The 109,863-nt window shown below is 40.9% G+C and overlaps 6 protein-coding genes across 6 annotated transcripts; 2 read left to right on the top strand and 4 right to left on the bottom strand.

Annotated features, from left to right (window-relative positions):
* Positions 1 to 3,873: 3,873 nt before the first annotated feature.
* LOC139221432 (uncharacterized) lies at positions 3,874 to 6,648 on the bottom strand. Its single transcript, XM_070853356.1, has 6 exons — positions 6,521 to 6,648; positions 5,369 to 5,831; positions 5,080 to 5,149; positions 4,669 to 4,834; positions 4,484 to 4,578; positions 3,874 to 3,881 (listed from the first exon to the last, which is right to left on the bottom strand). The coding sequence occupies exons 1-6, from the start codon at positions 6,646 to 6,648 to the stop codon at positions 3,874 to 3,876; spliced, it is 930 nt and encodes a 309-aa protein (XP_070709457.1).
* A 1,496-nt stretch (positions 6,649 to 8,144) lies between these two features.
* On the top strand, positions 8,145 to 13,324 carry LOC139220742 (toll-like receptor 13). Its single transcript, XM_070852572.1, has 3 exons — positions 8,145 to 10,662; positions 11,854 to 11,971; positions 12,972 to 13,324. The coding sequence occupies exons 1-3, from the start codon at positions 8,145 to 8,147 to the stop codon at positions 13,210 to 13,212; spliced, it is 2,877 nt and encodes a 958-aa protein (XP_070708673.1). The 3' UTR covers positions 13,213 to 13,324.
* Positions 13,325 to 14,296: 972 nt separating this feature from the next.
* ccl20b (chemokine (C-C motif) ligand 20b) lies at positions 14,297 to 16,268 on the bottom strand. Its single transcript, XM_070853163.1, has 4 exons — positions 16,095 to 16,268; positions 15,882 to 15,984; positions 14,854 to 14,928; positions 14,297 to 14,731 (listed from the first exon to the last, which is right to left on the bottom strand). Exons 1-4 carry the CDS (start codon positions 16,174 to 16,176, stop codon positions 14,665 to 14,667), a joined length of 327 nt encoding a protein of 108 aa, XP_070709264.1. The 5' UTR covers positions 16,177 to 16,268; the 3' UTR covers positions 14,297 to 14,664.
* Positions 16,269 to 29,033: 12,765 nt separating this feature from the next.
* map3k15 (mitogen-activated protein kinase kinase kinase 15) lies at positions 29,034 to 48,195 on the bottom strand. Its single transcript, XM_070852702.1, has 29 exons — positions 47,877 to 48,195; positions 45,764 to 45,903; positions 45,429 to 45,452; positions 43,851 to 44,044; positions 43,527 to 43,695; positions 43,338 to 43,444; positions 42,896 to 43,066; positions 42,635 to 42,747; positions 42,396 to 42,555; positions 41,652 to 41,802; positions 41,449 to 41,556; positions 40,875 to 40,924; positions 40,626 to 40,721; positions 40,362 to 40,449; positions 40,126 to 40,259; positions 39,715 to 39,842; positions 39,256 to 39,386; positions 38,557 to 38,662; positions 37,235 to 37,392; positions 36,955 to 37,138; positions 36,088 to 36,265; positions 35,164 to 35,338; positions 34,242 to 34,427; positions 33,442 to 33,547; positions 32,990 to 33,227; positions 30,976 to 31,088; positions 30,790 to 30,896; positions 30,596 to 30,672; positions 29,034 to 29,889 (listed from the first exon to the last, which is right to left on the bottom strand). Exons 1-29 carry the CDS (start codon positions 48,193 to 48,195, stop codon positions 29,796 to 29,798), a joined length of 4,005 nt encoding a protein of 1,334 aa, XP_070708803.1. The 3' UTR covers positions 29,034 to 29,795.
* A 2,582-nt stretch (positions 48,196 to 50,777) lies between these two features.
* Positions 50,778 to 83,676, bottom strand: sh3kbp1 (SH3-domain kinase binding protein 1). Its single transcript, XM_070853081.1, has 19 exons — positions 83,489 to 83,676; positions 78,044 to 78,201; positions 65,421 to 65,535; positions 64,201 to 64,307; positions 63,835 to 63,979; positions 63,556 to 63,635; positions 62,472 to 62,561; positions 58,849 to 58,918; positions 57,780 to 57,874; positions 57,519 to 57,614; positions 57,335 to 57,386; positions 57,170 to 57,241; positions 55,083 to 55,221; positions 54,907 to 54,977; positions 54,662 to 54,768; positions 53,889 to 54,014; positions 53,234 to 53,445; positions 53,078 to 53,141; positions 50,778 to 52,735 (listed from the first exon to the last, which is right to left on the bottom strand). The coding sequence occupies exons 1-19, from the start codon at positions 83,490 to 83,492 to the stop codon at positions 52,697 to 52,699; spliced, it is 1,842 nt and encodes a 613-aa protein (XP_070709182.1). The 5' UTR covers positions 83,493 to 83,676; the 3' UTR covers positions 50,778 to 52,696.
* Positions 83,677 to 92,675: 8,999 nt separating this feature from the next.
* Positions 92,676 to 103,721, top strand: tfr1b (transferrin receptor 1b). Its single transcript, XM_070853309.1, has 18 exons — positions 92,676 to 92,728; positions 92,910 to 93,111; positions 93,646 to 93,859; positions 94,968 to 95,105; positions 95,936 to 96,020; positions 96,165 to 96,287; positions 96,375 to 96,470; positions 96,559 to 96,698; positions 97,553 to 97,722; positions 97,849 to 97,968; positions 99,208 to 99,293; positions 99,384 to 99,447; positions 99,535 to 99,602; positions 99,688 to 99,749; positions 100,210 to 100,300; positions 100,670 to 100,897; positions 101,014 to 101,163; positions 101,731 to 103,721. Exons 1-18 carry the CDS (start codon positions 92,696 to 92,698, stop codon positions 101,941 to 101,943), a joined length of 2,283 nt encoding a protein of 760 aa, XP_070709410.1. The 5' UTR covers positions 92,676 to 92,695; the 3' UTR covers positions 101,944 to 103,721.
* The last annotated feature ends 6,142 nt before the right edge of the window (positions 103,722 to 109,863 follow it).

Raw genomic sequence — 109,863 nt, 5'->3', positions numbered from 1 at the left:
CTGTCCATTGGTGAAACTTTGTTGTTTTCCTTTTTTCATTTTGGTCTTTTGTCACGTACGGTTTAAGTCGGGGGAGCTGTTTGTTTCAGCAGTATTTTTCCTCCTTTCTATTTCACCGCTTCAAAGTTTTCTTCAGATGCTATCCTCAGTGTGGCTTATCATAGAACAACAGCCCTCTCCCAGATAATGACACAGTCGTGTGGGTTTATGTGTGGCCAGCAGCTTTAATTATTTCAACTCTGTCTCTGAGAAATCATGTTTTGTCCATCAGTAAACGGGGAGACTTTCACGCTCTTCCAAGTGCTCCAACTGTGAGTGAGTCACATTTCATTGTCTACGTGGAAAAATAACTCTTTCAGCTGTCTTGTGTCTCAAGACAAAGTTCAGAAAAATCTGACAGTGAAGAGCAACGTACAATCAAAGCAACAGGCCTTTTTGACAGCAGACATTTTGACTCGTCATAGCAAAAGTACAGGTGTTCCCATGACAGTGGGCCTGTATGCACAATAAGCATTTATCCATCTACACCTGTGGTTTTTCCTTCTGTAACATTTGTTCCACGAAAAACACCCTCTCCAAAAGCAGCGATTTCACCTGGAAGGTTTACCTGACAACAAAGTGCAGACTGATCCGATCTGAAAAGGAGTGGACAGGTGTGGGGGGAGCCTCCTGGTCTTTGGATCAAACCTTTGGATCAGGAAAATGGCTGTTTATAGGAGCATATAGTGTTAGTTCATCTAATTATTCTAAGCATTCTGAGTATTCAGATCCTTAACTTACATAAAAGTATAAACTACCACAGTGTGCAAGTAAAAGTCCTGCATTCAAAATGTTATTTCAGTAAAAGTATAATCAGGACAATGTATTTAAACTAGTTAAAGTAAAGTAAAAGTGCTCCCCTGTGACTGACTGCACTGTTACATATTCTATAACTAGATCATTCTTCCTTATGCATAAATGTAACGGCAGGATTTTACAGTTTGAGTTGGTTGAGATGGAGCTTATTCAACAGCCCAAAACATCAACGTTATTGAAAATAAACTGAATAACCAAATCAAAATAACCCTTTAATCGTTTTTGCATGACAAATGACCTTTTAACATGAGTACCTACAGCATCAGATAACTGGAGTGGAGTAATGAGTACAGTTCTACACAAAGTGGCATCAGAAGAAATGTCTCAAAAGTACTTGAGTAAATGTATTTTCCACCACTGCCTCTGCAGCACTACACTGTGATGTGATGCATTAGTGAGTAAAGCTCTTCCCGGTCATACTAATGAACTCTTATACATATTAATGTTTACCAGTGGGATGCTAAGCTAACACACTGAAGTAATTTGAGAGTGTGATCATGTAATTAAAGTATGATTGAACCATTATTCAGTTTAATCAAACCATTAAAGATTCATTGCCTGTGCTGCATTTACTGTACAATGTGTGTGTGTGTGTGTGTGTGTGTGTGTGTGTGTGTGTGTGTGTGTGTGTGTGTTTAAAGCATTGCACACATGCTCACACACACATATACTGGAGATACAGTAAATGCATGGATGCAGACACACGTTATTGACCAAGGAAGAGACTGAAGATAAAATCAGACCTGGTTTCTTCTGATTTGATTCACTGCTGCATCATCATCATCTCTTCTGTAGGAGGAAATGCTCACAAGGCATAGAGGCTCCGAGGCTGTGAACAGAGTGAGGATGGCAAATGTTTCCCAGCTGAGACCTCTGCTGGTGACAAATGTTGTAGACTGTGGTCGTATGATGAGAAGCAGCAGTAGTACTTTTAGTTCCACTCTACCACACAGTGGGAGCTGCTGCAGAGACCTGAGAGCTGGTTTGTTGTCGTTATTGGGGCTCTTTCCTGTACGATTCTTGCTTAGTCTTGCTCCCAAGAGCGAGTAAGTAAGTGGCATTAATTTAGTGTAGCACCTTTCATAGATCAGGGACACAAAGTGCTTCACAAAAGTAAAATTGCAACAACAAAAAAAAATAATAAAACTGTAAAACAGTAAAAGTAATAAAAACAATAAAACATACACAACATCAAATCCTTATAAATGCAAAAAATTACAAATACTTGACAGCACAAGGCGAGACAAAGGTGTTTTTTAGTGAAATGTCTCAGTAACTATGGAGGTGTGGCATTTGGTGCAGATATTCATGGTGATGGACATGGTGGGCGTACAAAGTGCAGCGCTGTCACTGCAGAGTTCACATCTGCGGTTAAGTTTAGGCAGCAACCAAAGATGATATCCTCACTGAACTATACTGGACTTAAAATAACTTTTAAATTACACTTGACAACAGGGTTTCATACACTCTATGTCCATCTCTGGGTGTTACATCTTTTCAAAATGTGTGTGTTTGGCTTTTTTTAGACTATTTAGCTAAACAGGTTAGATGACTTATGCACTTGATGTAGTTTGAGTGGCACTGACTTTAAGGTTTCTCATCTCAGTTTTAAAAAAGTGAAAGAATTTACTTGGTTGGACAGGAGTGCAAGTAAATTTCACCTTTCACTAGACTTTTACTCTCACTTCATATTTTCACTTTCTACTTCTACTCCACTACATTTCAGAAGGAAGTGTCACTATATATTATTTAACAGTTTTAGTTTCTTAACAAATCAAGATTTTTACATATAAAACATTAGAAGAAGTTTTAAGATGATCTTAACTGATGACGATCTCTTAACTCTCACTGATCTATTATTCAATTAGAACAATTAAACCTATTTTGATAATATTACAAATCATTTATTTATGCAAAAACTTTTCATGGTTCCATTTTTACACTATTTTCAATCATTTTGAGGTTCATACTGTTAGTTGGACTAAACAAGCATTGTGAAAGTGTCACTTTGGGCTCTGGGTCATTGAGACGGCACTTCTTACTATATAACTATAAATAATAATTTGTAGCAGTCCTCCACAAAATTGCTCAATAAGAACTCCATCTCAACCAACTCTAATAATAAAATCCTGTTTTTATATTCATTCATGAGGAATATTAATCTAATAATCAGTCATACGGGAGATTTTTCAACACTGAGTACTTTTACTTTTAACATTTAAAGTATTTTTTTTAATTATTATTCTTATATACTTTCATTAATAAAGTGTCATTTTTTACTTTTACTTACTTTTACTGACTGTAGGACTTTTACTGAAGTAAAGGACCTGATCATTTCCTCCAGCATGGCCTGACGCTTGTGTTTCAAGAGAACTAGTCCTTTCCTGCGGTGGGCTGGTTTTGTTTTGTTCCTGGGAACTGTTACATCTTTACCCTTCAACAGGAGCGTCCACTGCCGGACAACAATGGCGCCATGACACAAAGCAGCTAAATAATTGAAGGAACTAATTATTTAAAAAACCACAGACGAGGAAGTGAAAAAGGCAGTGACAGATATTGTGGTATTATGCCATATACTGTATGTACTAGACTCAATACGTCCTCTTCCACAACTGATATTTTACTTTAAACTGATATATTTCTTCACCTTGTAATCCTTATTTATGCCAAAGAATATAAATTGCCTATAAACATATTTTATGTCTGAAGCCAGTCAGCTTTGAACCCTCAATTATTTTTTGTATTACATTTGAATATGTAGATGAGTAATATGTGCATTGATTTCCAGAGGAGAAATCTGAACATTGGATAAAACCTTCTTTTCATTTTGTTGATGTATTAGAGCTGTAATATATACAGGAATAAAACTGGGAAGTTTGGGTTTGCCAGTGCAACTGAAGTGCTGTGACTCATTTTGAGAAAACAGCACTGGTAGATGTGAATTTCCAGAATTCTCCAGACGTAAATAGACAAAGGGTAGTAAAATACCTTAATGTGTATTTGTGGTTGTTGTCTTTTCTACAGGTCTGAAAGAAGACATAATCTCGAAGAAAAATAACCTACAATCTCAAAATTCACCAGTGCACAAAAGAGAAGCCATACACTGTAAAATTTTTCGTTGTAAATTTACAGTAAATTACTGGCTACTAATTGCATTACTTTCACAGTAATTTGCTGTAAATATTTTTACAGTAACTTACTGTAAATATTTTACAGTAACTTACTGTAAATATTTCACAACAAATTACAATAAAACTACAACTGTATACTGTAATTTCACAGTTGCTGTGACTTTGACTTTACTGTGATATAGCAGCATTTACCTGTATAATTACAGTAATTAGCTGTAGTTCATTTTACTGTAAAAGTACGGCAATTTGGTAGCCAGTAATTTACTGTGAAATTACAATTTAAATAATACTGTAACATATTGTAAATTTTACTTGTTAACTGTGATTTTACAGTTTTTTACTCTTACAAACATGCTTTGGATCTGCTCAGTAAAAATGAAATGAAATAAACAACAAAAACAATGGCCATTTTAAACTTTTAATACTTTCAAACATAAAAAAAACAATAAAAGCACTTGAAAGTGTACTTTTAAAAACATTTTTGAACATTACAGAACAATCAAATTTTTGCAAGAGAGTGCTCACACGTGGGTTGACGCCACTCCGCTTCTTGCCCTTTGAGCCGGTCTCAGGGTTGATTCCCAAGAAGCACCTGTAAACAATAGGCAAAGAAAACAACTTTAAGTTTTACACCAATTTATATATTGCATCAAAAGGAAAAAGTTGAAGAGCGTTACAATACCTTTGGATAAACTCCAGAGTGCATGAACCATCCTCAGGATACTGCAGATTGAAGCTGTAGTAGCTCGCAAAAAGTGCAGCTATACCATTGATGAATCTGGCATGTGGTCCCATCACCACTTGTCCTTCGATGCACAGCATCCAAGCCCTTGGCTTCATCATGTCACCTGAAATGAACAGCAAAGAAAATCTAAGTCAATGTACTCCCCTGGAATGATGGAAAAAAGCAATCTGAAATATCTGAAACCACTGACTGGACACCAGCTAATGGCACTACTTTTAAATATCAGTATCAGAAAGATGGAGACATGCTACAATATTAGAAAAAAACATGTCAAAACATTGATCAGCAAGTTATTTAAAAATACAGCTACAGCTACAAATGTCAATATAAAATCCAGATATACCGTACCTTGGACAATTAAGCAGGGGGTGCTCGGTAATGGCACTGTCCTCTGCACATCAGCAGCAGTGTCACACGGCTGTAAAATAAGACATAGCATACATTTATAGTAGCAAAGTTTCAACATGGTACATAAGAGATAGTCCACTGGTCTCACTGATTTAGAAGTTAATCATAGAAAACATTATGTGTCAACATGTGAATGAGTGTGATTAAATGTATGCAAGTGTCAAAGTATCATACAGTACTGTCTAATGCAATCACAACCTGCTTTTTTTAAATCTTTTAAACAACTTACATCAGTGTTAAGCATAATGGCGTTCTCTGGCTCTTTGAAATATGCCATCAGGAGCAGAAGGATACATGCAGCCTTGTCTGAAGCCTCTGGCTCGTAGTTTACCAGGATTTCCTCGATACCTGGCTGACGGTTGAGTTCCTGGCAGAACTGAATGACAGTACTGCCTTTGTTGTTCAGGGCCTCTTGCATCTTAATAAGGATGGAGACATCCGTCAGCAGACCAAAGTGGGAGTAAAGGCCTCTTTGGGAGAAGAGAAAAGGCCATTCCTCCTTAATCTCTGTGATGGCTGGTGCAGGCACACTGTTAAGGTATCGGCACTGGATTACGTATGTCTTCTCCATCAGAGGTTCAGCTCTTTCTGCCCCGCTCATCCCTTCCTCGGAGTAGATGTTACGCAGTTGCCTTTTGATTTCATCCAAGGTTGCCTCGGTTTCTCCAGCAGGAAGTTCTGCAGGACACCACCTGACACTGGTTCATGTTGTGCTTCAGAAATATCAGAGCTTGAGTCACTAGGCCCAGGCTGGCTCAAAGGCTCTGTGGGACCAGACGTATCTAGAACTGAATCTTCTAGATCTTCTACACGTCTATTTGCATGTTTCCTGGAAACATGTGAGGCAAAACTAGATGCAACTGTAAAGCTGCAGTCACAACCGCTGAATGGGCATTTGATTTTGAATCCTTCTTTTGAGTGTGACTTCAAATGATTTACAAAAGAGGTTACTGTAACACACTTGAATGCACAAGACTGAGCCACACACTTTAAGGATGTGTCAATTGGCTTGCGACTATAAGATCCTTTGTGGTCTCTATACATGTGGCTTTTCAGTACAGTGGCTTTGCGGTACATCTGAGTACAGTAAGGTACACCACATTGATAGTTGTAATGGGGAGTGTTACTGTGAAGCTTTGTGTGCTGAATAAACAGATTAACACTCTCAGACACATACTCACACATACCAAATTTACAGTGGAACATCATTCCTCAAGGTCGCAGTGAAGATTGCCTGGGTGAAAACAAAACAAAAAAATAGCTGTTAACTGATGCTGTAGATTACTTTATTTCACCTGAAATACAAATACGTTCACTAGTGCTGCACAACCCCCTAATGTTACTTGCTGCTTTACTTTGAATTTTCCACAACTGATGATACTGCAGGCTAAAATCAAAGTACACAAATATATCCATATAAAGGTGGTTCAGGTCCAGCTGCGTTTTGTAAAGCAGTATCTCAGCAACCGGCCTCCGGTACCACCGTCGGGACCGGCGGTGCACGCTCATGTTGTCACTGAAGTCCGTTACAGCGTGCACGCGCCCAGCTAACAGAGGGTCCTGGTGCAGCTAGCGCCCTGCCACTTCACTGACACATATCTCCGACACAACGACTCGAAAATTAAACTCGTTTATTTTTACCGACCAGCTGTTGCAGTTCTAGACTGCGGTCAACCCGTTTAGATCCCCTCCAAAGTTCACAGCAACCCGGAAAATGTAGTTAAACGAGGACGTTAGCATTAGCAAGCTACAAGCAACACGACAGTTGTAATAATCTACTAACTCGTTACTTACATCAAAAAGTAGGTAGCATGTGCAACAAAACCCTCGGATCAGAGAAATAAGACATTATCATATGACACACACATGCACACGTTTCAAATGTTACAAAAATATATCCTGGACAAATGTGTGTGTTGGTGCAACAGAGCGCACCGATTATTTTCAGACTGTCTGCAGTCACGTTTAACCGTGCTGGAGCAACACTGAATGAAAACAGACTAGCTATCACTAAAGAAAAGAAATAAATGGAGAGTAACTTACCTCATCAGGCTCTGGTGTGGTTCACCTTTCCCGCTTGGTTCCGGCTATAGTGAGGATGTGACCGCCAAAAGATTAGGCATCGAGCCAGCTCCCACAATGCAGTGTGGTTCATGTAATTTGTTGTGTTATCACAGTAAATGGACTGAATACAGTATTTTATTGTGAAATAATACAGTAAAATGTTGTAATGTCATGGTAATGCAAAGCTTACTGTGATTACCTGTTCCTACATTGATTTCACAGTAAAATTAAAAATTACAGTATTACATTGTGAACATTACAATTAAAGCCTGTAAAATGACAAAACAGTAACTTATTGTGAAATATTACAGTTAAATATTGTGAAACCCTGGTAATATTTTACAGTGTAGGCAATGTTTTTGCCTAATTACCGACCAAATCTACAAAGTCGATGATTCAGCACCCTGAAAAGACTTTTCTGGGTTTTCCTGAGATTCTTATTTTCACCAGCAGCTGAGAGTCTTGAATATACATTACATTTTAAAGTTAAGATGCCACTTGTGAAACGGCCTGTGAGCTTCACTCACTTCCTCACTCGATTCATGAAAAAGAGGATGCATAGTCTGTTTCTTTTTCACTCTTTAGAATGACAATGGTTTACACTGTGAGACATCGTGTGACACAGTAAGTATCAGAAAACATTATTCGTAATTTTTTCTTAATCAGTGGCATGTTTTTGTATTTATAATAAGGTTAAAGAAACTGAGCTCAGATGTTTTTTCTGTTTCCACATTTACATATGACACCAAGATACTGTGAAAATGTATGATAGTGCTTTCATTTAGAGTATTTGTTACTGTTATTGATGGTTATTTGTTTGTTTTATTGGATTTTTTAGGACTACCTTCTGCCGTTTTATTCACCAAGTGGAGTTTTCATTAAGAAATCGCAATTTCTAGTTGGTTGGACATCACTCGTTCTTTCCTAATTTGGAGTCAAAAATGCATCCTGGAATGAACAGGGACAAAACAATGCCCAAAGGAGGAACACAATGTGTCAAATTAAGTATTATTTTCCTCTTGCTGAATATCAGCAGCTTTGTTGCTCCAGTCTCAGGATTTGCACTTAGAGCGTGTCGAATCAGTTACAATGAAGCCATATGTCACAAGAGTCAGCTCAGTGCTGTTCCTCGATATATTCCCTCAACAGTGACAGGTTTTGACTTGTCTGTAAACTTCATTTCAAAAATACAAGCATCAGATTTCAAAAATCGAACAGCCTTGAAAGAGTTAGACCTAAAACGAAACAGAATTAAGCAGATCGAGACAGGTGCCTTTGCCGATCTGATTTCCCTCAAGTGGTTAAATCTGAATAGCAATAAACTTCGTAAGCTTCAAGGTAATCTTTTTGATGGTTTAAGCAACCTCGCAGAGCTAAGAATTACCAGTAATCACATCCAAGCAGTGGCCTCCACCTCCTTTAAGCCCTTGACAAACCTGACATTTTTGGACATCTCTAACAACAAACTACGGCAATTAACAAGTGTACATTCATTATTACGGCAGCTGCCAAATCTACGATATCTGACAATCACAAACATCGCTTTGACACAATTTCAGTCATGGGAACAGACTAACAGCTCACTAGGGCTTGCTGCCCTTGATTTGTCTCAGAATCCCATTGCAGTTTTTAGATTCACTGCAGATGTTTTCCCAAACTTAACCCAGTTAAAAATCGCCTGCTCTCAGCGAAAGATGAAATGGGAGGTGCGTGGTAAGAGTCGAGTGTCTACTCTTGATATTAGTGGGCTTCAACTGGCTTTTAGTGGCATGAAAACAATCATAGAGAGCTTCAACTCCTCTCTGACTATTCTGAGGATGAATGCAATGAATAATATTGATAGCCTTCCCGCGCTAATCAACACCTCTTGCGCCATCTCAACACTGACCACACTGGTGCTCCGATCGAACAAACTAAGTTCCATCAATCCAGATTTGTTTTCGTTGTGTAGCAACGTTACAGAGTTAGAGTTATCAAAGAATGAAATACAACATGTCCATGCTGAAGCCTTCAGATCTCTTCAAGGTTTAAGGATCTTGAGTCTGAGTGGCAACAAGCTTAACTGTGTTCCAGCCGCCACAAGGAATCTATCAACACTTGTAGAGCTAAATCTCAGCACAAATGACATCAAAACACTTGAATGTCAAGATTTTGCCAATCTGATGTATCTCAGAGAGCTCAGCCTTCATCAGAATTCAATCTCAGCTTTAGAAGAGTGTGTTTTCAAGGATTTAATACGATTGCAAGTTTTAAAGCTACAGACAAACCAGATCTCCAAATTAAGCAAAGCTTTTGTAAAACACTTGCCAAATCTTAGACAGCTGCATTTGAACGGAAATAAACTCACCGTCATTCAAAATGGGGAATTTAAGGGCTTAATGTCCCTCAAGAACTTGTCATTACATGAAAATAAAATAAAAACACTTCAAAAGGGGTCTTTCATCGGACTGAAGAACCTCACCGAACTTCAGCTGCTATCGAATGATATTGAAGTCAAGGGATTAAAGAATGGTTGTTTCAGTGGTCTCACAAATTTGAAAAGGTTGGATATGAGGCAGAATCATATTCGATATGATGATAGTTCAGCTTTGCTTTATCCACCATTTGCTGAGCTGTCCAGTCTGGAGACATTGGCTATTCCTGCACAGCACCGCAGAGGGAAGGCCCACCTGCCTAGCAACATCCTGCAAGGTCTGACAAATCTTTTGGATTTCAATACCAGGAACGCTCAGATTTTATCCTTGCACAAAGACATGTTTAATTACACGCCTCAACTGCAAACACTTGACATTAGTTCAAATGACCTTGTGAATCTTTCTCCGGATTTGTTTGCCCCAATTCAAAATCTTAAGGGCCTCTACATATCTAGAACAAGTCTTCAGTCTCTAGATTTCCTTATAGATGCCAACCTTACTAAGCTGGAGTTCCTGCAGGCAAGAAGGAATCAATATTCAGTTTTCAGTGAAGAGGTAATGAAGTCCCTACCAGCTCTCCTTTATGTGGATCTTCAAGGGAATAGCTTCACCTGTGACTGCAATAACGCCTGGTTCCTCCAGTGGGCAGAAAACAACAACCAAACGCAAGTTTTTGATGCCTACAATTTCAGATGCAACTATCCTCGGTTGCTTAAAGATATGAAGCTGTTGGACCTTGACATCCGGTCCTGCTCAGTAGACATTGACTTCATCTGCTTTATCTCCACCACATGTGTGATCCTCCTGTTTATGGTGGTGTCCTTCACCCACCATTTCCTAAGGTGGCAGCTGGCCTACGCCTACTACCTGTTCCTGGCCTTGCTCTATGACTCAAAGCATAAAAACAAGCAGGCTCCTGAACTGTATGACGCCTTTATCTCCTACAACACCCACGATGAGCCATGGGTCATCGAAGAGCTGTTGCCAAAACTGGAAGGAGATCAGGGCTGGAGGTTGTGTCTGCACCACCGAGACTTTGAGCCAGGTAAGACAAACAAATCATTTTCTTTGCGCCAGCTGAGCTTTAATGGACAAGCTGTACAGACATCCATTGACAGACTAATGACTTTGGTGATTTGATGAAATGTCTTGATAACCATTAGATTAAAGTGTCCACTTATCTTGTAAAATAGTTCATCATCTGCTTGATGAATGTGTATAAAGTGTCATACAAACTTCCAGATGATGTATCCTAGTGACTTAAGCGATCGCCTGACTTTTCCCTTGGTGTAATCTTAAGGCATTTGTGATTCTGAGTAAAATATCTCAACACCTATTTGCCTTCATGGTAATACATCCAATATGTTTTTTTCTTATTGACTGGACTTAACCTCCTGACTTTTCACCATTTGTAATCAGGCCACAGTTTTAATTTGTCCAATACTTTGTTTTTGTGTTGAGCTATCTGCCAGCCTACCATGACATTCCCATCAGCCTCAGCTGTCCCTTCTTGTGCTAATTAGCAAAATTCAGAGCAAACAGTGGCATACTAATACATTAAACTAATATGATGTCCATGGTAAGCATTATGCAATGCTTAGCATAGTACCAAAACAAATCACTTGCGCTCTTGGAAACACCTGCGTGACTTCCTGAATTATTTTCAGAAATTTACATTTAGAGTATTGTGCTGTACCTTTATACTTGTATCCTCTACACCTTAAAAATGTAGTTGTAAAGAGCTTTAATATAGAACTGTGTGTGCAGCATAAAGACAAACAAACAACAAATCAAAGACAAAGGAGATCTTCAAACAGATATTTTGATAAATAAAATGAATCTCTGATGCGTCATTTTAATGAATTTTGTTCACCCTCACTTTTCCAGTATTTTCCAATATAAAGATCCATACTTGTGTCTTATGGCTAATGCCTCTAACTTATATTTGCAGTGCATTATAGAGGTTCGGTTTCATGCACAAGTTTTCAGACAAAACAGCAAAAGCCATCTGATTTCACTATGTACACCTAGCATGCAAAACTGTGCCCTGGCAACCAATATACTGACGTCCACAATGCGTATAAACCATTGACACTTGTGTACTTTCATCTGCACTCCAGAAGATGTCACCATAGTATGGTTTGTACTGCACCACCAGAGGAACTGATGAAGAAAATACAAAGTATTTATTATGATTTCATAACTGTCCCTTTCATTTTCTTTTTCTCTTCTTCAGGTAAACCCATCATAGAGAACATCACAGATGCCATCTATGGAAGCCGGAAGACCATCTGTGTGATCAGTCACAGGTACCTTGAGAGTGAGTGGTGCTCCAGAGAGATCCAGATGGCCAGGTAAGTGTCATTAACACCTCACTGCGAGAAGGTGTATTAAAAGATCTCAAACAACGTGGAAATGTGTCATTTCAGTGTGTTTATATGCTTCATCTACATCAGGGGTGCCCACACTTTTTCGGCTTGTGAGCTACTTTTAAAATGACCAGGTCAAAATGATCTACCGCATGCCTGGGCCTGTGACCCGTAGTGGAGAAGAGATCTCAGACTGGCCGCCCTGTACTTCAATCAAGTACTGAACCAAAATTAAAGCAAGTGAAGTGTTTTCATGACAAAGGTGCACCTGTTACATTACACAGTCATGTTTCTGTAAACTTAAATCTTATATGAATTGATTTTACTATGCTGAACTGTTATCGCTGTACACGTCTGTGGAAAAGGAAAAAAAAAAAAAAAATGACTGGCTCAAAACAAAAGAATTTCAACACATTAGCCACAATGTCTGTAATTGAGCTGGTCTTTGTTGCTCAATTCAAAGCGTAATAATTTACTTAAATAGCAATAAGTGTAGGAATTAGTAAGCTGGCTAGCTAACAGCAGCGCTAATGAGTAAAGATGTCTATAATTGTATTGTTATTATAATCATAGTGTCAGATTTTTCATGTTGTTAGCGTGATTACACTAAGATGATCTGCCCCTGAGTAATGCTGTTGCTAGCTAGCATTAGCTTGCTAACAGCTGCACTGAATTTGGGGTAAATTATCACATGCAGACAGTGGTGCTAATATCATGAAATATTTTTGGAGTGAGCTCGCTAGTTAATGTTAGTTTTAATTTCTTTGCCTTTTCAGCAGAAATGGAAAATGATAACGTTACAGCACGTTAAAATCAGTTAATATAAGCGATGTGGGAACTGTTCAGCTGTAGTACAGTTGGCCAATGAAACCGACGCTGACAGTGCGTGAAAGCCTCAGCACATGATTATGACAGAGGTAGGTTGGAAAAAGTAAAGACACGACACTTCTATCTTCATTTTTTATCTACATTTTCCTCTGTCTAGTTTCCGTCTGTTCGATGAGATGAAGGACGTGCTGATCCTGGTGTTTCTGGACGAGATTCCTACCTATCTGCTGTCTCCTTACTACCGCATAAGGAAGCTGCTGAAGAAGCAGACCTACCTGGCCTGGCCACAAGATGGGGAGCACACCGAGCTGTTCTGGGAGAAACTCCGCCAAGCTCTGAAAACCAGAGAAGATTTTGGTGAGGACAGGTTTAACCTCATCATGGTAGACAGACCATGATTTAACAAGTATTATGATCCTCCCTGTATGAGCTTTACAGCCAGTGGAGTCTTTGGTGGAATGTGTTTTACCACAAAATTGCAGTAAATATATCTGAAGGAGGTCACTGCAATTATGTTTTAGTACCAGACTGACTGAGATTGGTCCCATCAAAAATATTTTAACTCACTCTGTTCAAGACAAATAAAACATCTCTGTCACGGTCGTTCCTGCCAGTTATGTTTTAAGTCAAAGATCACTTTCAGATTAATTGTTTTCTTTCTTATTTTTTTCATGATTGTTTTTTCTTCTCTTTATTAATGGTTGTCTATGGAGCATATGTTTTTTTGGAATACAGGGAATTTTTGTGTTTGTTGCAACACCACACTTGTGACCACTGGGACAAATTGGCAGCAAGGCTGAGTGGCAGCCAAGTATCCGGTTCTCTACATACATCCATGATCTGACGAGCTACATGGCTAATAATGCACTCTGAGATAAGAGTTAAGGCCAAAAAAACAATTCTCATGCAGAGCTCAGTCATTCTGATTTGTTCTCTTGACCCTAAGCGGAAGCTTGTCTACAGGCCTTTGTAATAACCTACAGTCTGAAATGCTTAACGATGATTATGGGAAGAATGGTAAATTGATTATACTTGTATCGCACCTTTCTCCTCTTTTCAAGCACTTAAATCACTGTAACATTACATTCACAGTAATCTGTAATCTGCCACTGTTCACCAGAATAACCATTCACACACATTCATACACCGAAGCATCAGGGTTCAGTATCTCGCCCAAGGATAACTCTAGTTGGAATCGAATCTTCCGATTAGTGCATGTTAATAGGCTTAAAATGTTACTGCTAATATACTGTTTCTACTGTATATGTGAAAGTGCTCATCTTGATTTCTTGCAGCCAAATTGTTGCCAGTTTTTGTTGTTCTTTTTATATTACTTGGCTAAAATCAAATGCTAAAATTTAAATTTCAAGTACTAGTTAGTAAACTAACTAAAAAGGTTGTATTAAAGGTATCAAATGACCCATGTGAACACGCTGAATGTACAGTTGGCAGTATTAATAATACAACATACATAGACACATATATTGTTAAATATCTCTGTTTTAATAAATTCTTTGTCAATATGAATTACAATTACAACTTCTTGAGAAAAGTTTGTCATATTGTTTGTCAAATAGTTTGAAAAACAATGTTTTCTTTTTAAAATTTATTGGTGCACTTGAGTTTCAGCTTACAGTTTACCGTGTATTACGAATACTACACTTCCCTGTTCATAAAACAGAACAAATATAAGAGAATATAACAAAAATCATATGATAGTCCCTGTTACAATAAATATTTCAGTGTCGCTATAACATCAATGCATTTTTCTCAGCAAAATAGTGTTCTGTGATGCAGAAATGCGCAAAAAGATGAGTTATATGCTGCAGAAATTAGCTGTTGTATAGAGTTTAGGCTGAAGTGGTGTTGCCAGGAGTTCCCTCTTTGAGCATCCGAGTGGTCTTCCTCCTCCTTTCACTACAAAGAAAAATGGAGACATGACACAAATTCAGTTCAATAATCCATTAGAGTACAATAATACTGCAAATGAGTGCAGAAAAACTACACCAAATACATTACAGAGACATGATAATACTCACTCCAGACACCTCATCCCTCTTTGAGTCCAGTTGACTGAAGGGTCGGCACACACAAACCTCCCAGGAACATGGAAGCTGTCGGAGAAATGGTGAAGAAATGATTACACACAAGACACGTGAATGCACTTCATTACACCCCAGAAACAGCTCCAGTGCGTCTCAAGTTCATATTTACAGCCTCACATATCGACTCGCAGCTCTCCATGATCGAGTCTGGGTCACATTTTAACAAAGAGTGAGGGAGTGTTCTGCTTCATATCTAGTACATGTTTTCTAATGTGGGGAATGAGGTTTTATTTGCTTTCACCTCAGTCAAAGCGCATTTTCGTCCAAATTCAAACACTGAATATCTTAAACATACATATCTTTGTTTGAGATACAGAGAATTGATCAAAAAAGCAGAATTGGCGATTAAGTAAACTGCAATTTGAACTATATTGTACATTGCTGATCTGTCACACCCAAGACTGTCATTCATTCATTCATTCAGTTATTTTTTTCATTTGAACAAAAACTGTTTTCCAATTACAGTTACTGAGCAATAAATCATTTCAGCCATGTGACCTACTGCTTTTTGCCCTGTACATAACTAATAACATCTATCACGTCTAAGTTTCAACAGTCCTGATCTAATAAACAGCCTGTTGTATATGGGTGTGTTCCCTTGAAAAAACCTTATCACTAATTCTTAGTGCAATTTGTAATGTAATCAATGGTTTTATGTTGCTCCCACACAGCAGCTAAAATATGTCAAAATAAGTGAACAGGACAGAATTACCATTGTGGTCTAACACATACACTACGTTGTTCATAACAGAAATATTCTTCTTCATTTCTACTTCAGGTATATTTAGTCAAATATGTGACTTATTTTAAACAATATCTATCAAGGAGTTCTAAAATGTTATCTATTTTAGACCTCTGCGATGCCTCACTGGTTTGATTCCTCATTTGATTTGTTTTAACCTGCTCACTATGCTGCTGTCACAACTGAATAAAAGTGTCCTAATTCTCTCCCTTATACTCACATAACGGCGGGGATGTCGCAGGAGGATTTGATGGTTTGGATGGTGTAGCCCAGCAGTCGTCTGCATGCAAAGTGGTGTTTGGTGTACCTCAGGCAGCAGCTCGCTGCAAACACAATACAAAAACCTTTTAAATTTGATGATGGAAACATAACATTTAGTAAAAATGTAATTAGTTAATGTAAATTCAAGCATTGGTAGCTGAAGCCGACTCACCTGACTGTGTGCCACCAATAAAGGTGTTGAGGATGAAGAGGCAGCACAGTGCTGAGATGAGACACACTTTTTGGCTTGCCATAGTTCCACAGGTGTTGCGCTTGTTCTGCCGGTCCGTGTCAGTGTGAGGTTGCAGTGCAGCTCAAGTGGTTTAAAGTGCCTGGAGGCGTTCAGTGAGAGTGTGACGGAGACTACACTGCTGTCACTCTTAAGTAGGCCACGCCGGGGTTTTCCGTTGGGCAGGATTGCGTAATACCATGTGTGACTGTGGAAATGAGCCAGGAATAGGAGCAAGGTACAACCTCCAGGTGATACTGGGAGGTGTGAACATAAATTTGTGTAAAACTACTTTTAGTGGGATTTAATCAGTATTTTTATAGTGTGATGTAACAGTGTGAAATATGTACTGCTGTTAAGCTACACTGTTGCCCATTAAGTTGGAATAATTGTTCAATACCCCCAATTTTTAAGTTTAAGTTTCACTGTGATATGTTTGGAAGAGTTTGATCAATAAAGTTGAGAAGATATACACTTTATTTATCAAGAATAAATCACATTGTCACAATCATTTCATGAGAAGAGGTAAAAAACATTTTATTCCAACGTTATGGGCAACAGTGTACATATACACTTAACACCACCAGGAGATTTTATCCACTCAGTTACATGACCAATGAAGGGGTCTCCACTCTCCTAATTACAAGTCAGTGTAATGTTCAATTTGGCTATCAGAAATAATTAATAATTATCAAAGATAATTAATAATTATTAAAATAAATGAACTTTGATTAAAGTACACCTCGATTGGGGCACCACCTCGAAAAACGAGGAAAAGACAGCCGTTTTAATTGATTTAGTCTCATAAAAATACTAAACTATCAATTTGGAAGTATGTTTTATAATTAATTTAATAATTTCTACCAAAATTACCACATTGATAGCTAGCTGAAGGATTTTGGAGTTCTTGACAGTGTAGGGGTTGGCAGTGTTCACCCTTGTACAACATTAAAGGAGACAGCAAGTATTAAAACATTTATTAAAACAGAGCAAAATTCAGGGACATCATTTGTTACTCATTAAGGTGAAGGAGTTGTACTTTGGTTGTAAGTACAGCTGAAGCAGAGTAGGTATTAAAGACATCTGCTGTTACAGAAACAAAATCAATCAAACAATCTAACTAAATCTCTATGACTAAACTAACAAATAACATGAAGAGTGTGTGTGTGTGTGTGTGTGTGTGTGTGTGATAAGGCTGAGGAATGTGTCCGTGTCCGTTGCTGTGTGGTTGCAGGCTGGAGGAATCCGGTCGCTCCTTTGTTCCTGTTAGTTAGCAGCTGTTAGTTAGCAGCTTAACTTGCTGGTGTGCTCTTGTTGTTGGTTATCAGCTGGCAGACTCTGGGTCGTGCCTGCTGGCTCTGATCTGTTTACTTCAGGCAGGACCTTGTGTCGCTACCATGAAGGAGGTGGCTGTTCTGGTACAGACCACACTGAGGCAGAGCTTAGCTGAGTTGAGCTTCTCTCCTCTGCAGGAGGAGAGGGAGCAGGAAAGAGCTGGTCTCTCCACTTCAGTAGAGACATCAGAAAGAGAGAGTTCAGTGGGGGTGAACTGGTTTTGTGGGCCTGCGGTTGTAAAATCATGTGTCCCCTCCGGCCAATGGCGACTGTGGAGCTGGGCGCGGGGGTGATTTCACACCTATCTGTGAAACTGGGCATTGGGGGAAGAAGTCCAATAGTTTTACACAGAAAAGAAACATGTGGTCTTCACCATGTGCTGTTCACCGTATAGTGAAGCCCAACACTTTCTATGTCACATTTTTTGTAAGGACTTGAATATGATGTATGTTTCCAAATATGAAAGCATGTTGCTAACTGAAGGACGTCAAAAGAGTGATTAAGCACAAGGATGTTACAATAGGAGTACGTCTCATCCTCCTCATTTTACCTCATAAGTTATTCAATAACTACCTCCCTTAGCACAAAAAGAATTTTATCATTGCCTGTGCTTGTGTGGGTGAGTTGCTGTGAGTATCTTCTTTCCAAGTAGTGTGTCACACAATAAACAGATAAAATGAGGGTCAGATAACATTGACGTGACTGTAGTGACGACTCTGCTGGAATGTGTGTGATAATACCAGCATTCAGAAAACTCAGTGTGGAGGGTTGCAAAAATGTGAAAGCCAGTACCCCACATGTGAACCGTATGAGAAGTGATGGAATTGTTTATACAGTGATAACGTTTATCGCAGGAGCACAAATCTCAGCCAGAGATTAATGAGTAGCAACCAGAAAGACAAATATAGTTATTTTGTTGAGGAGAAAGTCCCTCAGCCCACTCATTGGCTGTAGTCACTCCATTTTTGTTTGCTCTGTCTGAGGTGGCACTCCACTTTGACTTTCTAGAAATTCATCTGAAGTCAAGCATCATCAAATATGTGTGTGTGTGTGCCTGTGTGTGTTTTGGTGAAGAAATGCACAAGGTAATTTCCCTGGGTGTGCTCTCTGAAAACGTACGATTACTTAAGTGATCTGACGACGAGATTTTTAAAGTGAAATGAAACTAAACAAAAAACTAGGTTTGAAACATATTGTGTACTTGCGAACATTTATAAATCTAACAAGCAGATTCACTCTGGAAACTAACTGAAACCAAAATGAAAATGAAAAGTAATGAAAAATATAAAACCTTCGGAACGGCGCTCCAAGATCAAAAGTGGTGATTATTTGGGGTAATCCGCTTACACTGGTAGTGTCTGGCTACTGATGAGCCAGCATATGACACATGAAAACTTCCACTATCAGCTGATGATGGTCCTTACTGATATAAAAAAGATGTGACTATTTCAAGCCAAACTAAAATTACACAGCATTTTTTTTTCAAGTAATTCATAATGCCTGTATGTAAGCAGTAAGGCAAGGCAAATGTATTTGTATAACACCTTTCAGCAGTGCTTTACAGGGACATTAAAACACAATAAAGCAAGACACAGAAACATTAAATTGCATGTAAGAGACAATACAAGTACAAGAAAATAAATAGTTAAAGCTTAAGAGAAAATGCGTTAAAAGTCAATAAATGCACGTGTATAAATAGTTACAAATCAAAAGAAGTTATGTACAGTGGGGCAAAAAAGTATTTAGTCAGCCACCAATTGTGCAAGTTCTCCCACTTAAAAAGATGAGAGAGGCTTGTAATTTTCATCATAGGTACACTTCAACTATGAGTGGGGGGAAAGAATCCAGGAAATCACATTGTAGGATTTTTAATGAATTAATTAGTAAATTCCTTGGTAAAATAAGTATTTGGTCACCTACAAACAAGCAAGATTTCTGGCTCTCACAGATCTGTAACTTCTTCTTTAAGAGGCTCCTCTGTCCTCCACTCGTTACCTGTATTAATGGCACCTGTTTGAACTCGTTATCAGTATAAAAGACACCTGTCCACAACCTCAAACAGTCACACTCCAAACTCCACTATGGCCAAGACCAAAGAGCTGTCAAAGGACACCAGAAACAAAATTATAGACCTGCACCAGGCTGGGAAGACTGAATCTGCAACAGGTAAGCAGCTTGGTGTGAAGAAATCAACTGTGGGAGCAATTATTAGAAAATGGAAGACATACCAGACCACTGATAATCTCCCTCGATCTGGGGCTCCACGCAAGATCTCACCCCGTGGGGTCAAAATGATCACAAGAACGGTGAGCAAAAATCCCAGAACCACACGGGGGGACCTAGTGAATGACCTGCAGAGAGCTGGGAACAAAGTAACAAAGGCTACCATCAGTAACACACTACGCCGCCAGGGACTCAAATCCTGCAGTGCCAGACGTGTCCCCCTGCTTAAGCCAGTACATGTCCAGGCCCGTCTGAAGTTTGCTAGAGAGCATTTGGATGATCCAGAAGAGGATTGGGAGAATGTCATATGGTCAGATGAAACCAAAATAGAACTTTTTGGTAAAAACTCAACTTGTCGTGTTTGGAGGAGAAAGAATGCTGAGTTGCATCCAAAGAACACCATACCTACTGTGAAGCATGGGGGTGGAAACCTCATGCTTTGGGGCTGTTTTTCTGCAAAGGGACCAGGACGACTGATCCGTGTAAAGGAAAGAATGAATGGGGCCATGTATCGGGAGATTTTGAGTGAAAACCTCCTTCCATCAGCAAGGGCATTGAAGATGAAACGTGGCTGGGTCTTTCAGCATGACAATGATCCCAAACACACCGCCTGGGCAACGAAGGAGTGGCTTCGTAAGAAGCATTTCAAGGTCCTGGAGTGGCCTAGCCAGTCTCCAGATCTCAACCCCATAGAAAATCTTTGGAGGGAGTTGAAAGTCCGTGTTGCCCAGCAACAGCCCCAAAACATCACTGCTCTAGAGGAGATCTGCATGGAGGAATGGGCCAAAATACCAGGAACAGTGTGTGAAAACCTTGTGAAGACTTACAGAAAACGTTTGACCTCTGTCATTGCCAACAAAGGGTATATAACAAAGTACTGAGATGAACTTTTGTTATTGACCAAATACTTATTTTCCACTATAATTTGCAAATAAATTCTTTAAAAATCAGACAATGTGATTTTCTGGATTTTTTTTTTTTTTCTCATTTTGTCTCTCATAGTTGAGGTATACCTATGATGAAAATTACAGGCCTCTCATCTTTTTAAGTGGGAGAACTTGCACAATTGGTGGCTTTTTTGCCCCACTGTAGCTCTGTTATTAGAAAGCCACAGTAAACAGTAATGTCTTATGGCCTGATTTAGATGGATAACTGAAACCAAATGATGGAGCACTTGTATTAGTCCTGAGGCCTTTGTCCCACAGGTTTTACATAATTAAATTAAAAAGTTGCCAGGAATTAATTGCTAATCACTAACAAACACAAACCATGCACAGAGAAGGGTGGAACCTGTTTTAATCTGTTTTTCAAGACAATTAAAATACCTGCCGTAGAGTTAGATTGGCTGTAATAATGCCTCATCTTCATTGTTTGCTATCTCATTAAATAACATTGCCATAGCACCACTGACTGTGTAACACCTCTGCTGACGTAGATGAGCAGATGTGAACTGGAATGTGAAATTTAACAGCATTTAATGTTTTACTGCAGAAGGACATCCTTTGAATGAGATACAGTATCTTAGTTTGTATCATAAAACAATGGGCAAGGAGACTTTCGTCATCAGAGCGGAAGACATTACAGTCACATTCCCAAACATGCCTCTCCCTTTTATCTACAGCGTGTGTGCTCGTTTCGCTCATGACTTTTCTTTTTACAGTCTGTGCTTATAATGCAGTTTACAGCCCCCGTGTTTCGATACCAACTCCTAAAAAAATATTTTCCTGACACCTTACCTTGACAACAATAACAGTGTTTGTTTAAAAAAGCTGTAAAATTTTATTTAGCAAAGGCAAACCAAACCAACTTAAGTTGTCTAGACAACAGCAACTGTGTAATAAAACAGAAAAAAATGGGATTCAGGTGTGTTATCTAGGAGTGGCTTATGCTGAAATAAAGACATCAGGACTTTAATGTGTCCTGAAGAACACACACTCAGCATGAATATCACATAGTATTATCTCTCCTGACCTGAACTCTACTCTGCTGATGAAATATGTGAAGTATAAAGTAACACCTCAGAACAACACATCTTTTATGGGCCGGCTGCCATTATTCTGTGTGCTCTTGTACTCACATTGACCCAAATGTCACCACTCCCTCTCTGCTACTGTATCATTTCACCAAGCAGCTATGTTAACAGAATAAACAATATACTACCTGAATGTTAGCTTAATTAAGTATGAATACTGTATTTCACTGATTAATTTATTAAAACTTTCTAATAAGTTTATGGATTCCTTTATTGTGTGTTAAAAATAAGTAATATCCAGTGAGATCTACAGTATTCCTACTGTTTGCATTAGCCTAAATACAGCTTTGTGTGCACCAAACTATAATAACACATATCATTTCACGAATGTATCAAGGAAAATCCTCCAGTCAATTCTGAATTCACACCTCTGCTACAGACTCAATCAGAATGAATAAGGAATAAAATATGTGTGAACTCCAGAGAACACGCGGATGTGCTGGTCTGAACTCCTGTGGCATCACCCTGAGTTTGAAGGATATTCTTATACCACAGCTGTGAGGAGCTAAAAATAGAACAGGTGCTAAAAATAGTAACAGACTACCAATGTGGGACTGCCCAGGAATTTGGACTTGAATTTACAATGTCAAGGTACGAACCACCATTTCCTTGTTTCCATAACACTGAAAGATTAGACAGTTGTAATGATGCAGGCATAAAACATGCCCTCGGCTGACCTCATGGGTCCAAGCTTCTGATCAGTTCTTCATTTTGAACTTACCAGGCACTTCTTTGGGTTGAGGATATTAACAACTTTATTAAAATTCATTGCTATTAGTTTCTGAACGAGATCCCGCTTATCAGACTAAGAAGGTTTTCATTCTACAGGAGAAGTAACCTTATCTTTTGACAAACGTAATCAGATCAGTAGTAGGAGTTTGACATTGTGAACTGCTCCTGTGCAGCAGGTCACATTACACATTATGAACGTATCACACATCGTTTACTTTTTAAACAAAGTGGCCCAAGAAAGTCCAAAGTGAAAGAGGTCTTCTGTAATGAAAAAAAAGAGTTGGTGGAGGCCAAAAATGAGCCAAAAGGCGGCTAAATATTGGCCTTAGAATTCATCAGGTCACAAAAACACAACTGAAAATGTATGCTACTGGTGTTTTGTGTCTGCTTTAAGTGGAAATAAGCAATTCATGCTTATCCAATTTCAACAGTGGCGGACCGTGCATTTCACACCTAGGCCTTCAGTAGTGCTCCATCTGAATCAATCCACCCCTCAATAACTATTTTATGGTCATAAAAACCATTTTATTATGCAGATAGATAACTCCTGTAGCCACAATAAATGCCTTTATTGAATAAACAAACTATTATGCGCAGGGCTCAGAGGCAGGGTGGACCCAAATGCACGACGCAAGACACATTTAATCTGGTGACAAACTCTTTAATACAATACAATACTTACATGGACAAGATACTTACTAATTACATGGCATGACAATCTATGGCTTGGTTTGCAAAAACACAAGTGACCTATGATGCTCAGACAAGACAATCTGGCACAAGACAAAGGGAGACGCAGACTATATATATACACAAGGTGATGGGGAACAGGTGGAGACAATCAGGGCGGGGCAGACAAACACCAAGGCGGGAAAACACTCAAGGGCAGGAAGTCAATGGCCTGAAACGAGAGGAGAGTTTAGTTTTCAAAATAAAACAGGAAGTGAAAAAAACCAACTTAACACATACGACAAGACATGACACAAACCAGGGGTGAACAACATCGTACAGATTATCCGTGCGCTTCAGTTCCATCAAGAAGTCCTTTTCTATCCAATCAACGGGTCTGAATACGGTGACGTTGCCGTTCGCCTGCTAGAGGGCCCTGGTGCCACCGACTCAAAATCTGATTGGTTGAAGCAACAGTTTCATCGACATTTATTTTGTGTTAGAGGGTCTGCAGAAGGCCTTCAGGCAGACTTCTTTGACTTTGACCCTGCCTGGCAACAAATGATGGCTGAAATGTGATTGGTTAAATGCTTTAATATGAAAATACATGTGTGGAAGCAGCACAACCATCGGAAAAGCTATGAAAGGAAGCGGACAGACCATTTGGAATTATTTAATAAGTATTCATGGACAAAATGTAATTAACATCAGTTTGTGATTCAGATATTTCTTTTAGGCCAGCAGAGAAGGCCTTGCAGGCCTCATTGCATTTCAACATTTCAAACTCTTTTTGAATCCATACATTATTCAAACTTGTGGAGATCAAACATTTTCTAAAGATACCAAATATGTCAGGTTACATTTTAGGGAATAGTGTATAAAATAATGCTCATTTCTCAATTTAGCTTCAATTCAGTGGCAGGGTTAAAGACAGGAAGTGCTCATTAATGAGAACAAATCAAGACACAAGAGTAAGCACAGGATAAAAGAAACAGACGCTTATCTTGACTTACCTCTACAGTTTATCGCTGATAAAGAAAAGCTTTTACGTAGGAGCTTTAATCTAAGCACACATAGTTATTTAGCTGTAAATCACAGTGGATGCCAAAGCTGGAAAAATGAACTTTGATCCTAATCATATGTTTGTGTTTGTTTGGGTTGTACTTAGCAATACTTTACTTGACTGCATCAAAAAGAAACCTGATCGCTCTAAGAGATCTTGTGGTGGAAATTTGACCTGCTTAATCCACAATCAAACAAAGAAATCACCACTGCTCGAGGCTACTTTGGGACAAAGTACCCTCCTGCTGTGCACCTGTTGTGTAACAGCACACACACACATACACAAAAAAGTACCATTAAACTTGAGATTCCTCTTCCGGTCACCAAATCCCATGAGTACACAGGCCAAACAATAGTTGCAGCTTCATCTTTGCACACATACAGTACATATGTGACTTTAGTGAAATTAGGCCTCTTTCTATTCCTTCTATGCTTCTCAGCGTGTAAAAGCACAAGTGGATGTGATGTATCTACTGAGAGAAATAATGACACATTTCTGGAATAATAGTTCAGAAATATCAATGATAAGTAAACTGAAAGGACTACAGAATGCATTTATGAGCTACATCCACAATTTCATTTGTTAGAGTATTGTGTAACTTAGAATATAACATTCAACCACCTTTGTTTGCATATACAATACTCTCAAAAAGTTAGGGATATTCGGCTTTCAGGTGAAATTTCAGGATGAACCTAAAATGCATTCTAACCTTTCCAGGTGAACTTAATGTGACCTTCTCTAAACCTTTGAATGCACATGTCCAACTGTTCAGTGTCTCAGTACTTTCTGCACCAGCTGCTGTTCTCTAACAAGAAGCTTAACAGCAACATTCACAACAGGTTTGATCCCTGAATCCAACAATACATTTCCTGCTTCAGTTAGAATTGGTATTTAAACAGTCCTCCTCATCCTGCTGTTCACATTCTGACATCATGAGACCAAGACGACACCTAACAGTTGATCAGCAGCACCTCAACACTGGAGGCTTCAAACAGGAAGTCCTCAGACGGAGGTGTTCACTGAGCTTAGAGGGTCACAGAGTGTCATCAGGAGGTTGGAACAGTGATACAGAGACTGGAAGAGTCACAGAAAGGAGAGGAGTGGACGTCCTTTGGCCACATCCCAATTTATTGAGACACTGAAATGTTTTGTTGTGGTATACCTACCACTGTTGGTAGATTTTCTTCAAATAAATTGTTTAAGATGAATAAAATTACCATTGCATGCTTCTACTTAAATGCCCTACTTTCATGATATAATATCACTGTAGCATTCACTTTTTACATTTTCCATATATTTCACCTGAAAGTCGAATATCCCTAACTTTTTGTGAGTAGTGTAATAATAATGCTAATGTTAGCGAAGAATAATGTTACACATGCTAATGTTACTCACCGTCTGTTACTACTGTTAAAATCAGCTTTGGTATGATTTTAAAAATGTCCCATTCAGTCATAGAATCATGCTTTATTTTATTAACATGTATACTATGAATACTTATTCAAGGTTTTTTGACACTGGGCTTGCAAGATTATGTTTGACTTTATGGCTCTAATAAAGGTTGCCAGAGGTTTCATCATAACTCATTAGTATTTTTTCCAACCAAAACGCAGGTATTTCTGCACGTCATGCACCATAAATCACATTGGTGGGGAACTAATGAGCCAACAGCCTCAGGCTCAGTTTCGGTAGCTGCCTGTCAAAAAACCTGAACATCATATAACTGTTTAGTGTTTGTGCAGGGCATACTGGTAGCTGTTGGTTTTGTCTTAAATCTGTGCTGTAAAATCCTTGTAAGAAGAGGAAGGATGGTGTGATGCTGGTAGCAGGCCATCACTGAAGGGCGCTGTATTAATGCAGTCTAGGACTATTACATTTCCTGCTTTGTCCTGTCTTTGTTTCCCTGTGTGTGATATCCTGGAGAGCTTCATTGAACTTGGCTGTCCATTGCTGGTGTGTTGTTTCCATCTCATTATCTTTCTAGGTCCTTTGAGGATGCCCCACCTCTAAATTGCCAATCATATCCTCCCATTTTTACCAGACTCTCGCACTCTCTCTTCCTACTCAGTTTCCTATGCCGGGAACTGAGATTAACTCCACACACAAACATGCGCGCGCACACACACACACGCAAAACTGAGCTGGAGCTTGAAGCATCTCAGCTTTACATTTCAGATTTACCATGCCTAAAATGTTAACAGTCAATACATAATGCTACGAGGTGGTCGTCAGACTGACCCTACCTCAGACACTCAGACCTCATTGAATTAGGAGACATGAAGGAAGTGAAGTGCAAAACCTACACAAATCTGTCTTTAAATTTACTCTGATCAATGCTGCAATCTTTAGCATGCAAAATTGAGATTGTTGAGGTGTGGTTACCTGTGTAGGTGTATTACCAAATGGCAACAAACTTAGGAAAAATATTTTCATTGTCTATTGTGTCTGCCCTCAACCTGATACATGTCTTTCCCCCGTAATTATACAAAAATATGTATGCAATGATAAACTGCACAGTGCAGCACCAAAATGACGATCCTAACCCCGAACTGTAGACAAACAGTCTCCGTCAGCATTAATATGTGTCTCCTGTCCCAAAACTGAAGAGTCATCCTATCTGTCAACAGCCATACCTGTCACGAAATCGATTCGGTCAGTTTACTATCCCCCTAAACTATACTCCAGTGTCCAGCTTTGATATGTTGAATATTAGCCCTAAATTACGTGTTTGTTCCTCTCCAATCTCCTGCCTCCCATGAACATTCAGCTAAGTTAGCTATGTTCCATGCACAAATGTAATGCTATCTTTCCTGATGTGTTTTAGAGAGAGAGAACAAGCACTGATACGAAACACTCAGACATTGCAGGCTGGGTGTGTAGTCATTCTAGTTATGCATGTAAGTCTATTCAGCTTTTGATAATTGTATATCTTAAGGCAGTATGACACAACTTTTTAACCATGAATGGAGTTGTACACAAGACTTGTAATGACATGGTTCCTAAATTTTGCCATCATGCAGGCACATGCCACAAGTGTATTGATGCAATAAATATTCGCCAAGTACAGAGGGGCAAATTAATAGTGGTAATATGTAACCAAAGTACGAACCGTCAATATTATGGAGGAAAATGATTAACCGCAACATAACCTCCTGTAAAAGGAAACATGTCACTTTTACATTTCAGTTTGTGGATTAAACAAACTGAAGTGTAAAAATGACGAGTATCAACAATACGGTGTTTTCATTTGGACAGAACCAGGTTAGATCTTTCAGCAAGGGAGCAAATGAAAATTTCCCAAAAATTCAAACTATTCCTTTAAAGATACATAATAAGAATACACAGTGTGAATGGTGTTTTATTTCAAAGCACAAATGTTACAGTGGTTTACATCTCTCTGAAGTATCTTTATCCTTCCTGTCAGGTCTGAGTCTGTCACTAACTTTTACTAATGAACAACCATGCTCACAAACGTGGAACAAAGTCTTTAATAGTTCACCCAAATGAAAACCAAAAGAATGTAGATAATGGAGGTTCTTTCCAAGCTGACATAGAAAACAGTGAATGAACAGTGAACAGTGAAGGATTAGCAATGGGCTCACTAAATATGATTCTAATCCTTATCATTACTACTGAATGTTACTAAATAAACATTACTTACTAAAACTTAAAAGCAAAACTGACTGTCCACTGCAGAGCAGAAAATCAGAAACTGACATTTCGCTGCTTTCCTTGTTCCTTTGCTATGATGAAACAAACCTGTTGGAGTGGTTGAACATGTGCACACTGCATCAGGGTCATCTGACAGAACTGCTCAGGATGAATGCTTTTACATTTCCAGGGGGAGATGTGTAGCAAAAGGATTACAATTAACATAAAACATTAAGTTACTTAAGAAACTTGAAGGAAAATAACTTTGTTCCTGTTGTTGATGAAGATGGTTTAACTTTAATCTAACGAGCTTCAATAAGGTTTTGTTCTTATTCTAATTTTGCATTAGTGTTAGACATTAGTGTTCCACAGAGGGTGAATCCTAATGACTGATGTGATCTCACTTTTCATCTAGCACCTCTGTGATTTTCACATTAGTAGTTTTGAGTAACTAGTTTGGCTCAACACTCAGATCTATGGTCAAAAACAGGTTAACATTCACATCTAGCAGGCAGTCAGATGAGATATGATCCAAAAAGAACTGAGGGAGGAATTTACAGGCAAGTAGGATGTCGTACACTGGCAGGCAAACCGGTTTCTGGCAGTTAGAAGGCAAATATGTGACAGATTAAAGGGAATGAATAGCAGTACAGACAATCAGCCAAAAAGCAGGATTAACTTGAGGTTTGTGTAAACTACCAGCAAGATGGGCCACTGTCTGTAATATCTCTGGAAAACTATTTGAAAGCCTCTGCGTTGGTGTTTGAAAAGGATAAAAAATGAAAATGACAAAAGGGTTAGGGTTAGCCCCTTTTCCACCAACATTTCCAGGAACTTTTATTACCATGAATTTATTTGGGTAAAAAAATACCGACTGAGCTGGTCATACCACTTGTTAGTACGGCGGTACTGCGACTGTTGTGGTCACTTTTCACAAATGTGTTTCGGCGTGTGCGCTACATTTAGCTCAGCTAGTTTGTCGGAACTAGGTACTTTTTTCAGGGAAAGTTTGGGGTTGAGGGGAAGTTTTTTCCCCGGATAATTTTGGTGGTTTTTCAAAATCCCATGTAAACGAGAAAAGTTCCTGCGGTGGAAAAGGGCCTATTTAAAGCAAAACAGGCAAATATTTCATTATTTCCAGGTTTATTGCAGTTGTAAAGCAATCATTAAACAGACAAGCACATACAGATACGAGTTGGAATAAAAAACATTTAAATACAGGTACACACAGAGGAGAAAAGAAAAGTTACTTCATTAAGAATATAAAGGAAATCTTACACAACTAACTACCATGTGTACAAATGGAAAGGCAGGGATGTGGAAGTCATGATGTGTTGATGCATTTTTTACGTTACAAAATTTAAGGCATTAGGCTTTTAGCTGAAGTTTGCTGTCAATAAGGATCAAAACAGAGATCTCCATTCTTATGTGGAGGATCGGCAGGACAGTAGAGAGCAGGTGCATTAGCTTGTGTATCCACCTCTGCACAGTTTTGGAATAACTCTCCAGTAAATGATGCAAGTATTGAACCTGAAACAAGGCGACGGTTTTATACTTGTTCATACTTTCATACATATTGTCATAGATGAGGATTTTGGGCGGAGTATCACTTTAAACTCCATCCACATTTGCTAGGATGCATTTTGCACGAGCACAGTGTGGAGCACATACACATTAAATGCACATACAGATACAGAGAATAGCGCCTGCACTAAAGCACTTTGGTTTGGTCGAGGGTGACGCTGTGTGGAGACGTAGAGTCAAACAAAGATTCAGTCAGTCCTGTGGAGACAACGCAGAGACTACAACATGAAAAGGTACTTCAGAGAGACAGAGAGAGAGAGAGAGAGAGGAGACACGGCCATGCAGGGCTGGTGTGCAGACGTGTGCGTGTTTCTGCAAAACAAGAGTCCTCCAGAGTTGTAGTCCATGCGTCCCATCATGCATCATCCTCCAAGCGTTCATCTCTCTTCAGCCTCTCTCGCTCTCTGTGCCGCTGGATTGCCCGCCAGACGCGGCAGAGAACTCCCCCCCTGAGGGAAAGAAGGGGCAGATTGATGTTTGATGGCAAGTGAAAGACAAAACAAACCTTTGAAAAGCTTCTTCGGCTTCTCTTGGGGGCTGATTTCAGTTCATACTATCCGTCGTATCTTATTTTAGGCTGCGTTCACACTGTAAGCCTTAGTGATGAATTCAGATTTATTGCTCAGATCCCATTTTTTTGTGTAACTGTTCATATTATTTTTTCTAAATGTGGCCAATGTCAGATTTCAGTGTGAACTGGTCACCATCCTGAACTGACCCGCATGCACACAAGAGCAATAGCAAAGATGTAACACGCATGCACGTAAACATGGAGGCCACTCAAGTTTATGCAAGCCAGCGAATTAATGAGCAGATTATAATGAGGATCATGTGAATTCTGCTCGGTTTCATTTCGTAGGTCTGTAGCTCTGTTGAAAATCTGCTAAAATAAAATCATAACAGACCACTGAAGCTCCTGCAGATTTTGCAGTGAGATAGCCTGAAGTCTTGAGACTTGAGACTACAAGATTTAACCTCTAAAACAGCTACTTATCAGGGAGGACACAGTAAATGTCATGGAGACAACAATGCAACAATTCAAGTGTGCAAAAAAACCTTGAACCTTGATGAAGACTTGCTATTTTCGCTAACTTTTTAGTTGCCAAGATTCGCTGTTTCTTGTGACAGGATTCACAGATAAGAGAGAGTAGATACCGTAGACGTAGCCAGCGGAGGTCATCTTTGCCAACGTCATTCAGAACGTCGGTCAGTGTGTATTCCTCCAGCACAAACTAGAATAAAACACACCCCAAAAAACATCAGGTTAAAGCTGCACTTCACATAATGTGCTCTGGTGGTGCTTACAGAAGACAAAGCTACAGACGTTTAGAAGCCAACAGATACTCAACCTTATCTATGGTGTCAGCGTCTGCCCCCTGCTCTTTCAGCCAGTCAGTGAGCTGCTTGTCTGGCTCGTGGTCCGCTGGTATGTGGAAGATGGAGGGAGGTGAAATATCTGTAAAAAAACAGACTTAGAAAGGAGGAAAAGCACAAAGAGATGAATAATCCATCAATCAGCCAGTCGGTGTGTTTACCCAGCGGTCTGTGCCTGACTCTGACCAGCTCCAGGTCGTGTGTTCTCTGCTGCAGCGTGGCCTTCAGGACCTGCTGGTACTCCTTCTCCTTTTGAAGCAGCTCCTCCAGCAGCCTGCAGCAGCAGTAACATCTGTTATGATCGCTAGTAAATGTCACAGGTACACGGTATGGAGGGCTGGGAGAGATGGCAGGTGTGCACAGGCAAATAAAAAGTTATCAAACAGACAGAAACTTTTCTGCTCATCAGACTTGTGAAGGAACACTAATGAAAAACCTAAAATCCTTCCAAGTATTAAAAAAGCCGCACAGATACACACAGCTATCTCCAAACGACAGATGGAGAATAATCCTTCAGCTTTTTAAGGCTGTTGTGTTGAAGATGATAGTTCAAAGTAGTAATCACTGTAAGCATAAGTTCCTCTTACTGCTAGGAAATGCAGAGCTTCATGCAGCACTGTCTCAGATTAAAATTAATGTATACAAATACCCACTTTGCCAAAAAAAATCTTCATACAGGTGCATAACTGAAACCTAAAGCCAGACTAAAGCATCTACAAGTCTCAGCATCAGTGGCGAAGAGTTAGAAACGCCTACTTCAATGTCCTTGTCAAGAGGAAGTATTATTTCTTAACCTCCATACCTTTTTCTTTTCATTTTGCTTTTATTCTCTGTTATAGTTTATTTTCTATGTCTGAGGACCTTCTAGAAAAAACAACATGGTTCATCTGAAGGGGTTAAACTTAAGTATATTAGAGTAACTCTCCAGTATGTCCAATTCAGTTATTCGCTCCACATCCTTGACCGTCTTTTCTTTATCACTCTTTGCCATATGAGGACAAAAAGAGCCAATTTAAATGCAACAGTTTACGCTGTTAATCTTCCAGTCAACAAAACTGTAATCTGAAAACTGCCACATGTTCAAACAGAAGCAGAGATAACAAAAGCATCGGCTGTCTTTTTCCTTTTTTACCTTATAATTGTTGCTTTTTACTGAAAATGGAATAAACTAAATAAATTAAATATTCACTGCAGCGTTGGACAGAGCTGCCTCTGACAGGTGTGGCCTGTGTGACTGTTGCTCAACAGCAAAGCATGTGGCCCATCCCCAACTGTTCATATGGCTTCAGCACAGTCCTCTATAGAAAAACCATGACTTTTTGACCATGAATAAATATTGAACTTAAAAAATGTCTATACTTAGTAGTATTGATATGCTGTGAAGTGTACCAACTATTACAGATCGTCTTAATTTCGTAAAACAGAGGATTTTTAAAAAAGTTTTTTCCTGACAAAACAGATCTGTCAACTCATTTCAAATCAAATCCTCAAATGTAGTTGGAAATGAATTTTTCTTTTTCACCTTTGAGTAAAGTGTTGCAGTCGTTATTGCTGAGTCATTTGTCCAAGACATTAGGGATCACTTCTTCTAAGTGCTGAATAATCTCTATGGGCTTTTGTGTTGTTTATCATTATCATTATTATCATTGTCTTACTGCCATAAAGCTGTTTTTATGTCAATGTCTTTGCCAGAGATCTTCAGTGAGACATTTATCTGGTTAAAAAAGGTCTAATAATACAAAATACACCCATTTTTTCAGTTTTTAATAATCAGTAGTAGTAATGTTTAGATGTTATATTAGTGGTTAAAAATGGCAAAGGTCAAGAGGGCCTCGCTGTGTTGTCACTCACAAACATACGTCACATGCAGCCTGATGGTATTAACAATCCTGACATGAGTGAGTGTGTGTTTGCACATTCTGGGTGTGTGTGTGTGCTTGCACATGCTCCTTCTTTCCATTACTTCCACTTCCTAAAAAATGTGGAATTTCATCATCATGACTTCGCTTCCCTCCCACACCATGTGAGAGCGCCTGTAGCAATTTTCCATGTGTGTGAAGACATCCGTATGCCACTCCTTCACTGCACGTTAACCACATCAGCGGATGGAAACTTAATTATTCGCTTTGATTTTGTGTTGACGAATAAACTTGTTGTGTGTGTGTTTGCTTGTACCTGTTGGTCTCCTGTTTGAGACGCCCCAGCTGGGCGCTCAGTTGATGATGCGGGCGATGATGCTCCTGGGAGTGGCTGGAGTTTAGTGTGCAGGCCAAGGAGTGGGCAGGGTCTGCTGTTGTGCCGGAGTCGTCGGTGTGGGAAGCTAAAACAGGACCGAACTCCTCTTCATCCACTTCCACGTCTTCCTTCTCTGCTCCCTCACACTCTGACGCCGGGCCGAAGTGGGTCTGCAGCTCTGTGGTGGGGAGGTGGGTGGTTTGAAGGTGCAAGTACAACATTCACAGCTGTAGGACTGCGGGTACATGTGTGACATGGACACCAACATGTATGACAAACATCTAATCTTGAGTTTTATGTATAAACATGCAGATGGACGACAGAAAGTTGTGAGATACAAAATGCCGTGTTTTTGCACATGTCCACAGGATGGCAGTAAACGCTCAGGCCACCTGGTATGAGGATGGTGATGGCAGCCTGCACAGCTCTGCGGATGATGTTGTCCATTGCAAACATCCAGTGGGGTTTAATGTGATGGTTCCTCAGGACTTTGTTTACCTGAGAACATCACACACAAAGAAACAAGGACAGATATTCAGACCCACCATGAAACTACTGACCTGAATGAATCATTACTCGACTCACTGGAGTTAATTTGACAACTCTGGATTAGTTGAATTAGCTCTTCTGTATGTAACAATATGAAACGTATAATTTAGACAAACTGGGGAAAAAATATTTATTATTTTTGCCATTTTTGTTCAGAATTCATTGTCAGTCTTAAATCACAAACATCTGCAATTAAGTTTGTAGTTTTCATACAATTTAAAATGTTTGAATATTTTCAAATTGAAGAAAAGAAAAAAGTCTGATAAAGTGTAAGAATTCTGGATTGGATAATCAAATCAGTAAATCTATATTTATATTTAACTATTTAATTAAATCACTAACCACTAACACTTTAGTTGTTTTAAAACTGCAGCTTCATGTCTGCCATAAAATCAGACCAAGACTGAATATTAATTTCACAAGTTTTACTGAAATATTGCCTTGCTAAAGTAAAAAACTTAAGTGGATGTTTAAGAGAGCAGTTTTCAATTACATATGCTCATATCTGCTATTTGTATCAGCCTACTGTAGTTTGCAAATGTATGTTGCACTGTGCAGCTGTTTTCTAGCACCACTTAATCAGGCCGCATCCCTCAAACACACTGGTGTAAACATCCAGCTTGTACTCTGTGTGTGAGCTGACCGAGTCCTGGAAGCCAAAGAGCACCAGCTGTATCTGGTTGATGGAGGTGGAGTCGAAGTCCAGGTCCAGCTTGAGCTTGGAGATGGTGGCCGCCATGACGCGCCTCTCTGGGGAATGGATGAAGTCTCGAAGGATGCAGATGATCTGCTTAATGTGCTCGACGGACAGCTGGAGCTCCTCGCTACCCTGTGCACACACAAACGTATATTTCTATATTCATTTTACGCACAAACATACACACATTTACATACAGAAGCTTACGGAGCCCAAGTCTATTAGAGATGGAGATTTATGTCAGATTTATTTAACTTAATGTGCACTAAAGAATCTCCTGCTATATGAATATAAGATATCAGAAAAACACTGCACATCAAGCACAAAGATAAACTCTCAGGTACAACAACAGCAAACTGATACAACAAATTTAAACCCTTCTGAATGAAAACTTGTCGTCGCCTCGTTTGTAGGATTTTAAAACATGAGACTTGTGCGCCCCCTAGTGGTACCATCAGAAAAAAGCACTGGCAGGCAGCAATTCAGGCTTCCTTACATGCTTCTGAAGTTTTACATGAAAAGACTTGGATTTAAACACTCAGTAGTGTAAGTGGGATGTACTGACAGGTTATTTAACCCAACTGAACTGATTGCTGCAGGAAACTCAGACATGTAAAGCCATTTAGACAGTAATTCCATTTGTATACATTACTATTGGTTGAGAAAAGACACAGTTGTGATGAAAGCTGGTGATGCTTTCATTCCTCAATTGCTCATCAAGAGATCAGGTCTCAGGGAAAATTTCTAGACTATTAACACGTCTATTTACATCCGTGATATTTATTCTATGAGGCTGGTTCCTGGTGTTTTAAAGGAGTAGTCACATCAACACTGTGAATGGCACGAACACACACTCACACACACACACCTGGATGTGGTTCTCTTTGAGGTTGGAGATGACCTTTGCCTGGTCTTCGTTGAGGACCTTGAACAGAATGGCCCGTCTCTCGCTGTCCTTCTTCAGCAGGAACAGACCGCTGTCCCTGTCCTCAGGGGAGGGGGGGGCACTGCGGTCCTCCGACACCGAACCCTCATCTGGAACACTGCGACACACACACACACACACACACACACACAGAGTGATCTCACTGCAATATAAAATAGCACTGATTTACAACTGTGTGACACACGGCTCAGTTTATTTACAGATACAAGCCTCTCCTGGCTACTTTGTGTGAACAGGAAAGTGCAGAGACAGCATGAGTCAGCGCAGCAGGTCGTGCACGCATGTATGCACACAAGTGTGTCTGTGCACGTGCAGTCGAGAGTGTGTTGGTGTGTGTGTGTTCAGCCGCCGGCTGAAGCTCGTAAACTTATCAGAGCTCATTATATCAGTGTTGTAAAAGGCAGCGGAGCACACTGTGAGCACAATAAGGCCACCTGCCACCCAAATACACACACTCATTTATATACACACATGCACATTTACATGTTTTTGCATGATCTATACTGTCCCAGCAGGATTCTGCCTGCAGTAACACATAGTTTTGATATTGTAAAAGTATGTTATACATAATATTTGCATTCAGAATAACAGAGACTGTTACAATAAGGCTATTCTGATGCCATCCAAGCAGAATTTTTCTGGTTAACATCTGTTGTGGAGTCAATAAAGATCCTTTTTCATGCAAATTCATCAAAGAAGTAAACACTAAGACAACACAAATCCAAGATATTTCAGACATCTGAGCCCCACCGCTGAGGGTCAGCTCTGAAAGTCCTGTGACGACGATAAACTCACGTGACTGAACTCTCAACTGAACCATCTGCTCTCAAGCCCACGCATACACACCTCAGGTAGTTGGAGTTGGGGGGTTTGAGCAGGTTCTCGGAGCCAGAGCTTTTCTTCTTCTGAAAGAATACGTCATGTTTGGAGTCACAGTCGGGGCTCACAGAGCCGTGTTCGCTGCTGCTGCTCCCGGTGGCCTCGCACTGCAGCTGCACTGGCAGGGAAACGTTGTGGATGTAATCTGCAAAAACATCAGTTCAGAAAAGGAAGGGATGGACGGCAGGCACCCTCACTGAAGCTCAGCAAAAGTTTAATCAGGAAGACATTCTTTCACATTTACTCCAGATATGTAGGTTTTCAAGTTTCACCCTGTTTACTTGAACCAATCAGACTCTGCACATCATCTTGTTGCTGTCATACTTTACAATCTGTTGCATTGTAAGGCAACGTCAGATGTAATTTCAGTGTCTTACAGGTGCAAATCAAACCCCATTCACCTCCAGCTTTCACCAGAGCTAGTTGTCTAATTGGTCCATCACATTAGCTCATAGTTCGAACCCAGCTGATATCGTTTGTTCTTCCACCACCAGTAACCTGACACATGATGTTTTTGCTTTTCAACTTTCTTGTGTAAATAAATTAATTTTCTATGAACACTCTAAGTGGCTTTGATTGTTACTATTGTTGTATGTCAGCATGGTCTCCTGTCTGCTGTGCTCCGTCTAACTTGTGCACCTGTTGTTATGTATCACAGCACCAAATTAGTTTCTCGTCTGGGGATTAATAAAGTTGTCTGTCACAGATCATCAGAAATGCACTGAGGAGCTTCACTGTGTTCAGCCTGATAGATAATACCTGAATGGGAATCAGCACTGGAATAACGTGCTCTCTGTGCTTTATTTGTGTGAGTGTGTGTGTGTGTGTGTTAACCTGGCGGTTTGAAGGCTATCTTGCTCTTCTTGCCCTTGGTGTTGTGTCTGACAAAAGTGTCTCTGAGGAGGTCTGAGGCGATGGCTCTCTTGTGAGGGTCCGGCTCAAAGCAGCGCAAGATGAACGACTTGGCCTCCAGTGACAAAGACTCTGGGATCTCTGGGTGGATCTTAAACATGCCCACCTGTGACATAAAACCACGGAGACGCACCACAGTTCAAGACAGTTCCACAGCAAAGTCATGTTTTTAAGCATTTGCTGGGAGGACGTTAATACCTACCTTAAACATGGCTGCCTGAGGTTCTCCAAGCTCGTGAAAGGGGGGTTTCCCGGTGGCCATTTCTATAATGGTGCATCCCAGGGACCAGATGTCAGCTGGGGCTCCATACCCTCGAGGGCCCTTGTCAATGATTTCTGGAGCCATGTACTGTAGAGTACCTGCAGACAGAGAGGCAGATCAGGAGAAGCTATCAAGTCATTTAGCCTCAGACTCAAATGTTTAAATTAATAAAATATGTAGAAATGACCATTTCTGGACGGGTGGCAAAATAGGATTATCTAAATAATTATTACAAACCACTGGAGGTCTAATTCCAAAAAGAGCAAATCTGTAATTAGTGTACAAATGGTTCACTTTTGATCACAGATCTTGAAGCAGACATTTAGTCAAAGTGGGTTTGTTCACAAATTGCACAAAAAAATGCTGACAAAATTAAACATTTTAGCTGAAATCACAGAAAAAGGCAGGAGATGTGAGATTAAGTGTTATTTTAGTTAGTAAGTTTTATCTCAAAGTATTTTGTCTGCAGTCTAATTCTGAGCAGATTTGGCATTTGCAGCCTGCTCTAAATGCTGATGTAAACAGTAAGCGACAGAGAGAGAGAGAGCTATAAAAAGATGGAGAGAGAGAGAGAGAGGGAAGAACCAGAGGAGAAACAGATAACGACACTCACACACACACACCTGCTAATGAAAGGTAAACACCCGTCTGCCTCTGCTTGATTAGCTAATATAATTACACACCTCGCTGGCTGCTGGAGGAGGCCAGATGGCCGATGAACGTGCTTGTTCGTATTGTGTGCACACGCACGTTCGTACGCGCTCGTGTGACTGAGTGTTTCCATAGAGGCTGATAGTGGCTCTTGACATTTTGAGGGTCATTTGATATTTACAATCATAGTCTGCAGCATTTCTATGACTCCATTTAAGCAGTCCCCACTGACTGACTGCTTCTTTTTCCCTTAAGTGTTACTGGAGCAGTTTATCCATTTTGTTTAAGACAAGTTGTTAAGTAGAGCTTCATCTTGTGGTATTCAGTGTTATTGATGTTCTCTTATGTTAAAAAGAAGAGCAAATTCATAATTTTAATGTAAATAATTTGATTTAAAACCAGATTTATTTGATGTTCACACCTAAAATGTTCCCATTGTTTCATTTCCCATATGTTGGAGCTCCGTGTACATACCATCATTCATAAAATCCTTACAAGAGATTCAAGGAACCCTTTTACTGAGGTCCATTTCCATTTAGAAATGTAATCAGGGGATATTAGCAGGGCAACAACCTGATTTATTGTAGGAAGACGGAGCATAAACAAGTTACCGGTGAATGTCTCTGTGCAGGGGTTGACCCCTGCCAGCCGCTTAGAGGTACCAAAGTCTGAGATCTTCAGGACACCACTGTAGGTATTCACCAACACATTATCACCCTAATGGAGCAACAGACAGAAGAAAAACAGCAGGTTTAGATACAGAAAGGTGGCCAAAAGAGACCACAAGGCCTCTGGACACAGCTGGATAGACCTGCAAACGATCAGAGCAACGAAACATGACGTGACGCTGACAGTAAATGAAACTTTTACCGAATCCTGTCTGACGTATGACAAACACATCGGTCTTATCTACAAAAGCTTTGAGCATTGTTGTTTTGTGCCGTTCAGTTCATTTAATACTGATGCGATAGTGGATTTGACGGCTCGTCATCGTATCCAACCAGCCCCGTTATTAGAAAACCGGCTGTGATCAGTTGAAAAGGGGGCCAGACACATCTGCCAGTACAAATAAAACCAGAGCTCACAGATTTGTCAGTCACAATAGACTTTTGTTTTTCAAATGTACATATTTTATTAAAAGGGAAAAGAAAGCCACAAAACACTTTATGAAGGTCCCAAACTTCAAAGATTCATAGTTCAACCAGCTGTTTACCAGCGAATCCTCACCACACCACAGTCATGTTACACTTGGCCTGACTGAGCCACAGTCCGTGCTGTGAGGACGTCTCCTCTGACATGCCTCCTTGTACCTTGATGTCTCGGTGGACGATCTGATTCTCGTGCAGGTACCGGAGCCCCTCCAGGATCTGTCTGGTGTAGAAGATTATAGTCGCCTCCTTCAGCGGGCCCCATTTAGACCGCAGCAACGCAGACAGGCTTCCTGGAGAAAGGAGAGAAGGAGTGTCCAAAACCTATCATGAAACGGGAAGACGACCAAGCGGTTAGAGAGACCGCCCAGTAACCGAGAGGTCACAAGCATCGATCTCTGAAGGAGGCAGTTCGTCCATCATCAGTTCTGAGGTTTGTTTTCTATCTGCCTGCTGCCTGCACGGGGTGAAATTATCACTAAAGCACAAAGTAAAGACACAGTATTTTTGATCTTGTTCTGGTGTTTTTTAAGAAACGTTTGTCTCTCTGTTTGGGATCACCTACATCAGAACTAGCCCTAGTTACCATCTCTCTCTCTCTTCTCTCTTGTACAAACACACCTCCAGGCACTTGTTCCATGAAGATCTTGATGTATCCGTTCTCAGAAACGGAGCCCAAATACTGAACAATGTTCCTGTGCTTCAGGTACTTGTGGAGGGCGATCTCTTCATGAAGGGGTTGGGAGTACCTAATTCACAGACAGAGAAAAAACCCTTTTATTCATCAAGATAAACTTCGCTTACAATGCAAATCCTTCACAGCTGCCAATTAAAACCAACCTGGTGTTGTAAGAATGCTGTGAAACAGGACATCCATTAACACACAGGATAGAGCATTTACTATTACATAATAAACTGTCCCGTAATCCAGGTATCTGGGAAAAAAAATGGCCGCCTTGGTGTTTGTTTTCTCTTGACAGGAGAAATGTAGTTGATGTGCTAAGGAAAAAGGTGAATGTAACAGTATTTCACCTGCTGTCTCTCTCTGGGATCTCTTTGATGGCGATTCGGACCTGGTTGCTGAGGTCTCTCCCAGCATACACCACTCCATAGGTGCCCCGCCCCAACACCACCCTGTCCCCCGTCTCATTGGTGTCATATTCATACTGTAACCCACACAAAGAAATCATCAACTGGAGCCATAAAGATAGATATTTACTGTAAAATAACGTTTATGCTGCAGTATATCTGCGCCACCGCCCCCTGACCTCCAGTGTATCTCCGTCTCCTTCCCCCTCCAGCTCCACAGCGTTCCCCGTACCATCAGATATCATCTCTTTCACCATGGAGCAGAACCTGAAACGCACATATACACACCACCACACACAAACATTAGCACGTTATTATCATTATTTGGCCATCAGGTCATGCTGCAATACGATCGGACATACATCCAGTACTGTACTGTACGAACACAAACGCAGACAAACACACACACCTACACAGACACATCTAGAGGCGTGTGTCCTCACCGACCGCACTGCTCCTCCGTGGAGAAGTAGATCTGGAAGTCGTCTGAGTTATCGTGGACGTAGAGGAAGCAGCAGCGCTCGTCAAACTTACTGATACTGCAGACAGGAGAGTTAGAGAAGGTGAGAGCTTACATTCATTGTTTTTCTCTTCTTTCTCTGTTTTAAAACAACATAACTATCAAACGAACTCAAAATCTATTCAAAGTTTTAATGTTGAATGTTTATTCACCTCCGACGTTTCATTCATACCTAATGCCTTTGATGGACATCGCAGTGAAGTTCCACTCATGGATCCCTTTCTGTAATGAAAGTCAGTGAAGTTTTAGCATCGTTCACATTTGTGCAGACCAGGATCAAAACATTAGGACTCACTCAAAGGAGGATGTGGAGAAAGGTGCAGATTTCAGACAAATTTCCAGAAAATCTAAAAAACTAAATTTGAATTAATGCACATTTTCATCTACTACCTTTGTGCAAATGTTGATTTATTAATATAAACAGCTTGTGGCATTAACTCCCCAGCCATGTGGCATCAGACCACAACAAGAACACCTGTCAAACCTCACATGGAGAAGTGACACAGAAATATCGCACTTGTTCTGTAAGTGATGTGCTTCATGTACTTCATGATTCATTCTCTACGTCTATTTCCATTGCACTGATACACAAACATTTCTGCCTCATCCACTTCAAAAAACTCTTCTGTGGTGACTTAAGTTTTTTTTTTTTTTTCTGTGTTTCCAGTCAGATTTTTTAAACTAACTGTCAAATACTGTGGTAAAGGGGAACAGGGTTAAGTGGGCAGGAAGGTCGATGTTCTTACTGTTTCGGCAGGAGAAACATGCCAGATTGAGACGTTCTTCTCTTCAGCCTCATTGTTAATGGACACGTAGGACGGCTGGTAAATTTTAGTTGGCTCCAGAATCAACACCTTGAACACAAAGACAGATTGACAAACACGTTAGATTGTATCACCAAATACCTGATTGAGCATGTTTGAGTATCTGTGTGCATGTGAGTCTGTACTGGAAAGCGCAGTCGATTGGTGGTGCCCTGCGTGGCCTCTACGATGATGTCCATCCAGAAGTTGAGTCTCTCCCGTTGGGGGGAATGCTCCACCGTCTGCTTCTTAAACCTCTGGATCAGCTGCAAGTTCTGCACCACCGACCGCAAATACCTGGAAGAAGAAACACGTAAAACAAATTATACTCACTGCTTCCACAATACTGAATGCAGAAACAAAGGGAACTGGAAAATAATACAGGTGTTTTATGGAACTTAAACTTAAACGGATCAGCAATAAAGATTGAAAAGCATCACTAGTGCCACGTAAATACACTTTATTTCCTTTATTTCTGTCATGCTTTAGGTCACTAAATGGACACAGAAACAGGTAAATTATCACACAAACAGAGTTACATCAGTAATAAGTAATGAAAAGCATAATTCCATGAAGTTTTTTTCAAAACAAATGCAAATAATGTGTGCAAATAAATCACACGTCAATTTAAACATTCAAACCCATGTATCTCTATGAGCCTATTCACACAAAAAAGAGGATTGATGAGGACGTTTCGGCCTCCTGGAGTCATTTGGCTCCTGCATTAAGAAGACTGCCTCCACAGAAACAGGTCTAGATTCAATCAGGCTTTCTGGCACAGCACATCTAAATGCATACTTTTTCCAGACCACAGCTGTTCTTGGTTACTTTAAATGCACCGACAACAAAACAGAACTGAAAACACTTTTTTGTAGCATTAATGTCTTTACCAGAGAGGTGGCTTGAGTTTGAAGAGCTTCTCTGCAGCCTGAGTAGCTTTAGGGATGTCGTTAGCCAGCATGCTAACGGTGAAGAACTGGCCCACGTCCCAGTAGTTATTCATTTTCTCCAGGGAACCTTTGCGCCCCAGCAGACTGTTCAGCCGTACACCTAAAACATCAGAGTATAAGTGGGCAAAACACTGCAGAATAATCGATCGAAGGCGGTGTCAGGTTAAGGGTGCTCGTACCTATTTTCCTCAGTTCGATGGAGCTCTCAAACTGTTGGCCAGCAACTATGAGGAGGACGGCGAGGTTGATACCAGAGTAGAGAGTGGGCTGCAGCTCAAACCCCTTTCTGTACCTGCAGGTGGGGTGTGACACAAACATGCATGTAACTGATTAGATGATGAGTCTCAGCATTTATTTTAAGCTACACAGATGGTATATTCATGAAACAGCCATACAAAGTTGACTTGAGAGTGTGTGTGTGTGTGTGTGTGTATTCTTACCACTGTATAGCGTTGTCCCTGTTTTTGGTGTCTTTGCAGTCGGAGTCCAGGAAGATGTCCTTGTATATCCGTCCACAGAGGCAGAACATGTCTGGTGCTGGATGTTCACACGACTGCAGCACCTGCAGCATTACTCTGAGAGCCTGCTCCCTGTCCCCAGGACTGTTCCTCCTGCACACACACACATTTAGAAATGAATGTTAGGCTGATAGTTGAATCAGGCTGCTGTTCTTTCCTGGAATTAAGTCATTTAGCATTTAATCTGAGAAGAGTACTTTACAAAGGCAGTTAGATTTGTTTAGACTGATTAGGTTAAATGGAAATATTGCATTTTGAAACACTATGTTCTTATTATCAGAAAAATGAATCCCCTTTAATTAAGGGCTTAAATGTTTGGCAGTAAAACACCACAGGCCTCAGTCCGAATCCAGCGTCTGTGTACCTGTTGAGGGCGAAGGCGTAGTGGAACTGGATCATGGGCTGGGTGGCCAGATCACAAGTGGGCAGCATCTCTAGAGTCTGCACCAGCTTCACCATGGCGTCGTAGTCCTGGTGGTCAGATAAGGGGAAACTATTGCTATTGCTGTTGTTAACTGCTTCTCCAAATTAAGACCGGGCTGTGTGTTTGTACCTGTATGTCTCTGTAAGAAAACAGCAGGTTCATGACGATGTCCTGGGTGAGGACCTCTGTGTTGTCAATTCGGAGTTTGATGCGAGAGAGTTCCTTGGCCAGCTCCTCTCCCTGGTACTTCTCTCTGGCCTTCCTGATGTCATTTAGCAGGGTGTCCTTAAAGGAAGCACTGCAGAAGAGAGCCAATGCATTAGAATCATTACATGTCTTCGTATCTGAACAGCATGAAAAATCGCCAGTGGTGAACTGGCCATCAGGCCCACCAGGACAGATCCCAGGGGGGCCGCTGCATCGACAGGCTGGTGGACTGTAAATGTGTCTCACCAGGACGTGACGTGGATGTCCTTCAGCAGGCTGGTGAAGCGGTCCGTCAGGGGGACGCAGAGTGGCCCCAGCAGGTTGTCCCAGCTGGGCTGCATGTACTCACTGGCCCTGCGCTGGGCGTCACTCTCACAGCACATATACTCATGGTTAGGAGTCACTATGTAGGGGATGAAGTAGTAGTTACCACTGGATGCCTGGAAGGAGAAAGGGTGGTGGTGTTTAAAAAGGCAGACGGTGTTTTTCATTTAGATTTGAGTGTGAGTAGCTGAGGTGCTTTTAAAGCCCGGTGTAGATATGATACAGCTGTACATCAGATAAACACGCATGCCGGATGCTGCTGCTAGGTGCAAAAGGAGTCCAAGCAGGGAAAAACAGGGAGAGGAAGGGGGATGATGTGAAGAAAGGGGATTGCATGGATGTATTATCTAGTCTTACAATATGTCCACGGGGTATTGTAGAGTGATTAATGAGGAGGATCAGTACACCACTGGGATCGTTTGATAGCATCACGACCACATCAGTAAGGTTAGCACATGTAATGAGGCTCACATGGTTGTTAAATATCTAGAGCAGCATGAACTAATGCACACAAATACACACTCTAACGCTGCCCCTCTTTTTTGTCCTTTGTTTGTCATTTGCTACATGGTACTACATCACCTGCAGTAAAATGTGTCCCTCCTAGATTTACAATGCAAAGTGCACATTAATAACCAATAACTTTTTTTGAAGTCAGGTGCCTGCTGCCAAAAATAGAGAGAGTGAGAGCGGCAAGAGTGAAGCTACACAGTAAAGTTGGGAGCTGCACAACTAAACAAAGAGCTGAGAAACACTAAAAACTGTGAAGCCAAGGGGAGCAGCTTCTTTGGCTTCGTGAGGTACATGCTGTGAGGGCATTTAATATGTTATTCACACCACGTCCTGTGGGGAGGTCTGTGTTTTTTAGCCCCTCCGGCCTCCATGTTTGTTATTATTATTAGTCTGTGAGGAAATCTCCCAGCATGCCCTGATGCAGCATGGTACCTACTTTATTGCGCAATCCAGAGCCTCTGTACTCTGGAGGCAACTGAACCCACGGAAAACCTAACGCTGGAGGACGAGTGGCCTTCTCCACACGCACGCACGCACACACACACACACACACACACACACACACACACACACACACACACACACACACACACACACACACACACGCACACGCACACGCACACACGCACACACACACAATACATATATTAAAATCCATTTCTAAGATGAATAGCCACTGTGTTTCTGTTTCAGGAGCCTGCCATGCATTTTGTGTGTCCATGTATAATTGAGTGTGTGTGTGTGTGTGTTTAAGAAAGAGAGAGAGAGAGAGAGAGAGAGTGAAAGCAAAGCATGTAGATGTTCATTCCTGCATGCATGTGTGTGAGAGAAGACTAACGGCACAAATATTATTCCACAAATAGCACACGACAGTGTATGCACATAAATCACTCTGAAACACACGCACACATACACACACGCGCACACACACACGCGCACACACACACACACACACACACACACACACACAAACACACAGAAACTTACTGTGTTCTTCTGTGCCACCATGTCCTGTAAGGAGATCAAACAAAGAGCATGTCAGATTGGATTTCACAGATGGAAAGAACAGTTCCAGCACAGTGTGTATTCTCGCGTACTACTGAGTTGTAACGCCACATAGCTACTTAACAGCTGCAGCTCCCTGGCAGCACAGAGACCGACCAATATGCATTACACACACACACACACACACACGCACTAGTCTGTAAATAACTTGCTGGACCACTTTGTTTTAAGGAGGTGTGAAAGAACGGCATCCATGGACCCTAAATGCACTCGAGAGTCAAAGAGGTGTGTGCGTATGTACGTATGTGTGAGTGTACCTTCAGTGACTGGGCGGTGTCAGGGTCAGTGTCATGGTACAGGATGACGTTGTTGGCCATGTCGAAGCTCTCCCTCACACCCAGGTGGTAAAACAAGGATGGCTGCCGAAACACATCACTCATGTCCACAACCGCAATGTCTGGAAGGAGGGAGATGTTTCGATGACCACGACGATGCCCATAACGTGTCTCAAAGCTTCATGTAAATACAGTCAGTTTTTTTAATCTAAATATGCAGAAGCAACTCTTTTAGCCACATGAGCTGGAATTCAAGGGCATGTAAAAATACAGCAGCCCTTGAATAAGACACTCTGAAGCTCGAGGGGTGCACCTGAGAATGTGAAACCCTTTATAAAAGCTGTCTGATCCACATGAACAAAAACGCAGACAGGAAAAGTACAGCATATTAAGACATCAAGTACAGCAAGGAGCTTCCCATTGTCCCATTGTCTTCCCTTTGTTTCCCCCTGGAGTGTTTACATTATACTTGGATAAAAGAGAAGGGTGAATGTAATCCCTCCCTGGAGCTTTTGGTTTTCATGCTCTGCACACTCCAAAGGACACAAGCAACACTCAGCATAGATGCCTCGAGCATACCAAATGAGTCTCTATGAAAACAAGAATGAGACATAAAGAACCACGTCTTATTTCTGGGGCAACTTTCATCTAAGGGCGATAATCAAATACCATATACAAGTGGACGTAGCTACTGTGATGTCACCCTTTGGTTCAAGGACTGCTGTTTGCCTTTACGGGCATCGCCAGCTGGGTTTTTTGGAGTCAGAAGGTAGTCCTGCCCTAAAGCCTCCTCTGCTTTATCATCTACTTTGATCTAAATGAGACCATCATTTACTAAATGAACATCGTGTTAGTTTGAAGCAGGCTTGAAACTACCGACTGAGACCAAAAACTCATTAGGAACATGTTTACTGAGGTAATAAAGCAAATGACAAGTAGGGCCATTTTCTCATAGACTTCTGGATCTGGACTTCTTTTTGCAGCCAGCAGAGTCGCCCCCTGCTGGTCATTAGATTTGTTTGACAGTAAAATAAAGTTTGATTGATTGATGAACGGCAATCCATCAAAAAGCTGCTGAGATATTTCTCTCAAAGCCACAAACAAAATCACACAGAGAGGTGGTGCTAAAGGAAAAGTTGAGAGTATCACAAGGTCACATGAATGTCTGTAGAAAACATCATAGACAAGTTGTTGAGATGTTTCAGTCTTCAGTCTTCAGTCTTGTCATCTAAAATCACTTTGCTAATAAAATACATTTCACATTAACAGTCTAATTTTCAGATGTTTGAATAACATGCTGCACTGTAGGCGTCTTTCACAGCAGACTGTAAATCAACATCAGCTAAAAAACACATAAAAACCAAAGGAAAGAGATTTTGTGGCTCTGGCTTCATTGATCTAGATTTCAACTCACTAATCAATAAATATTAGTCTCTGTTGAAGTTTAAATTTACATAACGATAAACCACAGGAAGAGTCATAGATCACCAGTTAGACTTAATTTGAAAGAATTAACATTCAGCATCGAGCAGCTGTGGACACAGGGCATCATGACAGCGTTTCTTATATGGAGCTTCATTGTTGCTTCTCATATTTTCAATTTACACATTTGTTTTGGACGCTTACTTACACTTGTACCCTCCAACACACACTCAAGCACTCTCTAATGTGTAGTGTAACTATCATGACAATCTTGCCATGTAACATCTAACATCGTTAACAGAGGTGGGTTTATTTAAATAATGTTAATGTTAAACTATCTGAGTATAATTATTATTGATGCATTAATGCTGGGACTAATTACTATTAACTACTGGCTGCTGCCTTTAGTTTATTTTATGTTGTATTATTAATCTGAGTCTGCAAAGTAACTAAAGCTGTCAGAATACATGCAGTGGAGGGAAAAGCTCAATATTTAGTTGCAAGATGTGGTGGAGTAGTAAGTAAGTACAGTACTTCATTCATACCTACAGATTATCTGTTGTGTTAGGGTCTATTTCAGCATGCAGTCAGCACTTCTTAGTTTTTATCTAACTAAAGTTTAAGGCTTCATATCTTTGGTCCTGCTAACCCCTCTGTTTCCCCTGACACACACCTGCATCGTAGAAACTGTCCAGCACGGACGTCTCTCCAAAGTCCAGCCTCCCGAAGGTCACGGTGGTGAGCAGCGCGCTCTCAGAGTCGCAGGCTCTCTGCAGACACTGCAGAGCTCCGGACTCCGGGCTGCTGGCCATCACCGCCTTCAGCCCGTCGTTCAGGACGTACACCACCCGCAGGGAGCGCTGCTTGGCCGGCGGGCTGGGGCTGGACACCTCGCCCCTCTCCCGGTCCCTGTCCCGCTCCACCACGCACACTCCGGCGGAGTGCTCTCCTCCCATGCTGTCTGCGACCTGTGCGCTCTGCCCCGTGTCCATAGCGAGAACCAGGGGAGTGTTTCTGCCTTATCTCCGGTTAGTTTCCACCTCTCCTTCCCGTTACTTCCTCTACCTGCTCTTCTCCTCCGTCTCCCTCACTTGTTGCGCACCTGTAGTCGCTGCAGCGCAGCGCATCTGAGTTTGTCCCCCCGCATCTCCGCCTCATTAACTCCCATCATCTGCAGATTATCTCGCACCAAGAAGCCCGCTTCAGCCAGACTGGATCCGACTAGATAGAGAGAGAGAGGGGGGAGGACATGTGGATAGAGGGGGGAGAAACAAAAATGCATCCAGAGGTGAAATTATCCTCCTTTGGGCTCTCAGTCTGCTCTGGTGTCTACCATGAGGGAGACATGAGTCTATGGAGCAGGATACAATGAAGCCCAAGCTGTCCACAGCCTGAAATGTTATCGCCTTCACTCCGGTTGTCTAAATATAAATCTGTGTGCTCCTGTTCCCTCCTCTAACACACTGCAGACAAGTTATTCTCACTTAATTAATGTTCACACCTAACAGAATCGGCACAGAGCTGATCTGATTTCATCTTGTCCTCCTCAGTCGTTTTATTTTACACATGAAACTGGAAGGAAGAAAAATGGATCACGAGTTTCTCTGTAACCAATGTCAAGAATGTACTCATATTTCCACAATGTAGCCCACAAAACTCAGACAGCAGTCACATAAAATAAGATTACCTGGTATGTAAGTCACTCGATGCAGTTTTCGCAGTATTTCCCAGCAGAAAAAAAGGGGAAGCAACGGTTCATGCAGCCTGGATCCGGTGGTATCTTGTTAATGCTGGACTGTGGTGAATGCCAGAGGCCATGTATCACACTCTGACAGAGGACACATGCAGGCTGCAGGTCCAAGTCCTCCCAAAGTGTGTCTGTAGCACTGGTCTCTCTTGGAAACCTACTCAGAAGGATTTAATATGACCTAAAACAACCACATTATAGCTTTTTATATTAAGAGCAAGAGAAATAAGTTGAGTATCTACAGTAATTATCTGATTGTATTCAGCTACAACTACATGTGTACTTTTCCAGTTAAGATATCTGGGTATAAAATGCTCTTCCTGGTATTTTGCAAGTAGCAGGACTGGGTTGTGGACAACAGCAGCAGCTGCTACCTGAGGTAAAACTGCTCAGTGGAGTTTCATGTTCAAATGCAGCAAACTTATTAGTTGCAGTGGCCACTGGTGGCAGCAGAATAAAGTTGTGAGCATGATCCTGACACATCGTAACCTTCTATGTTGATGCATCAACATGTCAGCAAACATTTGCTTATTAAATAGAGAGAGTATGACAGGCAGGCATAAGGGGTGAAAATGAGGGCTGGAGCATCATTCATTTGGAGCACGTTTTTGTGTTTTAGACACATTTAAGTCAATAATTTCAGCTCTGTTTTTGGTCTCCATCAACTCCTGAAGAAAATATCTGGCTCTTAAGCTGCTAAATTCTCCTCTATGTCCACCTGGTAGCTGCTCACTGCGCCTGTCTGCTGTGTGCTGCTGACACGGCGGTGTGCAGTGGATTCTTAGAGCTTTTTCTAAGAAAACAGCTGCCTGCTGCAGTTATGAGAGCAGTGACAGCGAACCAAAACAGTAAAGCTGAGGCTAGACAGTTAAACAATGAGCTGAAATTTCCCAGACAAAAGACAGTCTAAAGAAAAATGCAGTCAATTTGCATGATGGGAAGTGTAGGATATAGCATTTTTAAGGTTTTACTCATACTGGAATCATCAGAATATCTCGTCTGCTGCTTCAATTTTCCCTTTAAAAATCTCGTGTGAGTCCCCAAACTTTGTGGAAGTGCAATACTAAATTGCAGGAATACCCCTTTAAATGTGTTGTTCTTCTTGCAGTGTCTGTGTTCAGGCTGAAGGTCTTATGACCTCTTTTTCCAGGTCAGATGACACTGAACAGGAAGGTGAGAATAGGAGAGGATCATTGGTGCCTCTCCTCTGTCTCCGATGGACATTACAAAATAAAGCAGCTTGTTTTTATTGTTAGCATTTAATTGTGCACTGCCCTTTAACGACGTTTCCACCCCATATTTATTCTACCATTGCACTAAATGGTTTACCTGCTGGGGTTTTGCAAAGTGGGTTTTTTTGTTGCACATAAAATAAAGAAATTTACTTTTATCACGATCATGTTGCTCTGGAACTTTTTTTTAAAAATTATAAATATATATATATTTTTTTAAAAAGATGTTTTCAGTAAGAAATTAGAAATATGTATACTTAATAGTAGTAGTAGATAAGTTGATCAATTGGTGTATTTTTGCACTTATTCTGGGCTTTTATCTGTTAATTCAGTTACATCTAAATAATGCTGTTGGTGGTTTCAGTGACCGTTAAGTCTGAATCAGTGTTTTCACTTCTCTTTTTGTTCACTCTGACCTTCGTCCAGTTTCCCTCTGTCACACCACACACGTGCTGCTCTATAAGAGTGTAAATACCAAAAGAATGGAAGAAAATTACCCCTTCATACAGCACTGTTGACTACACAGACACACGTTTACCAGCAGAGAATTTAAGCATGCTTGTCACTTTTTAAACAGAAAATATGCACACTTACAGTACATAATAGCGTCTTTATTACACTGAAATATAAAAGTATATATATTTATCACTATCCTGGAGAAAGGACCAAGTCAAGAAAACAACTTGTAGCCTCAGTTGTAGCAGTTTTCTCATTGTCATACGAAAGAAAGAAAGAAAGAAAGATTTGGAGTCAATAACAGGAAGGCCACAGTGACGGGTTGCCATAGATTCTGTGCACAGATAAGGAAGGGAGGCAAATAGCCGTACATGCCACCACACATACATACAGACATGCACACATATTTTCTACCTGTGAGGTCCTTTCACTGACTACATTCTTCAAACCCTGTCTTAAACTGGAGCCTTTACCTGCTGCCAAAAGAGCACCAGAAACATTAGATGCACAAGGATCTGGGTTTTGATTGTTAGGGTGGGTGTGATGTGACCAGCACAGGTGTTTTTGGGGGGGTTTCTAAAGTCGTGGAGCAAAACTGCAGAAGTAAAAAAGGTGAAATAATAATTTGTCTAGAAGGTGCTACTCTTGACTTGGTAAATATCATAAATAGGCGTGTTCATGCAGTGACGTGCTGAATATCACAGGGCAGTCAAAGAAACAGTCTGACATTGTGGGACATACGCTCCTTTGCTTCCTTGCCAAGAGTTGGATAAGAGGGTCGATATCACTGTCATACCTGTTCAGTAAATACAAAGCTAAACCAAAAGGACAATTAGCATAAAGACTGGAAACAGGGTGAAACAGCCAGCCTGGCTTTGTCAGAAGGTGACAAAATGAGCCTACCAACACCTGTAAAGCACAATAATTACCACCATATATCTCTTTTTGCTTCATCCATAGGAAAAGAAAAAGTTACAGAGACAATTTGATGTTTTATAGGCTATTTTCTGGCAGGAAGTGAGTTTTATAACTGTTGTCATAATAAAAACAACTGACATTTTGTCGACTCAGCTTTTGTACAGATAAAACAAAGTATAACAGCAACTGGTGAGCTTCAGGGGAGCAGGTAGCCAGATTTTGTTACTCTTGACTGCTATACTACTCTCTTGACTCTTCTCTCTACTACAGCTTCTTATTTAGAGAAAAGACAGCGAGAAAGCAAATAGGCTCACTGTGCAAAATATCCATCTATTCCTTTAGATAGCACCTACAGGATCAGTGCTTATTGTGTTGTTTATATCAAATGAAATCCTGATCTGCTTGTAGTGTAATATTTGATAATTAATAATTGTGTCAAACAATGTAACCCTGTAACATTACGCAATGTAACGCTAATGTTGTGCCCAAAAGTACAGGCTTTGATCAATTCAAGTCTTAACCGTAATCTAGCCCGTTGAAGAAGTCAGGACCAGCCAAAACAACCTCACTTTACAAAATTGTCCCTATTCTATAGGTTAATAACTTCAGTCCATACATGGGTGGAAAATAAGAACACACACGCACACACACACACACACACACACACACAGATAAGAGGCAAAGGCCGCAGAGTGGACACAGAACAGCACAGAGGTCGTCTGAACCAACCGGGCTACGATGGTCGAGTTCCAAGTTTCTTCCACACCTAGAAACAAAAAGTACCTGTGATGTCGCCATGGCAGCGGCGGCTCTGTGTCATCGTTCTGTAACCGTGGCAACACACAGCGACAAGGCCGCGGTCAGTCCGTACCAGTGGCACAGCAAGCGTTGACAAGATAGCAGTAAACTTAACAGAGAAGCCTCTTTGAAAGAAAAATAAAGAAGTAAACACAGGATAAGGCGGCGTCAGGGGGGAAGGTGGCTGATTCCATGGTTCTGTATTGTTGCTGATGGTGATCGTGATGATCGTTTGGCACAAACTTTGTTTTGGCTGAAGTGTCTCGGCCAACAGTGAGAATGTTTTCAAATGCCGGCCTTCGATGTGGTGGTCAGAGAACGGCGATGAGGATGATTTAGTCTTCATTTTGACAGGTTCTTCTTTATGTGCTCTACTTCCATCTGTCAAACAAAGACAGATTCAGTTAATCAGTTAAATATTCAGTCTATTGATATGTTACAACTTTCCAGTCCCCAAGGTGTTATCATCGGGTTTTTTTTCAAACCACACTTTTGATTTGATTGGTAAATAACTTCATAACTTATGTGTGTGTATACATTTTATTTTGATTTTAATTTCTTGCACGTTAGATCAGCTTTAGGTTCACTTCTGGGCGTTTCTACAAAAATGCCAAATAAACTAAACACAAAATAAACTAATACATGTATATATAAACCCAGTGTTTATAGTACATATATTTTAGGATTGAACTCTCCTGCCCTTCATCCCTTTAGGAGTCTCACCTGTAAACTAATACGAATCTTCTTCTCGTCATCCAGCGCGCTGGCTAACTGCTTCATCTCCTGCCTGAAATGCACAAATCCAGACAAGCACATCAGCATAATGTTTCTGATACAGATGCACACACACGTACAGTAGGTACGGTAGGTTTGATGTACCTGTGCTGGCTCTTCAGCAGTTCTACGGAGGCCCTCAGGTCTCTCAGCTGGTTCCTGAGTTCCTCCAGTGTCGGGGGGGTCAGAGGTGAATGCCGGAGCTCGGGCGAGGGGCTCAGACCCGAGGAGGAAGACGGGGAGGTGGGGCGATGGCTAGCGTTTGGTGGGGTCAGGACAGAGGGCTTAGCGGGAAGTGGTGCTTTACTGTCAGATGTCTGAAGGCAAATGGAAACACAGATCAGTGATTTTTTTAAGCTGTTTATAGAAAAACAAACATTACGGTGCATCTACAATTTCAGGCTTAATAAGGTAAAACTCCACGTGTAAAGGAAGATTGTGTGACGTGATCGAAAGCTCCAGACAACAACTACTGGACCATGTGATGAGACGGCAACATAAATCAAGAAGAAAGTGAATTTTGTTACTTATCATCAGTGACTATTGAATTCCTGTGTAATTTTTTTAATTGTATTTAGCATTACTTAGCATTAATGTTATTCTGCCATCTGTCAAAAAACTCATCTCACATTTACCAGCAAGCACATAGATTAAAGTTTAAAGGAACATTGAACAAGACGGGATCAGAAACATCTGTGGGGTGGTGCCCTCTGCTGGATGAAATAAACAGTGAGGGGGGGAACAATGAAAGTGGTCGTACAGAGATGGTGGGAACTCCTCTCCTCTCCACAGCTCTGGAGACAGACTCCGGCTCCTCCTTCCCTTTGTCCTTGTCCTTCCTTTCCTCCACTGCAGGGGAGTCCAGATCGGTAATGGACAGGGAGGACTGCAAGACAGAGAGACAAAGATGAGTGACTGTGAGGGTCTTATTTATTCACTGGCTTCTACAAATACTGATACAGTGTTGAGTTAGATGTTTAAAGTCAACTGATCAACTTTTGCAAAACATTTCCTTTCTTTTCTTTCTTTCTTTCTTTCTTTATTAACCTTCATTTTAACTCAAAAACACACTGAGGTAGAGTCCTCATTTACAATCTAGCCATGTGTAAAACAACACAAACAAGAGTTCAGAGACACCAAAAAACACATTAGGAAGCTTAAAATATGGCGACAAAAAGTAAAAATAAAAAGCCAAATTAGTGAACTAATAAAATTTTAGGCAGTTTAAAGCAGATTAATCAACTGAAACAACATTTTTTCATACTATTTGCATGTTATTCCAGGTTGCAGATGTCATCAGTAAAAGCAGCTGGCAATTGAAATGTAATCAGATTTTTTGAACATTAAAAGACAGCTAAGCAGTAAAATAAGGGGGTGACAGATCAGTAAGGACCTCATAAATAAATATAACCAAATTGTCCATCATGCCTTATAGAGACAGAGTAGGCCATCCACCCTTATGATACAGCTCAGCATGGTGAGTATTATATTTAAGTATGACTAAATGTTGCATGTTTCACTACAGACACTCACTGGAGTGATGATCTGAGAGCGGGGCCGGCGGTCTGTGACTCTTGGCCGCTGCGCCGTTGGATGACTCAGTTTCTCTGCTGATGAGACGACTGCGTCCAGGTCCACGTCTGTGCAAACACACATCAGAAACACAAAACACGACTGTCAGCAGGGAAAGCCTCTTTTACAAAGAGGGAGCGCTCTGACAGGTGCTGAGGCACCACATCTTGATCTCATTGGCCGACACTCCTGTCAGTCAAACTCACCAGGGTCATGTGACCTGTCAGGGGCAGAATCTGGTGTCGAAGCCCCGCCCTCAGACTTGGGGCTTTCACACCTGAGCAGGTAAACCATACAACAACATTAGCCTGTTTACGCTCAGGGACACATGGGAGTTTTTTTCCGTAACAGTGTGCGTGTGTGTGTGTGAGCATGTACTGACGCTAGAGTGGGCGGTCTCTCAGGACGCCGCGGGGGTTGGGAGGAAGAGGAGGAGGAGCTTGTCTTTGGGGGGAGGGGTTTCTTGGAATAACTAGATGGGAGGGAGGGCTTGGGGATGTCTCCCAACTTCACCTCTTCACCTACACACACACACAAAATCATACAAACACACACAGATGTTCAAAAATAACTAAATAAAAAACAGACAGTGAACATAAATACAGACGTATTTGTACGACTCAAAACACTCACACACAGGTAATAAGGTGCTGGGGCAAGATGGAGAACAAGTGATGAAGGCAGGAGCTGCAGCAGTGAAACTGACCCAGAAGGACTCAAGAAAGACAAAGAAGGTAGTTTAAGAAAACAGAAAGTCGGCCATGGCTGCAAGAGCAGGATGGAAAAACAAAACAAGAAGCAAATGCAAAAACTGAAGGACTGCAAAGACCAAAGAGGATTAGGAAGAACAGGTGGTGGCAGAAGTATTAAGTAGTGTTATGTGGTTTGTTTTTGGTTTATGAGTATGCAAGAGATTTAATCCTGAAAATACTACAAATATTTGATGAAAAAACTACGTCCAAGTTGAGTGGATTGTACTAGTTTTTTTTTTAAAATATATTTTATTTTAAGAACGTCCCCATAAATGCGGTACAGCGCAGATTTCACACTTGTTCAAAAGAAAATTGGTGAGTGACACTTCTTTTGTTCAGTATTGTACTTTAGTGGAGTATTTCCACTTTATGCTAATTAATAATTCTAGACATGTTGTGCTTTTTACTCACTACATTTATCTGGAGTTAGACTCCTAGTTTAGGAACCAGTGAACTAAAATACTTCAAACTAAATGCAACAGCTACAACAGTAAAATACTGCTCACACATTAATGCAACTCTGAAAAGAAAGATGACCTACTCGGGTCAAATAAAGAGGATCTTCAGATGTTAGAAATATTTGTTCCAAGTTCATATTTTTTTGTAATAAGATAAAATGAGACGACTTGAAGCTTGTGTTTCACACCAGTTGGTGTTTGTCTTGATCAAAACCTCAGTGCTCAAAGCTTCCTGTTGCACACAGAGTGAAAGCTGTGTTCCTTTAGTTTACAAGATGACAAGTGATTTTTCTACAGCTCATGTTTCAACATCGACCCCTGACAGAAACCTACTGCATGTTTGGCTCCTTTAAAGCTAGAAAATTCTCCGCTTTATGCTGCAGAATCCAGCAAGTTTAAAGGGACATATTATGCAACCTGTTATTTCTAATTTCTTATAATATGTGTAAAAACGCTTTGTTTTCGATCTGACCCTGTTTGTGATGTCACACGCTGGGATCTGTTGATCATGTGACCTCCAGCCCTTCTGCAGGGTGGTCCCGTCCGCTGAAAACCTGAATCTACCTCACTGTGGGTTGCTATGTGGCTAATGCTCGCTCTGGTAATAAGGTATCAAGGGTACAAGCAAAGCGTGCTGATTGTGCTGCTGTTGGCTGCAAAACCCCAGCAACAGTTTTCATGTCCTCCCACCATCTGAGGAAGTGAAGCCCCAGTGGAAATGTGGCAGAAAAATGTCCTCACAGCAACAGCAAAACACGTCTGCTCTGTTTGTGCGTGTGGTAATATTATTTTACTGGGTACTGCTTTCTTAACGAGGCCTGTTAAGCTCAAGGACGGATCAATGCAAGCTGTCCGTGATCCGACTTCAGACTTGGCGGCTGTACGTTTTGCCATGTTTTCTGTTGTTTAGCTGTTCATTTGGCAGGTTAGTCTGTTGAACTTGGTGTTAGCATGTGGCTCAGCTCCTGTGGCTCCCCTTCAGAGCAGAGGCTGCGCTTTGGAGAAGACAGGGCTAATGTGGGAGTTGGTGGGCGGTGCGTGCGTTGACTTGTGGGGGCTGACCAATCAGAGCAGGCCTTTTCTGGGGCCTGACCTAAAAGCGAGCATAATATGTCTCCTCTAATGGTGGATTAATATTAAGAATGCTGGTTAGTAATCTGTCCATCGCCAGCTGAACAGATCAGTAGAAAGTTGTGAGATGCTGCAGGAGCTGCAGGCTGAAGAGGGGCTGAGCAGGCCCTAAGCAGTCTAGACTGTACCTCGATCCTGGTCTCTCTGTGGCAGATGTTCAGGTCGCTCAGGGGGAACTCTCTTGAGCTCCGACTTCCTCTCTACAGGTCAGAGTTTAGAGGTTTCTGTTTTTCTCACAGAGCATAAAAAAAAATAAGAGAGGACAGAAAGGAAGACGTGAGGTGTTACTGTACCTGTGGTGTGTTTGGCTGAAGGTGCGCTGGGAGGAGGCGGCTTCTTTGGTCTCTGGAAACACATGCAGACACAGAGACATTACAAAAACACATCAGGAATGTGTCAAGCCTTTGAGACTTTCTCGGCCTTTGACATCACGGTAAACAGACAACTTCTGCATGCGTGTCCTTGTGGCAAAATCACCTCTTTCTCCGCTTCTAGCAGCTTGACAAAGTTATCTGGGAAAACGCCTTGCCTTCCCCCGATCTCCCCCTTCCACCAGCCTGCATCAGCACAGTCCTGCACGGCAGAGAGCAGAGGGTTTGGTCTGAATGACACTGTGAATGCTTGTTAATGTGCAACTGCATGCAAATTGTGTTTTCCTGACCAGCATGAACAAATCAAACTAAGCAAATGATGTGAGAATCAAGGCAGACACACACACACACACACACACCGACTTACCTTAGTGATGATGTTGATGATTTCTCCCTCTTTGAGTGACAGCTCGTCTTCATTTTGTGCTTCGTATGGAAAGAGGACTTTACAATGCTCACGCACTGCCAATTAAATTCAAGACAATGTTTTCACTGAAAAATATTCAGATCATTAAGAAAAAGTTGATTATTTTAAAGATTATTGTTTCATGTTCCCCTGCAGTCAGAAATGGTTGTTTCATGCTGTGAGAAAAACACCATACAACAACAACAACAAGATAAGTAAGAGAAAGTAGAGAGAAAAAGGAATAAAGATCCTTATAGATTCACTAAAAACATATTTATCACCCTTATTTTTCCACTGATTTAAAAAAACTCCTTTTATATTCAAAATAATAACCAATAAATTCCAAAGTTTGCACTTTAAAGATAAAAATTGGGGAATAATGACAACTTGTTTATTCAATCAGGGTAAAAGACAAGAAATATGGGATACAACACTTAAAATCACATTATGGGATGTCCCTTAGGATAGTGTGGCTCTGACACAAAGTTTACCAGTTTGAGTGTACAATAAATACAAAAATAAATCTGTGAAGATCACTAAATTCCTCGATCAAACGATTACAATGTTCGATAAAGAACATTTTCTTGTGTGAGAGGATTTGCTGGTTTTCCCGGTTTCAAGTCATTAAACGCAAATGCTGTTCATGAAAAATATATTTCTTTAAATTGCTACATTTGCTTATTGTTTGCCATCTGGATCAGATTTTCCTTCAACACAGCTGAGTGGCTGTCGGTACTTTCCACAAGCACCTGAATATCAGATTAGCAAGGAAACATTTTCATAGCGGCGGCTTGTCTCAACGACATCACAACACTGTGACAATAACAAACACCGCTGGAATGGAAGGAAACCTTTTGCATGAAAGGTAGGAAGTGACCTAAAAACAATGGCGTACTTTGAAATGGTCAAATAACCCTAATACACACAGAGCTCTCTCTATGGTTGTTGAAGATAAACTTGCTTCACTGAAACTCCTGTCATTTATTCATATTGTTGTTTTTGGTATAGTTATCTTTATAACAGGTCTCACCTTTGGCCTTGCTGTCAGGTTCAGTCTTCATGGTTTCAGCTGCAACGCTCGCCGCTTTCCCCTCGCTGGCCTGAGTGGAGAAAAAACATTAGGTTTTTAGTTTTAGGTTCAAATTTTTGTAGAATTTCATCCTCAGATGCACTCACATCGGCAGGAGATGTAATCAGTACTGAAAAACTTCCTGTGCTTACCAGCCTCTCTGGAGGATGTCGTGACCTGGTTTGATCCAGCTGTGGCACGATTACTATTGTTACTATTATTATTAGGGCATAAACTAACTAATTCTCCAGTGGATTCCTTCCTGTATAATCACCGAATGTTGCCATGAAAGAGCTGCCGCTGCTGTTTTGCACTGTACTCATAGATCAGATCAAATTTACAGCTATTGAATCCCATCGGAGAAGTTTACTTTAAAATCATTGTCATACATTATCAACACCATGTGTTTGGCCAGTAGCAGAAGAGAAAGATTTCTCAAATGAAAGGGTAAAAAAATAAAATCACAAACTGAAAGACAAAAATAATCAACAACCAAATTAAAATAATTGACTTCCCCTGCAGTGAGCAGCACTGTCCCACAGCTCCAATCAAAGCAGTTAATTAGAGAGGGCGAGATCAGATTTAGCACAAGAAAACACCGACCTGATGAGATGATGAAGAGTGTATGAGTGTGTGTGAGAGTGTGTGAGAGTGTGTGAGCCGTGCAGGCTGTTAAAGGAGCCGTTGTTTTCCGGCTGGAGAGGATCCCTCGACAGTGTTTGTGGAACCGGGGTGGCTCTTCCACAGGAAAACACACACGCATTCACAAGACCGGGTCTGTCCCGAACACACACAGCACCTCTGTTCTGTTGCAGAAAAACCACAGCACCTCCCCCGCCGGCTTCTCTCCTCCCTCTCTACACCCTTTTCCTTCTCTCCTTCCCTCTCTAATGAGACCCATGTGGTGCCACTAGCATTGAGACATCATTACAGCATCACAGAGAGGTTTTACTGTCCGAGTATCACATGCCGCTCGGCCTCTTATAGGCATCAGTAAGAGTTTCTTGATGCCAAAAGAGACACGACTATCTCTGGATGGACTCTAAAATAAAAAGGCTTCAGTGTTTCTTTTCTACAGCTAAGGTCTTATCTGGTGCTACCTTACATGACCCCGAAGCTGCATTTACTATAATGTGCATCTTTCTGTTTGAGAGCTGGAAACCAAAAGCAAGAGTAAAGGCTGCAGGGTGGCTATTTTAATGAAGTTATACTACTGCAGGCTTTACAAAGAAAGTGTAAAACAAACATTATGAACCTGAGGAAAGTGGTGCCTTCAAGAGGTTTTTTCTGTTTTTCAGTCCATTTGTGAGTGAAAGCTTTCTTTAAGTTGCTGCTGAGCAGGTGGAATCACAACGTTTAAGCCTTCAAACCAAAACAACAAGCTGAAAGACACTAAATTGATTATTCATGGGAGAGAAACCCCAGTAACATTTAACATAGTAAAACTGATATGGTGCTAGTATAAAAACATTTCTTTCTGCCATTAAACTTGGATTGTTCTGCTGATTGTGGGGACATAATTATACTTTTGTGGTTGAGTTAAACAAATCCCCAACAGATTTCTGGGTCCACTGCATAGACATATTTTCAGCTGCCTGATAATCCAAACCAGAGGGTGACCTGATGGGGCCCAGGAAGTGAAGATATCTCACTTACTGGGCTGCATGGCCAAGGTGTGTGTGAGAGGCCTGTGTGTGTGAAAGGGTGATTTACCAGATTGACTTTCTATTGCATATTTGAAATTAGCCAGTCAGCTGTCTCCCTCTGACTTCCTGCCATCAGGCACCTAAAAAATGTGCCAACCTCAGGGGTGGACTCCCCCTCCTGGAGTTTACACTTCTGTTTTACACTGAAGACTCCGCTGCTCTCAAGGCTGAGTGACTTTGACTCATCACAAAGAAAACAAATTCATAAGCAGCTGACCTTCCAGTTCAATTATAAAGTTGACGTGGCTTCACATGACTCAGCGTTGCCCCCCTCCCTCACCCCTCTCCCCCCGTCCCGGATGGAGACGGTCTGCTGTCACGTCCTCCAGAGCCTCATTAGAGAGCAGAGAGTCTCGTCTCACCATAAAGCAACATAACAGGCTCCTGCCCAGCGGGACAGGCTGACAAACATCCTTCAGGACAAACACACACACTCGTACATGTCCGCAGGAGGGCTTGACGGCCAATATAGGCTTTTAAAACTGTTCTGAATAAAGCTTTTTGTTTTGTTCACCCACTTAATCTTATCCATGCCCTGTCTGTCACTTTTTTCCATCTCTCGTCCTCTGCGCTTCTCTCTGCTCGATGTGCACTGTGTCATGTGACACTGAGCGGGATTACAAGTGTTGTGGTTCGGCCTCGGCGCCGTTTACTGATCAGAGAGCTTCAGGTGTGATGTCGCCCATGAGGTTAGATTTTACTGTTAGTGTCACTTTTTCTTATTTGGATTACAAACTATAGGAAACAAATATGGGTTTTCAGAAAGAGTCTGATGTTTTGGAGGAAACAGTGAATACTTTTTAATATTTTTCTCATTAAACTATTTAAGTTTATGGATATGGCATTAAAGGGTCGGTTCCCCTTGAACTGCAAAACCCCAAAACCCACATTTCCTTAATCCTGCTCTGGCCATGCAGGCACTTTTGGTTTTATTTGCGGAGCTTTTCACAGATCTGCATTTTAAACCTCTTGTTTAAAATGTCTCCGTGGGCAGAAACCACTCGGAGTAAGAAAATATGTTTTTTTCTTTAAATTTTGTTGAGTGAAGTTTACTGTTCTCATGACCGAATAATATTAAAAAGTATTTAGCATTTCCCCTCCAAGAATGTATTCTTGGCAGGATGAGATAGCTTCTGAAAGACATTTTGACCATCGACAGGCTCACAATTGTCAAAAGAAGCAGATTTCGTAACTTTCAATTTATCTTGAAATCTAAAAAGGAAGACCTTTGCGAAAGTCTGCTTTTCTGCAGTTTGACTCCAGTGACTACACCAAACCCTGTGTGTGACTAACAGCTTAATTTCACAAGAACAGAGAGCCAAAGAACGATAACAAAACTAAATGGACACAGAAAACTAAAATCTAAATAAAAAGAGAGTAAAAAAAAAAAAAAGAGGGGAACAGAAACAGAGAAGCCTTGACCTTACCGTCCTCTCCTCTGGTTCCACTTAAACACAGACAGACAGACAGACGAAGCTTTGCTACATCAGCGCCGGCAGCAGCAGCAGGAGACAGTGTGTGTGTGAATATGTAAACGTAAGTGTAAAACTGTATTACCTCCCTCCTCTCTCTCTCTTTCTCTCTCTCTCTCTGCTCAGTGGAGCTCTCACTTCTGCTTTGCTTGTCAAATCCCTGCAGGATGTGTTCTTGTGTGTGTCTGTGTGTGTGTCTGTCTCTCTCTGTGTGTGTGTGTGTGTGTGTCAACATTAAAACCACTTCCTGCACTGTAAAACTGAAACAGAGGAAGGGGAGGAGCCCAGACTGGGACTTCCTTCCTTCACTGCTCACAATGCAATGATCACAGTATCGAAAAATGTACACAGGCTGTGTTTCCAGTGTGTGTGTGTGTGTGTGTGTGTGTGTGTGTGTGTGTGTCACCTTGTCCCCCTCTGAGTCCACTTCCATAGAGCGAGGTCTCAGCTTGATGGGCTGGTCTTTGAAGATGTCACCAAAGCCAAACCCTCGGACCTGCGGGTGGATTTCAGAGGTGGACTGAGACACAATAAAACCCTGAAATGTAATGCATTATGTAAAGGGGCATTTCACCAGAAACCTGCGGTTTGGGGGAAAGTTGCCAGCGTGCTTCGTGTGTGGCAGCAGCTGTTGTCACCTTTGATTCCCACCAGTTTCGGTGCAGCCGAAACTGGTGGGAAACCGTTGCAGCTGCACTGTCGACACACAAGCTGGGACTTAAGACATGTTGTTAGATTTGCACATAAAAAAACCTGAAAGGAACCTACATGAGATTTTGTAATTCAAAAAAGGAAGACCTTTGCGAAAGTCTGCTTTTCTGCAGTTTAACTCCAATGACTACACCAAACCCTCTGTGTAACTAACAGCTTAATTTCCCCAAGAACAGTTCACATAAAACAGAGAAAAATATAGAAAAGAATGTGAGAGCCAAAGGATTTGATTACAAAACAAAACAAAATGGGCAAAGAAAACTAAAATCCAAATAAAAAGAGAGAGAGAAAAGTTAACCTGATAATCAGACAGAATTATCATTTTGTTTCACTTCATTCATTCACTCTGACACGAGGTGTGATTCCATCCACTTGGGTATATGCAAATTTTCAATTTGCACATAAAAAAATCTGAGAGGAAATGCTGGAAATTTAAAAACTCTTGAAGTATTCATATCTGTTATGTAAGTACAAGTACTTATACCACACTGTATGAATAAAGTCCTGCACTGAAAATGTTACTTGAGTAAATAAATATAAGGTAAAAGTACTGAAATCAGTAAAACTTCCTCTGTGGCTGTTTTACTGTGATATATTCTATCATTAGATTAATATTCATCATGCATGAAGGTAAAAGACAGTGTTTTACTGCTGCTGCTGTTGAGGTGGAGCTCATTTTGAGCCGTTTTGTGTCGGACGGCAGCTGATGATTATTTCGGCTCTGCATTCATCAGCTGATTAATCTCTCAGCCCAAAGTGACACCATCAATCATTCTTACCTTCTTGGGCTGGATTTCTCCTGAGCCCGTTTCTGACCGACTGTCCCCTCCATCACTTTCACTGCCGGGGCTGTCCTTACCTACACACACACACACACACACACACACACACACAGACAATACATATTAGTGTGTTACAGCACCCCTGCAAAGGAAGAATTATTTATCTTATTCGTGTGATAATTACATGAAAACTGATTTTGCACCCAGAGCCAGTTCTTTATGTCTTATTTTCATTTCGGGTCCCTTCCCACTTCTCTCTGATCGGCTGAGACTCACTTGTGCGGCTGCTGCGCAGGTCCTCCTGTGAGATGGGCGTGTCTATAGAGGGCGTGTCCGACTCTATCTGGATCTCTTTGGTGAAATTGGAGGGAAACATTCCACTTTTCCCATTTAGAAATCCCTCCCACCAGCCCTCCTCCACCTGGACGCACAGAAAACACACAGTAACATACGGAAAAGCCAAACGTTTCAGGTAAAAGTGATTTTGTTAACCAATCACAGTGAGCCACTGTGCACAATACCAGGACCTTTTCTCAACACGTCATAAAACAAATGATAAATGTGGCAGGAAGACATCAGTTTGTGATGCTGTTTCTAATGAAAAGCTCCATTATGAGTCCAGTAAACAGCGATCAGCCGTACCTCGGCGATGATCTCAATGATGTCTCCTATTTTCAGCTCCAGCTCATCTTCATGCTGAGGCACGTAGCTGAATGCTGCTTTACATCTCCGCTTACGGATCTGCTCTCCTGCGCACACACACACACACACACACACACACACACACACACACACACACACACACACACACACACACACACACACACACACACACACACACACACACACACACACACACACACACAAACACACAGGTGAACAGCACATACAGACATATTCCAGGCTTACATGTGACACAGTTCGCTCACACATTTAATCCATGACTTACAGTGAGTGAGCAGGTGGCTACTGACTGACTTATTAAAAGCCCTCATGGCTGTAGACAGACAACGCTGACCTTTGACCTTTCATCAGAGGACAGTCTCACTGACCAGCAAAGACACCAAACGCTTCACACTGGCCTTGCAGTTGTTTGTCTTACACTCATTAGCCTGCTCATTACTCTTGACTCATTCCCCACCAGCTGGGGCATTAAGACGTAACTGTGCAATCCCTTTTTTGTCCATAAGGTGTCGCTCTTCCTTGTGTAAATCTTAAAGTGGCACATGTGAGGGTGTGTGCAGTTTGCATGTAGTGGTGCAGTGGTGGAGCGAGTACTCACATGCTTTACATTAGTAAAAGTACAAGTATAAACTGTGGAAATACTCCATTAAAGTGAGGGGCTTGCATTGAAAATGATACTTGCGTATGTTTGTAAAATCATGAACATGTACTTAAAGTATTAAAGTACTTGGTGCAGAAAAATGGCTCTTTCAGTGTAAAACAGGATTTTACTAATTTTCAACTGTTTTATATCGGACTGCAACTATTAATTATTTCCATTATGGATTAATCTGCTGGTTATTTTCTCCATTCACTGGTAAAAATGGAGAAAATAGAGAGAAATGCCGTCACAATGACCCTGAGCCCAAAGTGACTCCTTCACAATTCTGGTTTTGTCCAAACAACAGTACAAAGCTCAAAATGATCAAAAACTTATTGAAGTTATTAAAATATCTAAAAGGGAAATCAGAAAACTCATATTTGAGAAGCTGGAACCAGGAAATATATAATGATTAACAATGTGTCACTTGATTAATGTTCTTGTATATTCATACGTTTTGTGCAAAAATCTCAATGTGACTGTGTGTGTGTGTGTGTGTGTGTGTGTGTGTGTGAGTGTGTGTGTGAGAGTCGTGTACCTTTCTTGCCCGGCCGTGTGCTGGAGTCGGACACAGGGCTGGCCCTGCCATTGGAAAGGTCAGATCTGATCATGCCTGCCTGTCCTCCATCCCTCTTTCCTTCTTTCTTTATCTCCTGCAAAGAGAAAGGAACAAGAGGTGATGAGTGGAGGAAGAAGAGGAGGAGGAGGTGAGGAAGGATGGTGGGAGGGATGCAAAAAAAAAAGGTAGTTTCAGTTATGAAAATGTAGGTTACAGAAACAGAAACAAGGCAAGAATTCAGCAAGATAGCAGAGAAAGAAAGAGGAAAGAATCTAATGAATCACAGTGTTAAAGCTGCAATTATAAGAATACTTGTTTGTCTAAATGCTACTTTAAGCCCTTCATTGTCATAAATAATTAGAGTTTTACAGACTGAATAACTTAATTTGGTCACATTTCTGTCATAGTCTGACATCATTACCATGACAATGATATGTAATTAATGAAGTAATCATAGAAAAAATAAATACATTTCACATAATCTGTGAAGGAGTAAGACTAGAATGATACACCTACATATATACCTAACCTCATATACCTAAAGGTTATGAGGTTATTTGTTATGCAGTAGACTTGCATATGTATTCAATAAATGCAAATGAGTTTGTTCCGTCTGCGGTGGAGCAGCACTATTAGATGTCAGTAACCCAGGTGACCCTCACTGTTTACCTGCAGACGACCAACCAGAGCTCGGACAAGCACATACACACAACAGAGCTCTGTCGCCTCCTTCACTGCTGCATCCTCTCCCTCTGCTAACTCTCCATCCACATGACTTTCAATTGCGTGAAAAAATCACAAGACAAGGAGAGAGACGGGCAGACGAGCATGCAGAGAGACAGAAGAATCAACAAGCCGGCAGATGGGGAGACAACAAACAGGGAGACTTTCACACACATGAATGAGACCCAGAAAAACCTGACATAGCTGTTCACATCTCTACACCACATTCATCATGACACTGTTTCATAAGCCCTGGCCTGTGGCGAACGCAGCTCAGTGAAGCATACGGGCCCGGGTATACTGACTCACAGAATCCAACCCCTCACACACACTCTGGTTGTGTGTGGCCTGGTGCGGCGTGAAAGTCTTAATGAGCCTCCGAGATCCAAAAATATCAACAAGGGAAGACATCCATGGGGCTGAGAGCCATTTTAGAAGCTAAAAGGTTGGAGACTGGACGTAACGCTGGAGAAAGTGGGACTTTTGTGTGCTCAGCAGAAAAGTAGCAGAGCTGCCAATTAAATTCAGGACAAGGAGTGATGGATTAAAACCTAAGGACAGAGCAGGGAAACCACAGCATGAGAGCACGTAACAGAGCGAAAACTGGATTCAACAACATAAGATTTGTCTTGCCTGTCTCCTCTCTATAAATACTGTATGCATATATATGCATATACATGTTTTATTTCTTCTTTGGACAGAACCAGACTGCTTCCACTTCTAAGCTGATCTAAGATGCCTGCCTCCTGACTTTAGTTTCATATTTAGGGTACACTAACGACAGTGGTATCGCTCCTCTCATCTAACTCTTGGAAAGAAAAACAATAAGCATACTTCCCAAAGTGTTGAACTATTTCTTAAATGTGCATGAATTGATTTTTTAAGGCAATTTTGGGTCAAGCTATAAATACACTTATACAGAGCAACAGTGTCATTAATTTGGAGTCAAGTCTCTGGACACGAGATGAATTTAAGTCCAACACGAATGCTCCTTCTAGCTCTTGTTTGCTCTCCACCAAACCCTCCACCATGCACCAGCTAACAGTAGTCACTAATCTCGTCAGTCTGCTGGTAGCAGTACTGCATGAAGTAGGTTCAGTGTTACTTGAAAAATGGAATTAATCACTCAGTGCATAGACTCATAAAACGTAATTACACAGCAGTAAATTAATTAATTAGCATTACTTTACTCGTTACATTCATTTCCATCACTCAGTATATTTCTGTCAAGTTAGTTAGTTAAACAAGTTAAAAAAAATAAATCTCCACACCTGCATCACATCTTCTGTATTTAACATTCTTAGGAACAGAAAATGAGACTTTGTGGTTTAAGAAGCAACAACTTAGGTGGCTATAGAGAACAGCTATGCAAATTCATTTTTTATATGAAGGTGTGAGGTAGCAGCTAGCGGACGTGTAAGATATGTAGATATATAAGTTAAGAGGTGCATTTCTTCTTAAAGATCACATCTATGGTCAGTCTACAGAAAATCAATCAACAATTCATTTGTTAATCTATGAGTGTTAATGTTACTTTACAAGCAAAAGTGCCAAAACCTACCTACCTACCATGTTTTATGACTCTTGTCCACTGATGTAAAGCCACTCACACAGCTACCTTTCCTCCACATTTGGCATTTGCAGTTAGTTAAGTAGGCTAATGCAGTGTTGATGTAGAACCAGGAGAAAAAAGCAGACATTGATTGTGCAGTCAGAGTGCAGATGGACCGACTCTAACACTCTATATTGCATGCCTTCATGTGCTGCAAAAACAGATAGAGACACAACACACATTCATTCAGAAACTCACATGCAAAGACACACAGACTGACTGGGAAAGAAAAAACACTTTTAACTCGGAGACACTGCACAAGCCAACCTACGCAAAAACCCACAGCAGCCATTTGTTAGCTCAGAGCTTCCTTTTTTTATCACTAGTGAAGAAAAGCCTATGTTTACTGGCTTTATGCTTCATGAAAAGTAATGGAAAATAAATTCAAGTAACATCTGTTATCTATTAAAGCTGCTTGTTTTAAATAATTAATATATTTAAGTTTGGAACCAGAGACTAACGACTGTGAGGTTGTTGTGCTTTAACAAGTGGTAATGTTCAATTTGGCTATCAGAAATAATTAATGATTATCAAAGATAATTAATAATTATTAAAATAAATGAACTTTGATTAAAGTCCACCTCGATTGGGGCACCACCTCGAAAAACGAGGAAAAGACAGCCGTTTTAATTGATTTAGTCTCATAAAAATACTAAACTATCAATTTGGAATTATGTTTTATAATTAATTTAATAATTACTACCAAAATTACCACATTGATAGCTAGCTGAAGGATTTTTGGAGTTCTTGACAGTGTAGAGGTTGGCAGTGTCCACAATTGTACAACATTAACGGAGACAGCAAGTATTAAAACATTTATTAAAACAGAGCAAAATTCAGGGACATCATTTGTTATGCATTAAGGACTTGTACTTCGGTTGTAAGTACGGCTGGAGCAGAGTAGGTGTTAAAGACATCTGCTGTTGCAGAAACAAAATCAATCAAACAATCTAACTAAATCTCTATGACTAAACTAGAATAATATGAGTGTAAGAGTGTGTGTGTGTGTGTGTGTGTGTGTGATAAGGCTGAGGAATGTGAGATGGGTCCCACAAAGGTGGGGGAGAGAGACCAAATGGTGATGGCCAGACCCCCTGGGGTGTGGGTCAGAGGCAGACAAAGGAAAGCTAAGTGCTGTTAGCTTAGCCTTGTCCCTCAGTGGCCTGTTGCCAGACTGTGTGTGTGAGAGAGATAAAGGTGCAGGTTAAGACAGGATGGTTAGTTTGTAGGCTAACATCACTAAACTTAATGGATGCACAGTAATCTACAACACATCACAATAATCAAACTCAATGAACATTAAAGCAAGTCAATACATTAACAAGGGTAAACCATGTATGCAGTAATGCTATGCTAATTATGCCCAGTTAGAGTTTGTTACCAGTCCTTAAAAGGGGAGACGGAGTGTCCTTGAGGGTGCTGCTTTCTCAGCTTGTTGCTGGAGGAAAGGTGTGGTTCGTGTCCGTGCTGTGTGGTTGCAGGCTGGAGGAATCCGGTCGCTCCTTTGTTCCTGTTAGTTAGCAGCTCTGTGCTAACTTGCTGGTGTGCTCCTGTTGTTGGTTCTGGTTATCAGCTGGCAGACTCTGGGTCGTGCCTGCTGGCGCTGATCTGCTTACTTCAGGCAGGACCTTGTGTCGCTACCATGAAGGAGGTGGCTGCTCTGGACAGACCACACTGAGGCAGAGCTCAGCTGAGTTGAGCTGGTCTCTCCTCTTCAGGAAAGATCAGGAGAGCTGGTCTCTCCTCTGCAGGAGGAGAGGGAGCAGGAAAGACCTGGTCTCTCCACTTCAGGAGAGACGATGAGAAAGAGAGAGAGTTCAGTGGGGGTGAACTGGTTTTGTGGGCCTGCGGTCGTAAAATCATGTGTCCCCTCCGGCCAATGGTGACAGTGGAGCTGGGCGCGGGGGTGATTTCACACCTATCTGTGAAACTGGGGGGCATTGGGGAAAGGAGCCCAATAGTTTTACAGACAAAGAAACATGCGGTTTCACTATGTGTCATTCACTGTATAGTGAAGCCCAACATCCCCCCTGCCATCAGGATGTCACCTGATGTGGGATGCTGATGGGATAATTGTGCATGTTTCGGCCATTGTTCATTTTTGTCAGTCCAGGTGAAACAAGTTGGTAACTACTGGGCAGTTTGTTATCCAACTGGGCATATGCTGAATCTATCTTGGCTAAGCTAGAACAGACATACATTACAAAACAGTTCTTCATACACAACAATGACATACTGCATCCTAATAACCTGTGTTTCTCAGTTGTTAGTGAGGGTTAGTGGGAACAGGAAATGTCAGTGTTATGTAGCAGAGATAGAGGCACCTAAAATGACAAAGTCATAACAGTGTGTCCTACGTGTGTTTTGTATGATTTTACTGACAAAATATGAAGTTGGTCCAAGTGTACTTGGAAGTTGAGCAGTGGTGTTGAATCCAATCAGAATTTAGGCTTTCAGTAATGTTTGTTTATTACTGAGTGCTCAAATGAGTTTGCTGCTGTTGCTAACAAATTCAAATTTGCCTAAATAACTGTAGTGAAGGTGAGGTAGATTGGGTGTCTGTCATCTGGTCAGTGCTGCCATGACCAAAAGGAGTGAGCTCTAGAGCTCTTATTCTTTCTTGGCCCAGGGCTGTAACGCTCCTGGTAGCCAGAGGGAGAGAGACATTCAGAGTCACTGTCAGTGTCGGGTAGATTATGGCCATGTTCTGAGCTGCAGTCAGAGATGCTGTAGTCATCATCTGACCCGTACGCTACCTGGTCATTGTTCCTTGCCTGGATTTCTGCATATGGCAGTCTCCTGCTCCTATGCTTGGAATGTCTATCCCTGGGCAGTGGACGGACCTGGTGGTTACGCTCAGTGTCCCTATGTGGTCTTTTGTCACCCCCCTTCCGTCTGTTGTGAGGGTGAACTTTTGGGGCAGCTGACCTGTTTAACACCTTGGTGTGTGAGCTGGGTGGCTCACTTGTCCCCCCCCTTGCTTTGGAAGAGACAATAGTTTCCCAGACTACCTGTGTCATCTTCCGGATCTCCTGCAATGAGGGGTCACCTTCTTGTGTCCTGAGTACAACGTGAGTGCGCACACATGGGTGGAGGTTCCTCAAGAATAAGGCCTTGAAGGTGGAGCTTTCTTCTAAGCCTGGTGCATTCTTTCCCTGGAAATATGCCTGTCTCAAACGTTTGTAGTACTCTTTTGGATGCTCACGACGGGCATGCTTAATTTGTAGGGCCGCAACTATTGCTGTGGTGTCGTCAGTGGCACAGGAAAATTCTTCTGTCAGTGCTTGACGTAGCAATTTATACTCATTTCTGACACTGGGAGGTCGTGACTGTATAAACTTGTGGGCTGCTTTAGAGCTGGTTTTCCACACAAGTCTAACTTTCTCCCTTTCAGTTGCATGGGGTAAGTCAATTAAGTTGTAGTCTAGCTCCCTGAAATAGTCCTCAACTTGGTGATCACAGTTGTCTGGATCAAACCTGTCAATGCTTCTAGCTAGAAGCTCAAGCTCTTCAAGGCGGGGACTCTGTGAAGGCGAGACTAAGCTAGTGTCATTGATATGTAAATCATGCCCTACACTTCTCTGTGGTGGAAGAACAGGGGCTGAACAGCGGCCACTCTGACGGTGATGCAGAGAGGAGGCTGAGCAGTCCTGGACTGTTCTAGTCCCATCTTTGGAGGGACAAGCATGGAGAAATGTGTCGTGCAGTGATGTGAATGAGGGACTTGGGACGGAATATCTTCTAGAAGATATGCTAGACAACTCCTCTATGTCTGTTTCAGAGGAATGGGAAGTCAGGTGGCTTTGAGCTCGGTCTCTCAGCGGAGGCTGAGGGGCTGACTTCATTCCCAAGAACTTGTGTTCAGGTGGGAATAATTCATGTCCTCTGTTTGGGGAAAAACTGAACCTGTCACTGGTAGAAGAGTGTGAATCGGAGTAACCGGAATCACACTGGCTGATCGACTCTGGTCGGGCCAAATGTTCTGACTTCAGTCTATACATTTCTTCTTTCTGTGAACAGAGATCTAACTCTGCTGTGTGCAGGTCTTCTAAGTAGCGCAGGGCTTTCTTATTAGCCATCTGAACCTCATGGAAGAGGCTAGCATTTTGCGCTCTCAGGATTTCTACCTCCTTCTCTATGGCTGCTCTACTCTGAAGGGCGAGGCTGGTTTGCCTGTGAAAAGTCAAAAGCAAGCATTTTAACAAGGAGCCCTTGGATGCAGTCTGTGCATCACACCTGTCGTTGAGTAGGGAGTCTATCTCTTCTGTACACTTACTGAAATTCAATTTGTTAATGAATTCGGGGTAGCCGGGCTTTAGGCTCTGTGCTAGGGAAGAAATAAACTGTTCTACACAGGGGTTCTCCATTGTTGCCTGAAAAGGGGTGAGGTAAAACAAGTTAAAATGCGAAATTTCAAGTGGTTGGCTGTGGTGTTGCGGTGGCAGACACCTTGAAGTGTAGCTTGGGGAATACTACTAGCCTAACACTGTGGTGGCCTACACTAGAAGGTAGTTATACACTATCTAGTGGAACTGGTGGGGATAGCAAACTACGGCCAATTAAGGTAAATGTAGATTTACACAAAAAAAGTTTACTCACCAAAATTTTGACTCTCTAGCTGAAATGCACGGCAGTAACAGTTAGGAATGTCTCTTTAAGTTACTCAAGCTGGAACACGTGGCAGTTGCAGCTAGGTACTAACTTCACAGGGCTGATAGCACGCTGTGGCTCTCTCTCAGGCTCTATTTCTTAATCAGGCTGAAATGCACGGCAGTAACAGCCAGGTTCAAGCTCTAAGTTCACAGGGCCGGTGGCACGCTGTGTCTTAACAAACAGGAAGCACTTAAGTTAACAGCAAATGGACAGATTGCATTGAATGTGTGACATTCAAATGCAGAACCAAAAATCTTCCTACAGGATAGGTTTACCTGAAGGGTTAGCAGCAGTAGCAAGCTCTAAATGTAACACTATGGGGCTTTCAATGTTTGCTTTCAAACATAGGCACCAGTATTAGCATTAGCTTTAGCCTTAATTCACAGTACACTACACTAACTCTTCAAATTGCTTTTAGCTTAATTTAGTTAGATTGATTTTCACCACAATGCACTTGAAAGTACAGCTGGAAGTACTTCTGTGACTGACTAGTGGTTAAAAAAATAATTTTGCTCGTTTTAAAGTTTTTCAAAAATTTTGGTTTTGACCAAAATTTTGCTGAAAATTAATATTGTACAAATATGAACAATTGCCAACAGTACTCTGCCTCACACGGGACACCATTTGTTGTGCTTTAACAAGTGGTAATGTTCAATTTGGCTATCAGAAATAATTAATGATTATCAAAGATAATTAATAATTATTAAAATAAATGAACTTTGATTAAAGTCCACCTCGATTGGGGCACCACCTCGAAAAACGAGGAAAAGACAGCCGTTTTAATTGATTTAGTCTCATAAAAATACTAAACTATCAATTTGGAATTATGTTTTATAATTAATTTAATAATTACTACCAAAATTACCACATTGATAGCTAGCTGAAGGATTTTTGGAGTTCTTGACAGTGTAGAGGTTGGCAGTGTCCACAATTGTACAACATTAACGGAGACAGCAAGTATTAAAACATTTATTAAAACAGAGCAAAATTCAGGGACATCATTTGTTATGCATTAAGGACTTGTACTTCGGTTGTAAGTACGGCTGGAGCAGAGTAGGTGTTAAAGACATCTGCTGTTGCAGAAACAAAATCAATCAAACAATCTAACTAAATCTCTATGACTAAACTAGAATAATATGAGTGTAAGAGTGTGTGTGTGTGTGTGTGTGTGTGTGATAAGGCTGAGGAATGTGAGATGGGTCCCACAAAGGTGGGGGAGAGAGACCAAATGGTGATGGCCAGACCCCCTGGGGTGTGGGTCAGAGGCAGACAAAGGAAAGCTAAGTGCTGTTAGCTTAGCCTTGTCCCTCAGTGGCCTGTTGCCAGACTGTGTGTGTGAGAGAGATAAAGGTGCAGGTTAAGACAGGATGGTTAGTTTGTAGGCTAACATCACTAAACTTAATGGATGCACAGTAATCTACAACACATCACAATAATCAAACTCAATGAACATTAAAGCAAGTCAATACATTAACAAGGGTAAACCATGTATGCAGTAATGCTATGCTAATTATGCCCAGTTAGAGTTTGTTACCAGTCCTTAAAAGGGGAGACGGAGTGTCCTTGAGGGTGCTGCTTTCTCAGCTTGTTGCTGGAGGAAAGGTGTGGTTCGTGTCCGTGCTGTGTGGTTGCAGGCTGGAGGAATCCGGTCGCTCCTTTGTTCCTGTTAGTTAGCAGCTCTGTGCTAACTTGCTGGTGTGCTCCTGTTGTTGGTTCTGGTTATCAGCTGGCAGACTCTGGGTCGTGCCTGCTGGCGCTGATCTGCTTACTTCAGGCAGGACCTTGTGTCGCTACCATGAAGGAGGTGGCTGCTCTGGACAGACCACACTGAGGCAGAGCTCAGCTGAGTTGAGCTGGTCTCTCCTCTTCAGGAAAGATCAGGAGAGCTGGTCTCTCCTCTGCAGGAGGAGAGGGAGCAGGAAAGACCTGGTCTCTCCACTTCAGGAGAGACGATGAGAAAGAGAGAGAGTTCAGTGGGGGTGAACTGGTTTTGTGGGCCTGCGGTCGTAAAATCATGTGTCCCCTCCGGCCAATGGTGACAGTGGAGCTGGGCGCGGGGGTGATTTCACACCTATCTGTGAAACTGGGGGGCATTGGGGAAAGGAGCCCAATAGTTTTACAGACAAAGAAACATGCGGTTTCACTATGTGTCATTCACTGTATAGTGAAGCCCAACAAGGTTTTGCAGGAGAAATCAAAGACAAAGCTAACTCTACTGTTCTTGGAGGCCTTTGTTACTACTTGGACCGCATTCATGCTCTACTGCAATTCCTCCTGTGGGGATATGGAGGTAACGCAGAGTTAAAGGAAACCCAGCTGAAAAGAGGAGAGGAAGACAACATGATTCATCATATCTGAACAGGAAACACCTGCATAATGTACACTGCACTGTTGCTTGTGTGTTTGTCTGTATAATGTGAAAAGGCCTGACAGAAAGTATGTGCTTTACACTGCAATGCCTTAGTGCTAAACATTGCTTTGTGCATCCCCTATCACCAGACCTCTGACCTTTCCTCCCAGCCACAGATAATGATAAACAATGAGCTGCAGCCTTTGTGGCCGTTACTCAGACGTAGGGAGAAGGAATGGGGAAACAGAGGATATGCTTGAAAAAACCTTGTGAAATGCACAGGAACAATGACGCAAAATATGTTTTCCCCCCTTTTTCTTACATTGCATTGTGCAACACTGCTCAGACTGACAGAAAAAAAAGATTTTTTAAACATTAAGTTAACTCTTAAAACATTAAGACGTGCATTTTTGCATAATGTGTGCCTTTTAAATAAAATATGTTTATTTGCTAAAGTTTAATTCAATAAGATACACTGGTAAATAAAAAGGAATGTAGACTTTACCATGCTGTACTGTCAGACATCCGCAGTGACAACAGCAAATCCAGCTGCTCTTCTGCACCATGAAGAGCGATGTTAAGCATTTTATGTCAAATCAGAGCGAGGGACTCAGATTTGTAACACCTGCCTGTCTAATCCACAGGAGTCAGATCATTACAGCGCTTCTTCCCAGACTGTTTTCAGACACAGACGAATCACTTAACTGAAGAACTGAGGAATTATTCAGCAGGTCAATCAAATGTGACAATAATTGTCGTTTGTGTCCTAATATCATCATTAGTCTTTTAAAGTACTTGTATTGTACTTGACAGCGATACTGGAGTTCCCTGTTCATGAGAAACAGTTGACAGAAGATGATTATCAGCATCTTTTAAAAGATATGGTTTATGTCTTCATTTCCGCTGTGAGCTATTTGGTTGTTTGAATCATCATCATTTGTTGAATAGCAAATAACTGCTCCAGACTTTGACAAACACAGCAGGCACTGGTAGCCTACAGTCTCATGATCTCTGTATCATTGGTTGATTTGATCAATTAACCGCCTAACAAGACTGACAAAGTCCAGAATTAGCAGCTCCTTAACCTGAGCCGACCCTTCGCAAATCGCAACTCTGAGTGGATACAAACAGGCCTTTCTTACTGAAAAAGTGAATTCAGTGACTTTTAACCAGGATAATCTCAGTCGTAGGTTGTCAGTCATGATGGAGGCTGCTTGCATACCCTCACTTCCTGCCCCCATTTGAACCTGTCCACATCCCACACTCACACACACCAGCATTGCAAAGCTTAATGTCACTGATTCCCATAACTGCAGTCTTGTGACAGACCAGTCTGGAATTACTGCATTACTCACAGCCTCCCTCCGTCTCTCTCTCTCTCTCTCTCTCACGCACACACACACACACACACCCACGCAAACACTGTACATGAGCCTTCACAGGCCCATTGTCCGGCTCCCTGACAGTGAATGAGAGCTGTGACATTCAGTCAGCACAAATAAAGCCTGGCTGCACAGTCGACCACCTGACTTCTTCAGCGCTGTCAAAATGTGAACAGCACTCTGTCGCCCTTGACTTGTGGAATTTTTCTACTTCCCCTCACGGTACAGTGAACAAAATACTTCCCTCTTCTCATCACCGCAAACAGACTGTTTTACTATGCATATCAGAGGCTTTGACTGCCTTTGCTCATTCTCGAACCTTTACTCACACCAACACGTCTGATTCACTTTGAGCCACCAGCAGACTGGACTGAAAAAACAATGGCCCTTGAAGTTGAATCATCAGATCTGTCCTACTAGATGCTTTCATCTATCACCCTCTGACAGAAAGGATGTGAACTAGAGCTGTCTGTAACAAAGTCTATAAAATGAATTGGTGAAAATGGTACAGATTGTCCATGTTCTCAGAACCTGTGTGACATCTTCAAATGTCTTCTTTTGTCCGATCAGTAGTCCAAAACCCAAAGATGGTCAGTTCTCTATCCTAAGAGCAATAAATATTCACATTGAGAGGCTGATTTCGTTGGAAGTTTTGCTTAAATAACCACTTGAATTGATTATCCAACTTGTTGCTAATCATTTTAGTTCTTAATGAATGCAGCTTTCTTTGTTTCATAGAAAATCCCCATGTTTACCCCAGCGATCACAGTGTCCGCTGTGGGTGGACGGGTGGAGCAGTCACAGTTTTAAAAACAGATTCACACAATATTCACCATGATATATGAAAACCAGAAAAGTAAAGTTGGAGGCGAGAGAAAGAGGAAATCATGAGATGCACTAATTTCGCAAGCCCATCAAACATTTTTAGCTCAATTTCTGTGTTGCTAGACCACTGCCAGCTAGAACTAGACCAACAGGGCCTCTGAATGTACTGTAGGAGTCTTGAGGCATCAGTAAACTTAATCAGAAGTGCTTATCAGACAGTCAAATAGCATCTGATCCCCCTTCCTCACATTTTTCTGACGTTTCAAGACAAGTATAAATACTTTTACATTTAGATCAGGTCAGACTACCGTTGGTACAAACTTTGTTCTAACCTTGCTCTTTTTTTCAGGCTTTATCAGCATTTGTTAACTGCAGTGAGACTTAAAACTTCCATCTTTCTGAAGAAAATCTACAACCCAGTAGAATCAATACGGGTGATTTTGGACAAACATGTTTCCACAAGCATTAACAGAAAAGCTAACAGACTTTTTCTGTTATTTTTCTTGCCACTAATATGTTATATTTGGATATAAACAACATACTTTGTGTGCTGCATGTGATAAATATTTCACAATGCTGTCACTGGTTTCAAATGCAATACATTTAGATGTAAGGAAGATATAAAATAATATTGGTTTCCAAAGGAGGCAATAACAGAAGAAAAAAAAACTAAAAACTGGCTTAATCTGTTCATACCTGCAGACTCACTCAGTCTGTGGCAGCATCTGCCTTTAAACTAACCCAATCTTAACCTTAATCTAAGGTCTGACCACAAACTCAACCCTAACGAAACCTTATCTCTTAATCTCCACGTAATCCTACTTTTAAACCTAAACCCTCACCTCACTTTGCAAAAGGTGGAAGCACATGAACATCAAAAGTAAACCACACTGAAGTGACGCTGGAAACTGGATGTTTACTCTGCTGCTATTTATGTGGGTTTGTGAAGCACGTAAGAGAGTGAGAATGAGCGAAGAAAGACAGAAAAGGAAGTGTTGAGGGGGGGGGGGGCAGGAGTCGGGGCGCAGAGGGGGGTAGGTTGACTGTGATTACTCACCCTGACGAAGTTATCCGGGAACAAGCCCCTGCGTCCGCCCAGCTCGCCCTCCCACCATCCTCCATCGTCCCGCCGTATGTTCACGATGATGTCGCCCACCGTCAGGCTCAACTCATCATCCTGCTGAGCCTCATAGTCGAACTCCACCACAGCCTCCACTGGAGGCAGAGGGCGAGAGACACAGACAATGAGAAAGACAAAGTAAGTTGTTAACAATAAGCCAGAATAAAAGGCCAAACACTGCAAAGGTGTCACATTGTTCTATATTCACTGTCTTGATGTTTGAGGTTTTATTCATTGACTCAAAACTGAAAGAGGGATATACACACATACATATAAACACCCACAGTCCTACAACAACAATGTAGTTTTACATGAAAATACAGTTTACTCTGGCCTGTAGTGATAAAGTTGAGTCTGTTCTGTTCATTTTTGTGCCTAAACATCACCAAACTTTAACCATAGTGTTGTCATGTCATAAAAACATTTATCTTTCAATATAAGTTGTAAATGTGGCTGAAAAAAAATGTAATCTCTGGTAAAAGTGTCATTCTTAAGAGGCGGATAGATTAAATGATACGATATAAGAGTAGTGTAGTCTGTCATGTCAAGTCTACCAAGAAAGCAGGAAGGGCTTAACACAGATCAAATAAATGGCAAAGTAGATGCAAATGGAAATAACTGATCATGTGAAACACGATGTCTGTTTAAAAAAGAAAATCAAAGAAGAAAGAAAACTGATGATCACTATGATATGATACAAACATAATTAGAGTTGGAAAATGTCTCACTGTCTGGTAATATATACTGATTAGTTAATTTTCTCTAAACATCACACACATTAACACCTCGTCACTCAAGCAGCTGATAACACTGTGTCAAATATAGCTTTCTTAACCCTAACTGTTGCTGCACACACTCACATACACACATACATTATCCACTGAGGCCTGATCCTTGTCTAAACTGTGTGGGCAGCTAAAGGGGTTGGTGGGGTGGGGGAGTTTCAGTGGTGTGGTAACCATGGGAACAACAGCATAATGGGGTAGCTATGACTCAGACACACTGGCTTCCTCCCCAAACTGATCTCTCCTTCACACAAATACATGCACACACATACATAAAGTATCACATACACAAAAAGTTCTTTACACACTATTGCCCCAACAGGCAAGTGGCCAGAAACAACCACAAGACCACATCTCTTAAGAAAGTAGTTGTGTTAAAGTGGAAGGTCAGGGTGTCGCTGAGAGTTTATATCATGGGAAAAGAGGAGGGCTTCCATTACACATCAATATTAAGCAGACAAAGCACATGACTGCAGTCCAAGTTGGCCTGGTGCTCAGATGGGGAGGATATGATCCTGGCTTGAGATAACTAGAGAGATTAGCTGCAGACGAGACAGCGACGTGGCATAAATAGCATTTTCTTTTTTTGCTCTCAGTTGTGATGTGTGTGGGGAAGTGGCAGAAGCAGAGTGGAAGTCGAAGGCTCTTCAGTTAGAGGAAGCGCGGACACTGAATTCATAGTTTGTAGCAGTTGTCTTGAAAATCACCACGATTACGATGCATGCGAGTGGCAGAACACTCTGCTGTCCACCCACCCACTTACCCATGTCAGTCAACAACACATACTCTACCGAGGAAGACGGCAGCTTGTGGTTCTGAGCACAACGCAAATCGCTGAGTGCAAAGAAGGCTGCAAGTTAAGAGTGATGAGAAGTTAACACCAAATGGGGTCTGGAAAGGAACTCTCATGTGCAAAGCTAGGCAGGAAGAGAAGCCTTGCAAAAGATGTACACTGGAAATAATTTTACAAAACCAACCACTTCATTGTCGATATGAAGACGCACTTTGACGGGAGGGACGCAAACACAACCCACCCAGGCAATATGACAGTCACTGAAAATGACACTCATTCTTACAAAAGAATCAACCAAAACTCGAGTAATTCATGTTTTTTTATATCAAATGATAAGTCTGGTGTTATTCTGGTCTGGTGATATTTTTATTATTGTCACCTAAACCCATGAAAAAACCCAAATCAACAATGAACTGCTCCTATAAACAAGTGCCTGTGTATCTAAAGCCTAACACTGTTGTCCAAAGATGATTAAAAACACATCAGTGAGCCACACTGTTGGACTGGATGACATTTACAACCGTGAACACAACCTAGTTTATTTTGACTCCCCACAAACACCTTCCCGCTTTTTCCCCAGAAAAAACATTTACTACTGTTTTAGTAACATTTATCGGAAGAGGGTGTCACTTATTGATCCCATTTAAACCCGATATAAACACAAATCCGCCCTGAGGATATATAAATAGAGTATCAGTACAGTAGCATCACTTCCCTTGACCTGGGGCGCACCAGCATTGTATTGCACATAGAAATACGATCACATTGTGGGCAGACAACAAGGATGATTTTCAAATACCGGTAAAAAGGTCCATAACTGGAAGTCATTCCACATATAGATTGCATGTTAATACCAAGTGGAAGTGGGGTAACAATGACCGATCCACAGAGAATGGGCACAAGTCTGCAGCTCTAAGAGGCTTATTGGCCTCTTTCGGCTCACTGTTGGTGTTTTATGGCCTGCTCGCTAGGTAGCAACTAGCTGGTGAAGAAAAATGAACGTTTATCAGCTAAAAAAGCCTGATATTTTTCTAAGGAGGTGGCGAAGTTTAAATACTGGACTCCAAATGAACGCTAATGCTGCTTGATCGCTGCAAAGTAGTAGAATAAGAACGAGTAGAATAAGTCAAGCATGTGGAACAAAGTACCAAAAACGTCTGGGGCTCCATTTACAGCTAATGTTAAACAAACACGATGCTCAACCAAACGTGCGCATCGATGAGTCGATCAAAGTCAAATCAATCACTGCAACTAATCATTGGGGTCATTCTTTTAAAGTAGAAACTTAAAGAGGTTTAAGGACATCAATCTGGGAATTGGCTTTTTTCCCCCCAACTACTTTATGACGTTTCTGCTGCTCAGCAATATATAAAAGTGTTACAGCGATTTTCAGCCCTACTTTTATTTACGACACTCATGTTGGCTTGCTTGTGTTTTCAGGGCTACAAATGACAGACGGGAGGCCTCGATGACAACAGACAGAATATTTGAAAGTCTGCAGACAAAACAAAACTCCCACTCAAGCGGTCAAGAAACACACACACACACACACACACACACACAGGAACTGCGCGTCCTCTGAGCAGCTGCAGTCAGTTTAGATAAGAAGAAACTCCACATACAGGCACACTGAGCTCTGCAGAGCCACGCTGACGTTTCGCTGGTTTACTGTGGGTATGTTTCACTGCTGTCGCTGATGATGTCAAGAACAGCTGCATGTTTCTGTCGGTAAAACATTCACGCTGGACTGGAGCCCACTGGGAGTCAAAGCCACCCACTCCAACTGCAGATCGGATCACAGACTTCAGCAAATTCTCCCACATTAAAGGAAAATTCCAGCCATTCTCTGCTCATTATTCTGACATGTTTTGTCACTTGGACTACTCCATCAACCTGCATTGTCTGATTCTAACTCCCAGTTCACACAAAAAGCTTTTGAGGATAGATATGAACTTTATGCATTCAAAGTGTGGGTTTGTAATCGTAGGCGGGGAGAGCAATGCAGACACAGCATAGCAAAATCAGAGACTGAAAGTTTTTCAGTTCCGGGTGAGAAAAGTGAAACATGTCTTTTGGTCACACTGTATTGCTTTCAGAACTTCTTTAGCATACAGCATGCGTCTGTTTCAGTTTTGAGGAACTGACGTTTCTCCTCCTTCAAAACTGCAGCAACAGCAGAATTACAGAAAGTGATTCGCTGTAAGTGTGATGTTTTGTCTTCTGTAGTCTTTTTCTAAATTTATCCGAAGCACCAAGCAAAGAAATCACCAAAACAACAAAAGGGCCGAAGGATGTGACTTACTACTGGCTGTTTGTAGGCTTTTCAGACCAGTTTAATGTAAAGTAACAAGTAGTCTTGCACAGCACCGTAACACTCAATGGCCGTTTTATTAGGTACACCACTACAATCTAATACAATCCAATGCAGCTGTTCTGCCATTTAGTTACTTTTATGGTGTCTATATGAGATACACATAATATAATGTAGTCCAGTCCAACACCACATTTAACTATGATGAACCCATAAAAGTGGAAACCTGAACAGCAGGTTAAATAATAACTAGACTATAGGAGGCCACTTGGCAACTTATTCCTCTTGTACAAATGTCAGGGAAGGATTAACCCACTCAGGGGCCTGGCGCTTAAAAAACGGCTGAGGGCCCCACTGACACCTCGCACCACCACCACCTTTCTGTGCATACACCCTGCCACTGTCAAGTACACAAATTTAACAGATGGGTGTACTGGCAGCCTGTGAATGCAGGTATTAAACTACAGGCATATTCAGGACCTGTTTAAAGACCTCTGTGGTTTCCATTTCGGCTGATTTTGTAATTTAATGGTGCATATTACAGCCACTTTTGCAATTAGTTAAACCTCCACAGCACGTACACACAGTGAATCTGGGAGATCGTGTTTCCCAGTGGGTAATCAAGCCTTGACGGTTGTGTATAATTGTGCCTGTGAGTGTTTCCCTTGAGGCTATAGCTGCACATTGGTTGTTTACATACAGCAGAGACTAACATCCAGTAGAAAGTATGCATACAAAGGGAGGAGAAAAGAAGTATTTTGGACAAGAGCTGCAACTAATGCTTATCTATATTACTAGTTAATATTATTCACTCATCCATGACTTTACAAGTGCTCCTTTGCAGAGCAAGTAACCCAAGGAGAGGCTTTCCTGGATACACAAATTAAAAAGTAGCATGAGAAGAAAAATGAAGCTCCCTGCATGGCATCTGTGAAATAATCAGCTAATTTGCATATGAGCTTAATTGACAGATTAGGCCCATTTGTCCACCAAGCCTGTAATCACTTATTAATTTCCATGCATTGCGTGCAACAGCGCAGTGCTGTGGGAAATGATGGCGATGATGGGAGGAATGTCACGGGCAGGCCCGTTTCATCCACGGAGAGAGTCAAACACTGTGTAACACAATGGGCACACGGACAGAGAGTGAATGTAAACGTGTCAACATCTGCAACTCATCAATGTGACCCGCTGCTTTCCTGAAAACGCATCCGCACGGCCGCGCTGCGCACACCCACGCACAGAGATTTCTAATCATGGATAGAGCTGTGCGGTCACTTACAAACAGCTCGGCTATGTCTGAAAGGAGCGACGTCAGTGGAGGTGAGGCGGGGAGGAGAGGAGGGGAGAGGGGGAGGAAGGGAAGGAGAGAGGCTGAACCCAGCGCGCATCTGGACCGGGCGTTTATTCCTGCTCATCCAGATGCGCAGAGGCGCTGGAGGCTATTTTTGGGCATTCTCCAAATTAGAAGCGAAAAAAGCGCTGCATCTCACCCATTTATGTGTCCCGGTGTGCTGGTAGTGCTCCTGCAGGCTGGTTGGTAACGGGGAAGGTGGTTGGTTCCAGGTGTAGAGGGGGTTAGTATACCGGACCGAGCCCCAGCCTCCTGCTCCTACCAGAGATCCGCTACAGCAGCGCTGAAACGGGAGGAGCGTCAGATGAAACCATATTCCTTCCTCTTTTTTTCTCTCCGGTGACACGACAGAGGAGGCAGAGCGAGGACCCAGAAAACGGAAAAGCGCTGATGAACAAATCTCTCTCTCTCTCTCTCTCTCTCTCGTTGCCTTCATGTGCACCGCGTAAATTCCGGCTTCACCCGTTTTTCATCTTCATGTGGACGCAATGTGGTGCAATTTCTTGCCCCATGAATGATGCACTGCAAACAGATGGACACACAATTACTCTGTAATGTGAGGCTGCACATCTAAAAACCAACTAAAAAAAAGAGCTGCTGTATAATGAAAACAAACGTGGATTTATCTATATTATGTTTTTAACATTTAGAGTATTTCATATTCAATTTTCAAACAAATTCCTTTGGTGTAAAGACATTTTTGCCAGTTTTTGGTGGCAGGAATAACCTGCACAGTGAATTGGTTTTTGGTTTGTTTATAACACTTTGCATCACATATCCTAACACACAAACCTGACTTACTTAGTATTTCTTTATTTTATCAATAAAATAAACTGGCTGGATTATGACAAATGACAGTGGCTGGGAATATGCTATTAGTATTTATTATAATTTTCTTCAAATGTTTTGTTTTGTCTGGCCAACAGTCCAAAACACAAAGATGTTCATTGAACTATGTGCAACAAAAATAAGCATCAATACTTCAAACTGGAGAAGTTGAAGGCAGCATTTGGCGTATTTTTCCTTAAAATTTACTAAAGTGACGATTTGATTATCAAAACAGTTGCAGATTAATTTTCGATAAATTGATTAAGCCTTGCATGTGTGTACAGGTAGGTAATATCAAAATATGTCCATGAAAGAGGGACGAAATTGAGGCCTTGTAGTACTACACAGATCAATAGTGAGATATCAAATGATACTGAAAATGCAAACAGTACAAAAAGAGCATACAATGCACAGGTTTCATTTCTTGGTCATAAATTATTAACACAACTGATTCTGCAAACTCTGGTGTTGTATTCTAGGACTTAGGGGAGGTATATTAAATATTAAGGACTAATTGTTAATTTAACTGATGTTTTAAACCAATCAATCAGTTGAATACAATTATTTCAACAAAACGTTGTGTGGAGTCTTTTATATAAATGTTAGTTTTGTGTGATGGTGTCTTTTGCTCTCTACTATCAAAACTTTTTTTTTCCCCAGGGTCATTCATTGGCATTTCACTAAGAATGTCCATATATCCAACAGCCTGTGAAGGCAGCATCTCTGTAAACTCAAAGCCTCGCACCTGTGTACCCCAAATCTCGCGGTATTTAGATTTTAACGGGCACCACAACATTGCACTGTGCATGTGGTGAACTCAAACTGAACTGATTAATTTTTACTGGATAATCAGTGTAATCTAGTGGTCTGACTGTTTTAGGTGAACCTCAATGAAAAATAGCTTTAATTTGCAGAAACCTTATCAAACAGATACAGATACACACCAATACCATGACTGCAGTGTTGTTGCCCCCTCTGGATCAAACTACATGCAGGGGAGAATGTGCTGGCAGCAGCAGGATGAAGGCGATAAAATGATGCAGCGATAGCCGAGAGAAAAAGAGAAAGAATTCAGATTTTTTTCCACAATCAGCTGTGCCTTGGGTGCAGTGGCAGTGCAGGCTGCTGTATGGACAATGAAGAAGCTCTGATAAGATAAACTATAGCACAGTTCAGAAATAGCATTCATATTTGCAAATGCATCTGTGGTGGACCCATCAACATTTGGCACCATGTAGTAATGTTCCCTTTCATTTCAAATAATCACAACACAATTTTTAGTTTAAGAATGTTTATTCTTCCTTTGATTTACATTATGATATCGTTCTCCAGTTTGAGTGCACGTATTTTGGTTAACATTTAGTTAGTATCATAAGTTAATAAGGTCATAAGGTTTTGAGTTAATACATTTTACCTTCTCTTTGGTTCTCCACATGCTGCTGAGTTCCTGGCAAAAGGGGGAGAAGGAGTTTAAAGCACCATTTTATGCTGGAACGCAGGAAGTGGAAGGTCTCAACTCCCAGTGCTGGGCAGGGGTGCTCTGAGTTGCAGACGTTTCCAGAAAGCAGCATGTTGTTGTATTGTATTATGTAGTATGGATGTTTCTTTGGGTTTTGGGTAGTTTTAGTATATATTGGTATTATTTGTGTTACATCTTTAAATGCCAGTTGGGTTTATTTTGGGGTGTTTAATGGTAAGGAGTTGGAACCCCCCCCCTCGTTTGTCTGTAGGTTAGCCTATGTGTATATATACCCCTGTCATTCACCATATCAGGTTTGTTCAGTTTAGATTATGGGTTTGTTGACCTCAGTTTATTTAAGGGGCCCATAGTTAGACTTTCTGTTGATACTTTTCCATGCTTATGTTTTTTAAGCGTTTACAACCTTGATTTTCCCCATTTGATTGTTTAATTTGGCTAAATAAAGCCTTAATGTCTGAAAATGTACTCTTGTGTCCCTGCTCTTACTGCTTGGTCCCTAACAACATCTCAAGTATCTGTGATGTAAGACAGACGATACTTGCATGACCTGGAATCTACTTTGCTGAGTGTCTCTATGAGCTTAATGTTATATAATTATCCATCAACGACTCGCCTGATTGCAAATAGAAGTCTGATTGTATTGAAGTCATTGAGAAAGCACCCAAACTGCCAAATTTGAGGCTTCAAAGCAATGGATGGCGTCACAGTGGCTACGTTCACTTCTTTTATACAGTCTATAGTATTGATTAACTCTTGGTAATATTACCACTGATAATATGTCTGTTGAATATGAGGATGTAGCCAGGGGGTGGTTAGCTTAGCTTAGCATGAAGACTGCACTTACAAAGAGATAGAAAAGAAGAAATTTAGAAAAGTTTGGTACATAATCCTGATTATAATTGAAGTTTACCTTTTTATACTTCAGTTTTTGTATCAATTAAACAGACAACACATATTGTATGATTCTGTGAGTTTTAGAGGGACTAGAAGGCGGATTTTGTTACCTTTGGCAAGAGCCAGGCTAGCTGTTTCCCCCTGCTTCCAGTCTTTATGCTAAGCTAGCCAGCTGCTGGCTCCAGCTTCATATTTAATGCACAGAAAAGAGAGTGGCTAATCTTAGCTAACGTTGAGACAATTTGTTAGCACACTTATAGCCTATAGTGTTATGCTGCACCCATATTTGTAAAATGTTTCAAACATTTCATTGCCAGGAGTGAAGCCTTTGAATTGTGACATTTAAACACTATTGCATCTCTTTCAGGTTATCTCACTTGTGATATTTTAGTGACCACTTTGTCACTAAAATATCTCACTTTTGATCCCACAACAGCCTACAAACCCATTTACCAAATAGGCTCCTGAGGAACACAGTGAACCAGCTCTGAAACACTAGAAGCCTTCAGTGAAATGTAAACAAAAATGCCTGAAATGCAGAAAGTGTGGTGTACGGTAACAAATCTTTTCCCACATTGCTGCCATCTGCGCTGCTGTATGTGCAGTTTGCCTTTGGAGAGACAAATTGTTTTCTCATCCAGAGATGGAGGTTAATTCTCCCCAGAGAAGAGAGGTAATTTTAACACAAAGCACTAAGGTGACACCATCTGGGACAGTGCTGCTATTACACGATGTGCTCAGCCCCAATTAAGTTTTGTCACTTGCTGTGCATGTGGAAACACACGATCACACACGCAGTGAGAGGTCTCAGTACTGCAGAGACACTATTTCTAGAGCCTTCAGCCCTCCTTTGCACACATTTGCAAAAATATAATTTCATACCTGTTTCACAGAGATATAAAAGTATGATGGGAAGCCAGTAGAGACTACATTAATTATTATTATTTTATCCCTTTTTTCAGTTCTTATCAGTATATAAAATAACAACTCTTAATGATAGCACTAATCAAATTAAGAGCGACACAAAAGTCTGATTAATTAATTTAACTTCATCAAGTTTTTGCTCAAACCAACACATGTCCATTATAAGATGATGAGCTTCCTTGCAACTGTAGTTGCAGATGTGAAACAGTTTGCTACAGGTCTGATGGTGTTGATTGAAACACCACAAAAAGGCGTTTGAACTGCATTCTGCAGCATAATCCACTGCTAAAACAATCGCACAATCCCCTATAAAGATTCTTGTCTACTGTTCCTCAACCCTGTCATATTGTTCCTAGAATAAAAAGCCCTGTTACAGGCCTTTATGATCCATGACACACACAAAAAGCATCCAATCTGTTTTTTTTACGATAAATCTTGCAAGAATGAAATTAAATATAAATCTGGGGTATTAAAAGATTTAAGGTTTAGTTTCCTGCCCTCCATCAGCAGAGGAAAAATACATACTGTAACCCCCTAATCATTTTAATGCAGTCCCTCAGTTACAGTTACTGACTCAAACGTCTTTTTATGCACACATTTCCCACACTTTGAAGTCCTGCTGTGCAACAGTTTGCACCGACAGATGACCGACGGAAACCATCTGTGATGCTACTGCAGTGTGACATCATATCACTGTAAATCTCCCCCCCCCCCCCCCCCCCCCCCCCGGAGGATGTGGTAGAGTTTCATTTCTCTGGATTATTGATTTAAAAAAAAAGCAGCATCTATAGCAGCGCCTACTTCACCTTCTGTTGTTACAAGCGAAACAACTTGAATTACTAACACGTTTGTTCTGTTGCTTGATGTCAGAGAGAAGTGGGTCACAGTTAAAAGATGCAAGAAGAGCGATTGTCAAGGAGTGGTGGAGGAAGAACATACGGAGGCCGGAGTAACCTTCACCAAGTATATGTTCTATTTAAATGAAAGAAAGTGAGACAAAAGCAAAGCAAACTTATGAGAACATAAGTATTTCAATCAGTGACCACAACTGCTAATCATTATTCTAACCATCCTAATATAGAAATATTAACATTATAGGTTGTTTGACAACAATGAAACCCTTCTCTATGTGCTCTACTCAGCATGGTACAGTCTGAGCTCATGTACCATGAAGCCCATTGGATGCTCTTACTTCCTGTTTGGTCGTTTGGACCAGCTGATGATATGGAGGGGAAATGATATGGATTCACTTGAATGGAACTGAGTGGTTATAACATCATACCTCCATGTGCTTACTCTGCTAATGTAACATCCGTCTAGGATTCACAACTAGGACCACAGAACTATTCTGCAAGCAAAATGGAGTAAATAATGGACCAGCAGAAACTATAATATGCTTGGCAGCGTGCAGCTTACTCTTACAGTGCACGGGTTGGCCAAACAGGATTAAATGCAGTGTACCGGCACCTCAGAGTCATCTTACCTTCGCAGGATTAGCACCTTAAGAAGGTCAGAGGTGTCAACAGGTTGTGTGTGATCGTTGCCCTCAACTCCACCCACTGAACAACACTATTTGTAATGCCTCAGCAATGTCAAGGTTAAAGAGGATTGTTGGAGCTTCCCATGCATAAAATGGTGTCAGGTAACATGGGGGTATTTATTATCTTTTGGAGTAATTGTTGGTCATTTCCATCAGTAAACCAGTCAAATATACATTTATCCAATAAAATGAATGAATGAATGTCAGCCTGTCTTTGGTAGACTTTTAACGTGTGTAGCTGTGTTTATGCTCTTACAGGTTCTATTTTCTGGTTGTAATTAATATGCAATATGTATACTGCAAAAACAGACAAAATTCCTTTAAAGCAGTTTTTTAATGTAGCTGATGATGGTGGAGCCAAATTAAAAGTGTTTATTGCTATTTCAATCACCATTGATCATTTGTTTAGAACATTTTAATCCTCAAATTACTATAGCTAATCGGAGAGTAGAAAATACAATACTTGTATCTTAAATGTAGTGGACTACGAGTATAAAGTGTTATAAAATGTGGATGCAAATTGAAAAACAAACACATGATTATCCCACTATTGAACCTAACGAGTAACTGAAATAACCTGAAAATCTTGTTTGGTTTTTGCTGACCTGCAGTGGTTTATGTGTTGCCGCAGTGATGCACAGGTGTACTCCAGGGTCCCATGACATCAATGGAGGTATTTGAAATATGATGCATTGCTTTAGATTAAAGTACCCAACCCTTATCAACAGCAATAAAATGCAACAAACACATTAATGCAGCAGTAATATGAATCCAGAAACATCAGATATAAAAATAAAACACTAACAGGGACCATTTTATTGCACAGTGATTACTTTGAGGACAGGTTTTGAATGAAGCACTCTCACGTACAGTGTTTAATTTGAGTGGGCGTCACCTTTAAGGATGCGTACGTGCCTGATTACGAAATGACGAAATGCGGAAGTGGCGCAACCGTATTTAGACATCCATGATGAGGACGTTGACTCACTGACTAGCAAGGAGAAGAAGCGAGGCGGCAATAAGGTGAGATGACTTTCATTGACGGACCTTTTATTGGTTTATGTCGTATAAAAGCAGCTTGTTATTGCGCTGCTCTGCCTTTCCCGTAAGTTTTCCCTCAGCATAAGACACATTTAGGACACTAAACGTGCCGCTAACTAGCTGGTTAGCTTAAATGATGCTGTAAATGTCACCTGCCCTCTCCTTGAACATATGCTTGTCTTTTCTCTGTAAATCCACAGGCCTGTTATAGTTATTATTAGTGGACTTAATATCTGGCTTTGATATTTGTTCTTTTCGTCCCCTGGTGTGCAGGTACCAGCATGTGTGGAGGATACATTTTCCCCTCAAAAATGTTAAAAATAAATAAATAAAATAATAGTTGTTCAGACATTAAATCTCTTAAAATGTGTCTGGAGAAAATGTTTTGTCTTTCTAATGCAGGCAGAGTTTACATGTGGAGTCAGACAATGATGCAACCTTACTGTATAACCACTCCCCACCGGGGCCCAGTCAATTTGGACGCTTTTATATTAAATCTTTATTTGATTATTTAGTATAAAAGGCCAAAATGATGACCAAAAATATTGGTAAAGATGCTTTACTGATCATTTTTAATCATATTTCAAGCAAACCTATCATGCTATGTGATAATACTATACCCCTGATGGTGCCACTTTTAGCTCTCTGATGTTTTATGAATGAAAATTATTTTCTGATTAATCTGTAAAGAAAATAATCCCCATTTGCAGCCACAGTTGTGTTCAAAGCATGATGCTTGGGACATTTTATAGTTAAATAAATCCATTAATTGATTAGTTAACTGTCAAAAATGAACTGGTATTGATTCAAGATTCAGTTTATAATCAAATGTGATTTTCTGAATCTGGCTTCTCAAAATATGAAGTTCTATATCATCTTAAAGTTAATATATTTAGACTTTGATTGGACGTCACGTTGGGCTCTGGGACTTTGTGATGTGCATTTTTTTAAAATTATTTTCTGACACTTTATCAAGTGAACAATTTAATCAGAACAGTAATGAAGGTTTTGGCCTGTTTGTCAGACAACCCAAGCAATTTGAAATAGTAACGGCCATTTGCACTGACTTTATTGACCAATTGATTAATGGAGAAAATAATCAGCAGATTAACTGATGATGCAGTTAATTGGTAGTTACTAGTAACTGTATCTTAATTACCTCAAACACATTTTAGGCATGTCTGTGCTCACATTTCTTATTGGCTAAAATGACTAATATGAGCCTGGCTGAAGTTTCTATTTGATAAATAGTTTCCAATAGCACAAAGAAATTTCCAGATTATTTGCCGGGGGCGGAAAAAATGTCTCTTGAGGCATGACTGAGCTTTTCAGGCTCTGGTTTATGATTTCAGAGCTTAAGTTTCTGCTCAGCCAGGACGGCAAACTGAACGTCTTTTCTGCCATTTTGATGTTGTTTTGTACAGTAAATGACTGGATGTAATCTGCTGGATCAGTTGTTATTTCCTGCTCCCAGCTCAGTAACGAGGAAGAGTTTTATTTACTAGTTGGCTGCTTTCTTGTTGCATCAGTCATCTACTGCAAGGAAGAACATCTGACTTATCCTGAAAGTTTTGGGTTTTTTTTTTGTAGGTCAGACACCTTGACTGACGCCTCAGTGTGGTTTGCGTCTGACATGTTTAGAAATTAAACAAAGCTATCACTGTTCTGGTGTCAAAACAACACCCAAAGGTCACGTCTGCCAGGTGTAATCCTCCTTGTGTTTTGTAATTATGCGTAAAATGCCAACCAGTCCAGTGTCATTGTCCTGTCATTTAAGACACAAATCTGACATCGAGACAGGACGAATAAAGCATTCGCCACTGATTAACCGTCATTTGTGTTTTTTTATTGTAATCTTTTTAACCTAGCATTCTTGCTGGTATCCATTATGTATTTATTGAAAACCTATACATTTTGAGATTAATTTCAATTGTAATATTCAGCTCTGCAACTATTACTATTTTACTTGTGTTGTTAACTAATTGTTTGGACTGTAAATTATCAAAAAAAGGGGAAAAAATCAGAATTCCTTTAAGCCCAATGTCTTTAAATGTCTTTTATCCAAAACCCAAAGATGTTCAGTTTACAGTTATATCAAACAGAGAGAAGCAGAAAATCCTCACAATGGAGACTCTTTTTATTATTTATATTCTGTATATATTTGAGAAATAATCAGTTAGGAACATTTTTTTGGGTCATTGAGAAAATTAAATATCTGACACATAGAAGTTATTATTTTAGATCCATGATGCCATAAATCAGTGCAGACAAACACATACTTCATACTGTAAATGAAATACTTTGTGTGTGTGTATATAAAGTGTTTGTTGAACCTGTTTAGGTTTCAGGTTGAATAACAATGCGCCTGTGTACAGAGAAAACACTCTCCACCCTGCAGACCTACAACAACCCTTAATGGTCGCCTGAATAGCTTCTCTGTTGTAAACCTGACTCACCACGCGTCCTCTCCCCTCCCTCCCCCTCCTCCCACCCTGGCCTCTTCATCCTCTTCCCTTCCTCATCCTCCTCGCCACCCTCTCTCTCTGTCATCTTTCCGTGTGCTTTTGCTTTCCTAATTTGCCACTCACACCCTCATTGTCTCTGTCCTCAGAGTAACAACAACAACAACAGCATCGACAATGGATCGAGTGAGGTCTGTCTTCAACAGCATGGTGAGTGTTTGGTACTTTGATTGAAAAGATTTAAACAGGTTGGTTGGGCTATAAGCTGTTGTGCTAAATTTTTCAACTTAAAAAAAACAAGACCTATCGTGACTACTAGGCCTCCCATGCACCTGTGCAAACAGAAACGCATTGCTGTCATAGTTTTCACTCTTATCTTTCTGCTCCCTAGATTAAAAGTGAGCGGTACAGCAGGTTCACTCTGCAGCCGACGGAAGACGGAGAAAGACACGTTGAGGTCAAGCTGTCTGATGATGCCACAGATGACACCGCAGAGAACGAAGGGTCTCCAAGCTTCAGGCCGGCACCTCCGCATCAAAGCCGGCGTAACATTTGCTACCTGGTCCTGGGAACCCTGCTGATATTTGTCACTGGTAGGCTGCACTGATATCAATAACAAGTCATTTAAAAGATTAAGTCTTTTAAAACACTTTAAATTGTTTAACTTACTGTGTTTCTGTTGTGGTGATTTCTGGGTTTTTGCCATACTGACTGTACAACTGCCAAAGCTTGTTCATTTATTGCTGCATTTAAAATATGAAAGCACAGGTGGACCGTGTGCCTCTGCTCTCACACTTTATTTGATTTGCGTCATAGCACTCTGATTCACCACCCATTTGTTGTGTTACTATTAATCACTCTGACACAACATCAAGGCCTATTAGACCCATCTCGCATTGTCTAAAGGCTCCTTGAAGCAGACCGGTCCCAGATCACCAGAGAGATGTATTTTGGCCATAAATCAGTTAGTGCTTCATAAAACAACTGCATTTTTTATCTATTAAATTAATGTTTTGATACACCAGAAACCAGTTTAAACATCTGAGAACAGGAGCTGGGAGTAACTTAGTTAGTTAGATGTCTTTATTTAATCCACTTCTGGTGTCTCTGTACCATCTGTCCTCCAGGCTATGTGATTGGCTACATCAGCTACAGTAAACCTCGAGCGAAGAGCAACATAGAGCAGGAGATGGAAAATCAGCCTCAAGGGACGCCTGCTGCTGTTGTGCCAGATGTTGTTGTACCAGATGTTGTTGTACCAGAAGTTCAGATGTACTGGAGGGATGTCACCAAACTCCTCGCGCAGAAACTCACCAGCAGGGCCTTTGACAAAACTCTGAGGTACACCGCTCATGTGCACACCCTTAAAGGCTGTCCACACCAAGAAAGATAACTACAGCGATAACGAAGTCGGCATCCACACTGAACAATAACTCTCTCTTAACAGTGGCACCACCATAATCCTGCTGTGCTGGCAGCTTAGGAAAATGGAATTTGATGATCTGTTACTGCTGTTGCAGAGAGACAGAAAAAGAGAACCAGAAAGATTTTAATTTTACACTTTTGTAAGTCGACATCAACTTCTCTATAACTTTTGGAGTAAAAGAAGAGTAATATATCTGACCTTGAAACCCAGTCATGCTCTCACAATGAAAGACACATGCTCTTTAATGTAGATGGAGGGGAAAAGCCTCATACAGCCAGGCGCAGTTTTGCTTTCGATAGCCTTCAGCTACCCTGTGAGAGGGAAAGGCATAATAAATATGAATTAACTGCATGAGTCGGATCAGAGAACATTTTATTTTTAGAGTATTACAATGTAGACAGTCGGAGAATACAAACGAGCCAGGGGAAGGTTACAACGAGTGTGATTATGTAAGGGATAATACCCAACAAGTTTCATGACCGTAATGGATGATTCTGACCCAAAGAACCACCCACATCCCAGTGGAGGTCACTCAAATGTCAGGCATGTTTGAAATTAAATTTGTGTGGTTTGGCAGCTATTTATCTATATTTGACACACTGGTTACAGGCAGCTTATCTTAACTCTTCATGGACTCAGTTCATCTAGTATGTTAGTATGTTTATTTGCTGTGACATTCATCTCAGTCAGTTACTCAGATGTGGTTTGATAGGAAAAGAAAGCCAATTCTGTTACTAAGCAGTGTGAAAACCACAAACTAGCTTGTGGTACAGCCTCAGTGTGGGAAGACTTTCATTGCAAAGCTTAGTTACCTCATTTTGAAAGTTTTTATCTTTTTTTTTTTTTTTCATGATGTACTTGTGAAATGAGGTATGACATTTAAATTGAACCACAGTATGTATTTGAAGGAAAGTTAATGTGCGCTCTGTGGGCCTTTTTTTTTTTTTTCCCCTCAAGTGTTTGATCTGTACAGACTGAGCCGAGACAAAGTTGGCAGGAAAATCATATTTTGTTTTTCGACAGGGACTTCGATCTGCCCCAACGTTCAGCAGGAAGCGCAGAAGACTTGAAACTGGCAAACCTCATCTTTGACGAATTCAAGAACCTGGAGATGGACCCCTGGAGTGACAGGCACTACGTTCAGCTGCAGACACCAGACAGGTTGTTATAAAACCTTTTTTTTTTTTTTCTGCACTTGAATCGATTTTTATTTTTAATGGATTTTCTTTAGCAAATCAGAATTAGTGCATTTTCTGAGTGGGCATCTTGTTCATTCATGGAAATGTTGTTAATGTTTTCAGTTTCTTTTTTCCCATTTTTTATGAACATCCCAGAGTTACAGAAGTATTTTGTCATTTCATTTTTCAGGATACTTTGCTCTGACTTTTGTACTTCACTACTGTTGGTAGTTTATGTTTTGGCTGTAAAATAATTAAAGGCTAATGCTGGACTCTAAACCTGGTCCACACCCCATTGAGGAGAAAAAAAGAAGCAGTAATTGTACTTGAAGGAACACAGGAGTTACTGGTCTAATGTGTGACTTTGGTGTTTTAATGCATTAGTACAGATCTGAATTAAGTCACAGCAACTAGATCAGCTACTTACGTTTTCTACATGGTAAAATTACTGTTTTTGTCAATGGAGTCTGGTAGCTTTGATCCGAGCGATATAACAGCTTTCTCTGGTTATACAAAAAAGATCTTATGGCTCTGTCTCTTTCCATAATGTTGTCAGACACTTCAAATAATAATCTGGGCCAGTCAGTGGCAAAACAAGGCAACTACTGGACCAATTCTAAACGTTTTAGTACCTACCTGTCATTCTGAGCCCGAAATATGTAAAAAAATAGGACCCAGCTTTAAAAATACCTGAGGTATCCTTCAGTGTCCTAGAATGATTATTATCAGGCATGTGGCCCTGTAAAATAAAGTCTTTCAAAAATAACTTTACAAATGAATGATTCTAAAAACCTTTTGTTCCTTAATTGGCAGTAAGCGTCCGAATCGTGTCCTTTTTGGCTCGGATGTCTTCGAGCCTGTGGGGTATCTGGCCTACAGTGCTACTGGGAGCGTTGAGGCAAGTCAAAACAGTCACATTTCATAGTGAAACCTTGACGATGTTTAATGTTTCTTGTTTTAAATTTCCTTGGAGTCAAAGGTCCAATAAGCTGTGGTATTTTTGAATGTAGTGTCTGACTAGTGCTTGTGTTTGGATTTGTAGGGGAAGCTGGTGTACGGTAACTACGGCCGTCAGGAGGATCTGGATGTTCTGCAGAAGAAGAACGTTGAGCTGACGGGCAGCGTGTTGCTGCTCCGAGCTGGAAAGATCAGTTTTGCAGAGCAGGTATGTGCTGCTTCATATTCCCCCGTGTCACTTTCCTAGTTGGAGGAAACTAACTAAAAGCTCACTTTTCTTATTGCGCTTCTTCAGGTGGATAATGCCGCCACTAAGGGGGCCTCTGCTGTTCTCATCTACCCTGACCCTGCAGATTACAGCTATGTAGCAGACACCCCACTATACGGACATGTAAGACTGCACACACACTGGTCAATGGACCAAGTAGAGTCTCAGTCTGGCACAGCATGGTATTGTGTATTTTGTCTCACCCTTTCAGGTCCATCTGGGCTCCGGTGACCCCTACACTCCTGGATTTCCATCCTTCAACCATACCCAGTTCCCCCCAACTCGGTCGTCTGGCCTCCCCAAAATCCCGGCCCAGACCATCACTGCCAACATGGCTTCAACTCTTCTACAGTAAGGCCGCACGCACGCACGCACACACACACACACACACACACACACACACACACACACACACACACACACACACACACACACACACACACACACACACACACACACACACACACACACTAAGGAGAACAGCCTTTGACACTGATCAAAACCAATGGCTTCACACTAGAAAGTCATACAAGCAGAACCAGAGTGCAACAACAGAGAGAGTCTGAGAAGAGAAACATAGCTCAAGTACCATTAACAGCCCAATGTGGCCTTCACTCAGTACAACAGAATTCATAAATCTGACAGAAACATTTACTTTGCAGTGCAGAAAAGAACCGAACAAATACTTGATAAATAATCCATCTCGTTTTCTTTTCCAGGCTTTTTAGAAGTTAGCTGTTGAAATTAAACAGCCATTCAAGTGTTTGCTCGTGTGTTTGCCAGAATATTTCAGGCTTTTGTGAAGCCATTTCATGGATCATTACCTCTTGAATCATCATCATATGTACAATACAAAAGAAACTGGGACCAACATCATTTTCCAGACCATTCTATAAATCAATAAAAGCTTATAATAACATTAATATTCTAAGAGAAATAACTCTTGTAGATATACAGCATATCCACATCACTGCCCACAGAGAATTGTGATTTACTCCACAAACTGTTTTACTTTTCTTTTAAAATTTGTATTATTGTCTACTCTGCCATTTTAATTAGACAGTAGAATTTTTGAAGAGGTTTTGCCTCATAATATCTTTCAGTTTGTTTCTGAGTATGTTCCTTTTATTTTTACCATTTCTTAAAGTTGATCCATTCTGTAAAAACACTTGGTGAACCGGCTGGATGAATGTGTCTTCCTTAAGGAGTATCGGCGGCCCTCAGTCAGACGCAAGCAGCAGTTTTAGCGGCGGCTTCAGATCGCTGACCTACAGACTGGGAGGCAGCGAGAACGTCACTGTGGAGGTGAACAACGTGCTGGTCGACAAGGAGATCCACAACGTGTTTGGAGTCATCAAAGGATTCACTGATCCTGGTAGAACTGACTTCTTTCTTCCCTCATCTACGTCATCTAGTGTGGGAAGATTTTTTATTTATTTTTTTTATTCAGTAGGCATCTAAACACTAAACACTTGTGTCGTTCTGGTGTCTGAATCTGCAGATCGCTTTGTTGTACTGGGAGCTCAGAGGGACGCCTGGGGCAAAGGTTACGCCAGAGCCACTGTTGGCACCTCCGTACTGATCGAGCTGGCCAAGGCTATTCACCAGATGGTGGAGAACGGTAACAAATAAAATATTTTACATGCTGTATGTAATGCACAAACGAGGGACACACCACCACGCATCAGGAGTGGCTTTACTTTCTGATTGTATTGTATAATTTAAACACTGACACCACACAGGAAAAGAGGCATTTGCCAGTTGCTGTCACAAAAACTAGTGACATTGATGTCTCGTCCATTGTAGTTTGTAGCAACTGTCCTAAAACAGGCCGACAAGCCTGAATAATAAGATTCAACTGTCTTCTCCTATTAAATTCTTGTAATGCGAGATGTGTGATATCACCACCACCACATCACTAGACAACATCCTGTTGCCTGTATCATCTCATCCTACAGGACGAGGACATATTGTGTTTTTAAATTTAGATTCCTCACAGTAACATTTCTTCATTTACAAGCAATAATGGGAAGGTCTGTGTTGTTTCATTAGTGAATCATGGGACTTATCCAGCACTGCATTAATGTTATTTAATTAAAGGAATTAAGGATTTAACTTCAGGAATTAAGATCACAATCTAAGAAATTATCCAGATACCCATATGAACATCGATCAGGCTTTTTCTTGCTGTACTCTTTCCTCCTATTCTGATTTCCTCTCAATGCTCGTCCAATGGAAGGAATAGTTTTGTTTATCTGAAGCTAATATGAGTCAGTCAGATGAAGTTGATATCTTCCAAATCACAGTATTTTTAGTACAAAGGTTCCTCTTTTTGTAACCATCCCTCCTCTGCAGCTCAGCACAGAAAAAAAAAAAAAGCCCAGTGGAACAAAAAGAGAATTTTCTGAATAAAAGACTGGAAGATTTCCGCTTGATTGGATGGGCTCAGACTGCTCCTTATTTTCAGATCAACTTTATGCACTGGAATACATTTGTGCAGAGACAGAGGACTGAGGATTTTGCCCCCCATCACTTATACTGAATGCACTTTAGAAAGGGGTCTTTTTAAAAGTCAGTATTGACAGGTTTGCATTGGAGATGCCTTCGCTGGATGTGTGTTACTGAAGAAGACAAGAATACTGTGTCTATTTATTTCAATGTACTTCATGTTGGTTTCACTCTCAACAAGCTAATGGTATCAGAAACGGACGTAGCCGTCATTGCCCCGATATGTAGTTGCATTAAAGGAGGCACACATCACTATTTTATATGTGCGCATGCAAAAATGAAACTACTTACTGTGTGTGTAGGCGCTGTGGCTTGTTTTTCTGCACAGCATCAACGTTCTTGTGTTTTTCAGATGGGTTCAGGCCCAGGAGAAGCCTGATGTTTGCAAGCTGGAGCGCTGGAGAGTACGGAAGTGTTGGCGCCACAGAGTGGTTGGAGGCAAGAACTAAATTATTTTAATCTGGATGTACAAAAGAAAATCTCTGCTGTGCTACAAATGGTCCTTAACATGTCTGTGTTTGGTTTTAGGGTTATATGTCCTCGATTGACAAAAGGGCTTTCACCTACATAAGCCTGGATGGAGTTGTCATGGGTTAGTACAGCTCACACATGCAGTTTCTGTCTGTACTCAGATGTTTTTTAGTGATTGTCAGCTGACCGACTGTTATCTCCTCACAAGGTCGTGGGAGCTTTGTGGCCTCGGCAAGTCCATTGCTCTACAGCCTCATTGAACGCACCATGAAAGAGGTAACAACGCCCCACTTAATTTGATCCTGTTATGTAGAAACCTGTAACGTTTGTGTTTAGTTTGATTTGCCTTTTCTCCACGCAGGTGAAGGTTGGTACTGACACTGTGTACGATATGGTGGGAAAAAACAAATGGGAAGCCAATGCGTAAGTAGATATTTCAGTGTCATTATCCAATCATTTAGCTTGGACAGTTTTTGCTGATTAAAATACTTTAACAGTAGACTATAAGGGATCATTTGGATTTTTTTTTTTCTTTTTTGAAGTGTGTATGTACAATGTACTTATCCATAGTCGGTGTGTATACAGTAGATTGCTGTTAGTACATCCCCAGTTTGGAGGAGCAGGCGGTACACTACTGTGGACGTGGTCAGCAGAAAAACGCATTTAAAAAATATAGTTGAAGTTTACAGTCTGTGGAATATTTTCATTGCTTTACATTGCTGTCAGACAGCTGTTTTGACGGTGAACTCTTTGCGTGTGTCAGTACCACCAGACCACTGACACACCCAATCTCACAACCATCTTTTTGGTGTATAAAGGAGGAGCTGTGAGGCTTTATTTGCTAATAGTTTGGTGCAATACATTTCCATTATAATGTGTGCAGACTGAGGCCAATGTCGATGGACGACCCCGCCTATCCCTTCCTGGCCTTCTCTGGAATTCCCTCCATCTCTTTCCACTTCATCTCCCCTAATGTGAGTCCTGATGCTAATTATATAGTGGACATTTACTGATAGTATCATGTATGTTTACTTTTACCCATTAAAAACGGGCATGCTGATTTGTACATAACCCTCCTGTTAGCAGAGATTAAGACAAGAGGTGTAGTAGAGCTTTTTATTTCACATAATGGCAATCTTCAGACTAACATGGTGCCGCTGATTCTGGGTCAGCTGTCTCTCAATCTAGGGTCTTTAAAAGACCACCAACCAGGGCAAAGTTTACTCAGATTAAAACAGTGACACTGCATTTAAACCATATATTAGTTGGTCAGTATTCATTTGTAAAGTTTTTGGTATAAACTGAACAGCTGGGTTAGGATTCATGTGTGTTTGTGTCTAAAGGCTGAGGCCTACACTTACTATGGCACCAACCTGGACAACATGGATCACCTCAATTACCAAACCAACCACCACACCAGTGAAATGGCGGCGGTGGCGGCACAGTTCGCCGGCCAGATGGCTCTGCGACTGGTCCACGACCACCTGCTCAACCTGGATGTGAGCCGATACACCAACATCCTAAGGAATGCTGTGGGACCGGTCTACAAGCGCGTCAGTCAACTCTCACAGGTTAGCGCCAAACCGTTTCTCTGCCGTTGTGTTAGCTTTTACGTTGGCTGTGAATCACTTTTCCATCTACCTACAAAGACCAGAATATGCCACATTTGTTGTTTGTTGCTCGGCAGTCTGGACAGCTGAAGGATGTGAGTCCAACGTGGCTGAGCAGTGCATCCGGCTCCTTCCAGCGGGCCGCTAAGGGCATCAACAAAGACATCGGTGAAACTGATTTATCTGAGATGGAAGCCTGTAGAATCCTCAACGACAGGCTCATGACGGTAAGATGCATACAGTGACACACTGCTGTGTAGTTTAAACTATTGATTAAATTCAGCTCATAGCTGAGGTTGATAGCAGAGTTTCCTCATGGAGTTATTTTATAAAAAATGACCTGTCCCCAATCTGGCAATATGTTTGTTTTGTTGACTTTTTATCAAATTATCAATTTTTTTCTTTTTCAATCAGTTTGTTTGTCTGTGTGTAAGGATTTGCTGATCCAAGGTCTGCTTTTGCTTGGATGGAGCAAAATATTTCTGAATTCTTTTTTTAAGTAAAATTATTTAGTGTTACTTTCAGATAGCTGCTTATCTACTTTATTACCATTTTTTATATTGTCACAGGCTAGAGTCTGTTCACTATCTCTGAATCGTTGCATTAGACCAGAACACAACTGTAAAATGTCAGTTAAAGATACTTCAGTAGTAAAACTGCTTGATTGTTGCACCTCCTCCATCTTGAAGCTTAAACACTTTTGGCTTAGTTCATCAATGTCTGGCATGTTGAAACATCTCAACACCTCACAGTTGTAGTATGCTCCTTTTTTTTTTTTTTGTTTAACGTTCCAGGTTGAACACGGCCTCCTCTCTCCGTACGTATCCCCCATTGAGACTCCTTTCCGTCACATCCTGCTGGGTCGGGGCTTCCACACCTTGGCGTCCATCGCTGAGACCACCAACATGGAGGAGCTCCACACCCAGCTGGCTCTGGCCACCTGGACCCTGCAGGGATGCGCCAGCGCCATGGCGGGAAACATCTGGGACATCGATGTAGAAATCTAAAGGAGGAGGGGGAGACGACTACGTAGTGAACGTGTGCGTGTTTGTGTGTGTGTGTGTGTGTCGTTGGAAAGAAATTTGAGGCAGAGCAGACGGAGGAGCTCCAATATCAGCACTTAAGCACAAGCTTTCAATCAGAGGTCAAAGCCCCACCCTTTAAAAACAGGCTTATGATCGGCTTTGTTCTGGGACGTAAACCGTCGAAGGTCCAGGAGGAGGAAGAAAAGCGTAAATTCTTTAAAAACAAAGTGAACTAAATACTGTAAGAAATCAAATACTACTGACAGATCTTCCTGCACCTCAACATACTCGGCCAGTCGAAGCCTTTGCTGTGACCTCTTGCCATCAGAACACAAGAAACCTTATTTATACTTAAGTTTTTTTATCAGTGGCAGTGCCCACTATAAGCTTATTGTTTGTCTTTTTATACGACGTTATCGGAAGCAGTGCCTTCCATAATTATGACGGTTATACTGTCGAATCCTACGGCAGCATCTGCTACAGAAATGACTCCTCAACTGTTGCTGACAAAATGGAGCCCCTGACAAAGTGAGATTTTTTCGTGGCCTTCATTTCTTCCTTTTTCGTGTTTCCAGTAGAATTGGTAATTTTTCTGAAATCATGAGAAATTGCCGCACATGAGCTCGCTCTGTTGACAACATGGCGATTTCAAAAAGCACTGAAAGGGAGAAATGGAGGGAAGAGAAGAGTTTTTCCTGATCTAGTGTCAGTCAGTATTTAAATTTGTCTCGTAAAAAGTAGACCAGGAAGAGAATTAACTGAATATATGTGTGGATATTTGGGAATCTCTATTTATACACCACAAACCCAGAAATAAATCAAGCGCTTTACTGGGTTTACTCTGCGCTTGATGGCAGAATGATGATAATTGGGGGAAAAAAATGCTCAAGGAGCCACCAAAAGAAAGCAAAACATTATCAAACACCCTTTTTTTTTAGCGCAGCAACTGAGCTAATTGATTTGCAAGAAAGCCATTTATGTTGCACAGTCTACTATGGAGCAGTTAATAGTATGATAAAGCTATCGGAAGCAGTGCCTTCCATACTTAAAATCCATTATCGGGAGCAGTGCCTTCCATAATGACAAACAGTGATGGTAGTTTTTTCCTACCAGTGTGTTTGTGTTTTACATGTGTATTTATCGGGAGCAGTGTCTCTCATATTTCACTTGAAGGGTGGAACAACTTATCGGGGACAGTGTTTCCCAGAGTTTTATACTTGACTTATTTATTTGTTTTGTCTTTATTTTTCGAGTGTGTGTGTGTGTGTGTGTCAGGAGGTGTATGTCCTTTTTCCATTTTTCGTTACATTTCTGTATCTGCGACTCTCGTGCAGTAGAATCTGAAATTTCATGTCTGTTTGGCCTCCCAATCCTCTCTGGTGTTTCTTTAAAAACATGCTGTACCTACACAAGCCACAGCTCTCCTCGCATGTGTGTCACTAACATATTTCCTCTTCACTGCGTGTTACTGTGTTTCTTTATAGAAATGTAGCTCAGCACAAGCTACAAAACGACACTATTGTGTCCAACCTGCATATACGTGATATTTTGACCATTTTCTTCCTATAAAAGTTGTAGTCAGTACTTTTTCCAGAATATTGTCAGGCCTCTCAACATAAAGCAGCAAAAAAAAAATTAAATTTAAGATAAATAACTGTAATCTCACCCAGAACTTATTGAAACAATGTTAAAAGAACCAAATAAATCAGACCCAGTGAAAACATAATATGAATCATTAAAATCCACTTTCTTCATTTTAACATTAATTTGAGCAAACAAAATGTCTGTCTCATAACTTAGATTATTACATGCTTAAATACATTTTTGCCTTGTGTCATTTTCCTATATCTGTCACAAGTATTAAAAGTAAGTTTACTCAATCGGGCTCACTGTGTAACTAACATACTGTACATTATGTCGAAATACTTTGTCACGAAACCTGTTCAGTATGATTTCTGTACCTGAAAAGTTCATGAAGTTCTGTTTCTGTGATCTCTATGTTCAGCAGAAAATAAGAAATAAACCCTCTTGGCTTAGCATCCAGTGAATCTAAGTCTGCCTTTCACTGCAGAGGATACACACGTCGTTTAGACCATTTCCTGTGGTTTTCTTTTCATATTGAAAGTGCAGTTTGCACCCAGCTTTTCCTTTTACCACACAAACACAGTCATGCAACAGGTCTGACATTTGTGGTTGTCTCCAAGGTTTTTCAGTTTCTCCACCACAGAAATTGGTAGCTTTGCTTGATGTTCACAAGTGCTCACCTACTGCACTAGAGCTAGAATATTAAAACCATTCGTGCCTACTGTGAACGCCAATTTTCTATTGGTGCTTCACGAATATCAGACGCATTTACACTTAAAAGAAATAAAATCTTGCATATATGCAACATTAACATGACAGCTTGTTTGCAGAAAATGCTGCAAATAAAAGGCCATTTTAGCTTTAGCAGGCAATTCGAGTTTATGATTTAACGAGGCAATTCAAAGTGCTTTATATAAAGAATTAAAAGCATTGTGACAAAGTATTAAAGTGACTTTTTGTAGCTTTTTAAAAAACTTTTAGCCCTTTATAGTTGTGGTTTTGTTCTTTTTTACCTTTCACAAATATTCTAAAGTCTTTATATTGTCACTGTGAAGTTTAAAGTGTTATGGTCTAAAAATATTTGACTGCATTATTTAACACAGTTATAAATATTAATAACATATATAATGAATATAAATTTTATTAATTAGAAGTGCATAAGAGAAGGTATAAAGATATTAATTTATATGAAATGTGGAAATAATTCAAAACAATTTAAACGTGTGCTTTTATTTTGGAGGCAAACAGGAAGTGCTGTTATTTTGGTAGTTCCGGGCGTTGAATGCGGCGCTCTATTTGCGTGTGAGGTTACGCACGGTGACGCTCATGAATCCCGGCAGACGCACAGGGCAGAGTCCCGGAATTAACGGAGGAAAAGGGGAGATAACGGATCCGTTGGATTTAACTGGTTACCGGTAAAAAAAACAAAAAAACAGCGGGGCCTCCCTCCGGCGGCAGCGGCGGACGGAGCTAGACGTGCCCGGAGGAAGGGGCTGCTTCCCCCGCGAAGCCTGTCTTCACAGGTCGGTGTGCCGGGTTATCTTTCATTCTTATTTTTTATGGCAGCTCATGAAACGTGTTGCACCGAAGAAACGTGAAATAAATAAAGGAGGTTTCGTGTTAGGAGGGAAGCTGTAACGGTGAGGTGTTTACTGACCCACGGACAGGTGGGAAACTAACGTGACCGATAATCAGCTTTGAAGCTGATCAATTAAAATCTGTTCTGTGGTCATCTCTCTGTTGCTGTGCTCATTTCACACGTTTACGTTCAATCCTGTTGAACTTGTCTAATATATGTCAACATTTACTGTTGTTAAAATCCAATTTTCCTTTTTTAATATCAAAAACACCCACTTAACACAGACTTTCTTATAAGATCTAAGTAAATGATCATTTAGATTTTAACAAATACCAACTTCCATCCCATTTTCACCAAAAATAATGTCCTCACAATCAGAATCAGGTTTTTTGCCATGGAGGTTTTCATATACTGTTTTTTTTTTTTATTTGCTGTGTTTACAATAATATATTGCAGAACAATAATGTAAGAAAATAATAACCAAACACTGCAAAGTCAAAAATCATGAATAGAACAAAATAAATAAAATATATGTCACATTTATATTGGGTATTTGATTTATTCTGCCCTCTACATCAGGAAAGAGATTTAGGAATATTAAAGCCAGCAAGTTGAGAAAGAGTGCATTTTATTATCTTGTAAGCAAAAGATGATAAATAAGCTCATCTGTTTATTTTGTTGGTCCAAAAGTAGCTGCTGTGTTGGTGCATCTGTTAATCTTCCTGTAATGTGCAGCCGAATTAGAGACTTCTGACATTTCAACACCGCTGTCTTCAAAAAGAAGTTGTTTTTTGACATCATATAAAGTCTGCAAATCAATCAGTGTGCTCCACGTCCTGTGAGCTTGTAGCTGTAAGATGTAAACACCCTCCAGGCTGCTGAAAACCAAAATGATCTGTGGTTTTGTCTTGACATGACTCGTCTTGGACATCAGATGTGTCCTTTATTTATATAAGCTACGAATTTGAACCATCCGCCAAAACAGCAAAGCATCACAGAGGTCAGTGGGGCATCGGACAGACAACTGTGTAGGGATGTTAGACCAGAACAGAGAGGACCAGGAGGACGCACAGCCCACCGTGTGATATTAAATCTATTCAATCCCACTATTGGGTGCCAGTCCTGCCTGTTTCTTCGTCTGTGTTCGCAGTCTTCCTCAGTTTTTTTAACTCTGCTGTCCTGTCTTTCTCTGTGTGTGTGCAGATGTGGGGTCTCTCCATCCATGGCCTCCTCCAGGTGACCTCCAGCGACCTCAGTCCCTCCTGACTGCAGCTTTAAACTCCTGATCCACCAGAGGACGTGTGCAGGGTGAGACCAGAGAAACACACATCCACTCTGTTTCCACTTATTCAGATGTACCTTCATTGCAACAGTTTAAAATCCAAAACTAGAAGCTTCAATCTAGTTTTTTTCCCCCACTGTTAAATAGAAGTTAAGTTACTAATATCTGGAGGTTGTGTTGTTTTCTTACAAACCAGTTAGACTGCGAAACTCACCAAAATAATTAAAACTAAGATTTAATTTTAGTTTGTTTGGCATACAGATTGGCCTCCAAGGCCCTGCAACACTGACTTTAACATAATCATAAGAAAAAAATTTGCTTCACGGCAAGAAATAAGCTTTCTAAATTCACCTATATATATATATATATATATATATATATATATATATATATATATATATATATATATATATATATATATATATATGTATATATATGTAATTAGCCAAAGAATGTACCAAACTTCCTCTGCTTTTGTTTGTTTTGTGTTTTCTATGGTAGTATTGTAGTTTAATCAGTATGAAAATGACAAACTTTCTGGTTCCAGCTTCTCAAATGTGTCACTTTGCTGCCAAACATGACAGAAAATGTAATATCTAAAGGCTTTAGACCGTCGGTCTGACAAAACAAGTAACTAAAAGACTTTTCCGCAGCCTCTTAGAATTTTTTTCATAATTTCTGCCTGTATATGATCTGATTTGACTATAAATGTATCAAATTACAGGAAAGCTGCTCCGAAAATGTCTGTTTCTCGGCTTCTGTAATTAGTCAGTGGTCAAAGCAGAAGGGAGAGCGAATAGAGGAAACTACGAGTGCAGATGCAGATCATCATTCCCATCAGACACAGAAATATCTGTCAACACTTCTGACTGAATCTCAGATGTCTGATGCTGAGATGAGAGCAAAGTAAAGCAGCTCTGCTGGCACCGCTCCACTCGCCATGCCAGTGAATGTAACTAAATTTAGCTTTCCTATATTTAGAGCGTCGCCCTCAATAAAACTTGCATGCAGAGAAATGAAGGCACTGATTTTCTGCTCATTTAGGCCACAGATGCACATAAACACACTTGTGAAATATAGGATATTATATCAAATTATGACTCTTTTATCATCTTTTTCCTTATTTGACAAGCGCCAAAGTCACATTCAAATGAGTTCTCACTGTAAGACGGTGGAGCTCATCATATTTGGGTTGAAGCTCACTGGATCAGGCGGGTAGGATTTTTGTGTACATTTTATCTTCGTCCAAAGCTCAGTGCAAGCAGTGGAAAAGCTTTTACCAAACATACTGATGAGAACTGAATTATTGCTGGAATATCACCCAGATCCTCCTCGTGTCACCATAATTAATGTGTCCGTGAAAGGACGTCTTGATGTTAAATATGTGATTTGGAAGTCTGTAACAATACTTGTGGATTTGAAAGCTGTTGTTGTTTTATAACTCAAGAGAAGATCTGGATGCAGAGGATAAAAAGAGGAGATTTTGAAGGATTTGAACATTTTAAATGAGGGAAAGAGTCTGCAGAGAGATGTCCCTAATATCTACTACAGCTGCTCCAGTCAGTGCCCAAACATGGTCTGGATTTTAGAAAATACTGAATAACTTTTATAGTAATGATAACTTCATTTGTGTACCACGTTTTTTAACAGCGTTTCAAAGTGCTTTACAAAACAAAGTAAAACCAGACAAGACAGTTAAAAATGAGGGTAAAACTAAAGGATAAAAGCACATCAAAACAATTAAAAGATAATAAAGATTAGATAAATAAGAACTTTAAAAATGAAAATATATACTGAATGTGTGAATCTGAATTTACAAAGCTGGCAACCTGACAAAGTGTAAAGAAAAATGTTACCACAAAGTTTCACATCACATTTCCATGTATTCATTCAGTATTTTCTGAGAATGTTATCTCAATATATTATGTTTTAAATGTCTCCTCAGAACAAACACCTGGCAGTGCAGAGAAGTTAAGATGGTGGTAGATAAAAACAACATTGAACAACTTAGATTGTTTCTGTTAGTTGTTAACGAACACACATAGAATGAATACTGGATGGCTAATGTAATACTTTACTTATATCCAGTATGTGCGTATACATGTCTACATAGAGTACGAGCTGCATGCAAGATTTATGGATAACTATCACATACATGTTAAAGCACAGTGTGTATTTTAAAATGTAAATGTGTAGTGACACAATGATTTAACTGTTCATCAGAGCGATTACCTGCTGAATCTGTCCAGTGCTCCGTACCAGAGGGGAGAAATTGGGAAACGATGAATAAAAAATGGAAAAAAGCAGATTTTCCTGACATTCGAGAGGCTGAAACCAACACCTGTTTGGCATTTTACTTGACATTTGTCCTAAACAATAGATTTTGGGTTGAGACTAATGATTATTCTCATTGTTGACTAATTCATTGAAAGCTGAAAATTCTGGAAATGCCAGTCGTAGTTTTCCAGGGCCCAAGATTACGTCTTAAACTTATAATCTTCAGTGGAATAAATGGCTGTTAAATCAATCAATGGTGACTGAGCCTATGAGCTACTGATGAAAGCACTTGACTTTGCAGTGTTGTCTGGCAATACGAACTAAGTGTCGGTGGTGAGATTCACAGAAAAATCAGAGGTGGCTTCCCTTACCCAGCAGTGGCTGGTCCAGGTCCAGCTCTGTTAGCCTCTGCTAACGTTGTGAATTAACATTTACTATGGCTGGAAAAACAATCCAAAGTAAAAGAAACAAATTGGACGTGAATACAAACAGTCCTAAAACTCACCTGCAGTTACAGCTGATCACCAGAGGTGTCAGCAAAGAGACCGAAACGGAGATCTTTCAGATTTTATCATCGACACAACAACCCAACCAAAACTCAGTTTGGCAGCAGTGATCGTTTTACATTTTCGCTTCATGAATGACTTAAATAACTAACCAGTCATGCTATGTATGCTTGAATACAACTGTTTCTTTAAAAGTGGTCCTGAAATGAGCTCATAGCTGATTTTGCATTGTCAGATTTACCACACTTGAAAAATGTCATGCTTGTTTGGGTTAATGTGAAGCTCAGCTGCTGCTGTACCATCTGCATGTCAGCGTCTATCAAGTGCATGCTGGGAGCTCTTTTATTTCTCTGACCATTCGTCCATTTAGCCATCCATCTGCCCACCTCTCTGCATCTACATGTCCACCCCTCCCTCCTCCAACATCCCCCTCCCTCTCCCTCCCTCTCGTCCTCTTGTTAGAGCTGCTGAATTATTTAACATCAGACGGTGGGCTCGGCTGCTGAGCCAGAAGGAGATGGAGAGCTAGGGAGAGGAAAAGATGGAGAGAGGAAGGGAAGTGTGGAGGTGTCCGACGCTGCAGGAAGCCGTGAGTCAGCAGGGAGAGAAAGAACCAGTGGGGGGGGGGAGAGTATATAGATAGCTTTAGGTGATACGGCTGGAGAGAGTGGCGT

Source organism: Pempheris klunzingeri, chromosome 21 (genome assembly GCF_042242105.1).
Source record: "Pempheris klunzingeri isolate RE-2024b chromosome 21, fPemKlu1.hap1, whole genome shotgun sequence".
Lineage (NCBI taxonomy): Eukaryota > Metazoa > Chordata > Actinopteri > Acropomatiformes > Pempheridae > Pempheris > Pempheris klunzingeri.
The sequence above is the reverse complement of the archived record's forward strand: the minus strand, read 5'-3'. Positions and strand labels throughout refer to the sequence as shown.

Excerpts from the sequence above, each read along its gene's own strand:
- LOC139221432 (XM_070853356.1), bottom strand. The coding sequence starts at position 6,648 with ATGAGCGTGCACCGCCGGTCCCGACGGTGGTACCGGAGGCCGGTTGCT. Across the intron at positions 5,150-5,368 it reads CCATTATGCTTAACACTGAT|CCGTGTGACACTGCTGCTGA; the intron begins GTAAGTTGTTTA and ends CTTATTTTACAG. Across the intron at positions 4,835-5,079 it reads CCCCTGCTTAATTGTCCAAG|GTGACATGATGAAGCCAAGG; the intron begins GTACGGTATATC and ends TGTTCATTTCAG.
- LOC139220742 (XM_070852572.1), top strand. The coding sequence starts at position 8,145 with ATGCATCCTGGAATGAACAGGGACAAAACAATGCCCAAAGGAGGAACA. Across the intron at positions 10,663-11,853 it reads CCACCGAGACTTTGAGCCAG|GTAAACCCATCATAGAGAAC; the intron begins GTAAGACAAACA and ends TCTCTTCTTCAG. Across the intron at positions 11,972-12,971 it reads AGAGAGATCCAGATGGCCAG|TTTCCGTCTGTTCGATGAGA; the intron begins GTAAGTGTCATT and ends TCCTCTGTCTAG.
- ccl20b (XM_070853163.1), bottom strand. The coding sequence starts at position 16,176 with ATGGCAAGCCAAAAAGTGTGTCTCATCTCAGCACTGTGCTGCCTCTTC. Across the intron at positions 15,985-16,094 it reads TATTGGTGGCACACAGTCAG|CGAGCTGCTGCCTGAGGTAC; the intron begins GTGAGTCGGCTT and ends TTGTGTTTGCAG. Across the intron at positions 14,732-14,853 it reads AGAGGGATGAGGTGTCTGGA|TGAAAGGAGGAGGAAGACCA; the intron begins GTGAGTATTATC and ends TTTTCTTTGTAG.
- map3k15 (XM_070852702.1), bottom strand. The coding sequence starts at position 48,195 with ATGGACACGGGGCAGAGCGCACAGGTCGCAGACAGCATGGGAGGAGAG. Across the intron at positions 40,260-40,361 it reads GAGACGGAGATACACTGGAG|TATGAATATGACACCAATGA; the intron begins GTCAGGGGGCGG and ends TGTGGGTTACAG. Across the intron at positions 34,428-35,163 it reads TCAAAGAGAACCACATCCAG|GGTAGCGAGGAGCTCCAGCT; the intron begins GTGTGTGTGTGT and ends GTGTGTGCACAG.
- sh3kbp1 (XM_070853081.1), bottom strand. Across the intron at positions 57,615-57,779 it reads TCATCAACATCATCACTAAG|GACTGTGCTGATGCAGGCTG; the intron begins GTAAGTCGGTGT and ends TCTGCCGTGCAG. Across the intron at positions 54,769-54,906 it reads TGACAGGTCACATGACCCTG|ACGTGGACCTGGACGCAGTC; the intron begins GTGAGTTTGACT and ends GTGTTTGCACAG.
- tfr1b (XM_070853309.1), top strand. The coding sequence starts at position 92,696 with ATGGATCGAGTGAGGTCTGTCTTCAACAGCATG. Across the intron at positions 96,699-97,552 it reads ATGGCTTCAACTCTTCTACA|GAGTATCGGCGGCCCTCAGT; the intron begins GTAAGGCCGCAC and ends GTCTTCCTTAAG. Across the intron at positions 99,750-100,209 it reads AACAAATGGGAAGCCAATGC|ACTGAGGCCAATGTCGATGG; the intron begins GTAAGTAGATAT and ends TAATGTGTGCAG.